We start from the raw sequence: 122,500 nt of genomic DNA, 5'->3' as shown, positions 1-122,500 counted from the left end.
GAATACGATAAGTAGACATTAATTTTTAGTGGGCTGGACTTGAAATATGTCTCTCAAAGAGACGATCTCTCAAGAGTTTGGCTGAATAAAGAATTAGTGATTTAGTTTACCTAAGTACATTTCAGTAGAAAAAGAATTATTAGATAAAAATAAATTTCATTCGAAAATTTTTAAGAAGAAAAAAATAAAGAAAATTTAACAAAAAGAATGTTTAGTTTTGATCATAATATACTTGATATTGCTTGAATATATACAGTGAAACTTCAATCATCTATCTAGAAATATAATTTAGTTGAATTGATTTTTTAATATATTATTACAAATTATTGTGATAAATTCAAATTTCATTCGTTTCATATATTTTAGTATTAGTTTTAAGCTGGATATTGATATGACTTTTTATCGTTAAAAAAGTAATTTACCATAATTCACCGCTCTTTTTTATTTCATTCATGCATCTTAATTTCCTTTTTATTCCGGTCATATATTATGATTATTTTTTAATTTTATAATTTCATCTACACATTTAATTTTCATAATTTTTTTGCTACTACTCCCTCCTATTCTCTTTACTTGTACCATTTGGTTTTGGCACATTTACCAATGCACATTTTTAATCTTAAATATCTCTAATTGTGATTTAGTAAAAATTATAAAAAGTTGATATTAATAAAATTTATAATAAGACGAATTAAACAAAATCTCACATGAATATGTTGTAACTTATAGATTAAGAACAAATCACACAATAAGAGTGATTGATGAATAATATTGAAAAAACCAAATGGAAAAAGTAAAGCCAATAAGGGAGAGCGTAGATTGAATTTTAATGTTAACTACATTTGATGTAATAATTTAGTTTGAAAAAAAAAAACTGCTCTATCACTAATCGATTAATATTTACTTTATAAAAAACAAAATCGATTGATATTGGAACAACTATAAGTGAGTTTGCACGAAAAACTAAAATAGCAAAACTAAAATTCCGTTGCCGGGAATCGAACCCGGGTCTCCTGGGTGAAAGCCAGACATCCTAACCGCTGGACGACAACGGATTAGATTGATGCTTCACAATGTTGTTCATTAATATTGATGTACCAAAAATGTAGTTCATATGCAAACAAAATCCATATTTCATGGTAATTAACTAATTATCATTTATATATAGTTGGATTTGTGAGATATATGTCACATTAGAGAAATTAAATGTATGATTTTTAAAAAATAGTTAGTATGCCGGGTTCATTTAAGTGTAAGGAAAATAGGAGAATTAATACCTATTTTGAAAGACTTGTAAGATACGCGCTTTACAAAACACAAACAAATAAATTTCGACTTATGAGATACGTGTTTTATAATTTAGGGTAGTGACATTCCTTTTCTGAAAAGCTCATTCAAATGTGCAAAATGCTCTTAAAAATTATATCGATTTGCTTAATGAAATGTAGATTAATTAAAAACTCATTTGACTGATTAACAAGATATATGTATTCAATTAAAATAATTATAACATCCTTTTTTAAAGAAAAATAATTACGATGGATAAAAAGACGCTAAATGCGTGTTTTTTGAGATATTTTGATGACTTTTAGGATTCAAGTGATTTACTCAATACATTGAAATACTTTGAAAACTAAATTTTTATTTGAAATGAATTCTAACATTGAGATTACTCTAAAAATTGATGTTGGACCAGTCAAAACGGTTTCGATCATGTTCGGTCGGGTAATTATCGGGTCGATCTTATTTCAGGTTAAGTCGCTTTCGAATCGGTCGGGTTCGGATTTTATCGCGTCGAGTCCCGAATTTATTTTCTGATCGGATCAAATTTTCCCGGGTCTAATTCAAATGATATAACAAGATCAATGGTATGAACGAAATAAAAATATCTTAGTATAATCCTATCGTAAATCATATAACTAACGGATTAAATATAATTTGTTACAGAATTGCATGTATAGAAGTTTAAACTCATGGTTACCTTAGAATATATTAAATAGTTTCTAAGTAATTGAAGTCCTTCCTCTTGTTGTCATATATTTTTGAAATGGTATCTCATTGACTTATGAAGTGTGTGCATAGACAAAGTCACATTGGAAAACTCGAGGTACCATTTCAAAAACATATGGCAACAGGAGGAAGGACTCCATTGGGTTAGTGGGTTTAAGATTAAATTAGGTTTAATGAGTTAGGTTAAAATTGAGGTTAAAGGAAATAAAAGGGAGTCAAGGTCATTCTATGAAGTCAGTGGGTCATTTCATTTGTCGGTGACCAGATTGTAGTTACATGGTTACAATATTGTCACTTTTTGGATTTTCACAGCTATAACTCGTAAATATTGAACAACACGACTTTAATTTATAAATGACTTAAATTTCCGGCTATAATTAATAATTGTTTTAATACAAAAATATCAGGTTAAATTAAAAATTCAAGAAAGAATGAGAGTGAGGATGAGGAAAAAAACAATTATTTGAGAACAATTACCAAATAAAATCATCGGAAAGACAACTCAAATCTTTGAACTCAAAACATACCTAGAACAACTTAATTTTTATTATTCGATTCCTTTAAAAGGCTTGTTTGAGCTAAACATACAAAGAAGCAGGTAGGCCATGAACATTCAAGACTACTATCTATCCTCTTAGCACTCTTTTTCTTTCTTAATAGAATCCTCTTAAATGTGGAGAGGATATCACAATCTTCTGGGCCAAGAGGATTACTCTTGATCGATGAAGATGGAAGGAAGTGGATTGAAAAAAAAAAAAAAGAATCATATGTTTGAAAGGAGAAAAAGGGAGGAAAAAAAAAAAGAATTAGGTCTTAATGAGTGGTACACTTTATCACAATCTGATTGGCTATATTTAACTTTGATTTATTTACAACGGTATTATTTAAAACATTCATAAAAAATAATATAGTAAAATTTCAAAATAATTTCACCAACGACTCTATCTTTTCCTATAAAATAAATCTTATTTTGCCTATATTTCACACACTTTAAGTTTTCAGTCTTTTCTCTCTTTTATACTTAGCACCATTTTCATAAATTACATTCTTAAATTATGATTTTTTTGAGGGTTGAATTTTTTACTATTAGTAATCCGTTAATTAATTAATTATACAAATTAATTGAGTAAGCAATATTTATCTTTCAATAATTAAACAAAATATAATTACTAAATTTGGTGATTGAAAAAAGAATGTGTGGTGGAGCATACGTGAGTAGGAGAGAGAAAATGAAAAAGTATTCTATTGAATGTTAGAAAAGAAGATAATGAGAAAGAGGATAAAAATAGTGAAAAATAATATGAAGGAAAGAAAAAATGATATGTCAAATGAAAAAAATGAGAGAGAATAATTAAGAGGATATATCCTTCTCATCAATGTTCATATTCTTAGATAGAGTCACTAGAGAAAACTATAGTTGATAAACAAAAAATTTAGGAAGAGGAAAGGAATATGAGGGAATGGCATGAGGAAGGAACAAATGCAAATTTATAGTGATTTTACTATTCATATTTTTGTAAAAATAAATAGTATGATAGCCTTAGGCAATTTTTGATAGTTAGAGAATATAGAGAGAGATAGAGATTGAGAAGAGATAGAAAATGGAGATAAATAAACTATTTAACAATGTGACAATAAAATTAAACGTTTTTTGGTTGCAAGTTAATTTCCTTGAATTTTCTGATTCTCATGCATAGTTTATGGATTAGTTTGATCAAGTATAGAAAGTGTAAGCATCCTTAAAAGTTCAAATTGCTACTAAGTGTAGAAATTTAATTACCAAGGCAAAAAGCAGATAAATCTATATTATTGTGTCAATTGTAATTTATTATGCGCAACTAAATAAAGAAATTTGACCAAAGAATTAACTTTCAAAAAATAGAAAACTTTTATTGAAATATAATTCTTATGTTTGCTTTAACTTTTTAAGTACTAAAACTAATAATGTCGTGTATATAAAACTTTCAAAAATGTTATTATTTTGTGGATTTTTTTTAACTTGTGCAATATATTGCTTAATTAGTGATATATTCCTAATAAGGAAAAATTGTCAGAAACTACACATATAGTTTTTGTCAAAAGTTACCTAGTAAAAGTTATTGAACATCCATCTAACATAGGAATTATACTCCTAATAAGAAAAAATTGTTAGAAATTAATAATGTCTTTGATTTTACAATTCTTAATTTTTGCTTGAACATCCATCTAACACAACTTTTGTACTATATTTTGTAATTCTTTTAAAGTCATCCAATTGTAATTTTAATGGTCAGTTAATTATGAGTTTTTCTTTTTTTACTCATATTTTTGTTATGTAAGTGACTCATAATCTCATGTTGAGCTTGATGTTGTAGAGTATGTTATGCTTCGGATGAGTGGTTACTACTCATGAAGAAACTCAACAGATAAAATGTCGTTGCTGGCAACTCGACCCACTCGAGCAGGATGGCTCGACCAAGTCGAGCAAGTGTGCGGGACTTTCAGTTTGTTTTTCTGATTTTGAACGGGAGTTGCTTTGTTCTTTTGCTTGTGTTTAGCTACATATATGCTAAAAAAATACTTCATATTGGCAAAAAAAAAAAAAAAAAAGTAATGCATGTAAGACTCTTGTAGTCCTCAAGTAAGTGAGATTAATCTAGTTTGAGAAAGAACCACAAATTAGGGAATACAGTGGGAGAAACTTAGAATTTTTAATTTACCTTTGAAATCTCTGTAGATTCTATCCTCCATTGTTTAGCATTGAATTAGTATATTGTAAAAGAACTATAATCAATAATTTTTTTTTCTATTCTCTGGGTGGGGTTTTATATTCTAATATCGAATTGATATTAGGATTTTCCCCATCTTCCAATCATGATTTGTTAATTTTTTTCATTTTACAATCTTCATTCTTACTTTGTAAATAGAATCATCAAAAGTGAGCTTTTGCTCTAACAATTTTCTTGTTATTTTTATTATTAAAAATAATAAAAAAAAATAATATCTAATAAGTGAAACTCTATCACATCACATTAGGCATTTATGAACAAAAGATAAGTTGTGGAAAAATTGTTGGAGGCCAGATAGGGAGATAGTAAAAGATAAAAATGATCCCAAAATATTGGAGTATAAATGTAACAAAATAAAGGTAAATTGTTTTGCCCATTTGGTAGCTTCAAAAATTGATCAATAAAGTGGTAAAATATACAATTCCTTCACTACTCAAATCACAAAACTCAAACATTTCTTAGTGGGGAAATTTTTAAATTGCAGTTAAACCAATCTTGTCCTGTTTAATTAAGATACTACCTATCACCTAACGTGGGTGGTGGGAAGTGGGAACCAACCATGAATCTTCCTGGAAGCATTCATTTCTTAGTTTTAGTTGTGTTTATTGGGTACCAAATATACAATTTAATTAGTTAGACTAAGACATTTAATTTTTTTTTTTTATTGAAGTTTTCTTGAAAATCTGCCTGAAATTCAGAAAAAAGGTAAAATCTTTGAAGGTTTGACCCCTCTTTTTTTGGGTTTTTTGTTTAAGAATTCTGTTTCTGAGCAAGGAACTATTGGATGCTTGTAATTTGTGGGTTATGCAACAAAATTTTAGTACTTTGATTCCAAAAATAAAAAAAAAAATCTGAAATTTGTTTTTTGGTTTTTGGGTTTTGCTATTTGAGATGTGAAAATTAGTGGGTCATTTGAAGATTTGATTTTTTTGCTGTAAGTTCTATGCTTTTTTACCCCCCAATTTGATTGGTTTTATTTTCAATCTAGGGTTTATATTAAATTGGGTCAAATTTCATTTTTGCAGCAAAAGTTTCTGAGATGGACTTAGTACAAGAAGATTTGAACATTGATGGAAATTTGGAACAAGTTGTTATAGAAGAAGCTTCTGAAATCACTCCTCTTAGAGAAAGAAATTTTCTGAAACCCCATTTTCCTGGTTTTGTAAGAAGATGGGCTTATATATTTGATGGTAATGGTAACTATTATACCAAAGACTGGGATCTTTCAGAAGGAAAAAACAATGAATTTTGTTGGTATCATGTTGAACTTCCAAGGGTTAATCAAAATATTTCACTTTCTGCAAAATACCTAATTGATGTTCTTTGCCCTCCATTAAAACTTCAAGACATTCTTTCACTTATTAGTAATGGATCCTTTTGTGGGTATGTTGATGGTGCCCTTGTTTTTAGGGTAAACTCCCCTGGACCCACATCTAGTGCTTACATTTCTAGGCTTGCTGCAAGGATTACTAAGAACTCAGTTATTACTGTTTCATTAGGTAGAATTCCAAGACTTGGGTTCTCAAAATCAGGCCAGTCTTTGTTGTCTGAGATTCCGGTTGTCGACACGCCTAGATGTCGAAATGGGGAGCAAAAGGAAGGAGGGGTTGTGATCAAGGAGCATGTGCTCGAGTTCTTGTTGACGATGAACCATACCGAGGAGGCGGATAATCCTGTCCCAAGCTCGGTGTCGAATCTTGTGATTCATGTTATTGATACATTTGTGGATCATTTGCAGGATATTGTGACCAAACTTGAGAATGAGTTAGACTCAGTTGAACTAGAGCTTGATAGAGGTTTGTACTTTGTTGTATGTTTGAATTCCTTTCTTGTTCATTTGAGCATGCTTATACTACTTGAAGTGATAGTTGATTGATCTTACTGGTTGTTATTCTGCTTTATTAGTTGAAGGAACTAATAGTCTGTTTGGTTATTGGTACTAAATCATGCTAATGAGAACAATTTGTAGTGTAAATTTCATGAAACGTACCATATTATTTCCATGGTAATGAAACTTTAATCATAAAAAGGTTTTTTTTTCACAATTTTCTATTACCATCTAATATCAAATATTCATATAGTAATGCATTAGAATGAATTTTGTGAAGAAAATGAGATAATTGGAGTGAAACAAGTATGGTCATTCAACCTTTTAAGCCTATTAAAGTTACTGTAGTTTTTCAATCCCATTCCCATCATTTATTACCTGCAATCAAACGGGCTGTAAGAGCGGTTTATAATGAGAATGACTTCAATCAACTCCTGTGGAGCCTAAGGGCTGAAGGATATAAAATCATTACATATTAGAGGCATGGTAGGAAAGATTGCATTGGGAAGGTGTCATTTGTGGTGTGGACTTTAGATCAATGATATACCTCTTAGTCTTAGGAATCTAACCATCAACATTTTTGGATTTGTTTTATTAATTAAGAGAAGATCATAGTTTTTTACCCATTCACAAGGATCCTTAAGTCCTTTCTTTGAAGGGAGTATGGGTTTGGATTGTCTGTCACGTTCTTTCAACCAGACCTTGTTTTTGAGCAGGATACTGGATACGATGATGATGGCAAGGATCAGCTAGGAGTTCCCTTAGGACTTGACTTTTGTTTTGTTATTATGTTTTCTTGATTGCAATGGAGTATCTTGTATTAAGAAGCCAATCAAACAAAAACACTAAAAAGGATCGACTGTTAATGCAAAGTTTTGTGCCGCTATGCCTGTGATAGGACTGGTATTTACGAATTAGGTCTTAGTATCGAACAGAAGGTTCAATTTTAAAGCTTTGTTTGAGAACCAAAACATCTCAACTTCTGTAATACCTGCGGAATTGCTTTGAGTGCTTTACATTTAGCAATCTTTTCATTATTGCCGTTTTCGGAATAGGTTTAGTTTAGTAGTTGCAAAAACACTTGTTTGGACTCAATTTTCTTAATTATGCTCTTCAGATCTTCATAATGATCTTATTGGATCCATTATCTATACTTAAAAATAATGCCTATGAGTGTCACACATGCTTGTGGGAAATATGTGCTAAGATTGACCAATTACAAGATGTTATTAGGTGGTTTTGCATTGAAGAAGCAGATGCTAGATGATAGAAGATTTCCCAAAATGCATCTTAATCTTCAAAGGTTACTACAGGTAATTCTAGATGCACTTTTTTATCCTTCTTTTATAAGGCATGAACAATAGGGGTGCTAACAAGTCGATTCCGGTTGAGTTTTACGTGATTTGCACTCAACTCACTAACATCTCGTGTCATCTCAATTTGATTTGATCTTAGAGCGTGTTTGGTATGTATTTTTTTGGATCAAGTAAGGGAAACGGATAAACAAATCCGTTACTTTGCGTTTGTTAAGATAATTAGGTAACATTCCGTTTCCTTTTGGTAATTGATTCCTCCAATTTGTTTTCACTCTCAAAGCTTTGGTAACATTTATTGTAAAAAAATGTTTCCGTTACATAATTATACCAGACAACTAACAACAATAATCCTTCTCATTTCCCTTACCACTCCTTAAGAGTTCTCTTTCCATTCCCTTTCCACATTTTATACCAAACACCCCCACAGTCTAGTTGAGTTCAAGTCAAGTTTTTGTTGAATCGATTGAGTTATTTGCAAGTTTGTCTTTCACTTTAACACCTATTATAGGTAAAAATTTGGATTTTTAGACCTCTATGGCTCTATCATACTGTACGAATTTCTCGTGAGTTTTCGAATCAAGTTTGTCTCGACTCTGTCTTGTTAGCATCTCGAGGCTCGAGGCTCGAGTCACAATTGGCCAAGTTTTAACCGAATCAAGCTCGTAGAGCTTATGATATGCATTTCTAAGTGCAGGTAATAGCACATGGAGAGCAAATATTTCCACGAGTCAAAGAAAAATGTTCCTCGAAACCTTGGTTTTCCCAAGAAGACACTGTCTCTCTCGAAGAGTTGATTGGACGACTTAGAAGACTCAAAGAGAACGTTGGTTTTATAGCAAATCGCGTAACTGCAATCCAGGCTAGTCTTGATAGCTGGCAGTCCGAACAAATTAACAAGAAACTATACTATTTGTCGTTCCTTTCCATCGTATTCCTTCCTTTGTCTTTCATCACCGGAGGTAATATTTTCCATCTATGTAACTGTTCAAGAAGCATATACATAATCTATGTTACTCGAACTTGGGTACTTGTGTTGGACACAGGTACATGTCAAAGTATCTGACTGACTGACTCGACAATTTTATGAAAAAGTCCCACACGGGTACATGTCAAAGTATCTGACTGACTCGATAATTTTATGAAAAAGTTCCACACGAGTACATGTCAAAGTATCTGACTGACTGACTCGACAAATTTATGAAAAGTTCCACACAGGTGCGAGTGATAAAAGAAAGAGTTCGAGTAACATAGTACATAATATATTGGCTAGCTCAGAGTTATTCCGATATGCGTTATGTTATTGTGCAGTTTTTGGAATGAATGTGGGAGGAGTTCCATGGACGATTCAGAAAAGCCCCGATATCAAGGATGGCTTTCAAAACGTCTTGTTGCTTTGCCTGTTTACGCTTGTGGTAGTGCTTCTTTGCTTCTTTTTTGCATCCCTTTATACCCGTATCAATGCTTGGAGGAACCGGAAAAGCTTGCAACGAAACTGGTCTATGAACCGAAAATCATTCCTCAGACGAACTTCAGGAGCCGTACACCAAGAAAAAGAAGGTTATCTTCGAATTTGAAAAGTCCGTTTCTAGTTGCTTGTTCTTCATTCTACCTCTACATTCTATGCTATTCCGACTCTTGATTTCATCTCAAGCACCCTATGTAAAATCCTCGAGTTTCAACATGGGCGAACACTTAACTTTTCATTGTGGATCAAGACGTGAAATTTTCCAATCGCCAAGTTTCGAAGGCCCCGAGTTTGAGTGATCATTATCAAGAGGAAACCAATGTGATCTTGTGGGGAAAAGACAAGATTCAGATGCCCAGAATTTCACTTGAACTGTTATGAACTAGAAACTATGCCACCATTGAAGTTGAAATTGTTGCTTCACAAATTTTACATGTAGTAATACAATGTACAGATTCTTTTAATTCTTCATTTTTTAAACCTTGAAATGTTCCAATTTTATCCTATGCCTCTACAATCAAAGAGACTATTTAATATCCTCATATGAACTTAGCTTGCCTATTTTTGTTTCTCTTGTGTTTCTAGTGTCTTAATTTTTGGGTTAACTCGTGTGATGAAATTGTGATCTTAAGGAGGCTTTGTGTTAGTTTAGGGGTGTGGCGATAGCTTCTTAATAAAAGTTCGAAAAATTGTTCGGAAGTACCATCTGATGTAAATAATCCATATTATTGATTCTAAACAATCCAACTTTTGTATACTTTTGTTGAAGTACCCCTTATCACATTTTACCGGCTACTTTATATACCTACTAGCATTTCACTCACTTCTTATGCTTCTTCGTTGGTCTACCCTCTACTCCTCTTTGGTGGTTGCTACCTAAAGTAGCTCGTTAAAATGTAACAATGAATATTGTCAGAAAAAATATATATAAAGATTGAATTATTTAAAAATAATTAATAGTAGAGAATAGAGATTATTCACAACAGACAATAGGTGAGATTATTCAGGACAATTTTTGTTAAAAAATTTACAAACTATCCTTCCTTTTAATCCATACGATATCTATATTTGTGATTGCTTGTGTTGTTGTTGCATCAAGCATTCATATTTGCGTCTCATTCGATGAATCATCAAGGCAACAATTCATTCTCAAAAAGCTTAAGAACCCTAAGACTACCATTAATCATGAGTTCATTTCCTTTTGACATTACCCTCCTTCAATCCTCCATAGTCTTTATCTTGTATACAAACATAAGGGATAAGCTTATATACAACATTACTAAATCAGCTAATTGCTAAACACCCGATAATTGCTCAATCTAATGCCATAATAATTAAATAATATTACAATTAATATTAACTGAATTTATAATGCTCAAAATACGATTCACGTAGGCTTGGATTGATTGCAAAGCTGAGGATGTCAGCAGTTTGTCTATGTGGAAATCAATACAATCACGGATTGGCTAACGAAGCTGAGAATTTCAACTATTATTGTTGTATCCAAAATCGATATGGAAATTGTATTTATAGGAAAACTTAAAGAAATTACAAGCACCGAAAAAGATATTACAAATCTTAACGCTTGCTACAAAATTCTTGGAATTAACATTACAATTGAAATAAATAACTTGGAATAAATCTAACCATAAATCGAAGATACTTTTAGACAATACTGCCTTCAAAAACCCAAAACCAAACCGAGGCACAATCTAATTCTCCTAAAAGCGTTATCCCGCTTACTTGTTGCTTACGCTTAAGAATTTGAAATACTCTTTTGAGATACAACGGTTTGCCATCAAATATAAGCATTATATACTTGATCAATGTGAAGAATAAGAGTTTATATAAAACCTTTTAAAAAATAAAGTGAAGAGAATTTGCAAGGTTTTTTCACTTTTAAGTACTTATAAAGAATGAAAAAAGGAGCAAGGAAGAAAATATGACAGCAAAATTCAGCACCTCAAATAATGTGCAAAAACTGCAAATGACCTCCTTATATAGGAGTTGAAGTCAACACACCATTAACCCATGATCTCCACCGTCCCAAGTCATTTTATTATGAATGATTAGTGAGAGTTACTTGGTGTTAAAGTAAACCTAACCTTCAAAATACTAAAGGAAAAACCCACGATCTAAAGTTCAGAGTCAACAGTTGAATCGAATTTCCTCTGGGCCAACATAAAGCCGAGTCGACTTTAAGTTATGGAACAAAACGAAATTTTTTTTAAAAGAAAAAGCCGACTCGAGTTTTCTTTGGAAATCTTTAAAGTCGAGTCGGCTTTTAGTGTTGCCTAAACATTGATTCCAGCACACAAAGTCGAACCGACTTTTGCCTTTACAAACCAAAAGAAGACTCGGCTTTTGGTTTTGTTTTTGTTTTGTTTGTTTGCTTTATTTGACATTATTTTGGACTTCAAAATTTACCCGTTTGTCCTTACTTTGCCGTAGGTGTAATACCCCAGATTTAGCTTGAAAAAGGATTAATAGACTACTCATATCAATAAGGTGCATCTTCTTTTCTGGGGAGCCTATTTGCTAAGAACTCCACAGTTAAGCGTGCTTGGTGGGGACTGGGGAGCAATCTTAGGATGGGTGACCTCTTGGGAAATATTCCCGGGTGCGCGCGAGTGAGGCTAAAGTGCGTTGGAAAGACTTGTGTTGGTTTGTGGGGCCAGTCTACAGTCTCCATGAGTAGTCACCAGCGGTCCGAGGAGCCGGGGTGTTACAGTAGGCCTTTAACTTATCATACTTACACTTTTTAAATTTTTTGTAGGTGAAAATATCCACAACAAAATCATTTTCTCATCATTTTAACTTTTCAAATTTATCGATCTTTATTTTTATTTTTTTTTTGATAATCACTATATTTTTAATCATTTTTCTATTTCGAGACATATATCTTTCCTGTAGCTTTTTAAATCAATATATTCTTTCTTTTTTTAAAAAAAAGTTTTTAGATGACAAATTATTTTAAAATTATTAGTGTCGTCAATCTATACCTAACACGATCTGATTATAAATTGACCCGATTAAAATATAACTCTACCCGAAAATTATTTGATTCAAACCCTACCTAACGGTATTAACAACTCTATGTAGAAATATCCACACTAAAAGTGGGCATTTTTAACGACATAGAGTTGTGTAGAATTAGTGTAAACTTATGGCTTTTTACCTTTATTAATCAATCAACTCCAATATATATACAAAGCTAACCCTAGAATTACCTTAACTTAGGCAACTAGATTTTTAGGAAACAAAATATAAAAGATAACAACCAAAAATATTCTCACACAATATATTATTCCCAAAATATATTATACCCACAAAATATATTATTCCAATACCCGCCCTCAATTTGGAGCATGAGTGTCGAAAATGCCCAACGTGGAGAGAAGATAGTCAAACTGTGACTTGCCAAGAGCCTTTGTGAAAATGTCAGCCAATTGAGAAGTAGTAGGGATATACGATGAAGAAATCAAGCCTTCTAACAATCGCATCTCGAACAAAATGACAATCAACGTCAATGTGTTTGGTTCATTCACGAAATACCGAATTCTTTGCAATGTGCAAATCAGATTGACTATCACAAAACAATTCGTGCACGCCCAAACTCAACAATAAGCCTTTAAGCCACTTAAGCTCACGAGTAACTGCCGCCATGGAGCGGTATTCAGCCTCTGCAAAAGACGTCGACACAGTGGGTTGCTTTTTAGTTTTCCAAGAAAAGGAGAATGCAACCAACCTGTGAGAGAGCGACGAGTAAGAGGACAAGCCGCCCAATCAGAATCACACCAACCTTACAAGGTAAGGTCACTATCAGCACTCTATAAGATATCCTGACCCGGTGTACCTCTCAAATAACGAACTACACGCAGAGCTGCTTCCCAATGTTCACTAAGAGGTTCTTGCATAAACTAGGACAAGACATGAATAGAGTATGCTAAATCAAACCGCCAACAAGCTGACGATACACCTCCGGATCCGCAAGATGTTTGCATGTGGCACGACCAAGCTTGTGATTTTGCTCCATTGGAAAACCACTCGGCTTTGCCCTTAATAAACCTGCTTCAGAAATGATATCCAAAGTATACTTTCGTTGGCACAAAAAAGGGTCTGAAGCACTACGAGCAACTTCTATACATAAGAAGGACCAAGATCCTTCATTTTGAAACAATCTCCGAGATAAGCCTTGAAACCAACAAGTGCAGCGGAATGATTCCCAGAAATGATAAGTTCATCAACATATACTAAGACATTAATTTGAATAATGTCTTTAGTATAAGTAAAGAGAGAATAATCAGAGTAAGATTATAAGAAGCCGTACCCTTTCAAGGTTGCTACGAGCTTGGAAAACCAACACCTCAGGGCTTATTTCAACCCATACAAGGACTTTCTCAAACGACACACCAATGACGGATTTGAACTCTCAAATCCGGGAGGTAATTTCATGTACACCTCCTCATCAAGATCAACATGCAAAAAGGTGTTATGAACATCCATTTGATGACGATCCCAGTTTTATAAAGCTATAATAGCAAGAAATGCCCTAACAGTAGTCATCTTTGCGACTGGAGCAAACGTTTCACCATAATCTATGTCTTCCTGCTGATGATTGCCAAAAACGACCAAACAATACTTGAGACGTTCAATATTACCATTAGACAAATATTTTGTCTTGTACACCCATTGACTCCCTAGAGCACGTTTATCGGGAGGAAGGTGCTCTAAGGTCCAAGTCCCATTATCCTCCAAGGCTTTAATTTCTTCCTGTATAGATTGTCCCCAACCTTCATGTTTCATTGCTTCTTGAAAGGATTTTGGATCATGACCACTAACAACAGCTGGCAGAAACTTACAATAATTCACAGAAAACTTGTCATAATTTATATAATGTGTTAAAGAATAAGTGTACCTGAACAAGTATTGGAAGATGGATTGGAGGGGGACGGATTTTTAGCAAACACTAAGTGAGTCACATAATCACGAAGAAGAACCGAGGGAACTTTTTCCCGAAACCCACGCCCCAAAGGCTGACCTGCTGCCTCTCTGCCGGTGTCACTGGGCTAGTCTCGGTGCATTTTGGCAGTTTCAGGCTGATGCTGTTGGGCAGAGGTGGCCTCATCCGGCAGGGAGGCAGTAGCAGGGTCACCAACACCACTCGTATCCTCATTGTCAACATTGTGCACATCATGCACCACATTGTCAATGTACTCCTCAAACTCCACAAAATCATCATGTATATCATAAGGCAACTCAAAACCGTGAGACTCAATATGAACATCTTTCGATGTAGCAAAAGGGAACACATTCTCAATAAATTTCACATCCCGAGACACAAAAAAAAAACTTTGGATTCAAGGTTATATAATCTCCACCCTTTCTTCCCAAACGGATATCCCACAAAGACACATTTTCGTCTCCGACTCGCAACTTATCTCCATGAGTAATCTGATTATGTGCAAAACATAAACACCCAAAAGTATGAATGGCACCAAACATAGGAGGTTTATTAAAGAGGATTTCAAATGGAATTTTATTTTGTAGCAATGAAGTAGAAGTTCGATTAATTGGGTGAGCCGCAGCAAGAACACCCTCACCTCAAAAATAAATTAGTAATTTGGCTTGAAATCTAAAAGCTCGCCCAACTGACAAAATATGTTTATACTTTCTCTCAACCCTCCCGTTTTGTTGTGGAGTACCCACGCATGAGGTTTAGAAAATAATACCAGTAGCATTAAAAAAATCACGTAAACAATTAAACTCCGTACCATTATCACTTTGCACAATTTTTATGGTTTGAGAGAATTGTCTTTCTACCATAGCAACAAACAACATACGAAAGACCTCTGTTTTATCATTCAACAAATAAATCCAAACAGCTCTAGAATAGTCATCAACTATCGTCAAAAAATAACGAGCTCTGCACGACTAAACATGTCTATACGGGCCCCACAAATCACAATGTATTTTTTCAAAAATTCTAGATGCTTTATTGTCACTCAAAGGAAACCTATCTCTTGGATGCTTAGCACGCATGCACACTTCACATCATTTATCTAAATAATCTTTGCTACTTACGGTGGGAAGCAACTTAACTACTTTCTCAGAAGGATGAGGACGATGCCACAACTCCAAGTCAGACTTTGCAACAATAGCACTCACATGATGCACCGAATCCGATTTGCTGAAATAATACAATCCGTCCCTTCTAGCTCCCGTTCCAATTAACTCCTTCGTTATTGTCCTATAAGCATTTAATTGGACAATACAATGAAGGTCATCAATAAACTGTAAAACTAAAAGTAAATTACAATGCAAAATAGGAACATAGAGCACCCCGATGAGGGTGATATTCTGACAAACAAATAGAGCCAACAAGAGAAGCCGACACTGTTTCACCATTAGGCAACCCAACCGGACACTCAAAGTTTTTGGTGTCAAAAAGCCAAGATTTTTCTCTGGTTACGTGATGAGTAGCTCCCGTGTCAATAATCCAAGCGGTATCATCAAACTTACCATTCAAACGATTATCGAAAATTGTAGCGTTACCTATTTTTGGTGGTGTTGGAGGTGATCTCTCACCGCCGATCAAGGTGTAAAAAAAATTAACAAGGCTTTGATACCATGTAGAATTAGTATAAACTTATGGCTTTTTACCTTTATTAATCAATCAACTCCAATATATATACAAAGCTAACCCTAGAATACCTTAACTTAGGCAACTAGAATTTTAGGAAACAAAATATAAAAGATAACAACCAAACATATTCCCACACAATATATTATTCCCAAAATATATTATAACCACAAAATATATTATTCTAATAAGTTGCTTATATGTATTTTTGAATAATAATAAAGTTTTTAATATATTAAATGAAATTTAAGTGTTCTTTTTTTAAAAAAAAAATGGCTAAAAAAATAAAAACAAGCAAATACAACTTTTTATTTTTGGAAAATTTTAGTAAATTTGACTTAAATTTATGCTTTTAACAACCTTGGCTATTATTCACCAGATTTCTCTTTTAATATCTAAAACATTGCGTTTAAAACTTTGAGTATTATAAATATATTCTATTTGGAGTGGGGTGTTTGGTCGAGTCGGAGTCAAATCGGAGTCTTAGTTGGGTCAGAGTATCAATTTTTTTATGAGTTCCAACTTCGATCCGTGTCTACATTGGACTCGGATTATATAATCGAATTTGTTGTCAAATATTATTTTTCTCAGAATCAAATGGAATTAAATTTATTGGATCGAGTCGAATTAGAGGGGAATTCAGAAAAAAATGCGATCCTTACTATCAACAATTCTTGACTTCCAATATGGATAGAAAAACATCAAGAAATTTTCCAAGGAATTGGTAGTTTTAGCTCAACGTATCAGCGGACGTGCTAGTAAAGAATCTTTTCCTTTTTGCTTCCATGAATATTAAAAAGACAAGTGGAAGAATATATTGCCACAAGTATAACGATAGAAAAAAGGGAATAGATGATTTTAAAGAATAATAAAGAAAATCTTATGAAACAAAATGAATCAAATTATTTTTTTAAAAAAAAAAAACTTCAATTTTACTTAAAAAAATATCAAATTTAATAAAATACCACGGCAATAAAAATATGAGTACAAAATTGAAAACTTACACGATTTTGAGTTTTACATTTTCACGAAAAAAGTGATCATGAGTTTTACACTATTAAAACTTTGTGACCTCCTTGTTATTTTTCTAATTTAACTCTAAGAAGTTCTAAATCTCCCGTTAAAACTAAATTTTTCATTAAAACTAACCGTTTTTATTGACCTTAGAATTTTTTTTATCTTATTAAAATCAATAATATAGAATATTTTTTATCTTTTTTATTTTAAACGCTTATTCACACATATAACACACACATATTAAATATATACTTCTTTTGTTTTATAATATTTGCAACATTTGATATGCAATCTAATGCATTAATTCAAACCTTAATACTCCCTCCGATCTTATGATATAGTCCCATTTCCTTGGGCACGCATATTAAGGGTTGTGTGGGGTCCATGTAAAAGGTGGTAGTTGGGTATTTTTAAGTAAGTGGATTAATTGTTAATGATTCCCTCTTTTTGATTAATAAAGTACATAGAATGAATTTTGGAGGGAAAATTGGGTTTGACATTGTTTGAGCTTTAATTGAAATTAATACATTTCCGAATTTTTTATAATTAAACAACCATTAAACTAGTTAATTTAAATTACATAAAATTACATCAAATAAATTACAAAAATCGTCAAAATCATAAAATAAGCTAAGTCTTCAATACTTCCTTGATTTCTTCAACGTTTTTTGAACGGGAATTGAAAACGAGCAACCCTCTCGCCACATGCGCATACGGATATTAAATCTTTCGTTGACTTCAGATTTATAAAAAAACAAACACGGTATGCATTTAGTGTTGAAAATTAATTAAATAACTACAAAAAATCTAAATGTTTCATTTTGAAAGGAAGCCATCAATGACACTGGAACAAAAATAAGCTGATCAAGGGAAAACAATGATACTTGAAGATTGAAAAAAAATGAAAAGAAGCCAGACATGATTAGAAGATAAATACAGCAAAGGGAAATGGAGACAGGATGGATCAAATGAGTTGACAATTAGTAACACAGTAAAGGGAAACCAAAAAATTAATGTCAATGGCGCCAAAAATGAAAAAAATTGCCACCAAAACAGATGAAAATTATGTATATAAGACAGCATTAAGTGAAGATATCAGACACTTCATTTAATTTCCACCAACTTCAACACAGTATATACAATGGGAAAAAAAAGATGTAGATAATTTTACGAAGACTCAAATAATGCATGAGCTTTTAACGTCAGCAAACAGTAATGGGAAGCTACAACACGGGGTCATCAATGAAATTGCGAAGAAGTACGATTTGCATAGGAGGACAATCGGAAGGATATGGAGAAAGATTCGTGATCAAAAAAAAAACAAAGTTCCAATTAATGTCAACAATAAGAAGTCAGTGACCAACGGTAAAGCTCCAATCGCCTTTGATGAAAACAAATTCAAATCAATTGAAAAAGCGAAGAAGACAACTTTAAGAACACTTTCAAGGGCCATGGGAGTTAGCTACAGCACTGTATGCAGATGGAAAAAAAACAGGTACTTTCGAAAGCACACCAACGCAATCAAACCGTTACTTACAGACAAAAATAAACTCGACAGGTTAATTTTTTGTCTTAGTAGTTGCATTTTAGATGAGCAAACAAACAACTTCACATTTAATGAAATGACAAATGTAGTCCACATTGATGAAAAGTTGTTTTACATTACAAGGACACAACAAACATTTTATCTAACTCAAGATGAAATAGAGCCACATAGAGAAATCCAATCAAAAAGATTTATCCCCAAGATCATGTTTATGTGTGCCGTTGCAAGACTAATCATTTCTATTCAAGGTGAGATGATTTTTGATGGAAAGATAGGCATTTTTCCTTTCACACATGAAGTGGCAGCACAAAGGAGTTCAAAAAACAGGAAGAGAGGAGAGCCAGAGACCAAACCAATACAATCAATCACTAAAGAACACACAAGAGACATGATTGTGCACAAGATACTACCAGCAATTAGAATTAAATGGCCATCACATTTAAGCAAAACAATTTTCATTCAACAGGACAATGCTAAACCACACATTTTAGATAATGATGAGGTGTTTAGAGAGGTGGCTACACTTGATGGATTTAACTTCCACTTAGTGCAACAACCTCCTAACTCACCGGATTTGAATGTGCTTGACTTAGGGTTCTTTAGGTCAATACAATCTTTACAGCATCAAAAATCAGCATACAACTACGCACAATTACTTGAGGCAGTAACTACAGCATTTGACAATCTGACACCAAATGCACTGAAGAATGTATGGATCACATTACAAGCATGTAAAATTGAAGTTATTAAGAAACTAGGTGGTATGGATTACGCAATTCCACACATGAGCAAAAAGCTTGAAAGGGAAGGGAGACTCCCACATTGTTTGGGGGTACAGCAGGAAACAATTTACCAGACACTAAGATATCTGGAAACAAAGGTGGATAAAACAACATTGGAGGGCATTTTATTTTACTTAGGGATGAAAGACGAATCAGTTTTCCATGAACTTCATGAGTATATTCCAGCAACAACAGAAGCAACAACAGAAGCAACAACAGAAGCAGCAGCGTATATTCCAGCAAGAACAGAAGCAACAACAAAAGAAACACCAGCATGAACACCAGCAACATGTAAATATGACACACATGAGTATACTTTTGGGTTACCTTTTGTACTCACTTTTGGGTTACAGTGTAAGGTAAATGTTTAGGTCTAAACATGATGTAGAAATTAAATAGGGAAAATGTTTAGCCGTAAACATTTAGAAGAAAATGTCATGTAACAATTTATTGATGGCTTCAAAAACAAAATGAAAAACAAATTCATCTCAGAGATACAAATTGAACTCATCACAGATAACCCAAATACCATACTAATTGCCTCCTACATCTGGTAAGAACATAGCCTCCTAAACATAATGTTTGGTGGCTTATGAACTGAAAACCCTAGATTGGTGGCAAAATGAATGGATTTAGGGATTTTGTAGCTATAATCAATTGTTTACCCTCAAAAAAAAAATCATAGGGCAACAAAAGCAGAATACGAAAGACATGCATACCATACATAGCACATAAACAAAATCATCATTAGTCATACAGGAAAGATGTATCCATACGAGAAAATGGGCCTCGAACATCAAAATCAGACACCAAATCATCATCATCCAACGATTCTTCATCTGAGGAAGGGAACAAGTTCTCAATGTATAGATCTTGAAGATCCAGTTGTAAATCAAACATTCCCTGTATTTCTTCATCTTCAAAAGTTATACTTCTTCCCCAGTTAGGATCCGTTTCATCAGAAGTCGTAGGTAGGCGATTGTAGAAATCGAACCACGGGTTAGGAGATCCAATCGTAGGATCACTTTCTTGGGACGAAGACAAACAAGAAAGACAAGACGTTGGTGAGGCCATGTTCAAAAAACCCAGAAAAGATGGGAAAAAACCCAGATTTAAAAAGCCCCTCAAAGCATTAGGGTTTCAAAGAAGACGAAGAAGGTGGAAAAAAAATGAAGATGAAGATAATAAACCGTAAACCAAGGTATTCTTGGGGATGAAGATGAAGATCATTGAAGAACACGAAGAGTTATACACAGGTTGAGGATGAAGATGAGAGAGAGGGAGGGAGAGGGAGGGAGACAGAGTAGGGGATTATAAAAGGGAGGGAATGATTAAGGTGAGGTTAGATTGTTAATTATTTTAGGTTAGTAGGGTTTACGGGGGGTAAAATCGTAATTACGTGTGTGAACTAAGGGTATTTAAGTAAAAATGGATTGCCAAAAATAGAAATGAGACTAATTCAAAGGTTTTGCCAAATAAGGAAATGGGACTATATCATAAGATCGGAGGGAGTATATTATAAAAATTATAAAAATTATAAAAATTTGATATTAATAACTTTTACGTTGAAAGTATTAAACACGATCTTTTTTGACTATGTTTTGACTTATAAGTTAAAAATTAATTTTAAATTAAGGATGTTAAATAAATAATACAATATTTTTAATGCTGCAAGTAATTCAAAACGAAAGAAATGGTCTAACATATAAAATAATTATCTCATATTAATTTTAATTATTATAGAAGATTCATACAATGCATTTTAAAATAACCATATTTTTCATAACCTCTACTTATACTCAAAAGACTCTTACCCTTTTGGAAAAATGGAAATTATAATTTGACAAATTCACAAAAACTCCATAAACAAATGATTGTTTTTTGAAATGCATAAAATTTAAATTATATATTTCATTAATTATTTTAATTTATTACTAATTTTTTTTTTAGAGAATTTTTTTTATTTAAATTACTTGATTAGTTAGGGGCATTGTCTTGGAGGACAAGACTCAAGAAAGTCAGCCAATCTAGAATCTTCGACAGCCACCAATCACCTCCTCCTTAAACCCTAAACCCTACCTTTCCTATCCGCTCTTCATCGCTACCTCTGAGAAAACCCCTAAACGCTAAACCTAAATCCGCAGATCTGATCTCTATCTCCAGCTATTATGGCTACCGTTCTTCGTCGATGTCTTCGCTCCGACCAATTACATTATGTCTCCGCTTTCAAAAGAGTAATTTTTTCCTATCTTTTGTCCAATTTAATATCTTACATTAATCGCTTTTGTTGACCTAGTTATGTTGTTGATTGTTCGTTTATTCGTTACAACTTTGTTTAATTTTACTCTATTAATTACATAGTTTTGCGATAATTGTGATTTGAATTTTGTTTCTGAATCGAAATCGATGGGAAAGTAAAACTACCAAACTATGTTTAAAATTTTTAGTACGGAGATTATTTTTTTTAATATGTTTGATTGTTTGATGAGCGTAATACTTTTATGTTGAAAAATTTATGTATTTTTGGTTTTTATTTAGAATTGTTAGAGCAATTTATATATCTTTGGTTTTTATTTAGAATTGAAAAATTAATGATAGAAGTAGCTTATGTAGATTTGTTAGAGCAATTTTTATTTCAGTAGTTTTCTGTAGTATTTCCATTGGTTTTGAACAGCTACCATGGAAAATCTTAGTGGTCAAATATAATAAAAGCTTAAATATGTTCGAATTCATATGTTTCAATTGAGGGTTCTTATGGAGGGATTCTGGATTGAGAAAAGAAATTCATTTGTGCAAGATTTGTGTTCTTATATAATATATTCTTCTAAATTTTGTTAAGTAATATCTATTGGCTAATTCCTTCTTGTCGTTGCTATTGAAATTCTCAAGGTTTTATTTTCTTTTTGTTTTACATTCTTCCAGTATGAAGTTCTGTTCATTTATGTATTTTGTCTTGTATGTTGTTTCTGCAGCTGGCTGGAAATGCCAATTCTGTTAACCCATATATGGCTCAAAGATTAGCGAGTTTGGTTAGACCTTTCAGGTGAATTTCTTGGTTACCATTTCTAATGTTTCCATCGTGGGGTAGAATATTTTTCCTTAATGTTTTTCTCATTTACAGTTCACGACCAGTTGGTAATGAGGTGATTGGTATTGATTTGGGTACTACCAACTCATGTGTCTCTGTAATGGAAGGAAAGGTAAATGCCATTGTGGTGGTTATGTTGATACCTTTAAATCTAGTGAATTGTGTTTCCGATTTTTTTGATTCTTTTGTGCTCACGTTTGTTTCTATATTCTCTTGTAGAATCCCAAAGTGATTGAAAATGCAGAAGGTGCTCGGACAACCCCATCTATTGTTGCCTTTAACCAAAAAGGTGAGCTGCTAGTTGGTACCCCAGCTAAGCGTCAAGCTGTAACCAACCCCACAAACACCTTATACGCTATCAAGCGTCTTATTGGTAGACGTTTTGATGATCCCCAAACTCAAAAGGAGATGAAGATGGTTCCTTTCAAGATTGTGAAGGCTCCAAATGGAGATGCTTGGGTTGAAGCTAATGGACAGCAGTATTCTCCTAGCCAAGTTGGAGCCTTTGTTTTGACCAAAATGAAGGAAACTGCAGAGGCTTACCTTGGAAAAACAGTTACCAAAGCCGTGGTTACGGTTCCAGCTTACTTCAATGATGCTCAGAGACAAGCAACGAAAGATGCTGGAAGAATTGCTGGACTTGATGTCCAGAGAATTATTAATGAACCAACTGCTGCTGCTCTTTCTTATGGGTCATCCAATAAGGAGGGTCTCATTGCAGTTTTTGATCTTGGTGGCGGAACTTTTGATGTTTCCATTCTTGAAATCTCGAATGGTGTTTTTGAGGTAATAATCGTCTTTGCTTTGAGCTTGATGTCATTACTTCTTCCATCTTTTTAAAAATATTTATATGAATGACTGTGTCCATTCAGGTAAAAGCTACAAATGGTGACACATTTTTGGGAGGAGAGGACTTTGACAACACTTTGTTGGAGTTTTTAGTGTCGGAATTCAAGAAAACCGAGGGCATTGATCTGAGCAATGATCGTCTTGCCCTGCAAAGGCTTCGTGAAGCAGCTGAGAAAGCTAAGATTGAGCTTTCGTCAACATCTCAAACAGACATAAGCCTGCCATTTATCAGTGCAGACTCTTCTGGTGCTAAGCACTTCAACATCACACTCACAAGGTCAAAGTTTGAGAGCCTTGTAGGGGACTTGATAGAGAGAACTCGTGCTCCTTGTAAAAACTGTTTAAAGGATGCCGGTGTTTCCCTAAGTGAAGTCAATGAGGTTCTTCTCGTTGGTGGTATGACTCGTGTTCCTAAAGTGCAAGAGGTAGTTAAGGAGATCTTCGGAAAGACTCCAAGCAAGGGAGTCAACCCTGACGAGGCTGTTGCTATGGGTGCCGCTCTCCAGGGTGGTATATTGCGCGGTGATGTCAAGGAGTTGCTTCTTTTGGATGTCACTCCTCTTTCGCTTGGTATTGAAACGCTCGGTGGTGTTTTCACCAGATTGATTAACAGGAATACAACCATCCCTACAAAGAAGAGCCAAGTAAGATTTATTTACATGCTGTCATTTGATTTTTCTTATCAGTTATTTTGAAATAATAACTTATTATTTCAACTTTTCGTGTTCTTCAGGTATTCTCAACTGCCGCTGACAACCAGACTCAAGTGGGTATCAAAGTACTTCAGGGTGAACGTGAGATGGCGTCTGACAACAAAATGCTCGGAGAGTTTGAACTCCAGGGCATCCCGCCTGCTCCACGAGGTCTTCCTCAAATTGAAGTGACCTTCGATATTGATGCGAATGGTATTGTTACTGTTTCTGCCAAGGATAAATCCACCGGAAAAGAGCAGCAAATCACAATCAAGTCCTCTGGTGGTCTCTCAGAACATGAAATCGAGAAAATGGTAAAGGATGCCGAACTCCATGCCCAAAAGGATCAAGAGAGGAAGAATCTAATCGACGCTAAAAACACCGCAGACACAACCATTTACAGTATTGAGAAGAGTCTTGGCGAGTATAAAGAAAAGATCCCAAGCGAGATCGCTAAGGAAATTGAGGACGCTGTGTCCGATTTGAGAAGTGCAATGCAGGGTGAGAACGTCGATGAAATTAAGGCCAAGACTGATATTGCAAACAAAGCCGTGTCAAAGATTGGACAACATATGTCCGGTGGCTCTGGCGGTGGTGCAAGCGGTAGTTCACAATCAGGTGGTGACCAAACTCCAGAAGCTGAGTATGAAGAGGCAAAGAAGTAGATGTATGAAGTATTTGTTCATTTTAAACAATAGTTCATAGTTTTTGAATAGAAAAATATATAAATTTTTCCCGGATTTTTATATTCTGTTGAGTTTCATGTGGTTTGCCACTCAATTATCCAAAAACTATTATTATTTAGTATAACAAGAATGAGAAAATATTTCTGTTTCCTCCTACTCAATTCTTTTTGTATGAAAATTGGTAATGATTTTCGATTTCACTCTGAATAAAAGATTTCATATTCTGTATAAATTGAAAAATATTTTCCATAATGCTTAATAAAACAGGATTCCCTGATTATGCTATAGAGAAACACTATTATGTAATATTGTCTTTGTAGGATGGTCTGCAACTGCAAGCAACATATTTTCTCCCTTTTTTACTTTCACCTAAATGTTTTTTTCACAAGCCCAATACACTAATCACAATTAATTGTGAGACGGTCTCTTTGAGATAACATCTCTAATTGGGCGGATCCATCATATATTTTTTAAAATAATATAAGTAGACATTTAAGATATTGAAAGTAGGCATTAATAATACAGTACGTAAGCATTAAGGATAATGCAAATAAGCATTAAGAATACGATAAGTGAATATTAATCTTTAATAGGCTGGACTTGAGATATGTCTATCAAAGAAACGTTCTGTCAAGAAATTAGCTGTACACTAATTTAATAGTTAATCCATAATTATACATAGTAAAAAAGTATAGAAACTAAAATCAATTAAATTCACATTGAGATGATTTAAATAAGATTCTATATGACCATGTTTTAATTTATAGGTTCACGAACATATGAAAATTGAATGACATTTATAAATAGTGCTAAAGTACATTTGGATGAAAGTAAAAATACGGCTCACTCAATTACTCACTTGAAGTTCTTCCTTTGTTGTTGCCTTGTTCTTTCTAATTTTCCCCCTTTTTTGTAATTTTATTGGTTTAATATCATAATTCATGTTTAGTTAGAGTTGAACTGTGCTTGAATTTCATTGTTTATTTCATGTCCACAAGGTTTATGGTGAATTGCTTGAATGAGCTTTCTTGATCTTACTAACATTATGATGTATTTTGGGAATTACTACTTATCAAACTAATTCGTTTTAAGCAACATGATTGTTAAATTAGCGAAAGTTTTAGTATTGTGGTAAAATATCAAATGATTTTTTTCCCTTTTTCATTGATTTTAAAATTGAATTCTGTGATGTTATATTGTGCTTAGTTTTTATTTTTTTTTACATGCTTGTTTGATTATAATTCACTCATGTTTAGATAATCTCAAATATCATGCTTGTAAATAATAATGTGAATGTGGTATTATGGAAGTGTTGTAATTGTGTGCGATAAATATGAATTATTATTCCGTTATAATATTATAGGATGGGAAAATTAATTATAATCGAATGGATGTAGTGTATAATGGAGGATTAAACTCTTTTTTTTTCTTCATCACCAACAAATAATCTTTAAGGGTTTTTTAAACAAATTATATGATACTATTAATTGTGACCGCAACTCTTTTAATTTGAAAATGGAGATGAGACATCTAGTGAGGGGAAAATGTGTTAGTTTCAGTTAGGAATGACAAAAGCATATATAAGTGCTCTTTGTATGCAGCGTCATTAGCTATTGGAATGCAATGGAGGTGTATGTGAAAGTGATTGCAAATGTGAGAAATGAAGGGGGAGTTTTAAGTAGCATGTTGTTGCCACATCCTAATATGCGAAATGACATATTTACAGACATGCTAGCAAACCCGAAGTATGTGATTGAACACATGAATGAGTTTACGAATCCAACTCATTCTACAGTCATAGAAGTGATGTAATAAACACACTATCCTCAACTCATAATTAAGTTTAGTAAGCTAAATGATAATTTTGTTGACTTTTTAGATCACGATCAGGAGAATCTAAATTCTGAATCCGAAGAGAATGATGAACCAAAAGATGCTGTTGATGCGGCAAAAGGCTGGTGCACCATCCCAAGACTAGCTCCGAATCAATGAGATCCACCAAAGATCGACTCTATGGAGCACTTAAAGAAAAATGTCAAAGCATGGCCGATATTTTATAGTAGAAATACTCATGTGCTTGAGTCAAAGCCAACAAAGCGTGTTATATAATGTATTAATGCCGAGGAGAAAAGTTTTGAATGGAGGATGCGAGCAATAATAAATGTTACAGGAAACTTTAAATTTGTGTGGTATGAGGCTCACAAACAAGATTGTTTTTGATCTCATTGTGGATATGATTGAGTCAACCCAACATTAAAGTGAAGTCAATTGTTAATATGAATTTGTTTTAACATACAAGAGAGGTTGATTGGCAAAAAATAAGGCAATAACAAGAAAGCTGAAGATAAATGTTTTTTTAAATCAGCATTGAAGCTCTCGCTCAGATAAATGGATATGATAAACACTCCTAAAGCATGTACTTGTCATTCATCTATATGTGGTGTCGAACGTGATAAAAGTTCATGGATAGTAATAATGAATTAAGTGTGAGGGTGAAAGGTTATTAGTAGGAGTCAAATGTCATAAAAGAGGTTAGCCGATCAATTAAACTTCGATGTTTAAAATTCAGTGAGATAGTTAAAATGCTTGCAGTTTATGATTTATAGTGACTAACTCTTAAATATTAAACTTCACGGTTATAATTCATAAATAACCTACATTGGAAGACTGTTTTTGAATCCCTATATTTTCATTATTATGAAATTAAGTCTGATTGATATTTTGTGACATGAATTCTAGGCCGGCTCTTAGGGAGTGTACCCGGTGCACTTGCGCCAGGCCTTCAAAACCAGTGGGTTTCATATACTCCCTCCGATCTTATGATATAGTCCCATTTCCTTATTTGGCAAAACCTTTGAATTAGTCCCAAATCTATTTTTGGCAATCCATTTTTACTTAAATACCCTTAGTTCACACACGTAATTACGATTTTACCCCCCGTAAACCCTACTAACCTAAAATAATTAACAATCTAACCTCACCTTAATCATTCCCTCCCTTTTATAATCCCCTACTTTGTCTTCCTCCCTCTCTCTCATCTTCATCCTCAACCTGTGTATAACTCTTCGTGTTCTTCAATGATCTTCATCTTCATCCCCAAGAATACCTTGGTTTACAGTTTATTATCTTCATCTTCATTTTTTTTCCACCTTCTTCGTCTTCTTTGAAACCCTAATGCTTTTAGGGGTTTCTTAAATCTGGGTTTTTTCCCATCTTTTCTGGGTTTTTTCGAACATGGCCTCACCAACGTCTTGTCTTTCTTGTTTGTCTTCGTCCCAAGAAAGTGATCCTACGATTGGATCTCCTAACCCGTGGTTCGATTTCTACAATCGCCTACCTACGACTTCTGATGAAACGGATCCTAACTGGGGAAGAAGTATAACTTCTGAAGATGAAGTAATACAGGGAATGTTTGATTTACAACTGGATCTTCAAGATCTATACATTGAGAACTTGTTCCCTTCCTCAGATGAAGAATCGTTGGATGATGATGATTTGGTGTCTGATTTTGATGTTCGAGGCCCATTTTCTCGTATGGATACATCTTTCCTGTATGACTAATGATGATTTTGTTTATGTGCTATGTATGGTATGCATGTCTTTCGTGTTCTGTTTTTGTTGCCCTATGATTTTTTTTGTTAGGGTAAACAATTGATTATAGCTACAAAATCCCTAAATCCATTCATTTTGCCACCAATCTAGGGTTTTCAGTTCATAAGCCACCAAACATTATGTTTAGGAGGCTATGTTCTTACCAGATGTAGGAGGCAATTAGTATGGTATTTGGGTTATCTGTGATGAGTTCAATTTGTATCTCTGAGATGAATTTGTTTTTCATTTTATTTTTGAAGCCATTAATAAATTGTTACATGACATTTCCTTCTAAATGTTTACGGCTAAACATCTCCCCTATTTAATTTCTACATCATGTTTAGACCTAAACATTTACCTTACACTGTAACCCAAAAGTGAGTACAAAAGGTAACCCAAAAGTATACTCATGTGTGTCATATTTACATGTTGCTGGTGTTCATGCTGGTCTTTCTTCTGTTGTTGCTTCTGTTCTTGCTGGAATATACGCTGCTGCTTCTGTTGTTGCTTCTGTTGTTGCTGAAATATACTCATGAAGTTCATGGAAAACTGATTCGTCTTTCATCCCTAAGTAAAATAAAATGCCCTCCAATGTTGTTTTATCCACCTTTGTTTCCAGATATCTTAGTGCCTGGTAAATTGTTTCCTGCTGTACCCCAAACAATGTGGGAGTCTCCCTTCCCTTTCAAGCTTTGCTTTGCTCATGTGTGGAATTGCGTAATCCATACCACCTAGTTTCTTAATAACTTCAATTTTACATGCTTGTAATGTGATCCATACATTCTTCAGTGCATTTGGTGTCAGATTGTCAAATGTTGTAGTTACTGCCTCAAGTAATTGTGCGTAGTTGTATGCTGATTTTTGATGCTGTAAAGATTGTATTGACCTAAAGAACCCTAAGTCAAGCACATTCAAATCCGGTGAGTTAGGAGGTTGTTGCACTAAGTGGAAGTTAAATCCATCAAGTGTAGCCACCTCTCTAAACACCTCATCATCATCTAAAATGTGTGGTTTAGCATTGTCCTGTTGAATGAAAATTGTTTTGCTTAAATGTGATGGCCATTTAATTCTAATTGCTGGTAGTATCTTGTGCACAATCATGTCTCTTGTGTGTTCTTTAGTGATTGATTGTATTGGTTTGGTCTCTGGCTCTCCTCTCTTCCTGTTTTTTGAACTCCTTTGTGCTGCCACTTCATGTGTGAAAGAAAAAATGCCTATCTTTCCATCAAAAATCATCTCACCTTGAATAGAAAAGATTGGTCTTGCAACGGCACACATAAACATGATCTTGGGGATAAATATTTTTGATTGGATTTCTCTATGTGGCTCTATTTCATCTTGAGTTAGATAAAATGTTTGTTGTGTCCTTGTAATGTAAAACAACTTTTCATCAATGTGGACTACATTTGTCATTTCATTAAATGTGAAGTTGTTTGTTTGCTCATCTAAAATGCAACTACTAAGACAAAAAATTAACCTGTCGAGTTTATTTTTGTCTGTAAGTAACGGTTTGATCGCGTTGGTGTGCTTTCGAAAGTACCTGTTTTTTTTCCATCTGCATACAGTGCTGTAGCTAACTCCCATGGCCCTTGAAAGTGTTCTTAAAGTTGTCTTCTTCGCTTTTTCAATTGATTTGAATTTGTTTTCATCAAAGGTGATTGGAGCTTTACCGTTGGTCACTGACTTCTTATTGTTGACATTAATTGGAACTTTGTTTTTTTTTTGATCACGAATCTGTCTCCATATCCTTCTGATTGTCCTCCTACGCAAATCGTACTTCTTCGCAATTTCATTGATGACCCCGTGTTGTAGCTTCCCATTACTGTTTGCTGACGTTAAAAGCTCATGCATTATTTGAGTCTTAGTAAAATTATCTACATCTTTTTTTTTCCCATTGTATATACTGTGTTGAAGTTGGTGGAAATTAAATGAAGTGTCTGATATCTTCACTTAATGTTGTCTTATATACATAATTTTCATCTGTTTTGGTGGCAATTTTTTTCATTTTTGGCGCCATTGACATTAATTTTTTGGTTTCCCTTTACTGTGTTACTAATTGTCAACTCATTTGATCCATCCTGTCTCCATTTCCCTTTGCTGTATTTATCTTCTAATCATGTCTGGCTTCTTTTCATTTTTTTTCAATCTTCCAGTATCATTGTTTTCCCTTAATCAGCTTATTTTTGTTCCAGTGTCATTGATGGCTTCCTTTCAAAATGAAACATTTAGATTTTTTGTAGTTATTTAATTAATTTTCAACACTAAATGCATACCGTGTTTGTTTTTTTATAAATCTGAAGTCAACGAAAGATTTAATATCCGTATGCGCATGTGGCGAGAGGGTTGCTCGTTTTCAATTGCCGTTCAAAAAACGTTGAAGAAATCAAGGAAGTATTGAAGACTTAGCTTATTTTATGATTTTGACGATTTTTGTAATTTATTTGATGTAATTTTATGTAATTTAAATTAACTAGTTTAATGGTTGTTTAATTATAAAAAATTCGGAAATGTATTAATTTCAATTAAAGCTCAAACAATGTCAAACCCAATTTTCCCTCCAAAATTCATTCTATGTACTTTATTAATCAAAAAGAGGAAATCATTAACAATTAATCCACTTACTTAAAAATACCCATCTACCACCTTTTACATGGACCCCACACAACCCTTAATATGCGTGCCCAAGGAAATGGGACTATATCATAAGATCGGAGGGAGTATTAAACAGTAAATATAAATATAGTATAAATACTACTGGATAGAACAACTGGTTTAAGTTTTAGTTTTGTCTAATAACTACAACAGTTTGCCTTTTTAATCAACTTTTCTAAAAAAAAAAAATTTGTGTTAAAATAGGGTAAACTCTAAAGTACCGTAACAGAATATATAATTGGAAACTTGTTTTGATCAAATGGATTTTAGTAACTAAGTTAAGGGTTAGACAAGAATTTTTCAATTAACACTAAAAATTAATCCGCCATCATTGACACTTAGAACACCATCCATGAAGAAAATTATGTTCTTTAGAACACCGCCCTTGTATTAAGGATAATTGACACTTGTGAACTGTAACTTTCATCATTATCATCAACATATTCAGTGTATTCTACTTATAAAACCTTCATAAACATCGGCGATAGCATCAACACGATCAAGTCGTGTCAAAATGGATTACGATATCCCTAAGAGGTTCCTTTGATAGTGTTCAAAATGAAACTATCAGGGATGTCATTTTAATACAACGGAGCAACTCGTATATCGTTATCATCATATCCACTATATTCCACTAATACATCAAAATGATCAAGTCGTGTAAAAATGGATTACGATATCCCTAACAGGTTCCTTTTTTAGTGACCAAAACGAAACTATCAGGGATGTCATTTCAATACAACAAAGCAACCCGTATCATCATCATCATACTCGGTATATTCCACTCATAAAACTTTCATCAACATCAGCGATAGCAATCAAGTCGTGTAAAAATGGATTACGATATCCCTAAGCGGTTCCTTTGATAGATACCAAAATGAATCTATCAGGGATGTCATTTTAAGACAACGGAGCAACTCGTACTAGGCTTATCAATTAATGAGGATCACATAAGAGGTTCAGAAATTTGCTGCTCATAACTATAAACCAGACAATAGTTCTGATAAATAGTTCACTACCTAATGCCTACTACTCTCATGTGCCAATTACATGAAGCTTCCACAAAATAAGTTAAATGCTTCAATTCAAGCACACCAACAATGCAAAATAAAGGAAACTAAGGCACATGACAACACAGCTTCATCTAAGGCGGGTTGGGGAGGAAAGTGCAACGACTAATTCAGCAAACTACTTTCAAAAGCCATCAATTGAGCAATCAGTCAAGATGAGGATGAGCCAGGAATAGAGCTTACTTTCTTTAGAAGTCCCTTGATCCCGGTCTCTAGTTTCACTTTCATATCAGCAGAGAGATTGTTGCCTGATTGCTCCAGCATGGATGTCATAAACTCGAGACTCTTTCTCATCTGTTCAATAGACGGTGCCTCGCCAGGAGTTCCGGGAGTTCCAGGAGTCATCAAGAGAGACGGAGAATTAGTCCCATCAACTGTCTGCATAGATTTCGGTGGAGTACACATCTGATTGTTCTTTGCTGCGTTCAAACGTGCCACTGCTGCTGCTGCTGACATAGGCGTGTGCGGGCCCACATTCCGCAAACAAACCTCCAACGAAATGGGTTTTGCATTCGTTCCATTAGAGCCCAAAAACGAATTAGGGAATGGATCATCAGCATATGTCCCATCCTTCCGCCTTCTCCTCCGCTTCTTTTTCTCAGGATTGCCATCAGAATTGGAAGCATCAGCATTCAAAGCTTTTCTTGGCCTTCCCCTCTTTTTAGCAACCGGTACACCCAGTGGGACAGATTGGTTATTCAAATCTCGAACGCCAACAGCTTCCTTACTCTCAAAGCACAAATTAGGCAATGGAACCATATGCATTGTTTCCTGCGAAAAATCCAGAGTTGTCTGTTTAGGCACCTCAGTAACTCGAGCAGACACTTCCTGTTGCTGTTTCATATTCACCTTTGACGCAATCTCTGTCGGGTAATTTTCAATGGTGAACGAACAACTTTCAGCAACATTTACATCAACATTAAAGAGACTATTCGAAACCACATTTGCCAATCCAATTGTTGTTTCTTCCGCCCCCTTCTTTTTCGCTCCACCCTTATTTCCATCTGAATTTGCGGCATGAAAATTCTGAATGTTATCGACCAAAGCACCACCAGCTCCGGTAGTTTTACCCTCTTTCTTCCTCTTTTTCGGTAGCGATTTACTTCCACTTGAGCTGCCTATCAGACGATTCTGCCTCTTATCCACCACACCATTACTCCCAGCAGTAAGCTCCTTGCTTACCTTACCAACTTCACAATTCAACATATCATGATATACCGATGCCCGAAATCTAGCAAAAATAGTTTCAGTAGGATCAAAACGTTCGTTGTCATAAGGATATGTACAATCTAAAGCCGCCAAACGCAATTCTGAGAGTAATTCGGCTGATGATGCACTTATTTCTTGTAGGTTAACAAATGTGGAAACCGATTTTCTCGTATATTTTTTCTTCTTCGGAACTGGAGGGGATAAAACATGCTTATCAGACATATGATTATCATCCTCCCCATCTGCAAGAGCATCGGATAAAGCTTTTGCTCCCTTGCTAAGATTTACGTAAGGGGGGGACAAATACTTGCTTTTTTTCCTCTCTCGCAATTCGGCGCTCTTTTTAGATTCTTTAAGACCCGCAACATTTTCCAAAGTTGAACGCACATCTTCAGCGGTAGTTGGGCTCTTAGAAAGACAAGATCCATCATCTTTTATACGAGACATAGTTTTGGAAGCATCTAAACTCTCCGCTCCAGTACTGACTGCATTTAATCTTATTTCCGATGCATCAAACCCATCAGCACTACAACCAACATTTTTTCCAATTTCAGACCAGCTCTCCTTTTCCGAAGGAAAGCACACTTTTGAAGCATCCAAATCCTCAACATTTTTCCCGATTTCAGAATCAACAATGTCATCATCCATGCCTCGAATCACTTTAGAAGCATCAAAATCCTCTGCTCCTCTGCTGACAACATCATCCCTTGTTTTTGATACCTGGTTATCATTTTCAGTAGGAGAAATCTCTTTGGAAGCATCCGAATCCTTACGATGTCTGATCTCAGCACCGTCACAGCCATCTTTCACCGAACAACCGACAACAGGATCCGAGCATTTGAACAATGTATCATCCTTTAAAGGGGAAATCGGTCTCAATGTTTCAAGTCCCTCAGCTTTCATCGAAGAACCTCTTTCACCGGCAGAACACTTGGACAAGACATTTTGAGCAGCCTTGTCTTTGACAGGTGAACTCTGTTTGGATGTATCGAGATCCTCGGTACCATATCTGACAACACCATTTTGAGTATCCGAAATGCCTATCTCATCTTCCATACGAGAAATCGATTTACACTTCTCAACAGCCCTAGTTTCATGACCAATAATATCGTTTCTAATTTCAGAATCATCATTTGTCTTCCCTTCAGATACTAAAACACCGTTCAGCTCAAAAAAGTTATTATGTTGACTTCCTGGGGATATCGGTTTGGAAATGTTAACATTCCTAGCTTCATTACCGATAACATTGTTTCTGATTTTGAAAGTATCATTCGTCCTCTCTTCAGATACTTTCGGCACAGAAACATCATTTTGTTGATTTTCCTCAACGGTCATGTTTGTTTCCAGGTACTAATGTATCCACTCAGTCCTGCAGCATCAAAATGGAATTATGATATTTTAGCCTTCGAGACTAAATATAAGACCAGACATGGGCAAATCTACTCGTACAAAAAAAGTTAGTTATAAATGTTGTATGCCAATTGCCAAATCACCCAATAATCATAAAAGTTAATCAAGTCTTGTCTTCGTTGGAAGGCAAGTGCCACTTTTCACATAGCCCTCTCATTCAGCCTAACTTGTGAATCTTAAAAATAAAATAAACAAAAAAAAAACTCCATCAAAGCACACACTTGCCTTATGGCAATGGGCAAATAAATGGGTACAATAATTTCATGGGATACTAGAAATGAACAACAGTGGTAACCATTGCGCAAAAACAAGACCACATTGCATCACATTAGCCGGCAGATCAACCGCATTGCAAAGGTTTTCACAAAACCAAATTGATATTAATAGTCTTGTAAAGGTGTAAGAAATCGCGTTTTGGGTCATTTCAAGGCTATTTCATGATAATTGGCATTATGATAACCGCAACACTCATGTTACAGTAAAATTGTGTTGTTACCGCGATCTTGACCATCACCGCCTTTTTGCACTATGGTGGTAGTTGCTAACTAGTGAGGAGAGGTACGCGGAGGATAATTTCTTAATATTCAGATTAGTTCACCTTTACCAACTATGTAGCTTAAATTTAAAGGAGCGTTTACGAATAGTTAAGGTCAACTCATTCCGTCCCTTAGACATTGTCTCATTGCACACAAAATAAATACTCACATAACACTATATTTTCAAAACATTCACACTTTCATCATCTCAACAAAGGAGAAAGGAGGAGTGGTAGCCAACTTTCTTCTTTCAATGGTATAGCATCAACTACCGGAGATGACAACTTCCCTTATCCCCCTCTCTTAAGGCTCTTGATTATCTCATATTCTTACTTGCTTTTCTCTTTGATTGATAAACATATTTTTTGTGACAAAAACTCCATTGAAATATAGAGGGATAACAAGTGAAGCAGGAAAATGTGCACACCTAAAATTTCTTAAACTTAGCAAGCTATGTTCTCAGTTAATCACAACCACCAACAGCTTGCATTTCAGCTATATCTATATACGCACAACTGATCATAAACCAAAACTAAGTAGATAGATGAACTATAATCAAATAAATTTTTTTTTTCTAACAAAACCAAAAGAAATATCATAAACTTCAGAGATGGAATGCGTTGACATAGTCCAATTATAAGATGATGATGCCTCATGTAATTTGCTACCACAATTTCTTAACTATTCCTATGTTGTACTCAAGCTTGCTTAATTGTCAAAGATGACTTTTTTTGTTTAAATTTATGCAAAGCTCTATTTCAAAGCATATAAATTCTTCTTTTAACATTTGAAAAGATCAAAATCTCTAGTTGACTTATCCAAGACTTTACATGTTCATGCTAAAGAATCCTAAAAACAATTCAACAAAACAATCATGATTCGCTATTCTCCTAGAAAATTGTGAATCTACAAATGCAAATTGGGGTTTTTTGGGCTATTTTTGGGCAATTTTAAGCAAAGAATCACGAATTCGAAAAACGAATTAGCTACCATACTTTGTTACATTGGAAACAACACATTTCCCCCCTTTGTAATGCTATGTCAGCAAAAAAAATGACATGACCATCGTAAATGTGCCTATATATCTTGAACCTAATAGTTTTACCAAGATAAAGTCAACAACATGGGATGAATTTGGGGTTAGGTCTAGGCCTTTTTAAAAAAAATTAAGATGGTCAAACAAACTTGGGGACCTCAACTATCAAATTTAATTCTCAAATTTAACCAAGGAATGAAAAGGCATAAATTCTAAAATTTTCCTAAAATTCAAAGAGAATACAAGCATAAGCTAAACCCAGTGACATTTTTGTAAAAAATTAACAGAGAAAATGCAGAATCACACAAATTAATATGTAAAAAAATAAAAACGAAGCAAAACCCAAATTATACAAACAAACAGTCTAATAAATTCCTCAACAAAATTTAAAAAAAATTTAGTCTCAGTTAGAGCATCTACCACTTTCCCTTTGTAAGGTCCTGGTTCGATTTCTCGCTGCCCCTCTCCGTTCTCCCTCAGTTTACCCTATACTCCAAACAAAATTCTCAACAAAATCCAATCTCCAGATAAACCCAACAAGTAAACAAAAACCCTAAATACCCAACAAATTAAAAACACAATTGAATCAAAAAAAAATTAAAAAGGGCAAGTCTTAACTCAAATTAAACTTCCAGCAAAACTCATTGACACCCAGAAAGATAAATCAACGGATCTGCAAAAAAAAAAAAAATTAACCCCATTCAAAAGAACTCATTCAAGCAAGCAAAGAGTATTTAGTAGTACATTAGAGAAGAAACAAAAAGAAAGAGATTTAGCTTACTTATTAGGCTGTTTGGAGAAGGAAGTGACTGAAAAATAAGAAGAGGATTCCAAATTGTTAGATTAAAAATGGGCAAAAAAATGAAAAGGTAAGATTTTTGGAGGAAGATTTCTATTAAAGCTTAAAAGAAATGATCTGGTAGTGTATGAACTATTGAACAGTGACACGAGTATTGTGAATTTGTGATGACACGTGCTTGTGTTTGTTTGGTTGTTTACAATTGTACATTATATATACGCCAAAGTAGGGCCATGTCTTCGGCTCTTCATCTCATCCAAAGAAAGGAAATATTTTTCAAATTAGGTCATTTTCGTGTTTGATAAATGATTTTTTTTAGTTATTTTTTATTTTTGGTTTTTTGTAAAAATTAACTTTTAAGCTAAAATGAAAAGGTTAATTTTCTTTGCTATTTTCAATAGTTTTTGGTTTGTTGGTTTATTTTTTATCTAATAATAGCCAATAATCAATACTTAATTTTATCAAATATCTTACTAACAGAATTTACATGTGAAGCTTGGTTAAAAGACAACAAAAATAGTCAACATTTTCAATTGGTCAAATAAGACCACTAAAAATTCAACAGTCAATAGCCATTTGTCAAACACACTCATTAATTTTCTTGAGTTTGCTACGATTCTGCAATGGATGAATTTCAACTCTTGTTGTAAATGTGACTTTAATTTTATTAATCAAACATATAAAATAAAGTTACATAAACTTAGTAGGTTACAAAACATATGACAAGCTCAAAGCTTTGCTTAACATACACCAAATGTGAACTTCATCATCGGGAATACCATATATCGAACATAGTAACAAGAAGATTTTGTATGTGAACTTGATATTAAATCTAGGCGAGATGCGCTTTCCTAAAACATCATTTCCTCCCTACTACGGTGCTTGGGAATATATACCGGAAATATTTTTTGAGATACAAAGAATTACACTAAATTCCTAACACAAGGAAATTAGAACGACATGAGAAAACTTAAGTGGAAGAAGAAAATGAAAATTTACAATTGAGGTTTGCAAGTTCTCTATGTAAAGTGCTAGAGAGGATAAGAAATTCAGAAATCATATGTATATTCCATGTACATCTCATGTAAAAAATAACTTACACATGCCTTCTATATTTATAAAAAAGCATAAAACCATTCATGAAGTAGTAATATGTCACTTATGGTCGCTCCCGAAAGCGGCTGGATTTTTTTTACTCCGCCCACAAATGTTTCGTGACCCTAGGTCTTTCAGATTATATTATTTCGCAAATCGGACTTTTGAGGCTCATGCCCTTCAAAATATTTACATGATCCCCTTAAAATATGTTAAGCATTTGATTTTGAATTAAGTCGCTTTTCCATACAATTAGGTCAGACAAAATCTAAATTATTTGTTAATTCGATCTGAACCTAATCTGAAAGAAGTGAATTGGATTGAGATTATTGACCTAACTAAGTAAATGGGTCGATCCAACCTAATCTAAATGGATTAGGTAATGGTCAAAAGTTTAAAACTGAATTAAACTTGTATAACCCATTAAATTCAACGAGTTAATTTATAGTCAGATCAATCTGTACAACCCGAGCTAAATTCATTTAGTATTTTTCTATTTTTCGTTGTAAATACAAATAATTAACTTGTAAATTAAAATTTTAAAATTAACGCCTAAATAAATAGGTCAAACGACCTAACGAAATATCTTAATTTTAATTTCTCTTACTTATTTTGCAATATTATTCTTTCTGTCAATGGTTTAACTTTTTTTTTTTTAATCTCATTGTGTTCTTTGGGTCGGTTAAAAATTGTGTCTTATATCTACATTAATTTTTTCATAATTTTAAGTTCAATTGAAAGTCGTGTCAAGTTGATTTGGGTTATAAGGTCGAGTAAATATTTGATCGTTGGACTTGTTTTGAACATTTTCGTAGTCAAACTTATTATTTATCTTCATCTAAATCACTCATTTCTATCATCCACATATTTTTATTTAATTTTCTAATTTAATTTTCTTTTCCCCTAAATTTCACCCAAATTTTTTTTGAATATGATCTTAGAGTGACTTAGAGTGACTGATAGATATTTTGTAACTTTCCCTTTTTGAGAGTAGAAAATTATAAACGATAACGATTATTTGCGAATAACCACAAAAAGAAAAAATATATACTATTAAAATAATGAAATAAAAAAAAAGATAAAATAAATTCTCAAAACCCTCCTATAAAATTAGAACACATAATTATAATTTACTATTTTCTTAAATAATCGTTATTTACCTATACATATTGTTAGGGAGATTAATGATAAACGGAGTACTTAACTTGTGGCCGTGTGGTTCCTTGATGATTGACTACGTAAATTGAGCAAGATGTTAATGCTATCCACTAAAAATATTTTATTTTAGTTATGTCTAAAGAAAAAAGATATTTGGTCCTAGTTCTTTGAGTCGTCTATTTATAGTTAACACGTTAACTTTACTTTACAATCTCATTTCTAATAAAATTTTGAAAATAATATTTCATTTACATTTGATAAACAATATTATTTTAACTATTAATTTAATTTTCTTATTGTAGCAAATACCTTATATTTTCTGATTTTTATGTTCGTCCGAACATATTTAAAGGCTTTTGTGCAATTAAGTAGTTTTTTATGATTGTTTATATTTCAATAGCGATGACTCAATAAGACAACTCATATTATTTCTTACTTTACTATTAAAAATTTAAAATCTCTTAAAACACCGAGAAAGTGCAATTATAGCCTTTGAAATAATTTTATTTGGTGCCAAAATTATGTTTAATATGAGTACGAAGTATATTATTATAGATCAATAATAAGAACAATAATTATTACAACATTTATCAAACATTCATGTCAAAAGAAAATGACAATGATATTTATATTCTAAATTCTACTAAACAACTTAACCACAATTAGAAAGCTATCCTTTGAATTATTTGCTTTTAAGTATATTTATAAAAAGGCAAATGTTAATAAAGGTTATGGGCCTTTCATTAATAAAAATAGTAATATATTTAAGATAGTAAATTAGACAACAAAATAACATAATATATTTTAACGTATGATTTGGTGTTAAAATTCAAATTTTATATTATTGGGTAATATAATTAATACTTATATAATTAAAAGTTTAAAATATACTATACTTTACTAATTAAAATTGATTTTATTTTTGTTAACAAACAATCCGTAGGCGTCTACTAGCAAGATTCTTATAAAAAAGGAAAATTTAACTTAAAAATTCTCATCAGTCAGCCTGATAATGAAAATCTCACATTTTAATTAATATATGAAAATCTCACTTTTTAAATCACTTGTTCATCTAAAATAATTTTTCCTTGTTTTACTTGTTGATGTCGATTCTTGTAACTCTCCATTGATACGAATATGTCATGGAATAACAAAAAATAGTTTGAGTGTAGCTATACAAGCTTAAATATACAACAAAAAACGAATAAAAAGTTTTTTAAATGGATAAATTATGTAAATCAAACGATGTTATTATATTACTCCCTGCGTTCCCTTAAAAGCTTTCCATTTGTCATTCTAAGGTGTTTCATTTGTTATTCCCACAAGAAATCTTTGTATTTATATCATAATTTTGAACAAAAATAACCTTATTCATCATCATTTAATATTATAATAATGTTTTTGATCCCCACATACTTTCCACTAACTTTATTTTAACATTTTTATATTTTTTATGGTTCTTGCATATTTTCCACTAACTTTATAAAAATATTTTTTTTTATTAGTTGTAGTCCCCATATATTTTCAAACTAACTTTCTTTTAATAGTTTTATATTCACTATCTAATATATATTCACTATCTAAGAGATTCTACTTTATGGTCCTCACTTTTTCTTAATCAAATTATTATTTAATAAAATAATATATATATATTCACTATCAAAGATATTCTATTTTTTTAAACCCCGTGAACATTTATTGGTCAAACCAGTTAATAAATCAACTAGTCAAATCAATCACAATAATCAACTATCAACTAGCAGCTATTAACTGTTTACCAAACATCTGGTCGATCATTAAATTTTAAATTACTCTCCTTTTTGTATAGCTAATGACTTGTCACCCTATATATAGCAAAAAAGAAGTAATCATTAAATAATTCCCATGATCTCAACATCACAACTTAATAGTTATTAACAATGTAATTAATTGAAATAAGCTAACTTATACTAAAATATTGTATAGAAATATTCCATTGCATGTGTCACATTCAACCACCAATATAAAAAATGAATAATAAATAGAAATAAAAGCGACCAAGTAGGTCCTATGATGTTTGGTGTTACTAATGTTGTACAAAGTAGGAAAACAAATTTTTGAAATGTCATATTTAAATTTTATTAATAGCATTCTTTGGTGCCAAAATTAGGAATAATTTATGGAGCCTATCAAATGGCTATTCACAGGTCACATCTATTCCCCAATAAAAGGTATACTCAAGATCATTTTCAATTATTTGTAATTTTAATATTTTAATAGATTTCACTTATTTTACATTGTTTTATTTTTATCAATTATTTTCTTTAATTATCATCTAGTCCTTCCGTTCTATTAGAATTGTAATATTTACTCTTAAAAACTCTCACATAGATTTACGTAATATTGTAATCTCAATGCGATATACTTCCTTCGTTTCATAATATCCGCTATATTTTCTATTTTTGGCAATTTCATATTACTTGCTACATTTCCGTTTTTAGTAATAAAATAATCATTTAAAGTTCTACCTATCCTATTTTTATCCTACTCTATACCTCTTTAACTTTTATACTTACCATTATTTAATCTTTATCTATTCCCAACAACCTATTTTTCTTTTTCCTTTTTCAATTAACAATAATAAAATACTATACTCTATAAAGTAAACAATCAGCTATATTGTAGGTCAATCATTTTTCTTAATATGTGTGCCCATGCAATTGTAGCAAGAAATACAGAACAGAGAAAGTATATGTATATATTTTCCCAATCATTAAATGTCGCTACCATTTTCATTGCATCGCCATCCTTTTTGAATGAAATTAAAAAAATAACCTTGAATTCTTTTAAGTTATAAAATCAAAAATTATTTTATTAAATTAAACTAATTAATAATCGAAAAATAGACCTAGTCGCACGCTTTGTATGACTTGACCTAGGCCAAGTCGCATGTTTTGTGTGACTAAGTCGAATTGATTTATTTAATTAATATTTTTATTTTTATTTCATTAAATTTTTAATTTTAGCTCGATTGATGATGTTTTTTACAAGGAAAATGAGTAAAAGAGCAGAAAAATGTTTATAGAAAAGCTTTGTGCTGAAATTTGATATATGTTTACTCTTTTGGCCATAACTTTTTATAGAAAAATCACATCATTGTAAGGTTTGCGACATCAGAATTTAGAATTCAAGAGCTTTCCAATGATATATTATACAGCTGATCTTGGACAGACGTCCTCATAATGAGACCATCAATTTGGGCCAGCCCAATTCGCATGCGTAACAACCTGGGTACTTTTTAAATTTTCTAGGCATTTTTCAATTTTAATTTTAAAGATACCAATTTTGACCTTAAAGGTATCAATTTTCAAAATTGATACTTTTAAGGTCAAAATTGATAAATGCACTAAAAATTAAAATTTTGTTACACGCGCGTGAAATAGGTCGGCCCACACTTCTTCTTAACATGCGACAGTCTCGTCCAAGTTTTTGTATATATTATATGTCCAATTTCGATAACCGAACGAGAAATAATAGTCATATAAAGTTTGTTTTTGCTAAAATTTGATACATATTCACTTTTTTGCCATAGCTTTTGATATGAAAATCACATTAATGCAAGGTTTGCGATATTAAAAACTAGACTTCAAGAGCTTTCAACGATATATTATATGTCCAATTCTGATAATTGAATGAAAAATGATGACTGTTAAAATTTGCACTAATTTTTAGTACACCCAATCACGTAAAACTAATTTACTAAATTTTTAGTACCCCAAATTCATCAACTAAAAATTTACCAAAAGCCATTAAAAAAGCTAATAATGTTAACCTGTTTTTGGCTTAATTTTAATTTTTTCATTTTGGTTTAATATTTTAATTTTTTCATTTTGGCTCAATGGATAGAGCATCTGCATGTGAAACAGAAAGTTTGGGGTTCGACCCCTACTGGGCACAGGTATCAGTTGAGGCGGTTTCTTGACTGCGCGCATTTCTCTTTACTCTTCCTTGGGGGAACGAATATGATTTGTCCGCATCTTTCAGGAAAAAGAAAACCCCCACCCGGACCCTGCCTTGTGCGGGATACTGAGAGTGTCCATTACCTTTACCTATTTTGGCTTAAAAGTCAATTTTTTAGGTGGTAGAAAAGCGACACTTTTTTGGCATTTTAATCAACCAACAAAACTAAAATCAAGGGAATTATTAAACTTCGCCACCTTTTACATTTTACCGCCACCCCTATTTTAATGAAATGACGAAATGTCCATGGACTTAACATTTGTGTAACACCCTTCAATCTCACTCAATAACACTTTATCACTCTAAAAGCACTAAATCAAAACGTAAAAATTGTGTAGCTAAAGCTTAGGAAATGAAATCCCGAACGATTCGATGTAATTTCATTTTATCGCCACCCCTTATATAATGAATTTGCATTGTTGCCCCTGCATAATGTACGCGCTAAAAAACTGTAACATCTCTCTAAAAACTCAGTAAAAACACTCTCTAAAATACGAAAGCTAAATCTTGAAATCGATTCACAATGTCGAACCTTAATGAACATCAATACGATTCGACAAGTAGTTAAAAAAAATGTTGAACAGCAGCCGCGTGCGACTAGGCCTTGGTTGGGTCGCACGAAACGTGCGACTGGAATGTGGTTGGGTCGCACGTTTCATGCGAACCATCCACGGCCCACTCGCACGCGACTGTTAATTTTTTTTCCCTTTTTTTGTTTAAATTATTTTTTATTTTATTATTATTTAATATATGTTGTTGTCAATTATTTTAATTTATATTTTATATTATTATTTTAAAATTATTTTTTTACTTTTATGTGAATTATTGTAGTAACTTATAATTTATGTTGTACTAATTTATTTAATTTATGATTTAAGGTTTAGTAACTTATAATGTATGTTACAGTAATTTATTTAATGTATAATGTATGTTGTACTAATTTATTTAAATTATTTTATATTTTATTATTATTTAAATTATTTTATTTTATGTATATTTTATTTTAGTTCAAATTTTAAAGAGAATTATTGTTTATTTAATATTGAATTTTTTTATTATTAATGTTTATTAGTACAATATTTTTATTAACCTAATCTTTGTTTTATTTTATGTTTTAAATAATAATATTACTTATTAAAAAAATATTTTACATTTGCAGGACTTTGAAAACTTAGGAGACAATGTAGATTACTCTAGTAGATTTGTTACGGATAGGGAATTTGATTCTATAGATGAATTATACGCTTGGGCCGATTACACAGCAATAGGAATAGGTTTTCAATTAACATGTGCTTCTTATAAACAAAAAGAATGACGTTCTTAGATAATGCTACCCGACCTGGTTTTAAAAGTAGAACATGTAGATGTAAATTTATTATTGTATGTAGTAGTTGTAAGCCAGGGGAAAAACCTTGGACGGTGAGGATGTGTCCTGGTGAAAAAGGATGACATAAACACTTGTTCTTAGTGTACAGAGATGGTCATGTAAGGGCAAATAGGTTGAATATAGATATTTGGCAGCACATACGAGAGCTTAGTGCAACTGACATGCAACCTGCGTTTATTATGACCTCAATTAGACAAAATTTCCCTGTTTTTTTGCTAGTATGAATCAAATTTATAAAGTTAGACAATCAATAAGGAAAGAAGAGATGCAGGGTAGGACTCCCCTTCAACACTGTCTTTATATGGCCACGGATCATAACTAAGTGGTTTGGATAGACTTAGATAATCAAGGGGAATTGAGTAGATTATTAATTGTAAATCCTACATCTATCCAAATGATAAATACGAGGATGCATGTTGTGTTGATAGATACAACGTACAAAACAAACAAACAAAAGTGACCGCTATGTGAAATAATTGGAATGACGCCAACCAATCATAACTTCTTGGTTGCGTTTTGTTTGATGCGAGATGAGGCGGCCGTGTCATATTCGTGGGTATTGGAAATACTGAGAGATATTTTTGGCAGAGCTCAGACTCCCAACGTAATCGTGACCGATCGAGACTAGGGTTTATCTGCAGCTATTCGTGATGTCTTCCCAGGTAAAAAGGTTATATTGATTCATTGTTGTCGTTCTATTTGTTACATATATGTTACTTATATTCAATCTTCAATTTAATGTAGATGTGCGACATTTATTATGCATATGGCATATAGCCAACGACGTAGAAAATATGGTGGACAAATTGTGTGGCGGGAGAAGAAATCAAGAAGGGCAAATATTCAGGCAAACAAGGTGGAACCCCTTAGTTAATAGTTCTACGCTCGCCGAATTTGAAAACAGATGGGAATCGATTGTGGCTACTTGGTCGGCTAGGAATACAAGGGTCGTTCGATATTTGGCTGGAACGTGGATACCACACAAAGAGAAATTTGTGCGTGCATGGACGAATAACTGTTTATACATGGGTAACCAGACTACCAGCAGAGTTGAAAGTCAACACTCGTCTTTTAAGTACTATCTTGGTAGTGGTAATAACTCATTTGATACCCTGTTCAAAAGGGCACACGCACAAATTACAAATCAGCAATCAAGGATCCGACAAGCGCTACAGGAATCCATAAATTCTATTTCAAGGTCTTTGCAATATAATTTATTAAGACCGTGATATCGTCATGTATCCATTTTTTTGTTGGAACAGTTGCTGATTGAGCACAACTGTATGTTAAAGTTGGGTGATTATGTATTTGACATATGCAGTTGTGCACTTCAAAGCACCCACGGATTGCCCTGTGCTTGTTACTTTTACTTGTCGATCAGGTCGCAAGGTTCGTTGTATTTGGATGACATACATCCATTTTGAAAAACGTTAACGTACACAGAGGCAGAAGCTGACACCAACGAAGGAGTACGGCACGCAAATGCCGATGATAAAGAGTACTTTCAATCGTTGGTTGATGAAGTGTTAAAAGCTGATCCGACAGTTGTACAACGCATGTCTCATGTACTTGAAGATGAATTACATCCTGATGGCACCGATATACCTGAGCCATATGCAAGTCCACCGAGAAAGGGAATACCAATGCCAAGCAAAACCCCTAGGCGAAACAAAAGCGCCTTTGAATACAGCAGATCGTCCTCTAGGGGTCGCGGATCGAGATCTTCATCACGTGGGAGATCTAGTGGTAGATCCAGTGGTCGATCAACACAATCATCAGTTGGAATTAATTTCAGTTTCAACTTATCTGGTAGTTGACTTTCCTTTCTCTTGTTCATATTAGTTTATTACAACTGAATGTTACTAACCTTTTTTCTAATTACAGATGGTTCAGCAGGTCGTGATTTTTCACTCTTTCTATGGCCTAATCACATCCCGTATATTCTTCCTCCTAACCTATCTGATTGGATAGATGTCATAGGTGATGGAAGCTGTGGTTTTAGAGCTATTTCCGTCATAGAGTTGAGAGGCGAGAAGGCATGGCCTCTTCTACGACGTGCAATGTGTATGGAAATACAAACGAACAGAGATCAATACCTACGTGTAAATCTATCAGCCGAGACGTTAGATAATGCTATATTCAGAATCGGTTCACATAGTAATGGACCTGCACCGTATATTCATTGGCTAGAGGCACCGATGGGATTGTACTCTGTAGCAACGTTTCTTAACATTGCCATTGCGTATTATGGTTCTGCTGACGGTAATCCACACTACAACTCTTTGGTTTTCTGTTGAGGAGAATGGCGGGTGTGCATGGTGTACATAAAGTCATACATATTTGTTGGGTGAATAGAAATCATTATGTTCAACTATTAATAAACGATAATTCATCTCCACTTTTCCCAATCAAGCGATCATGGAGAGAAGTAGCTGACAATTCGAGTATACATTTAGACTCACATTTTCAAACCAGAATTTTTCTCTGGAATATACTATACGGTATACAACCACCACAAGCTAATATCACTGCTAAAGATGCAATCAATTTAGATAGTCCATAGTACAATGTTGTATATTCATTTACGATTTGTATTTGTTTATAAATAAATGTATTAATGAAAAATGTCCATAAAAAATGTCTGTATGAAAAATGCAATCAATACTTGTATCTAGATAGCATTCAACATGTATAAATAAATGTAGTAATAAAAAATGTAACGAGCATTGTTGTAAATTAACGGAGACAATTCTAGTAGTTTATAAATACAAAACAACACAAAAAAAAAGTTTATAATTACAAAATCCAATGTCTATGAAGGGTCGAGCCCTCTAAAAGCTTGCCATTCGGAAAATAATTCTCGAACTTCTTCCACATAAACATGAGCAGTCTGTCTTTCCCGAGAGTTCATATCGACGATGGAAGGCATCCTTAGCAGGGGCGCGATGCTACTTGGAAATTCATTTGCAAACTATACACAAAAAATAACGGTTTTAACCAAACAACAGAAAACATTTATGTAATGGAAACAGATAAAAGGAAACACATAAATATAAAAACTAACGTATTGAACTCTGCTATCAGCTGCACCAAAACCAGCACTAGGTCCTTCGCCGGGGAGAAGAAATGGGTGGGAGGACACTCTGAACCAGTCAACGTAGTCAGGAATAGCCTCTGATGGAACAAATGTCCGATGAAGTGTCTGATCACCAACGCGGGCACAATAAGGGAACCTACTGCACGCCTCCGTGTAAAAAAAGGAGAAGTAAAGGTGACGGAATAGGTACCCTATGCTGGTCGTAGAGCCTGGCTAAGCCTCAAAGGAGCGGGGGGAATAGCCTGTACAAACCCTAGTTGTCTGACTGTCCTCTCAGGCAAATACACCTAGACGATATCAAAACAGGTGATACCCCCGATAAAGGCAGTGCGTAGGTGTTCATTTAACAATGCCTAGAAGAAGTAATGTATGGAGTCCATTCCACCTGATTAAAAGCAAAATTAGCATAAACAAAATACTATAAAATTATAGTAAAATGTATAACAAAGTGTGATGTGATGTACAAAACATGTGTCGTTGTCATGGAGTCCAATATACTCCTACAGTCTCAGCCTGCTGAGCTCCCGAACTGGCTTCTGCATGGACCACATCTCCACCCTAGTCTAGTTAGGCACATCGACTTGACGAGGATGGGGGCGAAAGGCTGAAAAGTACTCATAGATCCATGTCTGCAGCAATGTCAGACAACCAGCAATGGTTTTGCAACCAGCCCTAGACGCCATTTTCAGTTGCCGATACAAGTACGCCAGGGTCACTGCACCCCAAGCGATCTCATCCTGATCAACATTGACACTTTAGTATAGGGTGAGGTCGCATCCCAATTCTGGTCTTATCCACCAGCAGTGTTGAGCCGACAATAGTCATGTAATAGGCTGTACACTGCGTCTCCAAAGCCTGGGACCGATGGCACATCTGCAAAACGTCACCAACGTTTATGCTACCGCTAGTGAAGTACCCCTTCCTTCGTAGCTCGGCATGGGCTCCTTAAACAGACCAACCAGCGCGAGCTTCCATTCACCGTCAGCAGGTTCAGCCGGGAATGAACCTTCAATACCAATGCCTAATATGCGTTGCACGTTGTGCAATATAATCGTCATCTCTCCCCAGGGCATGTGGAAAGTGTTCATATCCGGCTGCCACCTCTCCATGAAGGCCGATATTAAAGCACTATCAATGTGCTGGTGCATAATATATGGTAGCGGACCGAGGGGAGCGGCAGGTAAAAGTCTATACAGCTCATCAGACATATCCTGCAGTCTGATGATCGCCTCCAGCGGCTTCTTTCTACAACGGAACTCCAAAATCGGAGGCGTACACTCAGAGCCCTCAAAAATTACTTTAGCTATGTGCCCCTCGTAGCTGGGTATCAAGCGGGCATCAGTGGGGCCCCCGGGCTGGGGTGATGTGGTCAACCAGTCTGTTCCAGCGACTGTGGGCGCCTGCTTCCCCGTGGAGCCGCATTGTCAACATGGATGTCTTCTGCATGATCATAAGCACCTGCAGTACTAGGGCCTGCACATGTAAATTTACCGGCATGCCCGCGCACGACAGTCCAATCGACTGGGTGACCAACAGAGGCTTCGTACTCATTATCATCATCATCACAACATCGAAAATACTTGCACTATTCACTTATCTCCCTTAATTTGTGATTAATTCTTAATCTATAAGTTAAAACATAGTCAAGTGAGATCTTGTTTGATTTGTCTCGATGTAAGATTATTAATATCAATTTTTTATAATTTTTTTATACTTAATTATAGATATGAAGATTTAAATTAGTGCATTAGACCGCGTAATAAAATAAATATTACAAGTATTTTAAAAGGAAGGAAGTATTTGTTTCATAATGCAGCCTGGATTCACACTTTGGCAAAAGCATCTTCATGGAAAGAGAGGGACACTTTTGCTAGACCAGCCAATAAGCAGCTATTGGCAATTAAAAGGTACTAAAAATTGTCACATTACAACTTACTCCTACAATTTGATCATTTGGCACACATGATCTGCCATCTCATGTGCACTTGGGTCTGGTCTGTCCACATAACAGAAAACTACTGTATGTCATTTCACTATCTTTTTATGATCACCAGCACTAGAATTTGCAAAATTGCAAAATAATTTTTTTTTGATTCATAAATCTTTTGTATCTTTAAGTAAAAATGAAGTATTACAACTTTCTCCATTCCTACAAATCCTCTTCAAAATTAAACAAAAAAAAATAAATAAAAAAGAATCAGAGAACATCTCAATTCTCATACCTTCATTTTTTAACTTCATTTTCTAATGATTTTTTTGTTGAGCCATCTTCGACTTTTTTTACTGACCTAAATCTATCTGCCCTAACCTACCTACAATTCATCTTCTTTTTCGCCTTTCAGTTTGTGATCATCACCATTCACCATTACCATCTTTACATTACACATCCTCAATTCTTCCGTTGAAAAGAAAGGAAACCCAACATCAATCTTCTCTTATGAGACCCACCAATCAAAAAATTATAAATCAAAACTACTACTCATAATTTTCTTCCTCTGTACAAATGAATCTTACTCTGAGTCTAATCTAAGCAAACTTTCCGAATCCATTGGTTGTTTCAAACATCAGCAACACTCGAAACTTTTACTTCCAAAGAGCATATTATGCTTTGCTTCACCAAGCAACACAACAGTTTGACATTCAAGAACTTCTCTAAAAAAGCAATCCACCCCAACAATCTCAAGACCTTATTTCATTAATGGGCAATGTTATTAGACTGATTGTCGCGAGATTGAGCTTCATCAACATCCGAATCACTATCTGATGAACTTCCTGAATCAGAATCTGCAAAGCAACATCATAAACAACAATTTCAGCCCAATTGTTCCACAATGTAGTAACAAAAACAATACTACAGAACAAATCCATTGAACTGCTTGAACTACTTCAGCCTAAGTGGACAATGTAGGTATATATACCACTAGAAGAGGATGTATCACTACTTGAACTGCTTGAACTACGAGAACTACTACTTTCACGATCATCATCACCACCACCTTGATTTTTGCAATAATCTTTATCAATCACCACTGGTGGGAAATTATGCACTGGAATTTCATCTCCAATGTCTACATCTTCATCATCCCCTACACCCCTTTTCACTTCCTTTGCAGTTTCCAACACTGTCTCGGCTCCATCCACCTGCAATAACATCACAATTGCAATCAATTTCAATACCCAAATTCCACAACAGGATAAATGTAAAACAGTACAACGACTTGTATGTTTGAGTGCAGGACCAAAATTCACCTGATTATGCTTATCAAAATGAGACAGATTGTGATCTCGAACTGGCATTAAAGCTTGCCTCTTTAGTTTACTAACCATCTTCTTAAAATTTGTAACGAACCTATCAAGTTCCCAAAGAGTTTCTGTATCAAAAACATCAATATCAAGCTCAATTTCATCCCCATCTTGTGTCAAATAGCCGTTCCTCTTCCTAATAATCTGTAGCACATGAATCATCTTCTCATCCGGCAAACTCCGTAGCCCTAATCCCAACCTATGCTTCTCTACCATTGTCATCTCCCTCTTGTTCAGCTCCTTTGCTTTTGGCTTCGGCGGTTTCGCATTCTTTACCCTCGCGCCCACAACGACCACATCTTCTACCTTTTGAGCTGGCTGAGCAACTTCAGCAGACATCAGTGCCGGAACTGTAACAGGAGTCGAAAAGACTTCCGCATCTCGTGGAGGTTTGTATTTTTGAACGGGAGAAGGGTTTTTGCTCAAACAGCTACCTTGAACTTCATCATCAACATCCAACACATCTTTTTCGGGGATTTCAACTTGGTTCTTGATTCGATTGAATGATTGAGTCTTTTCATGTTGAAAACGCTTAGAAACGGGCTGAAACGACTCCTCAAATTGTTTAAGAAAACGTTCTGCCAATGAATGAACTTCGTGCCCTTTAGGGTTATATAAAAGAGCATTATTAAAAGTTAGCCTAACATCAGCAGCAAATTCATCAGGATTCTTGTAAACCCTTTGATTCAATTTGTTCATGATTGTACCCAAATCCATTGGTTTCTTAACAATCTGATGATAATCATGCAATTTTAATGCTACAGCATCAACAGGGGCATTAAAAATATGTCCGTTTTTTTGTTTCATCACCTTAGTTAACACTTGCGAGCACATTTTCATCAGCTGCGGACTCGCCACACACGATGTTTCCCCCTTTTGTTGTTTCACCCGTTTTGCTTCTTTCGTTTGCGATTGAAACGGCAGCGGACGTTTCTTTATATGATTATTCAAAGAATCGTTTCGAAAATTTCCAGAGTAAACTCGATTTGAAAGAGAACGAACTTTTTCGAGTTCCGACATTAATCGAGCTTTCAGAGAACGAATCTCAGACTTCGACAAACTCGAAATGTCGAAATTAACATAATCGATGATTCTTTCTTGTTTCCGACGATGATGGTTAAACGACGACGCATCACCCAATGATGTTGCAGATAACAATTCATCGTTTTCAAGATCCAATTGCTTCCTAGAAAATTGATGATTGGAAAGATTAGGATTAGGGTTAGAAATTTTACCCATGATTCTTGAAGATTGTTGGTTGTTGAGATGATTACTCGTCACATTTCTACTAACTGTAATTTCTGACATCATAACCGTCGAATTTCCCAAATTTCAATCACCAATATGAAAATGATGATATTATTTACTTTTGAATTATAGAGAAGAGAGAAATGGAAAATATTAGGGTTTTCATTTGATGAGAGCGAAGAATAACTGAAGGGGGAGATTGTTTATAAAGGCAAGCAAGATCTACCCGTGAGAAAACCGGGTAGAATCTGAAGCGTTGATTTTATGTTAATCAAGATCTTACGGTGATGCTTAATTTTCTATCTTGAGCGACAATTTGCCCGTAACAGGTGTCATTGAGGGTTATGATTTGTTTCCGAAAGACACGTGGAAGATGATGATGGATTCGATGATGTGGTTAAAGAAGTTGGGTTTGTGGTGAAAAATTTATTTCACTAATTGAATGTGTGTGTGTGTAATGTGTGTGTAGGATTTCGTGAAGGAGAGAAATGTAAATAAAATAAAGTAAAATTATCATAAATTATCTAAAATTTTTTTAAAAAGTATTTAATAAAAATGTTTTATTAAGAAATACCTGATAAAAATTTTTCTTTTTCACAGAGTAGCAATTAACTACTTCATTAGTTGATCGTCATCTTTTTACTTAATACGTGAGCTTGTTAATTAGTTTATTTTCCACTAAATATTCGAGCTCCTCTCACGCATTCACCCTTCTTTCACCGTTCATAATTTTGAACCAAGAAATTGAAGCTTAAATTGACTGGAGCAAAGGACATCTAATTGAGAATCAAACCAAAAGATGACGGTCAACTAACAGTAGTTGTTAGTTGGTACTCTTTGGAAAAGAAAAAAATTTGTTGGGTATTTTTGGTAAAACTTTTTATTAGGTACTTTTTGAAAAAAAAAATTATTAGGTATGTATTGATAAATTTTCCACAGGGAAAAGTGCCAAAAAGTGCCAAATGAATTTTTTTTTCCTAAGGGTACGTAATAAAAATGTTTTGTCAAAAAATATCTAATAAAATTTTTTCTTTTCCAAAGAGTATCAATTAACGTTTTTCTTTAGTTAAACGTCAAATATAACGGTTGACTGGTCAAAATCGAAAATTCTTCTTCCACATCTTCAATATTTTTCCAATTCAATTTCCTCAAAGTTAAATTGTAAAAGAAATTGAAGATGAAGAAAAAGAATTTTCGATTTTGACCAATCAACCATTATATTTAACGATCAACTGAAGGAAAAGTTACTTGGTATTCTTTGAAAAAGGAAAAAGTTTGTTAGGTATTTTTTTGCAAAACTTTTTTTATTGGGTACTTTTTGCAAAAAATAAAATTTGTTAGATACTTTTTGACAATTTTTCCTTTTCCATAAAATAATTCTCATGAATTGTGGAAGGGTCCATTTTCTAAACTCGTAGGTTTGCTCGTCTTGTATAAAATTGTCTTATTATGACACAAGTTTATATAATTAGTTTATTTCTCTAATTTATAACTTTAAAATTATAAGCAATCATTTTAACACGCAAAGCCTTTACTTTATAAATCAATTCAATAAAGATAGTTTTATTTTATGAAGTTGTGATATTCTCAAATGAAGTACTCTAGTCTCCTCAGTTACTCTAAAAGAAAATTTTATAAAGTTCATAACTCTTTGAATCTTTTTAATTTTGAACTTAAAATTTGACCCAAACTAATCTCACTCACTAATTCATATTTACTAAATGCCATTGAAATTTATTAAAATGCCCCCAATTACCTCTAGAAAGATTTAGAGGGCGTTTGGTTCGCACAAGGGAATTAGAATGGAATGAGGAAAGGGAATGAAGGAGAAAGGAATGGATTCCCCTAATTTAGCCTAGTCGTTTGGTTGTGTTCAGAAAACGGAATGAACTGCTCAATGATTCCCTTTGTGACTGTTTGGTTCAAGTTAAGGAATCAAAATTTGAGTTTTTAAATTCTTTTATATTTTTTCCAAAAGTAAGTAGTTGTTATATGATAAACTTGAAAAACTTATTTTTTAAAAAAACATAACTCTAAATAATAACAACCTAGCTCGATTAATTACATATAATCACTTGTTTGTAAATCAAAATACATACGAAAAGTGTTCTAGTCCTTTCAAAATCATTCATGGAACCACAACATTAGATCTAAGCATTACTATTTCCTCCAAGAAGACTCTTAACATAAGCACTTTTCAAAGCGTCGGGACACTTTGAAAATATCAGGAGCTTGTTTGGTTGTGCAGTTAGAAAGTTAGCCACTTCAAAAACTTGGTTAGGAGTTACACCTTCTAAATTAAAAGAGAGTAGTTCCTCTAACACTTTCTCAATCTGTTCAACTATTTTTTGCTCACGATCATCAGTGCGAGCCATCACATTTGCCATAGTTGAAAGATGAACATTCATGTCTTTCATGAATGCTTGTAAGCTAGCCAATTCATTAGAACTACCTTCACCAGCATTTCCTCTCTTACTTCTTTTAGAAGTTTTTTCGGTCTTCATCTTTTTTGCAGGAGGAGAAGTAACAGTTTGAGTGGCATTACCACTAGCAGCAATTCCTTCATCATCACTTGAATCAAGTGTAACCTATGGAGGGGCAACATTTTGCAAATTCTTGATTGCTTCAACATAATCTTCAGCTGGTTTTCCGGTAGCATAATCCTCTTGTATTGGTGTTGGTTTCTTAAGAAGAATAGCATGTAACTTTAAGATTGCTAACAAATAAGCATGAAATTGTCTACTAATAGTTTCACCACTTCTATAAAAATGTGCACCCATCATTCTATTTTTCTTATGGTGAGCTAATGTGTATAAGAAACCCACAACCATCTCTTCCAAACATGTGTTTCTTATTTCATTTAATCCACCAATATCTCTAACCATCTCTAAAAGTACACCAAATGTGTATCGATTTATACGAAGATAGTTCCTACACAAAGTGTCACTTTCTCTAATCATTCTATTCAAGTTGTGCAATCTCATTTTTCTCCTAGTTTTTTTATCAAGCTTAAGATAATGGGAATCGTATATAGTTTTACTCATCGAGTACAACATCAAATGTAGCAACACAACACAATTAATCATAGTAATTATGAACCGAATACAGTCCCAATTTCTCTTCCTTTTCAAAGAAGTACAAATGCTAGCCATTTTCTGTAGAAATGAACATCAATATGTACATCAATAAGAACATCAATCAAGCAATAAAACAATGGCGAAGAACTTCAACTCAATTACAATTAATCCAACTTAACTATGTTGAACAACAAAACTAAATTCCAACCCAGAAATCTGAATTCATCCTAGAAATCCAGAGATTATGAACAGAGATTAGGAACAGAAATCTGAATTCCAACAGAAATCCAAAACGATGCAAGTTCATTCACTCGAATAGAAATTACATTTGACTCAGAGATTAGGAACAATTCAGCACTTCAAATGCTAGTATAAGTCATAAAAACAACAAGAAAAATGGCGGTAGCTAGAATAAGAACGCAACAGAACCAAAATTACAACAAGAACAAAAAACGCAGGCTTTCATCAATGGCAGTACAACAAAGATTCAACAAGAATGCGAATCTAAATTCCAACCCATCAAAATACCAGCAGAAATTAGGAAAAGGAGTAAAGAGAAAGGAGATTCAAATCAGCAAGAACAACTTACATTTGACAATGGCGGCAGCAAAATTGAGATTGAGAAGAAGAATGCTACGAACAATGGCAGCAGGCGCAACAGCTTGAGGAAGGACGCGTGAGGAAAAGATGAGAAGTTGAGGGAGGAGGCGCAGCAGTAGCATTCGTAGGGTTTGAGAGGAGAGGGTGATGAATGAAGGGGGGAATGGAATGGTAAAGTGACCGGGGGGGGGGGGGGGGGGGGAATCAGCGTTTACTAGATTTGGGTAAACCCAAAACTTAAATGTGGGAAAAGGAATGATTCAAAATGGGAACCAAACAACAACAAAGGGAATGGGGTATTTCCATTCCCTTTCCCTTTGATTAATACCCCCAACCAAAAGCCCCCTTATTATATTGGATACCTTAACCTTTGTGATTCCCGCCCAACTAAAATCGTGTTTCCTTAAATCTCACATTTTGTATTAGGTACGATCTTCTAACTCTATATACCTATTCTCTTACTCTTTGAAAAAAAAAATTTTCTCTTCAAAAATTACAAGATGTAATCATTTTAGAACTCTAATATTAATACCACTTGCATTTTAATTTTGTTTTGTTCTTCTTCCCAAACCCAAATAAATTTTTGTCATTTTTAGTGAAATTTTATCTTCAGTTGTTGGTTTGTACTTCATCCACTATATTAACAGTGTTCATCATTTTTGGTTATTTGGTCATGACTTCTCTACTAAGAAGTTGCCCTAGAGGCGGAGGTGAATGCGAATGAGATTCTCAATGTTTTTGCTTATAAAAGTCGATCCACTTCGTAAGACACTTACTTCACTTGAAAATGAAAAAGAGTTTTTAACAGAGTTTGAAGATGATGCTTCTTTGTTGACTCTCTTAGATTTTGATGATGACTACACTTAATATAAATGACTGTATTTTAGAGATTGTGTACAGGTCGATAGCCGATCTTGATAAAGATCGTTGATAGTGCCTAAGACTTGGTCCATTAATTGTGTATATGTTAAATATATCCAAGGAAGTTAGATAAGGAAGATCGCTTAGGATGTCAAATGTAGACAAGAGGTCTACTGTTCCCAAGTTTGATGATCTGACGATATTCGTTGATGGAGACAGTGCTCTGTTCCCAAGACTAAAGTCTGGAAGAATCAAGGTCAGCTGAAAATTCTGTAGAATATATTTTTCTGATTTTTAGTTAATGTATGGTTAAAATTAATTTGTTGCATTATTAATTTAATAAGTTAATTGGTAAAATATTTTTTTTTTTAAAAAAAATAACCGTACCTTTTCTAAAGTGGTGAGAACTTCTCCTTAATTTTTTCCACATAAATAGGCTTGCAATATGGGTTTTAATTAAGAAAAAACTACCTTGTCTATTTTTAGAAAAGTAACGGTGGCTATTTTACTTGCTATTCAAGATCCACTTACTTCTCCTTGATCTTAGGAATAAGGATGTAGTAGGTAGTTATTTCTTTTACTAGCTACATGAGTTCCTATATAAAAGGGAGTTGTTTTTGAATCCATTGGAGAGAGGAGGAGTGTCCATACCTAAGATAATAAATTAACAAGAAATATTTTTGCTCCAAAAATTGCCAATTAACTTAAAATACTTTCTTGTGCAACTCATTAATTTTATCCTTAAAAATTTGGCCTTTGTAAAGATTTTTTTAAGAGAATTGTTGTAACTAGACTTGGGGAAGTCTAGGGGAGAAGAGAGAAGCTTCGAGTGAAACAAGAGAAGGAGAAAGAGAAGGAGAAGGAGAAGGAGAAAGAGAAGTTGACATAGTTTTGTTTATTTGTTTTATGTAATTGTAACAAATTGCTAAAAACATAGTAGAGAATTTTGAAATCCCGGGGGTGGTAGTTTTTCCTTCTATTTTGGCTTAGAAGGTTTCCACGTAAAATTGTGTTGTCTCTTCCTTATTTTTCGCATCAAGTTTAAGTTTTAATTTCGCAAAAATAGGGCAAAAATACTTAAACTTATCAAACAACAATTCACCCCTCTCTTGTTGTTATCCACCATCTTTACCCGTTTCTACATTCTTCTGTATTTATCGGAAAAGAAAGTGTTAAAAAAAGATTCCCCTACTCAGTATGGTGGTTCTAGACACACTACAAGTAGTGGTGGATACTGGGTTCGGAGTCACAGGGGGCACCAAGTAATGAATGAGATTTTGACAAAGTTTCATTTGTAAAATTAACAACTATTTTACCCTTACTTGCTAAAATTTTAAATACGACATACCATAAAAGGAAATGGAACAAAATAAATCAACTGATCTAATTAAAAAAATGAGATAAAATAAATAAATAAGACAAAATTACTAAAATGAGGGAATATTTATCATTAAAAAACTTCAGTGTTAATTTTACACTTTTACTCTAACCAATAGAAAAGTCTACCTTGAATTAAAAAAAAAGCCTAGGGGCACGTGACCCTGTTGGCTCCAATGTTGCTCCGCTACAAGATCAATCAAAGGTAAGTTCAAGAAGAATTTTGAAAAAAATTAAACAATTATCTTCTAAGGTCTCGTCTAAAATTTGAATTCACTATTGAAATCATAACTACCAAAAGAAAGGTTTAATTATCTAATCTTTTTTCCTTTTTATAGAATTATAGGAGTAATTTCAATTCAGATTTTTTTTTGAGGATCAATATGTTGTTTGATGATGAATTTGTGTAAGTTTTTATTAGAAGTGTTCAAAGGGGCGGATCGACTCAAAATATTTCACTATTTTTTAAATATTTTTATATGATATTATATACATAGTTGAATTGATCCAACATGCCATAAAGTGTAATAAAAAAACCTTGCCCTACAATTGTCTTGTTGAATGAAAATAACCTTTGGTCCCTCAATTGGCCACTATGCTTTGATTGCCGATATGATTTTATGTATGAGCATGTTTCTTGTGGCTTCTTTGATGAGAGATTTTATTGACTTAGTTTCAGAATCACCTTTGTCCTATTTTTTGAGGAGCTTTGTACGTAAATTATTTTTGTAAATGAGAATATCTCAATCTTACCGTCAAACATACATTGCCTTCTTTTACTGATGAATTTGAAGTTGGCAAAACTGATTCAGGTCTTTATCTATTTCTAATGAATTTAACTTTAATTTTGTAATTAATGAGAATAAAATTATGAAGCTAATTTCTGACAATGAAGATGGAAGGTTGAAACTACTTTTTTAAGAAGACAACTTTGGTTTTAGGCCAAAAATAAGATTCAACCTAGACTCCTATATATTTATAGAAGTTTATTGCACATAAAAATACGTGCCTGTTGTAAATATTGTTATACTTCCTCCGTTCCATAATTGTTGCTACATTTGCATGGGCACGGGAATTAAGAAAAGTGATTGACCTACGCTGTAGCTGATTGTTTACTTTATAGAGTATAGTATTTTATTATTGTTAATTGAAAAAGAATAAGGAAAAATAGGTTGTTAGGTTACTTTATAGAGTATAGTATATATTTTATTATAGAGTATAGAGTATAGAGTAAGATAAAAATAGAGGTAGATAGAACTTTAAATGATTGTTTTATTACTAAAAACGGAAATGTAGCAAGTAATATGAAATTGCCAAAAATAGAAAATGTAGCAAGTATTATGGAACGGAGGAAGTATAATCAATGGTTGTAATTTTTTAGTTATTCCATTATTGACCTTGATACATATAATATTAATTCTTATTCTATTATTGACCTTGATACATGTAAAAGTACAAAAAATACTCATGTGATCAATAATTTGAGTAATATTTTTAAAAATCGAACATATTCATTCTTATATATATGCGAGGAAGGTAATCAAAAAAGAAAGAAGATGAGTTATGTTATCTTTCATCACTTATGAGCCATGCGAGATGAAACTTTTATGCACAGTTTTAAATTATTATTTCAAATCGGATATCCTAATGTTCAGTCGAATGTCAGATTGAATAAATTAAATTTTCGAATCATCAGATAATTTTGCTCAACTCTAGTAATGACACGCACGACCCGTGAACACAACCCATGTCAAATAGCCAATTTGGATAAAAATAATAAAAAATAAAAAAATTGTGTTTGTAACGTTCACGTGCCGTATCAATGAGGATACCACATTGGGATAGAAAGAGTAAAACTGGAGTGTTTTTCCCATGACTTGGGTCCGACTGTCAAGTTCCGATTTGGTATTGCACCTTTTAATTGCTTAACTGCCCACCAAAAAGTAGTCGCAAAATGCATTGAATTCCTCAGAAAGCGACGCAAATAAACGTAACAACATGCCTTCAAGGCTTCAACTATACTCTATGTCTATATATCCTCAATTTCATCCCCCAAATATCCAATTATTATCCTCACATTTGCCTTCTTCTCAACAAAAAAGGGTCAATTTTCAGTTCTTGAGCTTCTTTAATTGAGGTAAAGTTTTAATTTGAAGCCTTTACATAATTTTTTTGGGTTAAACTGTTTATGATTTGATAAAAAGTTCATTGAAAGCTGAAAGTTGAAATTTTTGGTGATTTTATGAAGTGGGTTGTTTGTAAATTGTTGATTTTAGGGATGGGGAAGAAGAAAGTGTTGATTCCTGCTGATGAAGTTGACTTGAGTGCAGTCAAGTATGAGTATCATCAAGTTGAAGGTCAATCTCTTAATCACTAAACATTTTGTGCTCAAATTTGTACTAGTTGCGTTGTATACCAGGAGTATATGATGATATTTAGTGATCTTAATGGAGTATAGAGGCACTATTTACTTTTTTTGATATTTCGTAAATTGAGAATTTTCATCAACAAGACACATCACCGAATAAGTTACGTGACCGATGAACTATAAGAGTTTGTTAACATATGAGACCCCATGTTTTCTTGGGCCTAGGCGGTAAAACACCTTGAATACGCCTAGAACCGCGCCTGATGAGTTTTATGAGAATTTGGTTATTTGGTGTTGGGTTGTTTGGTGATGGATTGATGGTGTTTTTATACATTGGTCTTTTATGGGAACTTAATTTGTCATGGTTATTGTTTAATCTTCTTGAATTTGTAGTGAACCCTTCTTCATATAGTAAAGGAGGTAAGCGATCTGACAAAGTGTATCCAAAAATCACCTCCTCTAGATGAAGAGTTTTCAAAATCCTAAGGGGGTGTTTGGTTTGACGAAAAAAATTTTTGTGGAAAGTTTTGGTTGGTTGCTTTGACAAGGGAGTTAAATCGGAAAAGCGGGTGGAAAGTGTTTTCCATCACTTTGCAAATACTTACTTCCTAAATAGGATGAAAACCAATTTTCTTCCGTTTCCTTAGGAGTTTTCCATCATCATCATCATACCCAGTATATCCCGCACTCATAGGGACCTATGAGCAGCGTCTGGGGAGGGAAGGAAGACAACAACCCATACCTATAAAGGAGGATGTGTTCAAAGAGTCCCCCGGCTCAAAACTGATTCTTCGAAGAAGTTATTCCCCCCTTCACTCGCCGCCCTGCACCATAAGTTTTCCTTCGAACCAAACAAAATAAAATTAATCATCATCTGCATTTTCCACAGTAAATGTTTTCCCCAAAACCAATCTCCTCTTAATGTATGCAACTGTTATATTTCTTTTCAACATTTTTGTTATAATCAGCATCCGACCCTTCCAAGATACTTTAGTTTCTCATAAGGGTGATAACTGATGATATGAAGATACTCAAATTTTGGAGAGCTGAAAATTGTCTTGTTACGGCTGCGCTCATTGTTGTTAAAATCGCGATTCGGATCGTAGAATCGTACGATTCTACGATCCAGATCGGACCCAACGACTAGGATCGTTAGTGGAATCGGAATCAAGTAGGATCATTGGTGGGATCGTTAGAATCGGATAGAATCGGCTAGGATCGTTGGTAGGAGTGGGTAGGATTGGCTAGGATTGTTGGTAGGATCGGTAGGATCGTTGGTAGGATCGTTCAAAACTACTAATTTGATTTTTTTTGCTAGTATCTTTGTTCTCTTTTGCTTACTATGGTTTATTGTTATATCCTTTTATGTATGTGCTCTAAATATATTATGTGTAGTCTAAATCTTATATATATTTTGTCATTTCGTTAAGAATAGAGAAAAAAAACGACATTAGAAAAGTAAGATATGTATGTATTTTAAAATTAAAGCACAATCTTAAGAAAATATATGGGTTATTATTGCTATTTTATATTGAAAATGATCAAATAATAAACATAGACATCATACAACTTGTTAATGCTGCAAATTTATAGGATCATCCGATCGTACGATCTAATCCTACAATCCGATCCCACCAGTTGATTTCGATCCTACGTAGAATCCCGATCCTGACAACTTTGCCTGTGCTTGCTTATTTTTCTGTTGTACATGATACTAATCCAAATGGAATTGGCTCAATACATTCAAGAATCAAGATAGGATCAATCTAGAATTTGATAATTCTTGAAACCCCCGCACCTTTAGAATTTCAGACACTTACATGTTATAACTTTACTGTCTTACAGCTCCACATCTCACGGGATCAGCATTGGGATTATTTCTTAAGCTTCTTGAAGTTCCAATTATAGGTCCTATGATTATCACTCACCTAAGAAAAAAGAATAAAATGGTTGAGGTTCGTTTATCTTGTTGCTTGCATATAATCTTTATATCTTGTTTGCTTGTGCTATTTAAGCCAAGTATGGTAATACAATACGTTGTTTAATGATTAACAGCTACTAAAGAATACTGACATTCCGGAGAGTCCCATGTTTAAACCCGAGTACTCTCCCCAAGGTTATTTCTTCTTCTATAGGTTTATTTAAATTAGCAGTTTCTTCATTATGCACTTGCTTATCAGCGTCTATTTTATTATCTGCAATGAGCTGCCTGACATGATTAACCTTACTGTCTTAGCAACAATTCAAGTGTATTATTCTCAGTATATTTTATACATGAAGCGGAAAATGTATAATCGTGATGTCCAAGATATGGGAGATAACCTAAAAGTTAATGAAAATTTCATATTATTGCCTCACTGGAAAATTTGGATTTCCTCAGCAAACAATAAATAGACTGATAAATTAGTGATATAAAAGTGAAATTTATTGTATAACTAGTAGTTGATCAATGTTCTTTTTTGGGTTGAAATGATGTTGACAAGGTCATGGGCTAATCTAGTGTGTAGTCATTGAGGTCAATTGATCCCTTAAATCCAAAATAAAATCAAGTAGTATATGTAAATGTACCCTAAATGAGTTGGTTAATGTGTTTTCTTCCACATGAGTGACCAGGATTTAAAACCCATGAAGTGCGTTTTACTTGAAAAAAAAATTTTTATATTACTTTTTTTTCCAGGATCCGTCACTGGATGAGGGAATATAGGGAATCCTTTAACTGCAAAATAGGGTTTGCATGTGATATACTAGCTTTATACTTTATTTGTTTGAGATATACGTGAACAACCTGTAATAATAAGTTTGAATTGTGCCTTTTAGAGCCGGAGCAAGAGGTTATTTTTGTCGACGAAGCTGGCTGTCCTGAGGAGCGTGTCGCAGAAGCCTTAAAGTGCCTCTCTGAATATGATCCTGCAGGCTGTTGGGAAGATGATTTGGCAAAATCGTTTCGTTATTGGAAGATACGTGATTTTGCATATGCTTATCGTGCCAAGCTTGTTACCCCATCGATGGTCTGATACCTTACCTATAATCATTTTATTCTAGAGCCTTTCACTTTTATACTATTACATGACATACAATCAACTAATAATAAGTGCAGATTGCTGAGAGAATAATCTCAGCCTTGGAGGTCTTTAATAAAGAAAATCTGACCACTCCATTACTCATATCTTTTGACGCTGAGGATGTAAGGGCGCAAGCAGCTGCTTCTACTCAAAGATTTGAAGAAGGTAATGCTCATTTCTGACGTTTTCGGAATGTGTTTTTTGGTAATGATGCTCTCGTATATTTGTCTTCAGTATTTTCTTTGACATATTAAATTTAAGATTATGTCATCACTAACTGATTGACATGGATTTGCAGGAAAACCTATATCAATTTTGGACGGAGTATTCATGACAATCAAGGATGATATAGATTGTTACCCTTATCCATCTAATGGTACAACCAAAATGACTATTGTTTGCTAATCTTTCTACATGCATGAAGCTCATCATCAACCTTTGTTTATTTTTAGGTGCTACTACATGGTTTCATGAAGTTCGACCGGTTAAGAAAGATTCAGTTTCTGTTTCTAAAGTGCGCAATTGTGGTGTAATTTTAATTGGAAAGGCAAACATGCATGAATTAGGTCTTGGGACAACTGGAAACAATGCCAATTATGGGTAAGTTATATATTCTCTTGCAAGAAAATATTGCACAACAGATATGTTACTGTAGGGCCAATAATATAAAGGAACAATTGATATTAATAATCCAACCTTTTGCTCGTCCGCTGTGAATAATCCCACCTTTAGATTATTTTCTAACAATCCAACATTTGCCCTTAGTGCGCTGGCCGCATGCCCTATTATTACCTATAATTAGTTATATGGTATGTTATGGGCAAATGTATGGCAAATGTTAGATTATTAGAAAATAATCCAAAGGTGGGATTATTAACAGCAGATGGGTGACAGGTTAGATTATTAATATCAATTTCTCTTTATAAACAGGCTTTCATATCAATGCAATATACATTTGATCAGAGTCATTGAGATGTCTTCAACAGAAAATTAGACCTTGGTTATTTGATGTGAAAATTGCTTGTTCAAATGTGCATTAGACTGTAGTATCTCCCTTATATTCATTTAATTTTCTAACGTGTTTTTTTATTACAGAATCTTCGTCTCTCAATTGGGTCAATGTTAGCTAGTTTGAAATCCCTCCATTTTCTTTTTCCTGCTTGTTAGTATGATGTAGTGTTTGTTTCTTTCCAGAACAACAAGAAATCCACATGCGCATGACCGGTACACTGGTGGATCTTCATCTGGCCCGGCAGCTCTTGTAGCTTCTGGACTGTGTTCAGCTGCTCTTGGGACAGATGGTGGAGGTTCATATACATCTCTTGCTTCTTAATGACTTTACGCCTTATAGTTATCGGCCTTCAGTTGGAAGATGTTGCTTTGGGTACTGATAATAGGTCTCTATGTACATCAGGTTCAATTCGCATTCCTGCATCTCTTTGTGGTGTGGTGGGCCTCAAGACAACATATGGAAGAACTGATAAGAGAGGGTAATCACTGCATTGATCTACTCCCTATGTCTATTAGTGCATGTTTTCGCCTTTTGAGTTGAACGTTGATTGTTTTTATTTATTAGTAGTTTATTGACAATTTTAAACTCCAAAAAACGAAGACTACTTGTAAAAACAGGAGATAATATCTTAGGAATGGAATTATCTTATAGAGATCCTTGCGACATCTAACCGTCTAATGTTTCATGTTTCCAGGGCATTGTGCGATGGGACTGTGGATATTATTGGTCCAATAGCTTCATCAGTAGAGGATGTTATGCTTGTGTAAGACATAAATGCAACCTTATCCGCCATGCGTTATTCTCTTTTTTCCTGAACGTGATTTGATAACATGTTGTCAACTGAGTCGACTCTAATCTTCTGGGATTAAGGATTTGGCATTGTTGTTGCTATGACCTGTTGTCAATTGAATTAAGTTTCTCCGCCACTGTTTGTTTAACCATCTTTATCTATGCGCTGCCTGTAGTAGGGACTAGAGAAAATTCGGTCAGGGTCTTTTGTCATCGTAAATGAATTTGACTGCATAATGTTGTAGTATTAGGCAGGATAAGAAAACCGAATCGTTTTTCTGATTAGATGTCCATTTTAATTTGAAGCCTAAAGGAAACAAAACGAGACATGTTTCATGAACTTTTCTATGGTAATCTCCTGCTAGTTTAAAGATTGACCAGAATGTTAATTAATGATCTTAATATGTCAATTGTGTTTTTGAAGGTATGCAGCAATATTAGGTTCCTCTCCTGCTGATAGAATTAGCATGAAACCTGTAAGCTATTAGCATCAGTTCCCCCTTACTTTCTGATATCTTAATATGACACACATCAACTGATAATTTTTGGACTATTTCCAGTCACCGCCTTGCTTACCGAATCTGAAGTCTGATGCCCGAATCAAGGCTGTAGGGTCATTACGGCTTGGGAAGTATACAGAGGTAGTTCCGTGATTTCTTTTGCAGTGATACAGTTTCATACTCGGTATGATACATTACGAGATCTGAATTTATAATATTTGTGTTGTAGTGGTTCAACGATGTGTATTCCAGTGAAATATCTCAGAAGTGCGGGGATGTTCTAAATTGGCTTTGCAAAACCCATAACTGTCAAGTAAAAAAATTTTCATAAGTACTCAAATACTTTTCTGCAAGCGTTTGTTTCCCCAAAGTTATTCTGAGATTTCTTGAATGCAACTATCAGATCGAGGAGATTGCTATTCCTGAGCTGCATGAGATGAGTACCGCACATGTAGTTTCCATTGGAACTGAATCTTTGTGCTCGTTAAATCCATACTGCGAAGAGGGGTATGTTCTGTTACTTTTCTGAATGTTTTTGTCAAACCAAGTAGATCTTAAATCCCCCCCCCCTCACAATAACTCTTGTGATACTGTCTACATAGGATCAGAACTGTGGAGCCTTTTTCTCGCTTTGGGTCAAGAGTATATAATTGCCAGTCGGTATTAGTCGTTTACATGGAAAAGCGCTTATACACTAGTATTAGTTATTTTAAAAGATGAAACACTAATATTGTTAGGTAATTTTACATGACGGAACACAATATTGTTGGCAAGGTTGGTGCTAAGCACAGGCAGGGTAGCCGATCACCTAGGGCCCCCTGAAATAAGGGGCCTTAAATATTAAATGGTGCTATTCAGGCGGTTTGGTTTCAAGCAACGCTTTTTAAGTGATTTTAGAATATAATGTTATACGATACATTAATTTTTCTTGAAGTGGAAAAAATTTGATCTTTTGATATAATGAAGGGCCCCATTTTGAAAAACATCGAAAAAATTAATAGGGCCTCTAAAATCTTTGCTCCGCCCTTGATTGTTGGGTTATTACGTGATAAAACACTAATCTTGCTGGTAGTCCTTTGTGGATGGTGTCATGGGTATCCTAGTTTAGCAATATTTAGCAAAATTATTCAGAATTGCTGGTTCCATTTGAAGTAAGCATGTTTTTGAAAGAGATTTTAAGAAGTAACTCTTTCATGTAGGAAAAATTCAAAGTTGACTTATGACACCCGCATCAATTTGGCGCTTTTTCGTACATTTTCAGCTACCGATTATGTTGCAGCCCAAAAAATTAGGTGAGTGAATTGTGTGTGAACAAAGCTTATGTATGGGTAATTTCATGATGACAATTATTACCCTTGCAACTGACCGTTGTTGGGCAGACCCGTTTTGATCAAGCCCTATGATACGGATCTTATGTTCGCAAAAAACTGTTGAATCTTGCTAGAAGGCGACAATGCAGTATTTGAACTTGCTTGTGATTGCCAGTGGAATCTTTTTGTAACTTAGTTATATAACTGTATAATCTGGCTATGTTCGGTCTTTTTGATTGTTCGTCTGTTACTGGTTTTTAATCCAGGCGAAGGATGATGTACTACCACATGGAGATTTTCAAGAAGGTCGACATTATAGTAACACCAACCACTGGGTACGCTTCTTCATTATTCCTATTTTTGTACTGTTTTTTTTATTTGTCATTGTGCCTTTTACCTATCATAGAGACGAGAAATCTGAACCAAAGGCCCAACCAAGTCCTCGCATGCATACTGCAAAAACAAGGCCGCATCGGCTGCATTGTAAAAACGAACCGATATTTTACGCATTGGGCCGTTTCAACAAATATCTCATGTTTTCAACCGATATCTGACGTTATGATAACCATGATCGCAATCATTACCACATTTTTGCACTCTGCTTTTATGTTGTCAAATTGGCTATTTCGGATTTCTCTATGTTATGCATTTGGCCGTTTCAACAAATATCTCATGTTTTCAACCGATATCTGACGTAGTGATAACCATGATCGCAATTATTACCGCATTTTTGCACTCTACTTTCATGTTGTCGAATTGGCTATTCTGGATTTCTCTATCCCGAGTTGGGAACTTTGGACATCAGCCTGTTTTGGCCCGGCACATCCGTCCAGACTCTGGAATTGAATAAATGAACTATTTGTAGAACCATGTATGCCTTGTTTTTAAGTTTCTTTTCTTATGACACATCTTTTTTCTTAATAGCATGACAGCACCAGCCATACCTTCCAATGCTCTTAAACTTGGAGAGACAAACTTGCAGGTTTCAAGTGAGTTGGAATTCAACTTGATCTGAAGCATTCCGTCTGGCTGACCTTACAAATATCCTTCCCACTTGAACTAATTTAATCTTCTTCCTCTACTAACAGGTTACCTGATGCGCTTTGTTTTGGCCGCGAATCTTCTTGGCTTCCCCGCAATTACCATCCCGGTAGGTCATCTCTTGCTTTTTTGAGTGGAAATTTCTGGTTACGGAAAGCTAGTTTACACTTAATTCCACTACATACCTAGTTTCTGTCCTGTAGGTCACCCCTGTACTAAAAATGCTATCAAATTTACTTGTTAACCAAGCTACATACGAAACTCGTAACCGAACTCAACATCTTTTGACCCAACATCCAATCCAATGAAACATACTTCGCTTCTTTCGATTCGCTAGTTCGTCTTTTGAATTCAAGATTCGCTCAAAATGGTTCAAAAATAGCGTAAAATCGACCATAATTTGTTTTCTTCAATTCATGATTCATGAGATGATTAGCGAATCACATGACAGTGACACTGATCCAATCCAACGTCTCAATTACTTACCACAGTAATATTTTTACATGAATGTTGTGACCATTTTCTGTTCTAATGCTTTTTACCAAAATAAACCGACTCTTACCCATCAAATTGGTGCATGAAAGCAAAGACTGACCCATCAATCATTTGTTATTTCAGGTTGGTTACGATAAGCTAGGACTTCCAATTGGCTTACAACTTCTAGGCCGACCATGGTGTGAAGCAACGCTTCTGCATTTGGCATCTACCATAGAGGTATACATCTTCCATGAATGACTGGTGAACGTTCTGTTGCTGTGTGCGTAATCACGCAACCTTGACGTTCATATCTTGCTTTAACTGCCTGTAACAAGTGCCCCTCTTGTGATTAGGAATCATATGGGATGACCAAGAAAAGACCAGCTTTGCACTATGATATCTTGAAAGGTACATAAATAATGCTGTTTATTCATAATCTTCCGGCTCTCGAGAGTTCCTATTTAATTGCTTCATACACCTATTTTTTTCGGGAGTGCGTTGTGTCACGTGTGTTTGCCAGTGCGGGACATTGGGCTGATGACCATGACGTTGTGATTCTGCCCTTTGCAAAGATGACCTCCCAATATTGTTCATTGTACTTCCCATTTATACATTATCATGTATTGTTACCATTAATAAAAGCATTTGTTTTACACTTCTGCATACAAATGATTGAATTTGTTATTTTGTTTACAAGTTCCTTGCACTAAAAACAATGATCAAGGCACTAGAGCTGATGTAGCGCAACATAACTTGCCTATCAGTGCCACATTCCGATAATCCAACCACGACTGTTATCCAGATTTAAATGCCAGTTTTTCAGGGATGTAGCCTAGGTTTTGGCCGATTCGCTCATATCACTATAACGACATTGCATTCAACACCATACAATACACTAAAATGTATTGTGCAAAACAAGAATTACTCTATCTGACGCCCTGAATGACCACTTCTAGGAGTAATTTGACCTATGCAATGGGTCAAATGCGGACTGGGCTCAAATGAAAATGTGTGGGATCAGCTTGGACCATACAAAAAGAAAATGAGCTTAAATGGGCCAGGGCTTTCAATCCGTTATGTGGCGTAAAATGGGTCTTTGGGTATCCATGGTAATATAATTACAATCCTCATATAAATGCAACACTAGTTGGATAAATTCTGTCACCATTTTCTCTATGGCAACCCTTCCTACCAAGCAAGAATTACCATCCCTATACCAATCCCTTGCTCTACCTCAAGCTTTTTTGTTCTTTTAAGATGAAAGTGTATTTTTCAATGCCCAATGGAGCTTAAAATTCTTTTAGGATGGTGTTGGATTTGCTCTAATCTATGTTCTATTTAATAAATGGAAGGTATTTCATTATCCTCATCAATCCAGTAAATCCTGCTTATAGTACTGGCCAGAGTTTAGGGAGAATGGGTAGAAGTCATATCAATACCTTCATCACAAAGAGTTCACGATTCATTAGAGCCCTTAGCTCGAGAAACGTCCCACAAAAGAATATCCTTCAACGTATTTATCATAAATAATTCCTAGAATTAGTAAAAGTATGACTTAGAAATTGCTACCCTCCATGAGAAGTAACGCTAACATCCGACCACCTACATCTCATTATTAGCTGCAACTGCGGATGTCAATTCGGAAATTGTTATAAAACTTGGACACTATGATTGATGCCTTGACACGTGGTCGGGCAGCATTACATGCGGGAGCTTCTCTATCACATATTAGAGATGGGGGAGCGCAGTGTATGCCTAGACGATCGAGCTGTTTTAAAAGTGCCTGATCCAAAAATCCCAATTGAAATTAAAAGTTATTTGACCTGAAAAGAAGTTATTTTTTAGATTTACTAAACCGATATTATTCGAATCGGTTGATAACTGAAAATTAAAAAACTGAATCTGAACTGCGGCCGATTTTTGTAACTAACAAATAATTATTAAATGAGATTACCCGAATCGAGATATATTCGACCCGAATTATGCACGAAATCGAACTTTATTTAGCTAAAATCGGCTAAAATCAAATTGATTTTAGTCGAACTTTTGTAACGGGAACTGATTTTCAATTGAAAACAAGTTAAAACTCCAGAAATGTTATGATTAATTGTAGTTTTTAAAATTATTATTAATTTATCGAATAATTCAAAAAATTTATCCTCATCATCGTATCTAGTGTATACAGTCCATAGAAACTATGCTCAGGTTTTAGGTTGAGATGAAAGATGACAACTCATACTCGTAATCGTAAAGGAGAATGTGGTCAAAGACTTCCTCAGCTTGTGACAATTTCAACAAATTTATAACTAATTTATATCAAATGATTAATGTTTGAAAACTAATTTCTAATAGTGCTACATTGTAGAGAACTTTAATAATTAATTATATTACAAAATTACCCATGAATTATCATATCATATAATATTATAAAAGAAATGAAAAATACCATATGATAATTTCATAGAGCTTTGCCAAATAAAGTATTTTAACATTTTACAATGGGAGTGTTTGACAAATTAGCTTATTGAGCAATTTTAGCTAATTTTGATATAAATAGAGGGCTGAATGGTCAAACCAGCTAATTTTCATGGTATATTGTTGCAATGGAATCTTTAGCGTGAAAAGTGAAGAGTGTTTTCAAAATCATATATTGATCAGTAACAATTTGTTTACGATATATTAATTTTGAATATTTGAATATTAGAATATTAGAGAAACTCCTTTTATTATAAATAAAACTTGATCTTATAGTTATAAAAATTAAACATTTTTCCATGAAAATGACCCCAAAATAATTATTTGAATGAAAAAAATTATACTCTTTCCGTTTCAATGACTTTGACCTATTTGATTTAGACACGTTCTAGTCAATTATTGAAACCCTAATATCTCTAATTGTGCATAATTAAAAATTATAAAAAATTGAAATAAATAAATCTTATATTGAGACGAATCAAATAAAATTCTATTTAAATATGTTTTAACTTATAAATTAAAAAAAAATATAAATGAGTGAATAAAAACAAATACTAGTATTTGAGAATAGTTGTACTCACTACAAAAATGAGCGGTATCGGCAAATGTAGCTAATTTCTTACTTTGAAGTGTGAATACTATCAATTGTTGATGTTGACTAAACTATAATATTTGGTAATAATACATCTACAACATATTTTCAAACCTTACATGTGAAATTGTCAAAAAGTGTTAACTAAACTCTAATATTTGCTCATAAAGAGTACATGTGAAATTATTAATGATCAAATTGTTAACTCCTACACTCCTACTAGTATGTATGAGTAATAAACAAACAATTGTAATCATATATACCCACATGAAGAGTTTTGAATTTGAATATGAGCAAGAAAAGAATCCCAAAATATCACCATTTCTAATAAATCCTTTCCAATCATTGGTTCTCTTATCAAGAATAATTTTCTGGCCCTAGCCCCACACTCATCACTATTATATTCCTTTTACTGAAAAGTTAAAAATTATTTTCATAAAAAAATAGGAGCACTAATCCATGAATTTAATAAATTGTATAAATAAAAATAAAAATAAAAAAACTTTAAAAAAAAAAAATCAAAAACTAAGAATTAGGTCTGCTTCCTCGTTTGCATCAAACAAGGAATACAGTTTACATCACATTAAGTGATTCAGTCATTCAGAGACACAGAAATCAAATAATCAGAATTTTTTTTGAAAGGGTAATTTTATTTTATTTTTATCTTGTTGGGTTTTGTTTTTTTTTTTTTGTAAAAAAAAAAATAAATGGGAGAAGAACAAGAACAAGAACAAGTAAAAGCAGTAGAAGATTCAAAGGATTCTTCTGTTGAGGTTGAAAGAGCAAAAACTGAAGAAACCCAAGAAAATAAAATGGGTATTGCTGATTCTGTTGTTAGACCTTCATGGTTTACTCCAAAAAGGTATCATCTTTATCTTTTTTCTTTTCTTGTTCATCTTCCTATTCCTTCCATTTCTATAAAATTTTGTGTTCTTTGTTATGTCTCTTGTAAAAAGATTGTTTCTTTGAAGATTATATGATGTTTTTTCAATTTGATGTAGAATTTGATTTGATTTTTTTTTTAGTTGATATGGGTTATTGGGGTTATCTTTGGGGTTTAGATTATGTATTCTTGAAGTGGGATGTCAGTTGACTTTTTGTTAGATGTTCATTTTATCAGATATTGTGTTTTTTTAAGCTTTTTTGATCTAGTTGATTGATGGGTTATGAGAAAATTAGGGTAGATTAGTCTGATGATTACTGCTTAATCACACCATTAACTAAAATTGGGTTAGTGTGATGTTTCTAAAATTAGAGTTGGAGGTTTGCTAAGCTTAATGAGATGTTTTCTTTGTTACTTGGTGTTTAACTATTGTGAAGATTGCATCTTTCTTTGTTTAAAAAATCATTGTGGATCTTATGCAGGTTATTGGCAATATTTTGTGTTATTAACTTGATAAATTATTTGGATCGAGGAGCGATTGCTAGCAATGGTGTGAATGGTGAACGCGGGACTTGTAAGGGTGGCACATGCTCCGATGGTAGCGGCATTCAGTAAGCTCTATGCATTGACTACTTTCAATTTCATCATTACTTGAAACTATAAATTATGAGGCTCAATTTTTCTAAGATTTCATAATATTTGAGTAGTCATCATTAGTAATCTGTAATCCCATTTCTAATTTAGTTCATTAGTAGATAGGTTTGCGTTCATTAAAGTTAAGATTGAGAAATATGTACCAAATTTCTTGAATTTTCAGTTTTTAGGGTTTAGGGTTTTATTCTCTTTCGCTTGTTCAGTTGAAATTTGTTTGAAAAAGGACTTAGGGTTACGCGTATTGGAATTGTATATATGATTAAGTTGTATGCTTACCTGCAAACATGTTCACATATACACCCGTGACTCTTGAGTATAATGTATATTTGTAATTTGTCTAATATGTACGACTCCTTTGTCCATTTGAATTTCTATATAACGCAAATTAAAGTGACAACTTTCAGATGTTGTGTAGCAATTCAAGGGGAAGAAGGGAGTATCATTTTATTAATGCCCCTCCCCTGTTTTTTGTGTCTCGCATGCTATGTTTTTCTTCTTGGTTGTCTTTACTTGTTCAATGTTCATCGTTGGGACATGTATGTTGTTTGTGATATTTCTCCTCTTTTTATAGTATCGTAGTTTGATCTTACTCTTGTTCTTGATCCATGTAGGGGACAATTCAACTTGAGCAATTTTCAAGATGGTGTGCTATCTTCAGCTTTCATGGTTGGACTCTTAGTTGCCTCGCCAATTTTTGCCACATTAGCCAAGAGGTGGGTTGTAATATCTTCTACTTTTACATGTTCTTCTTTTTCATACGCTCTTGGATTTTCTGTAGATAAAATAGAATTAGTAGAATTCAGCCTCACTGTTTAAGCAACTGTTACACCCACATGCAATCCATTCGCCCCATCTCCAATGCAAAGGAAATTTATTTTAGAACTGAAAAATCTCTATACAAACTCAAATTCTGTTGAAGAGTCTTATGTCTGTTGCATTTGAACTCAAAACTGAAAAGCTGAACCGAAACCTAGCTAACCTTGCCAAAAACTCAGTCAACTTATTCGTTTGTGACGAAAGCTAGCTGCGTTAGTCAAATAGACAGAAAACTGTGAGATAGTCTGTTTGTGGAACTGCGCGTTTCATGTTCAAGGATACCAGTGAGTTATTGACTTATTGTGTAACTTCTGACATATATCGATACATAAGCTTCTAAAAGTTAATATACTAAGAATCACCCAGAGGCCTGAAGTAAAAGCTATTCAAATAGTATCTTAAGTGGAATCATTTTTCACAAAGTTATCCCCAAGTAACATTTAGTTTGAATTATAGATGTTTGGAAGTGTTGCTGCTGGTGTGCCCAAATCTGATTAATCATTAATGTCGGTCAACATGTATGCGGTTTTTCTTTGTCATTGCAGGGTCAATCCATTTCGATTGATTGGAGTCGGATTGTTAATCTGGACTATTGCTGTAGTTGGCTGTGGGTGTTCATGGGACTTTTGGTCCATTTCCATCTTTCGAATGTAAGTCTTCCAAATTCCAAGGCTAACCTACTTTTTTGTGATTAGTTACTCATATGATTTTCTCTTTTTAGGCTTGTTGGTGTAGGTGAGGCGTCATTTGTCAGCCTTGCTGCGCCATTCATTGATGATAATGCCCCAGATAGTCAGGTATCCCATTTCTTCTCTCTCCTCTGTTTCTTGAGGGGTTCCGATTAGCTTCTTATATCTTACATTTCTTTTTTATGGTTTCTTATATCTTACATTTTTAATGATTGCACAATTAGGGATATTGTGTTACATTTTAGGCGGTGTGTAATCATCAGTGTCATTTCTGATATTTTATTACCCTAGGAAAAATGAAAGAAACGGACCCTTTTTAAGAGGATTGATTTCGATCTTTAATGGTTGTTTGATAAAAGTAAAGTTACAATTTTACAAGCGATGTTCTAAGTCTGACATGACATCATTGTTGAGTTGAGGTATTTGGCCCTTTTTAGCTCTAGGCCCTAGGCAAATGTCTACCTTGTCTTGGATTAGAAACGGCCATGGTTATCATTTATCTCCTATACTAAAGTTGTGCGGTCAATTAACTTGTTCCAGCTACTCCTCAATACTGACAAGTTATTTAACTCATAGCCATTGCTTTTGGCTTTCATGTATATATGCCCCGCTCCCTAGTAAAATATGAGCCGACTTCTCTGATCATGTAATTGCAACGTGTTAATAGAATGAAATCTGATTACTTTGCAACTTGTTATGTTAGAGAACAGCATGGCTTGGATTCTTCTACATGTGTATACCTGTTGGATATGCGGTTGGTTACATTTTTGGTGGTTTGGTAAGTTTTCTAAGCTGCTGTACTTACTATCATTCTTACCCTCAATATATAATATAGCATATGTCCTTGTGCGTGTCGATTAATGATCGTCTTACCATACTATTGTCTGTTAACCCTAAGTACCAAAAACTAGAAACTTCCCATTGATTCCCGTTTCGGAAACTTCATCCCCAAAACTCTCGAACTCCAAATTAATATTCCAATGAAAAAAATCACGGTCTACAACTGATTAAAATATTATTAAAAAGCACCCCGTCATATGATCTCTTCGTTCCTCAAATTCTAAATTATCGTTTCACATTTTGTGTTTTCATTCTAAATTAACATTCTAGGTTGGGAGCCATCTTGCCTGGCGGTGGGCTTTCTTTTTGGAGGCAATCTTGATGGTTCCATTTGTTATTTTTGGTTTTGTTATGAAGCCGTTGCAGTTGAAAGGTTTGTGATTTCTCCTTGCATTATCTTTTCTTCCTATACTACAACTTGGTTCTGGTTAATTTCCTCTTTTTCTCTTAATAATCAGGATTTGCACCTGCCGGGTCCAAGGTATCGTTGTTGGTGGAGACAGCTGCTGCTTATGTAGAAGGTGTGCATGAAATTCATTACCCCTCTAAACTCTTAATAGACTATGTTTTCATGCATTTTTATATACTATCTGTTGTATATCTCATTTTTGATGCGTTGTTTGCCCCTGTACTCCAATATAGAGGCTTGAACGTTTTTTTTAATGCGACATACATCTTTATTAGATAAATGCTAGCATGTTTAGTGTTGTTCCTTAATAAGGCAGTTTCGAGAATATAATGCTTGTCCTAGATTTACTTCAAACAACTAGCTGAATCGCCCGAAATTACTACAAGGGATATTTTGTTGGCTTATGTCATAGTATTCAAAAATATGGTTGCATTGCATCACATCAGCCGCGTTGTAAAGGTTTCAAAAAAACGAATCGATATTTCCTGCGTTGTAAAGGTGTACAAAAACCGCATTTTTGACCATATGAAGAGATATGTCATGTTTTTCGATCGATATTTAGGCGTTATGATAACCACAACACTTCTGTTACCTCATCATTTTTCCGCTGCTGCGACTGTAACCATTGCTGCATTTTGCGCTATGCCTTACGTACATCCCCCCACCTTAGATTTTCTGATTTATCCACGTATTTTACTTTTGCTGCCTAGCTAAGATAGGATCATGGGATTTTGTAATGTTATATTAAGCTTTTTTTTCATTTTGTGATGGCTTCAATACTAATATTTATATTAAAAATGCCATATTCTAAGAATTTTGTACATGTTCGTGGGAACTACTGAATGTTATAGCATAATAGAATGTAGTTAGAAAATCCAAAGTTAATACTTAAAAAGCCCTACTTATTTTGGCTAAAAATTGTTACCCTAACCCCAAAATTAATGGCTAAAGTTCCTTTTCGTAAAATAAATTTATCATGGACAAAACGCAAATAATTATGTCATCCAATAACGGTTCAGATTGAGGCTGTTTCAGACGATGCCACCACTACTGTTTTGTCGTGTAGAATCTGTGCTAACACTGGCTTACTACTTGTGAGTTTTGAGATTCTGACAACAATCTGAGATGCTGAATCTATGAAGGTGGATATTAATCCACAACAATGCCAACGCCTTAATGCCAACTTTTAGTAATTAACTTTAGGAAATTAAAATTATATCGATAATAATCACATCAATATTTAGTAGCCCGTAATTTTGAATCGGATTACAATTACGAAATTGTGGGATTGTCTTTGCAGAAACAGAAATTGCAATTACTGTCAATAAAAAAACCGATGAGAAAAGTGGAACTCCAAATGAATCTCCAAAGTAAGTTTGATTTTCTCGAGTCAATGTTTATGCACTACCACCTTAAAACGCTCTATATTTTGAAATGTGAGATCAAGGATAATATGTTGTACAGTTCATAATCAAATGCATTACTGCACATTTCAAGTAAAGTTTTTCTTATGCCTTTGGTTTTGAATATAATGCAGGTCAACCGGGAATGAATTTACAAGATTTCTGAGTGATATGAAGTCGCTTCTTTCTGAAAAGGTTTATGTTGTGAATGTTCTAGGTACCTCCACATTCTTCTTTGATGAGACTTCTATGTGCATCGACTTATCGCTAAAATGTTTTGAGGGATGGTAAACAGTAGTCAAACCACCTCTATTCAATAAGTAATATACTCATAAAAGTAATGTTTAAGAATGACCGCTACATTGTTATATATTATAACATAATTTAATTTCAAATGCTGATAATCATGAACAATGGGAGAAAAGATCGAGTTTTGAAGTTGGATATACAACTTATTTTGTTCGAGTCCTTGCTAGATTATAAAATTATCTACTCCTTGTACTCTTTATTAATTGGATCATAACGAAGTAGCATAAAGTTTACAGACTGTAAGTTTGTAACACTATGTTTGGATAACAACTTTGGAGAGAAAAGAAAGGAAAGGAAGGGAAAGGGAGGGAACGAAAAGGAAGGAAAGAGAAGTTGAAGGAAATTAACTCTTGTTTGCTTAGGAGGGAAGAGAAGGAAAAGGAAGGGAGATGGGAGTTTTCCCTTCAGATTTTTCCAACTTTGAAAAGATTGATTCCTTAACAAAAATCATCCCTCCAATCCCTCCAGATCTCTTTCCTCCCATTTTGTTATCCAAACAAGAGATCCCTCATCTCGCCAAATCCCTCCCCTTCCTTTACCTCTATTTTCTTCCATCCAAAAACACCCTAAAGGTAGAGAAAATGTTGAAAGGGTGGATCTAAGCCCCAACTTAAGAGAAAGAAAGAGAGAAAAAGCTTATAGAAAAGATTCAGCTGAGATAATTTTGACTTCTCAAAGAGGTATATATAACGATTAAAAAATGATGGAGGGAGTAACATGCGATATTTTTCTTTGCCTAAGACTGAAGTCCTTAGAATGCTTATACATTGTATTGGCTTCTCCAGGTTACATTGCATACAACTTTGTTTTGGGTGCGTATTCATATTGGGGACCAAAGGCTGGGTACAATATCTACAATATGGTATGTTCTCACTTTATTCCGAGGGAAGTGAGGTCCCAGCTTACTAAATATGTTTTCATGACTTTACTTTCTAAGCTATTGCTCAGGAACTTGTCATGCTTAAGAAGTATGTAACTTGTGGCAATGGGCTTTTATACGTCTAACTCAACAATCTGGTCCATTTGGTAGAATAATGCAGATATGGTCTTTGGCGGCATTACTGTTGGTTGTGGATTGGCGGGAACTATTGGCGGAGGTCTCCTTCTTGACTACATAAACTCGACAATTTCAAATGCTTTTAAGGTAAAAGCAAATCATTTGACGGCTGTATCTAGGATCCGTTTCGTATTCTATAGTTTGTAAAAATTAATCTCCTTCTGATAAACTACAGCTTCTTTCATTGTCCACTTTGCTCGGAGCAGCGTTTTGCTTCGGTGCTTTCTGTTTCAAGAAAGAGATATTTTTCCTCATTTTCTTTGCCGTCGGTGAACTATTAGTCTTTGCTACGCAGGTATATTAGTTTTTATGCGTTGCTTTCTTATCCTTTTAATTCCCGTTGTATGCTATATTAGTTTTCAAAGTGGCATCGTTAATTTCTTTATAAAAAAAATAGTTTGTAAATTACAGCCTTAAAATTTAGGACTTTTGCGAATTACAACCTGAATGTTTAATTTTTGTGAATTACAACCACTAAAGTATCAAAGTCTACAATATTTAGGCCAAATCACAAAATTCCGACCACTTACCCTGAACTTGCGACCTAGGTTGCACTAAAACGGACACGGACACGACACGGGTACGGGAAAACGCCAACTTAAAAATGGCGGACACGGGGACACGAAAATGGTAATATAATAAATATATCAAATTAAAGATAATTTTACAATCTTTCATTTGACATTTGTAAATAAACACTTAAAAACCATAAAAATCACATAAAATGCAAATAAGTACCAAATAAACAACATGAGTATTTAAAATAAGTCATACAAACCAAATCAAAGAAAACCAAATAAATAGGTAAATTTCGATTTTTAGGAGTAGCAGCAGCAACGCAGCACCAAGTTCGAGTGTTCGTAATCGTTTGTGATGGAGGAGCAACCGGCGGTGGCGTGGTGCGGGAGTGCGGCAGCGACGGTGGAGGTGGAGGAAAAGTTGAGTAGAGTTTTTAGGGTTAGAGTGAAAGAGAAGGAATAGAGTGAGAGCCTGAGAGGGAAACAGTGAGTGAATATGAGAAGTTCTCAGTTCAGTTCTTGCTTTTGTTTTCAATTTAATTTTTTTTTTTTAAAAAAACTTGTCCTTCACTCTAGCCGTGTCCCTTCCGTGTCCTAGCTGTGTCCGCGTGTCCGAAAAAATATTAAAATATTGGACACTTCATTTGGCGTGTCGGACACGGATTTTCGCGTGTCCGTGTCCGACACGTGTCCGACACGGGACACGTCTGTCAGTTGGCGTGTCCGTGTATCAGAGCTTGCGACCACTAAAATGGTCGGAATCATATGATTTGGCCCGAATAATGTAGACTTTGATACCTTGGCGGCTGTAATTCACAAAAAATAAACGTTGATGCTGTAATTCGCAAAAGTTATAAACTTTAAGGTTGTAATTTGCAAATTATTCTTAAAAAAAAATTACAATGTTCAAATCATTGCACTATTCATAAATTTTGTTTCTGCTTGCAGGCCCCAGTAAATTACGTGTGTCTACACAGTGTTAAGCCTAGTTTACGACCACTTTCTATGGCCATGTCTACGGTTTCAATTCATGTGTTCGGTGATGTACCTTCTTCACCCTTAGTTGGTGTTCTTCAGGTTAATTTGCTCTTCAATACCTTACTCATGTTTCGATGTGCACTATTTTCTATCTGAGCGCTGCACATTAGACCGAGATATCTTTATAGTCACCACTATGACTTGAGTTATTGACAAGTAGAGGTGTTCATTTGGGTCATTGAGCTAATTTCGGGTTAGGTGTTTTGGTCGGTTTGAAATCGGGTTTTGTGACCATATCGTATTTTACATGATTGTAAATCATTACTGAAGTCGGGTTCGGTTACAATGTCGAGTAAATTTTAGGTCATCAGGTCTGTTTTGAACACCTCTATGACAAGCTATAACATGTTTTCCATGAGCACATCGAACTAATACCATCTTTGAAGTCCGCTAAGATTATACGTGCTACAGGATCATATCCATAATTGGAGGAAAACCGCTCTGAGTTTGACGTCTATTCTGTTTCTAGCAGCTGCAATATGGCTCATAGGTAAGATCATCGCTGCATTCATACGCTGATACTGCGTGGCTGTGCGCATAGCTTGCCATAAAATTCATTTATACGCATTTTGGTGCAGGAATCTTTTTGCACAGTCCGGATAAGTTCAATGAAGTGAACGAACATGATCATATTAGAGGAGCTAACGGACAAAACAAAGCACCGTTATTAGAGGAGGCAAGTAGTGCATAGTTCATCGGTTTAACGTAACATCTCAACGACTAGCATCCTCACCTTCCTTCGACCTGTATAGTATTTTTTTTGTGAGTAAATGATAGATAAGTGTTTTTTTTTGCCCATCTTTCTATCACCTACGATTTTTGCGGGTGATCAATTCATTTCCTTAAGTAGAAGACGATGATTGTTTCGACTTTTGCTTACCCACAAGTTTGATAATTGATGTATAGTTAACTTACTGGTAGAGAAGATTGCAACAATTTTTGTGATTCAGGGCACTGTTTTAGTGCAGTATCTAAAATAAGCTATTTAAGTGTTTTCAGCTTTTATTTTATTTTAATTTTATTTTTTATTTATTTAATTTTATTTTTATTTAAATTTTTGTGACTGGAATCTATCTCAACTTGTTGGTGCTTTATGCTTTTATTCTTTCTGGCTGTAGAAGGAAAGAATGAAAGTATTCACTGATTATGACCCTTTAGAAACATTTTTTTTTTTTCCTGCTTCCGGAGTAAGGATAATATACTGCGGGTAAGAGAGAAGGGAAAATTGGTATTTATAAGTGGTGAAAATTGAGCCCCCGCCACAAAGATGAAAGAAAATCCTTTCATCATCAGATTATCTTATTAAATTATTAAAAGCGGATAATTTTAGCCTTTAAATAAGTATTTGTGTATGTCTTAAAATTCAAATTGTTATAATACACAATTTCTAATTTAACTATATAAGTAGGTGGACTGGTGGAGGAATATCAAAGAGACGGATAATATAGCTTTTGTGATGAAATATAACTTTTAAAAATAAAAAAGTATTAATTGAAAGTTGAAATACATATTTTATATAGAAATATTTTGATTTCACTGCTGGACTTTTATCACCTGATAATTAGAAAAATCAAAAAATATATATACAATTTATTTATATAATGCTATAAATATAGTGATTAAATCTGCTTGACAAGAAAGTTATTTTCTTTTTATCTAATCAGCTAGTCTCTTGAGAGACGGTCTCTTGCAATTATTTCAAGCCCACTCTATCAATTATTAATGCCTACTTGCAATATGCTTAATACCTATGTACATTATCTCTAATGCTTATTTACCGTATCCTTAATGTCTATTTTTAATATCTTAAATGTCTACTTATAATATTTTAAAACACATATAATGGGCTGACCCAATTAAAAATAATCTCTCAAATAAACCGTTTCTTAGAAGAATTTTTGTTATCTAATAGTGATAGAGATGTAGATGTGGAAATCAAGTTGATAAAATCTTAATTAACTTATTTGAGACAAAGTTTTCATTAGATACTGCAACAAGATTTTTTATTTTGGTTGTATGAGAGTGTACATTAGGAGACGAATGCATATAATTAACTTATTTCTCTAATTGATTATTTAAAACTATAAGTAATTATTTTAAGACAGTAAGTATATATTAGGTCAGCCTAATAGAAATGATCTCACCATAAGATCATCTCATTTAAGAGTTTGTGTTTTATTTGCTACTATTGAGACAAAACAAAAGTTGAGAGTTACCGTTAAAAATTTCACAAAGATTGCTAAAAATAAGTACATTTTTTACGTTAATAAAACTTTATTAGTGAACACATAGACACATTTGGTGTTAGCAAGCTTCATGATGGGCAATATCACATAATAAGACACATATAAATGTAATAAATTCTCACATTAACCAAAAAGAACAAAAATCAATTGGATTTTATGAAATTAATCTGGGCTACCCCAGAATCTTTTGAGCAACCCAGAAATTAGACATTTTTTTAGATATGATCTGCACAATTGCAAAAGCCAAAAAGCAAGCAGAACATACTGCTTGTTATTACATGCCATTTACACCAAATAAGGCATTTGAGAAGAATGATATACTATCCTAACTCCTAGACCTTGCTGCACATGTCGATTTTCCACCAAAATTACACCCGATAAGTTAAAAGTTCGGTGTTCTTGCGATCAAAATATATTCAGTTGGTTGCTCATTGGATCTCTGTCGATGATCTGATATCAGCTCGGTTAGACTCTAAGAGCCGATAAAAAGTGTTTGAGGGTCTTGTATTACGAGTCTTTTACTACGTAGGAGGGAAGAATCTGTTGAGATTGAATGGCAGTGTGTAAAATTCCTCATTCCTGTTGTCTCCCCTAAAATTTCTAAACTTAACCCACCACGGCATTCCTCTGTCTTTCTTCGATCTTTCTACTTCTAGAGTGTTGTCGAGGAACACAGCGATGATTAAGCTTACTGTCGGGGATGATATGAAAATTGTCGTCAAAAATGCATTGAACTGCAAGACACACAAACAAGAAAACAATGATGCCCTTAGTCTCCTCAATCAAAATACTTGGTATTTGTCATTCATCATCAAAATACTTGGTATTATTTGCCTCATAGAAGCTATGGTCACGGTTAGAGGTGTTCAATGGGCCGGTCATGTCAAATTTAAATGGGCTGGGTTGGGGCGGGTTATGTCAAATTCAAATGGACTGATGCGGGTCAAAGCCCATTTAAAACCCAACCCACTTTGACCCGTTTTTTAAAAGTTCATATAATAGTTTTTTTATTCAATACTTTATGGCCCGTTGGGTCGACCCACCTATGTATATAATAATATCATACAAAATATAAAAAAAAAACGCGGTAAAATTTTTTTCGCAACCAATTCCTATAATTATCCGACATAGCCCTTTACACCAAGGCCTGTTAATGGCTCGACCCGTCATTGACCCGATAAAATGTGACCCGACCCTTGACCCTTTGGGTTGACTCGCCCCGTTAAACACCTCTAGTCACGGTCTAAAAGGGTTGTATGACGGCAAACCATGAGTTTGCAGGTAGTGAAACTCTCGACTAGGGAATGACCTGCAATTATTATCATTGATGATGTTAAATAACTGAACTTACCCAGCCTGCATTTGACCGAACCAGGCCATGTTGAGGAAGATAGTCACTGAAGAGCTGAGGAATCGATATCCCAAGAAAAAGAGAGACACCGGTAATAAAAAGATTCCTCATAGAGTTCATGTTTGTAAATTGTAGAAATGATAGTCCAACGGAAGCTGCAAACCATACAAATTAGTTAGTGTAGTAGAATCCCGCGTTTTTTTGACTCCCAGGTTACTAGGCAAGAAGGGGAGGGGGAACTAATTCTTCATGTAGGTGGTGAGAATCGAACCACTATAAGAAGGGTAAAAGAAAAAACCTTCAGCCACTAAGACAACCCATGATTCTCAGAACCCTGCGTTTTTATTGGACTAAAAAACTATGTAGTCAAAAGTTAAGCCACATACCCACAAGGCCAAACAGAACACAGTATAAAGCCGCAAAGATCGGGAAAGGTATCGATGCAAAAACAGCGCCAAATTTTCCTGCCACATAAAAATTCATTCGTTATTGAAGTACAAGCTCTCGTCCTCATAGTGCAATTATATGTACTACAGTGATTTTAGGTGATTATTTCAGACTCGGATATGGGTCCAAGAGTCCGACTTAGCTACTTTTTGAAAAAAAAATTCATAAGCTTGTTCAAAATGAAGTGTCAAAGAGTCATATCAATGTCGGGGTGTCGAGGATCAGACATGAGTACTTGAAGTGAAATGAAAAGTTTGAGTAACATCGCATATGATAGCTTCTCTTCATAGCTCCTTGACATTTTTTTCACTTTTAATGTGAGTGGGAGTGCAAGAGGAAGGGAGGGTAACACTAACCTAAAGTTGAGAAAAATATCATAAAACCGGCTGAGATTTGAACGACTCTACGACTTCCAACTCGCGTGAGCCCTAGCAATCCTACATTTTCCCTGAAATATGATGCAGCGAGTCATTGTGAAGTCATTTTGAAAGAGAAAGTATGATAAACGGTCAAGTGAATAACCGATCATAATACTTACACAGAGACTGATGATCCAACGCCTGTTCCAAACAGACCATCCAGCAAAACTCCAATGCCCTACGAGGAAGGGAAGGATAACATGTTATATAGAAGACTTCACAGACAACTAGAAGAATACAGTGCTCCTCATAAAAAGAAAAGCAAAAATGATTATCAGCATTTTCATGCTATGGTCTTAACTCGTATGATCCACGTCTATGTTACTCAGACCCCAAATTTCATCGTACAAATGTGGACACTTGCACCAACACGTTGGACCAAAAACATTTTAAATTTCCACTACTTCGATGGAATCAAAGATTTCTAGTTTTTTTGTTTCAGCTTGTAATGGATTATATTAAAATGGCTCATTAAATCATATAAACTTATTTTATGAAGTTATAGATAGGTTTACTAATGAGGGTCAATTGGAAACAACAACTTTGTTATCAATAATAAGGTTTAAGGTTGTGTTCATCCGACCCCTCCAAACCCACCTAGGTGGGGGCCACTTTATCCTTGGGTAATGAAATAGAGTAGTACATTCTAACATCTAGAATCTCATCAAATCACATTTTAAAATGCATGGTATGATCCAGAAAGACAGAATCAAGTTTATATTTCATAATGATCAATCAAATAGAAAATTACCTGCCATCCTATACCGCGACTCAAAACGTAAGCTGGAGGAGGGGTAGCAATTGCAAGCCTAGACGCTGCCTTATAAGCAGCGGTCGACTGGATACATTCCAAACAAGTAAAACAATTCGCATCATTGCAAATGCTCAAAATGAAGGTTCGGGCATGAAATAAAATGAGTTTTTTTCTTTAAACGCAATTTGCATAGTTGACGGAGAAAATTGAAGAAACACAAATTTAAGAAAAAATGTACAAGTAAACAACAGGAAAGAGAGTTTTATATAAAGTTGGTACCTCAATCATAGAAACCAAAACCGATGCCATCATAGCAACTGAATGACCAGCATCAAAAGTCGGAGGACCCCATTGCAACGGATATGGGAATTTAAACCTATTTGAAGTCGTAAGTGATAAATTTTGGATAAGTGCTTTACACGGTAAAAATACAAGCGTTCAGGAAGACAAGTTCATATGAGGACTTATAGTCTAAATCAAGTTAACATTTTGGCCCATAAGTACATATTTGTTGATACCGACTAATTAAGTTCATATAAGTTCAATATGAGCATAAATTCTTACTTCCACTGTATCTGATTACTTGCAACTAGGACTTGTCATTTAGCGAAGAAAATGATAGTTTCATGTTGCAAGTAAAAAGATGCGGAGGAAGTACAAGCTAAAAGACCGAAGCAATAAAACGCACCAAAACAAAAAGCATTAACTGAGAGCTTCGATAAGGATTTATACCACGGAGCAGTTGAAATAAGATTTGCCCTATCTGTACGACAACTGATTTGAGTTGGGTGCGGTTTATGCTTATAAGCCCCAGCTGCCGTCAAGATGATGGCATAAACCCATACAATTGCGCCACATATTATGACAGGGAATCGCTCGAAAATTGGGACATCCCTGAAAGGCCTGATATGCTTCAAATACTACGATGAACAAAATTAGAAGACTTTTTATCAACATATGGCTACAGGAAATTAATGAAATTGTACAAGAACATTATATAAGTTACTCACTTGAGACAATCCAATTATGAGAAATAGCATAGGAAGTCCGATTTCTACGCAGTTTCCAAGCTGAAATGAAATAATCGGTAAAAGAAAAGAAAATCATGATAGTTTACGTTCATACAGCATATTGTGTTCATTGATCGCAAAGAAATTGTATTTGGTACCTACCGCAGGAAATCCTCGATGAAACAACCCTAACCCAACCAAACCCACAACCGGCGTCATCCCGAGAGGACTAAAGAATCTGTAGGAGCAGCCAAATGTACACAATCAGCATGAAACGACAACAAGAAAGAGAATAGCACTAGTCAAACACAACCATGATATTAAATCCGACCAAGACCTACCGTGAAAAGAGTCCCCAAAGTTGACTGTAACCTAAAATGATTTGTATACTAGAAGAAACAATTAGAGCTCCTTGAATAGCCCTCATTGTTTGAATAAATCTCTGAAAAAGGGAAATGTTACATTTGACAAACAAAAGCACATTCTAATGTTTAATAGAAGCAATAAATTAATCAACATCAACATACAATTACACTATTGAACAAAATAACCAACACAAGAAAGACAAGTCACAAGTTTGAGCAATGTCACATGATTCACTAATCTTCTTGAGAATCACAAATCAAAAAAAAGCAAATTATGGTCGATTTTGGGTTATTTTTGCGCTATTTTGAGCGAGTCGCAATTTCAAAAAGTGAGTAAATTAGCGAATTATGTTATACTGGTTTCGAGTAGTTAGTGCATCCCATAAGAGGCTTGTATTGTCATGAGCCATTTGCTCTAGGTTTTATTTCAACTTTCAATCTCTAAAAAAATTAATTCATGCATAAGCTAAGACGCATTATTATCTTTTACACAACCAAATTGACACAATTGATAAATCGGAGAAAGATAAAGCAAAAAAGTAAGTTTCTATCTTCCACAAAGCCAAACAAAGTGAAGGGTGAACTTACATCATGACCGTCGGGAATGCTCTTCAGTGAGGAGTCATTTATAATGTATGCTATAGATATAATGTAAGCAAAGGATCCTCCTACTACAGTTGGCAGTCTTGTCCCAAATAAAGCTTGCAAAAGTGTGTTTATTCCTGCCACAAATAGGAGAGTTTGTATGACCCGTGCCTTGTCAGCCTGGTCATGTTAACAACGTATCACAATGTGCAAAAGGTGTAACAGAGTTTTAGACTAGTAGAAAGCTCGAGAGACCATTCATGCAACACGTGAATCTACAACAATGAAAACAGTCCCATCTAAGAGTTTTAGACAAGTAGAAAGCTCGAGAGACAATTCATGCAACACGTGAATCTACAACGATGAAAACAGTCCTATCTAAGATTTTCACAAAATTAAGTTTAAAACTTAATCTTAAACATGATGGCATGGTTTTGGTTTCCTTAATCATGTTGTAGATCATCTCTGTAGATTTAGACTCATCGGGCCAAGATCTTCCAAGTCATAAGTTGAAGAGCATGAGTACATCACGGGTCTTATGGCCTTTTAACTCCTACTTTTCACCCATACTTAAATTGAAATTATAACAACAACCTAAGGACTTAGGAGATAGGACTTACATCAGAACCACCCATTGCAGGAACGAGTATTGTAGGAATCATCACAGTTGTACCAAGCATCACAATGTAGTTTTGAAATGCTAGAAGGAGGGTTTCCGCTGGAAGATATTAAGTTACAATCAGATAGAATAGGCTACAAATCTACCATACATGCACTCTGAACTAAATGGAAAACATAAACGACGGAATACATAACAAAACTAGTCTTGCGAGATGGAAAATACATGTCATCACCATCATCATCATACCTAGTATATCTCACTCATAGAAAGATGGAATATAAATACCGAGAGTAAAAATGTAGATATTGGTTACTATCAGACATCTACGTGGCTATCGGAGAAAAATATGTTCTTTTTTGGGATATAACCCTTCGTAAAAGGTTTATTTCTTCAAGGTACAATGATTAATCAGAATATGGACTATTTGTTCCTTGAGAAGTTCAACCATATCAAAATTTCTATCCGAAATATCTTGAAATCTTCAGTTTTCATTCTTCTCATCTCACGATCCAGCATCTCACGATCCAGCAATTAAATAATTTATTGATACCTTAGTATTGTGTTCCTTTACAAGCACTTGAACGAATGTCAGTCCATCGTTTTACCATTCAACAAAATTAACTTCAGATATGGAGGTAACCATGATATATGAAATTCTATCAATCTACACTTATGGTCCAACTAATGACGAAAAAAGTGCTCAAAATTTCATGAATGAGCATACTAGCAATCATAGCGCAAAAATACAGTTTCGATCATAGTCGTGATATGATGATATGGCCTTATTTATGCACTATGCTCGCAATTTGCCATCTCATCCTCAAGACAAAAAAACAAACTCCCAAAGATCAATGAACACTAATTTGCTTGATCACAATAATCAATTTAAATTTCAAACTTTGATGAAAATGTTTTTACATTGTGAATCAACTATCATGGTAAGTTCAAACCAATGCAACATTTTATTAATTTACCAAGCACATTCCCTTGTATACGAAGTATAATAATTCGATTACCAACATTATTGACCAATTACAATTTCCATTTATAGAATCTATTCAACCATCCAACTATCCCAGAATAATTAATTAGGTATTTACAACTGCAAGTTTGCAATGTACCCCGATAGTTCCATCAAAATTGCTACATTTTCCATTGAAGTTTGTCTCGTACTTATCACTACATTTCTATTTTTGGCAATACTCCATGCACATTCTTCCATTCTCATTAGCACATTTAACTTAATTTTTATCTCATCCACTCATTTCTCGCATTTCCTATAAAACACACTTTTTTACCCATTCATTGGGCAAAACCAATTGTGCTCTTGCAGCCAAATTAGATTACAAACAAATAACATAAAACAAACAGGGAAAAGATGTCAAAATCTTTAAACTTGGAGTCCTTGATAATTGACAAATGTGAAACTTTGAAAAATGACAACCTGACATTAATAGAAGCAAACAGATAACAGAGAGCAAAGATGTGACATTTTACTATAATATTTTCTAAAACCTTAATATAATTTTATTTATAAGATTGATAAATATAGAAATTAAATTTCAACATTCAAGAACCTTAATTATCACATTAACTATCATTCCATTTCCTACAATATAGGACCACTTGAAACAAACACTTCAACATTAACATTCATAATCATAATAAATGTGGAAGATAAATATAAGCTACTATAACAAAAAGATTATAAATTTTCAAAAGTTTGATAAATAAACTCAAAAAAAATAAAATGAACCCTTTAATTCTTTTTAGAAACCCATTTTAAAGAAACAATCTTTTTAATGTTCTTTTATTTCAATTGTGGTGGGACATTATAAAAATGTCCAAATAAAGTGTAATAATGACAAAATTTAGGAAATTTAAAAGGTACCCATTTAAATTAAACATAATACATTGAGTTTAAGATAAAAAAAAAAGTAGTACCCCAAGGAGGATTTGAGTCTATGCAATACTCAAGGTCTTGAAGTTGTTCCATAGGAAGATGGGTAATATCTGCCATTGTTGAAAGCTTCAAAAGCTCCCCTGTTTTAGAGATAGAAAGTGTAAAAAATAACAGAAGAGAGAGAAAGAAGTGTGAAAGAGAAGAGAGAATAATTTTTGAGAATTAAAGTGGAAAGAAAAAATAAAGAGGAAAATTAACAGATAGAAAGGTGGTCGAATTTTTGAAAAAAAAAAAGAAAATGAAAAAGTTAGAGAGAGAAAGAAGGAAAACTTATTCTTTGGATTTTGGTTGTTCTTTCTGCGCGAAGTTCAGTGATAAACTCAAAACCAGCTTTTCTGTTGGGATTTTTTTCCCATTTCTTATTTGTCGCCACCAATTTTATTTTATCGCCACCCCTTGAATGAAATTACGACTTTACCCCTGAAATTTAAAAAATTACGAAAATGCCACTAAGCTTATAACTTATATAAAAACACTTCAAATCCACTCAATAACACTTTCATCACTTCCATAAAATCAAATTCTTCACATAAAATTAAGCGGAGCTAAAACTTTGGAATCGAAATCGTCAACAAAAATTCGAGGTAAGTTTTTTTTAAATCAATCGAAGGAAAAAAAAAATATTGGATTCGGCCCAGTCGCACAAAACGTGCGACTGTACAGTCGCACGTTTTGTGCGACTGGGCCGAATCCAATATATATATATTTTTTTATTTATTTTTTTAATTTTTGAAAGAGTTTGTTGTTAGTTAATGTTATTTAGTAAATGTTGTAATAATATGTATTATGATAATGTTGTTGTAAGAAGTAGTTATTGATTTACGTATTCGAAAAAGAAAAAAAAAAAATAATTGAAACCGGTCGCACGAACCGGTCGCACAAAATGTGCGACTGTACAGTCGCACATTTTGTGCGACCGGTTCGTGCGACCGGTTTCCATTATTTTTTTTTTTATTGTAATGAATTTGTTTAGTGTAATTAATTTATTAAATTTGAGTTGTTTAAATATTTATGAATATAATAATTGTTTAATTATTTGTAAATGTGAAATATTTTACGTGTTGCTTGTTTTTAATTTATTTGATTTTAAGTAATTTAAAATGTTGTCTTAATTTAAATTATGAAAATTCTAGTAAATGGCTGGAAATCAAGGTAAAGGAAAAGGGTTTTTTAGAGGTTTATTAAGCGGCAATAGATCTAGGCCTACTTTACTGAGAGGTGATCCCCATGAGAGGGGGGTTACGGGATCTGCAAGGCGAGCAAGGTAAGAACAAGCGGCCATACATAGTCAGGCCCAACGTTCAAGTACCCTAGAGCAAGTGCGTAGTCGCTTTGAGCGCCAAAGTAGCCTACATAGTCATACGGTCGGCTCAGGTGACGATGATATTGATTACGACGAGTCTCTTAGTCGGGAAGAGTCTCTTGGTCAGGATGAGTCTGCATGTCATCCTATTGATTGGACGATCGTAAGAGGCCATGCTGTTAAGTTCAAGAGTAGAGGGCAGGGCTCGAGTGGCACTTCTGATCAGGCAGGAGTAAGCCAGGCTGAGGATGCGGCTCCACGGGGGAGGAGGCGATCGCAGTCCGCGGACACGGACTGGTTAATCACATCAGCCCAGCCCGGGGGCCCTGTTGATACTACTTTAATACCCAGCTACGGTGGGCACGTAGCAAAGGCTATATTTGAGGGATCGGAGCGCACCCCTCCGATTTTGGAATGTCGTGCTCGGAAGAAAACGTTGGATTCAATCATTAGACTTCAGGACATGTCTGATGAATTGTACAGAGTGTTACCTGGTACTCCCCTTGGTCGGCTGCCGTATATAATGCACCAGCACATCGACAGTGCTCTCATCACGGCATTTGTGGAAAGGTGGCAGCCTGACACCAACACCTTCCACATGCCGTGGGGGGAGATGACCATAATGTTGCACGACGTGCAACGCATCTTGGGAATTGGCATTGACGGTTCACTTCCCGTGCAACCGTCTGATAATGAATGGCAGCTTGGCCTGGCCGGCCTTTTTGGTATGCCATTGTCGGAGCTGCGTGCGAAGGGGCACTTCACAAGCGGCAGCATTAATGTTGGTGCACTGTTGCAGCTATGCCACCGTTCTCAATCTATGGATACTCAACGTACCGCCTACTACATGGCTATAGTAGGTTCCACGTTGCTCGTGGATAAGACTAGAGTCGGGATGCGTCCTCACCCTGTTGTTACTGTTATCGCTGATCAGGCTGATATTTCTTGGGGTGCAGTGACGCTTGCTCACATGTATCGCCAACTGGGTATGGCGACAAGGACTGGGTGCAAGACTATTGCTGGTTGCCTGACACTGTTGCAGACATGGATTTACGAGTACTTCCCAGCCTTCCGCCCCCATCCGCGTCAAGCTGACATGCCGAACAAGACAAGGGCAGAGATGTGGTCCCCGCCGAAGCCAATCCGCGAGCTGAGCAGACTGATAGACTGTAGGAGCATACTGGATGCCATGACAGAGGCACAGGTTTTGTACATGACTTCAAACTTAATTGTTTAACTTGTCAAGGGCAGAGATGTTATGTTGATTATGTATTATATTCATTGTGAGCAGGTGGAGTGGACTCCGTACTTGACTTATGATAGGTCTTTATTGAACGAGCACCCACGTACCTCGTATATCGGTGGTATCACCTGTTTCGATATCGTGGAGGTCTATTTGCCTGAGAGGACAGTGAGGCAGCTCGGTTTTGCACAGGAGATTCCCCCGGCTCCGCTGAGACCTACCCAAGCTCTGCGACCAGCACAGGGCTCCTACTCAGTTACATTCGCTTCTTCCTGTATGTTTACGGAGATGTGGAGTAGGTTCCCTTACTGTGCCCGCGTAGTGGAGCAGGCACAGCGTCGCGCATCGGTTCCATCAGAGGCTGCCCCGGATTACGTGGACTGGTTTAGAGTGTCTTCCCACTGTTTTCTCATCCCAGGTGAAGGACCTGCTGCTGCGTTTGGTGCTGCTGATAACAGAGTCGAATATGTTAGTGTTCCTAATTATGTATTTTATTTTTATGTTTCATAACATGTATTGACTTTGCAATTGTCTGGTTTTACAGTTTGCTGCTGAATTTCCAACTCGACTTGCACCATTGCTCAGGATGCCAGCTATTGCTCAAATGACGCCTCGGGAAAGAGATGCTGCTGATATGTATTTAGAGGATCTTAGAGAGTTGTTTTCCGAATGGCAAGAGTGTAGAGGGCGCAGCCCCTAATAGACATTTACCTGTTTTGTAATGCATGAACAATTGTTGTATTTAATCTTTATGTATGAACAACTTTTTAATCGTTTGAACAATTGAATTATATATAAACACTATGGAGAATCTAAATTCACCGCGTCTCCGGCGGTGTTATTATGCTGTTGTCGTTGTATGTTGCACATTCTACTCCAAAGTGATATCCTATTACGATATTGTCTTTCTAAATCTGCACATGAATTGTTAGCTGCTCTCCAATTTTGTTGGACTGGCGGCAGTGGAGATGAATCATCGTTCATTAAAAGCTGAACATAATGATTCCCGTTTACCCAAAGAATATGTATAAGTTTATTTACGCCATGCATTCCCCCTGTTCTTCTTAAAGGAAGCACTAAACAATTGTACATTGGATGACCATCCGCAGAGCCATAATACGCAATTGCTATGTTTAAAAATGTTGCTGCAGAATACAGTGTTGTCGCTTCCAACCAGTGATCGTACGGAGCAGGTCCTTTATTGTGGGCACCAACTCTGAATATAGCTTCCTCCACCGAATCTGCTGATAAATATAAGCGTGCATATTGTTCTCTATGCGTTTCCATTTCCAAACTCATTGCACGTCGTAACAGAGGCCATGCTTCCTCACCCCCTAACTCTGTGGCGGCAATAGCTCTAAATCCACAATTACCGTCACCTATAACATCAATCCAATCAAACAGATATGGCGGAAGAATAAATGGAATGTGATCTGGCCACGGAAAAAGTGAAAAATCACGACCTGCTGCACCATCTGAAAAAATAACAATATATCATTACGCCAATATTGATATAAAACATATAAGATTAAATGAAAAGAAATAAGAGTACCTGATAAGTTGAAACTGAAGTTAATTCCAACTGACGATTGATGCGACCGGCTGCTTGATCTACCACTGGATCTCCCGCGTGATGATGATCTTGATCCGCGACCCCTTGAGGACGATCTACTGTACTCAAACGCACTTTTGTTTCTCCTCAAGGTTCTGCTTGTCATTGGTCTTCCTTTCCTCGGTGGACTTGCTTCGGGCTCAGGTATGTCGTCACCATCGGGGTGCAGCTCATGTTCAAGTACCTGAGAGACGCGTCGTAGTACTGAGGGGTCGGATTTGTGCGTGCGCCCTTTTAAACAGCGTATCGAATGAGCTATTACCGCTACCCAAGTAGTACTTGAAGGAAGAGTGTTGACTTTCAACTCTACTGGTAGTCTGGTTACCCAAGTGCAAACAATCATTCGTCCACACACGCACAAATTTCTCTTTGTGAGGAATCCATGTTCTTGCCAAATATTGCACGACTCTCCGGTTCCTAGTCGACCAAGTGGACACAATCCCTTCCCATCTGTTTTCAAAATCGGCGATCGTCATACTGTTAACCAAGGGGTTCCATTTTGTTTGCCTGAATAACTGGCCCTGTTGATTTTTCTTGCTGCCACACAATTTATCGACCATGTTCTCCACGTCATTGCCAATATGCCATACGCATAATAGATGTCGTACATCTGCATTAAACATAAATTTAAAATTAATTCAGAAATATATAATACATAGATCGACGATAATTAATAATTAAAACATGTTTACCTGGAAAGACAGCATGAATAGCTGCAGACAAACCCTCATCCCGATCCATTACGATTACATCCGGCGTCTGCACTGTCCCGTAAATATCCCTCAACCTCTCCAACACCCAAGAATAAGACACAGCCGCCTCATCTCGCATCAAACATAATGCAACCAAGAAATTATGATTCGTTGGCATCATTCCAATGATTTCGCAAAGGGGCCACTTTTGCTTATTCGTTTTGTACGTTGTGTCTATCAACACAACATGGGGCCACGAACGTAGCATCTGGATAGAAGTTGGATTCGCAATCAATAATCTAGTCAACTGATCCTCACTATCCAAGTCCCTCCAAACTACATAATTATGCTCCGTGGCCATATACAGACAGTGTTGAAGAGGAGTCCTACCATCCATCTCTTCTCTCCTCATTGACTGTCTCTCATTGTAAATTTGATTCATACTAGCATAAAAACGAGGAAAATTTCTTCTAATTGAAGACATTATAAATGCTGGTTGCATGCCAGTTGCACTTAGATCTCGTATGTGCTGCCTGATATCCACAGTCATCCTATTTACTCTTATTTGACCATCTATGTACATGAAGAACGGGTGGTTATGTATTCCTTTTTCACCAGGAAACACTCTAACCGTCCAAGGTCTTTCCTTTGGGTTACGACTAGTTCCTAAAATCATAAATTTACACCCACATCCCCTACTTTTGGAACCTGGTCTGGGAGCATTGTCTAAGTTATGCAAATCAACACTTCTTTTATCGTAACGGTGACATCTTAAGTACAGACTCACTCTAGAACGCCCTTCTTTTTTTTTATATGAAGCACGTGTAAATTGAAATCCAATTGTTAGTGCTATCTCATTAGCCCAAGTATGTAAATCATCTACAGAATCAAATTCTCTATCGGTAACAAATCTATCAGAATAATCTATATTATCTCCTAAATTTTCAAAGTCCTGCAAATAATAATTATAGTAACATTATCATAATATATCAAAATAATAATAACTTAAAAAATAATTATTTCTACAAAATAATTATAATAAAATACCATTATTATAGCACAACAATAGATTAAAATAAAATAATTTAATTAAACAAAATAAATTTTATAATTCGAAGTTAAAAAAAAAATAAATAAATAGAAGTCGCACAAAACGTGCGACGCACAGTCGCACGTTTTGTGCGACTTCTATTTTTTTTTTTATTCAAATACAAAAAAAAAAAATAAAAAATTATGAAGCAGTCGCACAAGCCAGTCGCACAAAACGTGCGACTCCCAGTCGCACGTTTTGTGCGACTGTTTTGTGCGACTACGTTCCTATTTTTTTTTTTTTTTGCAAAAAACGAACCGATTAATTACTTACCGGATCGTTATCATGCACGTCTTGGTATGCCATTGATGTTCGATCTAGAGTTCTAGCTTGTTTAACTTTACGTATTGTTTTTAGAGAATTTTTAGAGAGAAGGTATCGTGTTTGAATTCGAATATACTACCATAAAGCCTCTGAAAATTCAATATATATATAATTCCGATAATAATGTTATTAAGCGATAACAATGTTATTAAGTGCCATTTACATTTCTTAAACATTTTTTAACTTAAGTGGCATTTTTGTAATTTTTTTTAATGTAGGGGTAATATGGTAATTTTGTTAGAAGGGGGGTGGCGATAAAATGAAAAAGGTGGCGACAAATAATAATTCCCATTTTTTTTTGAAGTTTTGGTTTCGAGACTTATTAAAATTTGTCACCTCTTTTCATTTTATCGTCACCTCTTTTTTATGAAATTATAAATTTACCCCTGATTTTTAAAAAATTACAACTTTACCACCCCTTACAAATTTCTTATTTATAATAATAATAATAATAATAATAATAATATCAATAACAACAATAATAATAATAATTAACTTTTTTATATTCTTCAAAAAGAATATAAATAAAATTAATAATAATAACAGTACTAATAATAATAATAATAATAATAATAATAATAATAATAATAATAATAATAATAATAAAATTAAAAATAATAATAATTATTCAAAAAGAAACGAAAAATAAAATAAAATAAAATAAAAATAAATCACCCAGATCTGGGTGATCTGGGTGATTCATTTTTAATTTTTTTCTGAAAAATTTATTTTAATTTCATTTATATTATTATTATTATTATTATTATTAATATTATTATATTATTGTTGTTGTTATTATTATTATTATTATTATTATTATTATTATTATTATTATTATTATTATTATTATTATTATTATTATTATTATTGTTGTTGTTGTTGTTGTTGTTATTATTATTGTTATTATTATTATTATTATTATTATTATTATTATTATTATTATTATTCAATTTTTATATTTATTTTTTTTAAATAATAATAATAATAATAATAATAATAATAATAATATTATTATTATTATTATTATTATTATTATTATTATTATTATTATTATTAACTTTTTTATATTCTTCTTTAAATTTAATTTTTTTAAAATGATAATTGTGTTATCAAGTGCGATTGGCTCGCGGTTTTTCCTGCAACTGTCTTCTTTTTTTTTTATTTGAATTTCGAATTATAAATAATATATTATTATATTATTATATTATTAATAATATAATAATTAGTTTAATTTTATATTAATATATTATTATATTATGATAATGTTATTATAATAAATAGTTTTGAATTTAAATAATTTATTTGAATGTTTAATTATTTTTTAATATAATAATAATATATTAATTAAAATTTAGTTATTAATTAATAATTTATATATAAAAAAATAATAATAACAATCACAATAATTATAATAATAATAATAATAATAATAATAATAATAATAACAATAAAAATAATAATAATAATAATAATAATAATAATAATAATAATAATAATAACAATAATAATATAAATAAAATTAATAATAATTTTTTTTTAAAAAAAATCCAGTTGCAGAAAAAACCGCGAGCCAACCGGGGTTCAGTTGTAGAAAAAACAGCGACTGGACCATTGTTCAGTTGCACGAAATTGTGCGACTAAACCTTGGTCCAGCCGCGGTTTTTTCCGCGACTGAACCCCGGTTGGCTTAAGGTTTTTTGTGCGACTAGGTTTTTTTTTAAAATATTATTATTAATTTTATTTATATTATTATTGTTATTATTATTATTATTATTATTGTTGTTGTTGTTGTTGTTGTTGTTGTTGTTATTATTATTATTATTATTATTATTATTATTATTGTGATTGTTATTATTATTATTATCATTATTATCATCATTATTATTATTATTATTATTATTATTATTATTATAAATAAGAAATTTTAAGGGGATGGCAAAGTTGTAAATTTTTTAAATTTAGGGGCAAATTCGTAATTTCATTTGGAGGGGGCCGGGTGGCGATAAAATAAAAAGGGTGGCGAAGTTTAAGGATTGGGTTCCTTTTTGATTTTATAATAAAATTTATTTTTAAATATATTATTTTTATTTTGAGACTTTTTGTAATTTTCGATATTCTTAAATTTTTATCTTCTTATGGTAAAAAAAAGATCATCACTAATTCAGTATCTTGATGGTAAAAAAACCATCATTCTTTTTTTTCATCTTCAATAAATTTTTAAAATAAAGTTACTAAAAGATATGTGGGAACCATAAATATTATTAAAATAATTATATGAAGATGGACAATATTCATTTCATCCAAAATTTATGATATAAATAGAAAAAATTCCATAAAAAAAACAAAAGAGAGAGTATATAGTAATCCATTATTCATTATTGAAACAAAACATGCATAATTGTCCCTTTATTTTAAAATTTTTATATTGATTATGGTCCCCAAATGTTTTTTGCTAACTTTAAAAAAATATTTTTTTTGATAGTTGCGGTTCTTATATTTTTACTAATAATGTTTTTTTAATATTTTTTTCTATTATTTATGGTCCCTATTTTAATGTCCTCGTTAAATTTATTATTCAATATAACAATATATCCACCATCTAATGTATCTATTTTTTTAATTTCGTGAACATTTCTTGAACAAATTAAAGGAGTGTATTATAAATAGTAGTATTATAGTATCACAAATTCTCCTTCAGACAATATCTCAAAGAGACAACCCAACATTTTGGGTCAACCTTATATTAAAAAAAACATTGGAAAAAAAAATTAAAAGATACAATATAGAATAAAATGCACCTTATTATTCATCAGAAATTCTCTAAAGAGACGACTTCTTTGAGAGATGGGTGACTTTAGGTTAGCCCAAAACTTTTTTATTTGAAAAAAAATTTTGGTAACTGTACAAAATATATGTTGAGAATGGGTTGACTAGAGTTAAAAACGAAAATATGATTAATTTTTAAAGTTTCTACAACGACGTTTCACCTATAATTTTCTTCATTTGCAGTTAAGTAGCAGGCATTTGGACTGGCTTTATCAAGTATTTTTGCATCTACACATTTGAATAAGTTATAGTTTTTAAATATTGAAGTAGGTGTTGTAACCTAATTGATAGGTATATTTATAATAGTTGAGTAAACTTATCATAGTAGGTGTTTTTATATTAGTAAGTTTTTTTCATATTGAAGTACGTGTTTGTTTATATGAAAGTTGACATTATAAATAGTTGAAGCTGGTAGGCATCTAAAATTGTTATAGTAGTTGTTTTTGCTTATAAAAGTAGATGGATTTGCATACTAAAGTATGTGTGTTTATATACTAAAGTAGACATTAAATATAGTTATAGTAGACACATGAACTACTTATAGTAGTCAATTGAACTAGATTTAGTAGGTGTTTTTGCGTATTAGTTATAGCACGTGGTTAATACTACTCCCTCCTATTTTTCCTATTAGTCCCATTTCCAAATAGGGTTAAGTCACCCTATTAGTCTCATTTTTATTTATAGTATGTATTTTTTACCTTAATACCCTTACTCACATTACTTTATTAGCTAGTCTCTTGAGAGACCGTCTCTTTGAGAGGTGTATCTCAAGCCAAGCCCATTAAAGATTAATGTCTACGTATCGTATTTTTAATGCCTACTTACATTATCCTTAATTTTTACTTACAGTATCCTTAACGCATGCTTTCAATATCTTAAATGTCTACTTACATCTTTCTTAATGCCTACTTATAATATTTTTAAAAATATATCATGGGTCGGCCAATTAGAGATGGCCTCTCAAAAAGACCGTCTCTCACAAGAATTTGTGTTACCTTATTACAATTAATTTAAGAGAAATTACACATGGTAGCATCGAACTTTATATGAAATGTTAGTAGTAGCACTTTTGTAAAATTTTTCCACATGGTAGCATCCAATTTATGCCTTATCTAACAGCCGTAGCATTTTCCGTTAAATTCTTATTAATTTTTTTTAATTCACCATTTTGACGTTTCTACCCTTATTAAGTGTTGTTTGTTGTCTTTAAACTTTGCTCTAAACCATTTTTATGCTCTCAAATGTTTAATTCATCATTTTGACGTTTAATTCACTATTTAATTCATTTAACGCTCTCAAATGTTTAGGGCAAATTATAAAGACAAAAACCAACACTTAATAACGGTAGAAACGTCAAAATGGTGAATTAAACGTCAAAATGGTGCAGTTCGATAAGGCATAAATTAGATGCTACCATATGGAAATATCTTAGAAAAGTTCTACCACTGGCGTTTCATGAAAGTTCGATACTGCCATGTAGAATTTTCCTTAATTTAATGAAGAACCATTAATAATTTACTTATTACCCTTTCTCTCTCATTTTTTAAGTGGTTCCATTTGACCCACCTAAAATCAATTTGGTAGTATTAGGGAATTACTTCTTGAGTTTATAAAATAGTATAACCTCTTCTCTTTGTATGATGTGGGACAACTTACATATGTGTAGGAATGCTAATAGATGATTGAATGCAACAAGAGGGGGGGGGGGGGGGGGGGGGTGAATTGTTGTGTTGTAGATTTAAGATTTTTGCCTCTAATTTTTGCGGAATTATAATAAGTATAGAACAAAAACTTAAACTTAAAAACGAAAAGAATAATAAAAGGAGACAAGGATTTTTACGTGGAAACCTTCTTGGCCTAATAAGAAGGAAAAACCACGACCCCCCGGGATTTCAAAATTCTCACTATGTTTAGGCAATTAGTTACAATTACACAAAACAATGTTTGCTTCACTTGAAGCTTCTCAATTCTCTAAATGCTTTACTCAAAGCTTCTCTACTTAGGCCCACTTCTCTTCTCTTCTCTTCTCTCCTTCTCTTTCTCTTCTCACGTTTCTATTCTCTATTCCCTTAGACTTCCCATAAGTCTAATTACAACAAAACACTCAATTACCCTTTACAAGGCCATTTCTCTTCTCTATTCCCTTGGACTTCCCACAAGTCTAATTACAACAAATCACACATCAACCCTTACAAGGCCATTTCTCAAGAGGATAAGAATTAAAATAATTACTTAAGAAAAATATAATAAATTAATTGGCATTGGAAAACTGAAAATATTTTTCTTAAGATGATCTCCCTTTAATGGACACTCTTGCATCCTAAAAGGATTGATTTTTGATTCGAGCAAAGTCCCTTCTATTTATAGAGGGAACAGCCAGCAGTTACCATAAGCATAACGTCCACTATCTCACACATACCTCCACTACCCCCACGTTCTCAAAACAAAAGGTGGTGGAATTATGAAAGTGTCCGGCTGTTATTTGCTCAAGGAAAAATCAGTTTCCTTAATGCTAAAAATAGCATAGGAGTTTAAAACATAAGATCCTAAAAAATAGGAGATCTAAATCTAATCAAGAAAAAGTCTTGGGCTATTTTTAGAAAACCTAAAAATAGATTTGCCAATTAACTTACTAATTAATTTAAGCAATTAAATTAATTCTAAACCATTACATCAACTTAAAAACAGAAAATAATTAATTCGCAATTTTTCAGTCGATGCTATTCTTCAGACCTGCTACGTAGGAACAGTGTACTGTCTCTAGCTTCAACTTCAGTCAGAATGTTCATTTTAGGAACAGTAGACTGTACGTCTACTTTGAACATTATACCACTTATCTAACATCTTGGACATATTAAGACATGTACATCTTCCACGAACCAAGTCATAGGCTTCATCAACGATTCAAACTAAATCGGATATATACCTACAAAACAATCTCTAAAAATATGTTTGTTTATTTAAAAGTGAAGTCATCATCAAAACCTTGAGAGGCCAACAATATGGATAATAATAGAAATTTTAATACTTCTATACATGTGAGTGTCCTTAGAATTTTAACCCAATAGAAAGGTTGTTACAAACCTTATTGGGAATTATCATCAATTTAAGGCCCATTAACTAGTAGTGAGATTAAATACCCAGTCATTGATGTCTAACAATAAATCGGGTTCTGATACCATGTTAAATTTAGAAAACTGATCTAGGTAACCCAAACAAGTAGAAGAGCTAATTTACATATAAATCAAAGGAGGTTCATTACTAAATCCAATTGATAGTAATAGGAGTTACTCCTCAAATTTAAATGTAGCATACTCTCTTCTCTTTCTCCGATTTGAACCATCATAAGATAAAAAATGTCATTCACATTTCAATCTTAATTAGAAATCTCACTACTATGTTTTACTTTTTTATTTATCCCATTTAATTCTCTATCCTTCATACATACGTATTAAACTGTTTTATTTTGTTCATAAAATATATAAAAATGAAAACTAATTAGTATAAATTTTAATCACCATTAATAATGATAATTATAATATCAACAAATGACAATAGTAAATTAACAATAATTATATTAAAAACAATGATAACCTGTCTGTCCCTTGTTTTAACAAGTCTAAATACTTTCTCCGTTCTGAAATACTTGCTACATAACGGTTTTTGACGCTATTCATAGTTTAAGCTTATTTTATATATGCGACTAATGTATGAGGATAAACATTGCTAAGAGGGATTTTGTTTGAATCGTCTAATCGCATACTTTCATAATATTAATTTTTTATAGTTTTTAGATGTGTATATTTCAATATATAAATAATCAAAATAATACATTAAATTACGTAAAAGGTCAAATGTAGCAAATATAGTAGAACAGAGGAAGTATAACCCAAAAAAGGCAAGTTGAAGGGAATTTTTTTTTGTTATTAACTAGATGATTCCTGTGCGATGCACGTTTTTTTTTATTTTGATGTAAAAAACAAATAAATTGAATAAGTCTGGTATAATATTACATTAATTTAACTTATTTCTTAATACACATTTTATTACATTTATGAAAAATAGAATTCAAACTTTTTTTATAGTTATCATTATAATAATGAAAAGCACGGGGCCATTGTAAATTATCTATATAATATAATTAGAATTTTAGTGAATTTTTTTAAAGCATATTTAAAAATAATATAATTAATTTGTAAATGAATGAATTTTTTTTTAAAATAAATATATCAAAGATAATAATTTATGCATCTTTATTACATACCACTATTTATGGAGTACATTGTTTTTCAAATTTTAGTAGTATATGTTATAGTCCCAACTAAAGTTTTTAATGATGATCAAATTAATCATCTTTAATAATCCTTAACATTTAAGATTTTTATAGTCATCCTTATTTGATGACATCATCTTTGCTTAAAGGAGAGAAAAAATCTCATGAAAAGATGACAACTCATTAATTTTGGAGTTGCTTATATTAGCTGAATTTTGTTTTAGTATATTGTATAAATAATAGATTGATATGAAGTAGTACATAAAATGGGTCCACAAGGAGGTAGGGAAGTCAGGATAAGACGACTAGTAGTATTTTCAAAAGGATCAAGAACTCAAACTTGAAAAAATATTCAATTAGGTTATTAGATCATCGACCTATTTTGTACACCTCTACTGCCAATATGTAATACTACCCGAAAACATCAAAAACTAATGCTATGAAGTTCCTAGTTCATCTGTTACATTATACTTGTTATATTTTATTTTTATGCAATTTAATGTGTCATTTTAATATATATATATATATATATATATATATATATATATATATATATATATATGTATATATATATATATATGTATATATATATATATATATATGTATATATATATATATATATGTATATATATATATGTGTATATATATATATATATATGTATATATATATATATATGTATATATATATATATGTGTATATATATATATATATATATATATATATATATATATATATATATATATATATATATATATATATATGTATGTATATATATATATATATGTATATATATATATATGTATATATATATATATATATATATATATATATATATATATATATATATATGTATATATATATATATATATATGTATATATATATATATATATGTATATATATATATATATATATATATATATGTATATATATATATATATATATATATATATATGTATATATATATATATATATATATATATATATATATATATCTATGTATATATATATATATATATATATATATATATATATATGTATATATATATATATATATATGTATATATATATATATATATATATATGTATATATATATATATATATATATATATATATATATATATATATATATATGTATGTATATATATATATATATATATATATATGTATGTATATATATGTATATATATATATATATATATATATATATATATATATATATATATATATATATATATATATATATATATATATATATATATATATATATATATATATATATGTATGTATATATATGTATGTATATATATATATATATATATGTATATATATATATATATATATGTATATATATATATATATATATATATATATATATATATATATATATATATATATATATATATATATATATATATATATATATATATATATTAGGCATGGCCACGGGGCGGGTTACCCGGAACCGAACCGGTCCCGAACCGCTTGGAACCGGATCCGGAACCGGAACCGTTTGCGACAGGTTCCGAACCGCGAAACCGTGAAACCGCCTGAAAAAAAGTTGCCGGAACCGTGAAACCGCCGGAAAAAACCGTCGTGAACCGGGTAAAAAACCCGCGGTTTGGAACCGGAACCGGTCCGGGAGAACTGGTCCAACGGTTCCATGGAACCGGTTCTGGAATCGGAACCGGTCCGGTTGAACCGGCTCAACGGTTCCGTGGAACCGGAACCGGGACCGGTCCGGTTGAACCGGCCCACCGGTTCCATGGAACAGGTTCGCAAAAAGTTACCGTTTATGACCGTTGAACTAGCCGTTGCATTTTTCATTATAAATACTCATCAATTTCAATCATTTTCATTCACAACTCATCTCTTCTCCTACTCTCTCTACTTACTCTCTCTACTTAATTCTTTAATTACGCAATTATTCTCTTAATTAAATAATTAGTCTTTTAATTATTTCTTAATTTAGTTAGTTACATAATTAATTAATTATTTATTTCTTAATTCTATATTTCTATTATTACTTCAATATTATCAATCATGTCTTCATTTTTGAAAAAAGCCACAAAAAAAGTTACTAAAGTGGCAAAATCATTGGGAGGTTCCAGTTCGTCCAAAAGAAAGGCCACTTCTACTCCGTCGGTATCAACAACACCTTCCATTAGTAATTATAATTATGAACATAATTATCCGGAAGGGTACGACCCGGAGTTACATAATTATGCAGAAGAAATGGAAAGAGAAATACACATTGATGAAGAAGAAGAACAAGAAGAGGAACCAACGACCCCAATTGGGATAAATATATCTCGACAGTCATCAACAAGATCACATGAAGAACAAGGAGAACAACAACAACAAAGACAAGCTCGTGGTAAACGAGTCAATTTCCAAACTATCGGTTAGTTTTATAATTTTATTCTTCAAATTAATTAAACTTTAAATTATTTATTTATTTAATTATAGTTTTATAATTTTAAGTTATTTATTTAGATGAAGATGAACCAGTAAGACAACCTTTTCCGGCAATGCCACCTCCTAGTGGTAGAGCTGTTTCACATGTGTGGTCGTATTTCACAAAAGAACCAACCGAGAATCCAGATATTTTCTTATGCACTTGTCAAATTTGTGAAAGTCAAGGAGTAAAGCCCTTAGTTTCATACAGTTTCGCCAGAGGTAAATACTTTTTAAGTTTTTTATACATACTGACATACATAATACATTGATACATTATATATTCATATTTTATAAACATTTATTTATTGTGTTTTGTGAATACGTGTTAGGTGGTGGTACGGGATCTTTTAACAAACATTTGGCAAAGAAGCATGGAATCACAAAAGAAACTCATGCAGCAAGCGGGAGCGGGACCACAAGTGGAAGCCGACAGACACAATGGGACATTCCCATCACAGGTATGTCTTTTAGATACAATCGTAATGACATGATTGATGAATTTTCTAGGTATGTAATTTGTGATGAATTGCCTTTTAACCACGGTGAAAGTAGGGCATACGAGCGTCTCAATAGAAAAACTTTGCAACCACAATATAGAGCAATCCCTAGGAGCACTCTTAAAAGACGCACAATTAAATTATACGAATCAATGCGCTATGAATTAGTTGAAATGTTTAAATCGTTTAATGGTAGGGTTAGCATAACAACTGACATTTGGTCTGCTCCCCCACATTTAGAATCTTATATGTGTGTAACAGCACACTGGATAGATCGAAATTGGATTATGCAAAAAAGAATAATTGCTTTTGAGACAATGCCAGAAAGACATACCGGTGAAAACATAAAATATAGATTAGTAGAGATATGTAGAGAATGGAACTTATTAGATAAAATATTTTGTTGTTCAACTGATAATGCAACCGCGAACATTAAATGTATAGAACTTTTGTTTAACGAACCTGTTTTTAGTTTAATCCTTGGGGGTAGCTTATTACACATACGTTGTTGTGCGCATATAATTAACTTATCTTGCCAAGCAGGCATAAAACAATTAAGTGATTTATTAGAACCAATTAGGGATACAGTGAAATGGCTTAGGATCGGAAAGATAAAAAGACGATATAAACAATTATGTGACCAATACCAACTTAAAAAAGTGTATTGGTCATTAGATACTCCTACACGTTGGGGCTCAACCAACGATTTATTAAGAAAGGCGATTGCTTATCGCCCAGTAATAACACAACTATATAGTGAGTGTACAGATAGTTTCATAGCTGATGACACTTGGGAATTAGCTATAGGTGTACATAACATATTAGAAGCGTATGACCACGCGACTAAGATTTTTTCTTATGTTTATGAACCGAACGTTCACTTAGTAATAAGTGAATGTATTACTATTTTTTATCATCTCCTTAAATATACACATGAAGATACTAACCCAAAATTGAGGCCGATTCTTGCAGATATGATGGAAAAATGGCAAGCATATTTTACCAATTTTCCTTATATTTATGGAATCGCAACCATTTTGGACCCACGTTTTAAAACTGAGGTCCTTACTAAAGTAATAGGATTTTATTACCAATCGTTAGATCGCCCGTCTACTGATGTACATAATTATGTAGGAACATGTAAAAAATATTTAGCAGAACTCTATGATTTTTACACTAGTGTATATAACCCGAAACGCGATATGTCTAGGCGTGCTAGCGTTTCGGCACGTCCCTCTTACTATAATTCGGTAATAGCTAACATAATGACTCAAGATGATAGTTTTGTAGGATCATCTTCTTCTTCCTCAACCTCATATTTAGAACTAGATAGTTATCTTAAACACCACTTTGAAATAGACCAAAGTATCTATGATATTTTGGAGTGGTGGAAAGAAAAATCTGTTAAATTTCCCATTTTATCGAGAATTGCAAAGGATATCCTTGCAATTCCCGCGTCAACAATTGCGTCGGAGTCTGCTTTTAGTGCAGGTAGAAGAGTTTTGGACGAAAAGCGATCTCGTCTTGCTCCACATAGTATTCAAATATGTGTTTGCAAGAAAGATTGGGATCAAGCGGAGATTCGAACACAAGGACTAAGGAATGATGATGATCAAGACGACGATGATGATCCATGGATGATGATGGATACATCTGCATCATCGTCAGGAGGAGAGTCAGCGAAAGCCTCTAATCAACCACATGATGATGACGAAGACGAATAGGATCAATCCGACAAACGACAACGATAAATCAACATTCAACAACTATAAATAAAAGGTATGACAAAGAACTACGTGGGCTTTGATTCCTTCGGGATACGTAGGCAGCTTAGTATTCATTTGGGTACTAGGTTCAAGTCCATTTTCTCCCTCTTTTTTTATTAATCATCTTTATCGACATTATCATTGATTCGTTTCTTATTAATTTATTTTTTTCATTCTTTTTAGTAAATATTTCAATAACGATGACAACTTGACATGCAATGCATTTCGCTAATAATCAAGTAATCATCAAAGGTACGTCCGCGATATTATAGTATTTTTTTATTATATAAATATTTAAAGAAAAAATAAAAATGGAACCGATGGTCCGACCCGCCCGTCCCGTGAGTTGGAACCGCCTCATGAACCGCCAAGGAACCGTTTGGAACCGCCCGGATCCGGAACCGTTCGCGACAGGTTCCAAATGGAACCGGAACCGAATGGAACCGGAACGGAACCGGACCAACTCGGACCGTGGCCATGCCTAATATATATATATATATATATATATATAAATATAAATATATATATATATATATATATATATATATATATATATATATATATATATATATATATATATATATATATATATATATATGTGTGTGTGTGTGTGTGTGTGTGTGTGTGTCTATATATATATATATATATATATATATATATATATGTATACATATATATGTATATATATATATATGTATATATATATATATATATATATATATATGTATACATATATATATATATATATATATATATATATATATATATATATATATATATGCATAAAAAATTTAAAAAAATAATATTAGAAAGTATACGATTAGATAATTCAAATAAGATCTCATTTGACTATTTCTTTCTTACATATTAACCCAATAACCATAATGTATCAAGTATTTCAAAATAGACTACGTACTATATACTCCTCTCATAAAATTTATCTTATTTTTTTGTCACTTATATTTTTTCTTTAATTTTCATACACATATTTAATTTATTTTTTTATTATATCGATGCATTGTTGCTAGTTATATCTCCATAAATACTTTCTCTGTTACATTGAATTTGAAGCATTTTTCATTTTGGTCCGTCTCATTTAATTTGTATCATTTTTATTTTTAGACAATAGCTTACCACTTTTTCTAATCTCATCTATACGTTTTAACTCTCTTTAAATTTCATTTACACAATTCATTCTCTATTTTTATTTATTAGCACTTTCCTTAAAATCTACCTTTTTCTCTTTGATGCAATTCCGTGTGGATACATGAATATAATACTTAAATTTTGGCGGCAAATTTGATATGAGAGGGATTAATCCATGTAGTATCTGATGATCTCATTTCATGACCGATATGATATCAAATTGTTGTACCATTTGACTGTTACACAGATCTTTGAATCCTCAGCATAAAACATATCACATCAAATCTATCTTATCATGTTCAACATCTTTGAATTTCTCTAATAAAAAATGGTACACTCATTTTAAATCAGTTGAAACATTAAAATTTTACACTATTTATTTATTCATCTGATTAATTTATATTTAGTTTTTAGTTTAAAATAAAAGTTAAAATATAATTAAGTAATATTTTGTTAGATTTGTCTCAATGGAAAGATTATTAATATTTATTTATATATATTTTTATTATACATAATTCAATATATTAATGGTCGAATTAATACATTAAAGTACGCGAAAAGTAAAAAATTGCAAGTAATTTGACACGGATGAGTTATTATGAGACTCCCTCTGGAATCTTTCGTTTCTTAAAATTGTTCACATAAGAAATGTTCATGTGAATTAAGAAAAATTAAATCTTTTAGATGGTAAATATATGTTTTATTGAGTAATAAATTAAATGGAGGAAAAAAAAAAGAGAACATAAATATAAAAAGATATAAAATTAAAGTTAATGGAAGAAATATGGAGACCATAACTGACCACAGCTGTAGAAAAAATATTTAAATAAAGTTAGTGAAAAACATGTGTGAATCATAAACAATATAAAAATGTTAAATGAAGTTAGTGAAAAATAAGTAGGGACCATAAATATTTATAAAATATTAAAAAGAGGATGAATAAGGTAATTATGTCCAAAATTTGGATATAAATAAAAAAATTCTTTAGGGAAACAACAATTAAACAACTTCAAAGACAAATGAAAACAACTTTAAGGAACAAAGAGGATATAAAAAATATATTATATTCATTCTTAAATACTTGCAATTGATAGTTTTTTTCCTTGGAAAAATTACTTAGAATAATCCAATTTATTCATGATTTTACTACAATAATCTCACCTATTGATTAACCATTAATAATCCCAACTTTGAGGAATATTTTCCTAGAGTAAATTCGGTAACCGGATGACTTGCTATATCAAGTTTTATTTTTTTACAAAGATAAATTAAAATAACATGTCGAAAAAAAGTTTAAAAAATGTTTTAAATTTTTTTATCATTTTTTTATTATTTATAATTTTTTATGTAAATTTTCAAAATTTTTCTCTAATTTAAATTAATTTTCAGTTTATTATTTTGGCAAATTACCTACTACAACAGGTCATCGGGTTACCCAAATTTACTCTGAGGCAAATACTCCTTAAAGTTGGGATTATTCGTGGTTAATCAATATGTAGAATTATTGTAGGAAAATTATAAAAAGTTTGGATTATTATAGATAATTTTTCCTTTTTTCTTTCTTCGTTATTACGAATTTGTTGTTTTTTTTAATCAAACCTAGATCTTTTTAAAATTTGAATATTTTGGAATTGGGTAATTCATTTTGCACACCCTTAATTAGAGGTGTTTATTCGGGTGATCGGGTCAGTTTCGAACAGGTGTCATTCGGTTCGGTTGTATTTTAGTTCGTTTGTTTTTCGGATCCGTGTTACGACGGGTCATACTCGGGTCAGGTCAGTTAGTCACAGTTCGGTTGAAAATCGGTTGTTTGATCTATTGGGTTAGCATCGGTTCGGTGTCGGTTGAATTTCGAGTCGAGTGTCAATCGTTTCAAGTTGTCATCGACTAATAATTGATTCAATTTTGCATGGTACAGATTGGGTTCGGGTATTTTTCAAGTAGAATTCAGCTACGAATTACTAATTTTTATCGATCGAGTCAATATCAGATTAAGTTGTTGGTTAGTTTTTAATTGATGATAAGATTTCCTTTACTTAAAGCAAAATAGTTCAAAGGCAAATCAGTTAGTGATTATTAGGTTGTTATTTTTACTTGTTTGACTATGAATTAAAATTAAAGTTCTATCAATTTTTATCTAATTTGATTAAAAGTAGTTAAATAAAAATTGACCATTGATTTTTAACTCGAAATATATGAAACCACATATTCATGAAATTTAATTTATTAAATTGTCTATCAGTTTATTAGATTAACTAATAAGAGGATTGAATATGTCCGTTAACAGTTATATGTCAGTTACAAAAATCGATCGCAGCTCGGGTTAAATTTTCTCATTTTCAGTTGTCAACCGTCGCTTTAGGTACAATTTCAATTCGAATAATATCGGTTTGATATGCCTAAAAAAGAAACACATTACGATTCGTTTCAGATCGAATTTTCTCACCGCTCAATTATCACCTTTTTTTTACTCATTCTTTGCAGTGTCATGGTCGAACAAAAGATACTACATGTTTTGCTTTCTTTGTGTTTTTAAGCTTGTTACGTGGTTTTTTTCGAGTTTATCTACTCATTTAGAACTATATTATAAAAACTAAAATGAATTTATTTTACGGTCCGTTTTGTACGAGATCATTTCACTAGACGATTTTAAAATAAAAAGTCAATAAGTTAAAAACTTATATTATTATACTATTTAACCTAAATATAAGACATGTCACACGGTGAAACCATTACATACAAGAATTTGTATTTATTTTATATTTTCACATCTATTAAATCATCTTACCTCTAATGTTATTCACAAATTTCTTCTGCTATCATTGTCGGTTATTCATAAAGACATAGATACAAATTTCCTCTGCTAAACGAACTTTTCTAGTCAGCGTTTACAAGGTATTGATCATATAAAATTGAGGTATTTTGGAAAAATGAAAATAAAATAAATCTTTTTTATACAAAATTTTCAAAATAAGTTTCCGGAAATTTTAATTCTAAAAAATAAGCGTCTTTGTGTTCGAGTCTAAAGTCAGGGTTTGTTCGTTATTATTAACAACGAGCAAGAGAAAAAAATTTACCACCTACTATGTTCACTGTTATTAACAGTAAATAAAATAATGTCATAACATTTAAAAGGACAAAAAATCAAATAGCATGTTCGTTGTTATTAATAGCGAACAAACATTGTTTTGTTTTGTTTTTTTTTGTTCTTTCTAACATTATGACATTATGTTCCTTTTGTTTGTTGTTAGTAACAACGAAAAAACCCATTAGGCTCGGACACAAAAACGCATTTTTTTAAAATTAAAATTTCCCAAAACTTATTTTGGTAGTTAATTACAAAAAGTTTATTTCTCTCAACTTTTCGCTAATTTTGATTACCTTTTAATACATCATATCAAAAATAAAGATTATTATTCATAAGTAATATGCATTAATAGAAATTATTTTTTTTTTAGTGTTCAACATAGCACAAAATTATAGTACTATTATGAATATATAAATGATATATTTGATGGATATACGCAGATCCACTATAGTGGCCGTGAAATCATAGTTGCCGAAGTATTAGACAAGATGTGTACTAATAATATATAGATGTAACATCACAATAATTCATAAGAATATTTTTCAAATCTATGCACATATGAGGACAAATATTATCTCCCAATTTTCATTATGTTTTAGAATATTATTTGTTAGTAATGTTATTGACCATTTTATTTTAGATTGCAAGTCTAACTCTAATTTTAGATGGTGTACATGATCATTTAGATGATCAAAAGAATGACAAATTAAATATGTCATCATGTTTATTAACACTATTATGTATCAACAATCATAAAAATACAATAAAAAAAACTAGAAAATTTCACCTGTCAGTCTCATATAATTCCGCTAGGTAGAAGAATTTTATTGGTTGATATTGATTTACGTGGTAAATAGAATCATCATTTCAAAAATTAACTTAACTGAGTAATTTACCATTTTTATAACTGAATAAACAAATAATTTTGGCTAAGATTAACTAAACATCAAGAAGTCAAATATGAATAACATTTCATATACCTTTTCTGCAGCAAAAAAAGTATATTGCATATCCAATAATAAGTAATTATTCGAAAATATTAGCTTCCATGTTCTTATTTAGTTAAGTTTTCTATACTGTGTTATACTTTTGCACTTAAATTTTGCATTTTCAGCAAGATTTTATTATACAACTCTACAAATTAAAAAGGTGATTTACATCTCCAATATAAATAGTATTTATACACCATAAAAAAGTTATTTACATAGCCACAAATTCTGTTTTTGAGTGGGATATTAAATTGATGATGATAATGTAAAATTGAATCAATGTTCACATTTAATGGTCTATTATAAAATCGTTATAATAATATTATATCATTTATTATATTTTAATAAAAAAGTTTGAATTTAATAACGATAATATAGTTACATTTTTATTTAAAAGTCAGATTCTAATATATGTTAATATTAAGAAATCCGTACATTAAAGAGTTTTTATACTAGTATTTTTCTATTTTTGTTGTCTTGAAAGATGTCTTGCTGCCGTGGTTGTGAGATTGCAAGTGATAATGGTGTGTACGAGGTCAAGAGAGATTGTGCCGTAAATCCATGCTGAGAGCCATTGTCGCTTCTACATTATGCCATTCATCTTGATCAACGAGTACTGTTGAAGGGCAACAACATATTTGCTAACAGTCATTTAAGGTTCTCCCACTAGCTCTCCTCTACTAAAATTGTATCGTAATTATTCCCTTTTTTATTCGCAGTCTTGTCATTCTAGAGCCACCGTCCAATGCTTTAGCCTCTCATCGACTTCTTCATAAGTTTTGGCTACGAGCAAAATATTATCAGCGAATAACATGCATCAAGAAACACTTTCACGAATATGTTTGGATAACTCATTAAATATTACAGAAAATAAGAAAGGATTCCTGGTGCAAACCCAATTCTATCGGAAAAAGCTCGATTGTCCCTACAAATGACTGAATGATAGTCACTGCTCCATCGTTAGGGATGATGACAATTCAGTCCGAATCCACCCTTGATTCGAGGATTTTTAATCCGATTCAAATCTGAGAAAAATTATATCCGACTTTTTCTCCTCCTATGGGTAGGGCTGAGTGAAATTATCTAATGATTCGAAAGTTCGATGATTTAATCCGATATTCGATTTGAAATTATAAAATTCAAAAATTCGAATATAGAATAAAAATTCAGATATCAAATATTTGATTATCAGATATCAAATATTTGATATTTTATCAAATATTTGATATTCAGATATCCGAATATCATACATTTTTTGAATAGTCAGATATCGGATATCGATATTATTTTAGATAATGGAATATCGGATATCGGATATCCACATATTATAACTAAATTCAAATATTTGATATTAATAAGAACAAAATAATATTTAAAAAAAAAAATCATTTTGATTAAATTCGAATGTCGGCTATTAGATATTTCAGATATCCAATTAGAAATTTTCAACTTATCCTCATTGATATCGAATGTCAGATATTTTGGATATATGTTTCGAATATCCAAATCGGATCGAATCGGATTTCGAATATCAAATATGTAAGTTTTCAGATATCGGATATCCAAAGTGACCGTGTATTTCAAATCAGATATTAGATGATGCTCACTCCTACATGCGGGTGAAGTTGATGAGTTCTTACTTATTGGATCTAGCAACTAGTTTTTCATTCAAGGTTTGCCTACTTAAATTTTAAGAAGGGTAATTGCTTACTTCTTTCGTTTTTTAGTTGCATCCAAACACTTTTTTATAGTATAATATATTTATTATTATATTGTTTTATCTAAAATTAAAAATAATAAAAAATAATAAAAAATTAAATATTATAAAAATATGTAATAAAATGAATAAAACAAGATACTACATGATTATATTTTTTTCTCGTATAATAGCCGCAGTACGTCTCATACTAGAGTAATGAACAATATAAAAGTTGGTTTGGCTACAAGTGTAAAGATGGTGGAAGTATTTCGATGTTCCAAAAGCAAAAACAATTTCTTTTAACTGAATACTTCAAATTCTTTTAATTAAATACTTCAAAGTTTAAGGACACTTCAAATTATAAACCTAAGCAAAAAAAAAAAAAGCCTCTTTTTAATAAAAAAATTCAAAAAGTAAGCGCTGAATCAAAATATTTTCCATTTAAAAGTATTTTTTAACTGAGCCTGAGGAATGATATTATTCACTGTTACTAACAGCGGACAATTATCAAATCGAGTCAAAAAGTAAATCTAATAATTGTCCGTTGTTACTAATAACGAGTGATTATTGTCTGACTTTTTGATCAGCTTAATAATCACCCGTTGTTGATAACACCGGATAATTATTAAATTGACTTTTTGACGAAGTTTACTAATCGTCCGCTGTTAGTTTTAGCAAATACCGTCATTTCTCATGCTCGAATGGAAAGACACTTATCTTAGAAAATAAAATTATCTCAAACTCAATTTGTAAGTTTTGTTAGAAAAAGCTTTTTTTGTTCGAAGTTTCAGGAAAAAAAGTTTTTGAACAAATTTGGCCAGAGTTCAAATAAATGAAGCAAAACAAAGCCCATCCCAAATTTACAAAGTATTCAATAGGGTTTCACAAATTATTGTGAGAGGCGGTCTCTTTGAAAGATCATCTCTAATTGGACCAATCCATTATATATTTTTTTATAATATTATAAGTAGATATTAAGATAAATGTAAGTAGAAATTTAAGATATTATAAGTAGGCATTAAGGATAAGGTAAATAGGCATTAAGAATAAGGTAAATAGGCATTAAGAATACGATAAGTAGACTTTAAGCTTTAATGAGCTGGGTTTGAGAGACGTTTCTCAAAAAGACGGTCTCTCAAGAGACTTGTATAAAATAAAGTAGTATTTTAATATATTTGTAATTTAGGAAAGTAGTATAACTTGTTATTTTTGTTTCCTTTATTAGCTGAGTAGCTCGTGTATAAATATCAGTGTAATTCATCATTATTATTTAATATAAATTAAGTATTCAAAACCCAAACCCTAATCTCAATGTTAATTTCCGCATTTTGATTTTATTCAAGACTAGCTAATACACTTTTCAATTCCCACATTTTGTAGCACAAATTTTGCAAACAATCACTCTTCCAGATAAGTTATGTCACAAGCCATAGGTCATGGAGTCAGCAGTCTAACATTTCTATTGCCAGTAACATGTAAAGCAAAGTCAAGAACAAGCTCCAAGGGAAAGTTCAAACCTGTAAAGATTGTGGATAGAGAAGAGGCTAAGCTGCAGAAAGATGGTGGGTTTGGAGATAAGAAGAAGGACCCATTGTGGCAGTGTATTCAAGGATGTGGGGCCTGCTGTAAGCTTGAAAAGGGTCCCACTTTTGCAACCCCTGAAGAGATTTTTGATAATCCTTCTGATATTGAGGTTATAATCTTCTCAATTATGAATTGATTGTTTATATTTGCATATTTATATGAATTGTTTGCTTATATGGATATGATTACAGGAATTGTTTCTAATTGATAGAAAAAGTGTGTCACTTTGCAGAAATAATCTTTATGTTGAATGAATTTTGATTGGATTTGAGAGATTGTATTTTTTTAGAGTGCTTATATTGACTAGAATGTGATAGATTTGGTCTTGTACACAAAATCCACCCATGACTGCACATAAATCCGACGAGGTACTGCCCATAAACCCGACGAAGTTTCATTCTAAAACCAACACATTCGGAGGAGTTATTTTACCATGAATGATCCAAATCCTGAGGTTTTGGGGGTTGAATTTGGTGGTATGATTTGATGGAGGGAAAACTTACTCTATATTTTGCAGGAAATGGATGAAAAGTAAACTTGAACATTTTCATTGAGGGGGATTGGAGAAAAGTATTCTCTTTTCATCATAATTGGATTAAAAGGAACTATGGCAATAAGGTTTGGTCAATTATGCATCCTAGCAAAGTTATATTTGAAAAATTAGAATTGAAATTAATTTATTGGGGCATATGAGGTCATTTTAAAACTTATGTGCTTGGATTTTGAGTATCATCTCTCAAACTAATTGAGTAGGTATAACATGTTACAGATGAATATTCCACGTAGTTGAGTGAATTACAACACAATACAAAAATCCTTAATCTCAACATATTGGGTCGGCAACCTGAACCTAGCTAATCAAATTGAGAGATCTTTGGCCATGTAGTTGAGTGAATTCCATTACCATCTACCTGCATGGGTTTTGGGGTCGAATATACGCAACTTTATCCTTTTAGAGATAACAAAGAAGTTATTTTCGATAAAACCTTGACAAGAAATATCATCTGCAATTTACATATATAAAAAGTGCACTTGATTTCATGAGCCATGTTGTAAAATGGTGAATGAATTGAGTTTGAATGGTGGGTGCGGCCTAAAATTGGATTTCTTATCATGACTTATGCTTCTTAGGTGTAATATAAACTCATTTTCAAGTTACTTTGAGGCCAGCTTGTCCTCATCTTGCTATTTAAAGAATCATTACCAAAAACTTTGAATGTACTTCATTTCAGTTAGAAGTGTTGAGGATCCTACAAGGATACTTGTGATGAAACAAAAAATACGAGAAACTAATGAGAAAATATATAACAGATGAGCTTATCAATTTGACAATCTAATATATTTAGCGGAAAATTTGTAAATAATACTCTCAGCTATTTCTCATTGATTTAAAATATCCCCTAACTATTATTTAAGTTTGTATACCCCATTTATTGGGATACTTTCTACATTGTTTTCAATCGGCTTTTTTGGTGGTATTTTGAGTCAATGAGCAATAGTTGGGTATACAAAGTTAAGTATCTCAACACTTGGTATATACAGATTATTATTTACAAATTTTCATATATTTAGCCATATAGTTAACCATGTTGGAATAATTTTAGCTTATTTGATTCTAGTTTTGCCTTATGGATTATTGCAGCTTTACAAAAGTTTGGTAGGTGCAGATGGATGGTGCATAAACTTTGATAAGAGCACTAGGACATGCTCTATATATGATGGTGAAACTCTATTCACTCATATTTCTCTTATGTTCATGTGACTTTAAAGTTTGGCTTTGAATCAAACCTTCAAGCTTACAGAAGAAATTAAATCTGCAGATCGGCCATATTTCTGTCGCGCTGAGCCAGATGTTTTCCAGAATTTGTATGGAATCAATAAGAGAAAATTCAACAAGGAGGCTTGCAGGTATCAGTTGATTGAGGGGCTCTCTTCGATTGCGACCTCCTCCTGATGAGGGTATTGGTCTGTCTTTTTTTCATCCTCCCCAGATTCAGCTTTGTGCGGGACTCATTCGGATGATGATGATAATGACTGACGGTTATTTTTGCAGTTTTTGTAAAAATACAATAAAAGCAATCTATGGTGTTGATTCGGAAGAGTTAGATAAGTTCAACAAGGCTATCAGAAGCTGAGGCGCGTATGCTGGCTTGAGCGATGTTGTATGTCTAATGACAAGGTGAGTCTTCTCCTATGGATGAGTATGCACAAGTAAAATTAGTTACCACATACGGTTTTTTTTGTTTCTGATTATAATGGACTACACTAAAAGGACTCATTAAACCGTATTTACATCTTATATATGTAAAGTTGCTGATGCAGTTTGTTACTAAAGATCGAGTAGCTATAATCTTTGTTATCATTAGACAATGCAATCATGCAGCCACTCCAAACCCGTCAAAGTTGTAGCTACTCAATAGCATTGGAACAATGAAATGTTGTATAAGAAAAATCACCGGAAATACTCACTTTCGATTGTCTAATTTTAAAGTCCGAACACTCAATTTGAATGACTTGCAGGAACAAAGGCAATTTCACGACTGTCAAAGTGTACAAACGATGAGTATAACTGTATAAGGAAAGTCGAGTTTGTATGAGTGGAGCTTGCTCTTTACCGGTATAAACCCAGATTTTCTGCTAGAGAAAGATCTTAGTAAATAACAGTTATTTGTGAAGTTAACAAATCATCCTTTTGTGGTAAGATTTTATAGAGTGAGAGTTTTGTTATTTTAATTTATTTTTTAATTTTGTTTATTTTATTATTAATTTTTTTTGTCTTTTTATGGTAATTTACAAATCACGGTGATTTTATTAAGAATTTTTGACTTATGAAATTAAAAATCAAGTATCTTTAGCTTAACCAGATCATTGTAAAAAGATCCCCTTAGTGTAATTAAAGCATTGTTTTTCCGATTAGTCTTCTGAAAGGCTCTCTCTGAAAGACGTTTCTCAAATTCGACCCATTAAAACTTAATTAAATTAAAAAATAATAATGGGCTGACTAATTTAGGAATGGTCTCTTAAATAGATTATCTCTCACAAGAATTTGTATTGTTTTTTTGGGTCTGAAGATGTACTGAAGTGATACAATATAAATTATATTTTTTGATACTATAATAAAAGTTGTTTACTAGATTAACATCGAAGAAAATATTGTATTGTTGATGTTTTAACTAAACTTGTTTCTCCATCATACTTTGATAGTCATATTTGATCTTGAGGATTGAGTATGAAAATTTATGTGTTTAGGTTGTTTAATTTATGTTTACAATTGTAAAGTCACTAAAAATCCTTTAGCCTTATATCATATTTATTATTTGAAGTTAATTATCTAATTTAGATATAGTATTAAATAAAAAATGTTCAAATAATTTATACATTTTTCTCGAGTCTTTTGTAATTTGTTTAAGACTAGTATTTCTTTATTACCATCATAATTTTGATTTGACTTTGGTAATATCAAACACTCTGCGGGAAAAGGAGGTTATAAAGGCAGTTTTTAGGCTAGTTACGATTTGAGTGGGAGTCAATGGTTTTAAAGGAAATATGAGTAAGTTCTTCTCCTAAGATAGGATTAGCCTTTAGATCACTTGATGAGTTAGAATTGTAAAGCATATAGCTATGCTCAAATGATTATAGAGTTAATAATTGTTTTACCAAAACTTGGCTAAGACCGTCTCAAATTGAGACCAAGAGTGGGCCGACCCAATTTGCATGTTTAACAACATCACACGTTTTCCCTTGTTTTTTCCATTTTCAGGGCATTTTTTAATTTTGACCTTAAAAATATCAATTTCAACTAAAGTAATACTTAAACATATCAATTAAAGTAAAAAATTTCAATTTGAACCTATAAGTGATCAATTTTGACGTTAAACTGACCAATTTCTACCTAAATATGATTTTGTTTCACAATTTTAGAACGAAGTTACATAAATTGGTATTATTCTATCATTCTAGTATGAATTTTAAACAACAAATGAATAGTCAATAAAACTATCAATAATAGTGTTAAAACTATTAACATATTAAATTTGAACTAAATGCTATCCAATGTATCTATACAATTTGAATACTTATTTTTAATACGATATTTAAAGATTAGAAGTTCAAAATTGAGTTAGATTAGATCATTGTCAAATTATATGTCATAATTTAACTATTAACATATTCAATTTGAACTAAAACCTATACAATATCTTTATACACTTTGAAATACTTATTTTGAAAACGATAATTGAAGCTTATACGTTCAAAATTTAGTTAGATCATAAAACATCAATCGTCAATTTATGTATCATAATTTAACTATTAACATATTCAATTTGAACTATTTACAAATATATTTAAACGTGTTGAGGAAAGACTAATATCACTATTATTGATCGATGATTAAAGAGTACAAGTAGTCTTATGTTGCATTAGAACCATCATGTTGCATTGAATAAAAGTACTTGTATTGTACAATGTTTTAACACTATTATTGATAGTGTTATTGACCATTCATTTGTTGTTTAAAATTCATCCATAGAATGATAAAATAATACCATTTTATTAACTTCGTTCTCAAATTGTGAAACAAAACCATATTTAGGTAGAAATTGATCAGTTTAACGTCAAAATTGATCACAAATAGGTCAAAATTGAAATTCTTTATGTTAATTGATCTGTTTTAAGTTTACTCTAAGTTGAAATTGATACCCTTTAAGGTCAAAATTGATGCCTTTAAGATTAAAATTGAAAAATGCCTAGAAAATGAAAAAACAAAACGAGAGAAAGCATGTAAGGTTGATACACGCGCAAATCAAATTGATTTGCTTATTTGAACTTCCAAATCAAATAATAAAATTTAGAGAACATTATGTGTAACAACAGTTGTTGACGTGATGTCAAATTCTAAGATTAAGTAACTAAAGAAATTTTTTAAATTGCCACATTGCCTATAAACAAACGGGAGATTGAAGAAACTGTGTCATAAGACATTTCAGACGATTACTAAATATAACTAATAGAATATTATGGGGATAATAACCGTGGTACTTTAGCTTATAAATATTTATTTGCTATAGTATAAATATTATAATTAGACCAATAAGATTAGATAATAACTAAAGTTGATCAAGGTTGTTGGAGGGCGGGTGCCATCCCTAATGGATAGGGTAGGGTGGCTGGCAGTCTTGGCAGCAGCAATTAGAAGCAACAAATGTAATTGGACCTCAAATGATATTTAAAAAGATCGCAAAAGCTGCTTCCGCCCTTCTCACTCGACCCGAGCGGAGCCCGCTCGACTAGTCGAGCCACCATCAGAAACTTCAAAAATTGGACAGAATGTGAAAATGAGCTCCGCTCGGCCCGAGCCATCTCGCTCGACCCGTTGAGCGGATGTCCTATACTCTTGAATTGAATCCTGCTAATGATCAGAAGCTACTGGAAGTTTGAATGCACTTTGCTCGACCTGTCGAGCGACCTTTAGGAATGTGATACTCAGCTTCTGATCTCAAGTACATGCTCTTGGACTTCTCGAGCTACCTTGGCTCGAGCTCATTCTTGTCGAGTGGGTCTACTTTGACTTCTTTTGGCTTGTTCTTATGGCTTGGCTCATGATGTTTCACTTCTTTGGGCCCTCGGCATTTAGGTGAGCAATGTATGCAACAAAAGGGACTAGTTTGTGCTCGGTGTTGATGATTAGATCCTGAAATGAAATAAAAC

At 33.2% G+C, this 122,500-nt stretch overlaps 10 protein-coding genes and 1 non-coding gene across 18 annotated transcripts; 6 read left to right on the top strand and 5 right to left on the bottom strand.

The window, feature by feature from the left end:
- Nucleotides 1–983: 983 nt before the first annotated feature.
- TRNAE-UUC (transfer RNA glutamic acid (anticodon UUC)) lies at nucleotides 984–1,055 on the bottom strand. Its single transcript has one exon. It is a non-coding gene; the product is annotated as a tRNA-Glu (tRNA).
- A 3,986-nt stretch (nucleotides 1,056–5,041) lies between these two features.
- Nucleotides 5,042–10,152, top strand: LOC130806382 (uncharacterized). 3 transcript variants are annotated; one of them, XM_057671431.1, is made up of 5 exons: nucleotides 5,042–5,137; nucleotides 5,804–6,574; nucleotides 7,840–7,919; nucleotides 8,617–8,881; nucleotides 9,231–10,152. In XM_057671431.1, the coding sequence occupies exons 2-5, from the start codon at nucleotides 5,818–5,820 to the stop codon at nucleotides 9,494–9,496; spliced, it is 1,368 nt and encodes a 455-aa protein (XP_057527414.1). In that variant the 5' UTR covers nucleotides 5,042–5,137; nucleotides 5,804–5,817; the 3' UTR covers nucleotides 9,497–10,152. The 3 variants fall into 3 exon arrangements, with proteins under 3 accessions (XP_057527414.1, XP_057527413.1, XP_057527412.1); XM_057671430.1 differs by lacking the exon at nucleotides 5,042–5,137 and adding an exon at nucleotides 5,150–5,483 and having other exon boundaries at nucleotides 9,231–10,151; XM_057671429.1 differs by lacking the exon at nucleotides 5,042–5,137 and adding an exon at nucleotides 5,150–5,712 and having other exon boundaries at nucleotides 9,231–10,151.
- Nucleotides 10,153–21,364: 11,212 nt separating this feature from the next.
- Nucleotides 21,365–24,846, top strand: LOC130806365 (heat shock 70 kDa protein, mitochondrial). Its single transcript, XM_057671405.1, has 6 exons — nucleotides 21,365–21,609; nucleotides 22,348–22,418; nucleotides 22,497–22,575; nucleotides 22,683–23,249; nucleotides 23,336–23,956; nucleotides 24,046–24,846. Exons 1-6 carry the CDS (start codon nucleotides 21,544–21,546, stop codon nucleotides 24,667–24,669), a joined length of 2,028 nt encoding a protein of 675 aa, XP_057527388.1. The 5' UTR covers nucleotides 21,365–21,543; the 3' UTR covers nucleotides 24,670–24,846.
- Nucleotides 24,847–31,831: 6,985 nt separating this feature from the next.
- LOC130806360 (PWWP domain-containing protein 3-like) lies at nucleotides 31,832–37,191 on the bottom strand. 3 transcript variants are annotated; one of them, XM_057671398.1, is made up of 3 exons: nucleotides 36,976–37,191; nucleotides 36,615–36,867; nucleotides 31,832–34,581 (listed from the first exon to the last, which is right to left on the bottom strand). In XM_057671398.1, the coding sequence occupies exon 3, from the start codon at nucleotides 34,545–34,547 to the stop codon at nucleotides 32,154–32,156; it is 2,394 nt and encodes a 797-aa protein (XP_057527381.1). In that variant the 5' UTR covers nucleotides 34,548–34,581; nucleotides 36,615–36,867; nucleotides 36,976–37,191; the 3' UTR covers nucleotides 31,832–32,153. The 3 variants fall into 3 exon arrangements, with proteins under 3 accessions (XP_057527381.1, XP_057527380.1, XP_057527382.1); XM_057671397.1 differs by having other exon boundaries at nucleotides 36,813–36,867; XM_057671399.1 differs by lacking the exon at nucleotides 36,615–36,867 and having other exon boundaries at nucleotides 36,976–37,160.
- Nucleotides 37,192–49,594: 12,403 nt separating this feature from the next.
- Nucleotides 49,595–52,457, bottom strand: LOC130806369 (transcription factor GTE2-like). The gene is made up of 3 exons (XM_057671414.1): nucleotides 50,979–52,457; nucleotides 50,648–50,870; nucleotides 49,595–50,513 (listed from the first exon to the last, which is right to left on the bottom strand). The coding sequence occupies exons 1-3, from the start codon at nucleotides 52,341–52,343 to the stop codon at nucleotides 50,425–50,427; spliced, it is 1,677 nt and encodes a 558-aa protein (XP_057527397.1). The 5' UTR covers nucleotides 52,344–52,457; the 3' UTR covers nucleotides 49,595–50,424.
- Nucleotides 52,458–60,076: 7,619 nt separating this feature from the next.
- On the top strand, nucleotides 60,077–70,418 carry LOC130806366 (fatty acid amide hydrolase-like). Its single transcript, XM_057671406.1, has 21 exons — nucleotides 60,077–60,332; nucleotides 60,472–60,552; nucleotides 62,409–62,518; nucleotides 62,619–62,679; nucleotides 63,381–63,571; nucleotides 63,661–63,790; nucleotides 63,924–64,001; nucleotides 64,078–64,225; nucleotides 64,820–64,932; nucleotides 65,040–65,115; nucleotides 65,332–65,400; nucleotides 65,851–65,902; nucleotides 65,987–66,067; nucleotides 66,156–66,239; nucleotides 66,330–66,433; nucleotides 67,126–67,218; nucleotides 67,503–67,571; nucleotides 68,161–68,225; nucleotides 68,325–68,386; nucleotides 68,896–68,991; nucleotides 69,108–70,418. Exons 2-21 carry the CDS (start codon nucleotides 60,474–60,476, stop codon nucleotides 69,168–69,170), a joined length of 1,824 nt encoding a protein of 607 aa, XP_057527389.1. The 5' UTR covers nucleotides 60,077–60,332; nucleotides 60,472–60,473; the 3' UTR covers nucleotides 69,171–70,418.
- Nucleotides 70,419–72,071: 1,653 nt separating this feature from the next.
- On the top strand, nucleotides 72,072–81,440 carry LOC130806371 (probable sphingolipid transporter spinster homolog 2). The gene is made up of 16 exons (XM_057671417.1): nucleotides 72,072–72,683; nucleotides 73,187–73,315; nucleotides 73,970–74,071; nucleotides 74,720–74,824; nucleotides 74,896–74,971; nucleotides 75,567–75,641; nucleotides 75,974–76,076; nucleotides 76,162–76,224; nucleotides 77,413–77,482; nucleotides 77,650–77,732; nucleotides 78,610–78,686; nucleotides 78,855–78,968; nucleotides 79,057–79,176; nucleotides 80,348–80,476; nucleotides 80,849–80,927; nucleotides 81,016–81,440. Exons 1-16 carry the CDS (start codon nucleotides 72,529–72,531, stop codon nucleotides 81,126–81,128), a joined length of 1,593 nt encoding a protein of 530 aa, XP_057527400.1. The 5' UTR covers nucleotides 72,072–72,528; the 3' UTR covers nucleotides 81,129–81,440.
- A 1,366-nt stretch (nucleotides 81,441–82,806) lies between these two features.
- LOC130806372 (nucleobase-ascorbate transporter 1-like) lies at nucleotides 82,807–90,514 on the bottom strand. Its single transcript, XM_057671418.1, has 14 exons — nucleotides 90,181–90,514; nucleotides 88,235–88,332; nucleotides 87,618–87,794; nucleotides 87,006–87,106; nucleotides 86,827–86,902; nucleotides 86,665–86,724; nucleotides 86,387–86,574; nucleotides 85,934–86,030; nucleotides 85,652–85,738; nucleotides 85,020–85,078; nucleotides 84,838–84,929; nucleotides 84,421–84,498; nucleotides 84,035–84,189; nucleotides 82,807–83,417 (listed from the first exon to the last, which is right to left on the bottom strand). The coding sequence occupies exons 1-14, from the start codon at nucleotides 90,254–90,256 to the stop codon at nucleotides 83,205–83,207; spliced, it is 1,557 nt and encodes a 518-aa protein (XP_057527401.1). The 5' UTR covers nucleotides 90,257–90,514; the 3' UTR covers nucleotides 82,807–83,204.
- Nucleotides 90,515–90,557: 43 nt separating this feature from the next.
- LOC130806384 (protein MAIN-LIKE 1-like) lies at nucleotides 90,558–93,470 on the top strand. Its single transcript, XM_057671433.1, has 4 exons — nucleotides 90,558–90,783; nucleotides 91,333–92,706; nucleotides 92,794–93,213; nucleotides 93,290–93,470. Exons 2-4 carry the CDS (start codon nucleotides 91,966–91,968, stop codon nucleotides 93,443–93,445), a joined length of 1,317 nt encoding a protein of 438 aa, XP_057527416.1. The 5' UTR covers nucleotides 90,558–90,783; nucleotides 91,333–91,965; the 3' UTR covers nucleotides 93,446–93,470.
- Nucleotides 93,471–93,546: 76 nt separating this feature from the next.
- Nucleotides 93,547–95,098, bottom strand: LOC130805745 (uncharacterized). The gene is made up of 3 exons (XM_057670530.1): nucleotides 95,083–95,098; nucleotides 94,298–94,588; nucleotides 93,547–94,220 (listed from the first exon to the last, which is right to left on the bottom strand). The coding sequence occupies exons 1-3, from the start codon at nucleotides 95,096–95,098 to the stop codon at nucleotides 93,547–93,549; spliced, it is 981 nt and encodes a 326-aa protein (XP_057526513.1).
- Nucleotides 95,099–116,487: 21,389 nt separating this feature from the next.
- On the top strand, nucleotides 116,488–120,698 carry LOC130806418 (uncharacterized). 4 transcript variants are annotated; one of them, XM_057671486.1, is made up of 5 exons: nucleotides 116,489–116,900; nucleotides 118,434–118,512; nucleotides 118,612–118,699; nucleotides 118,845–118,970; nucleotides 119,312–120,698. In XM_057671486.1, the coding sequence occupies exons 1-4, from the start codon at nucleotides 116,625–116,627 to the stop codon at nucleotides 118,924–118,926; spliced, it is 525 nt and encodes a 174-aa protein (XP_057527469.1). In that variant the 5' UTR covers nucleotides 116,489–116,624; the 3' UTR covers nucleotides 118,927–118,970; nucleotides 119,312–120,698. The 4 variants fall into 4 exon arrangements, with proteins under 4 accessions (XP_057527470.1, XP_057527471.1, XP_057527472.1 ...); XM_057671487.1 differs by lacking the exon at nucleotides 119,312–120,698 and having other exon boundaries at nucleotides 116,488–116,900; nucleotides 118,845–118,971; XM_057671488.1 differs by lacking the exon at nucleotides 119,312–120,698 and having other exon boundaries at nucleotides 116,488–116,900; nucleotides 118,612–118,750; nucleotides 118,845–118,971.
- The last annotated feature ends 1,802 nt before the right edge of the window (nucleotides 120,699–122,500 follow it).

This window comes from Amaranthus tricolor, chromosome 2, assembly GCF_026212465.1.
Source record: "Amaranthus tricolor cultivar Red isolate AtriRed21 chromosome 2, ASM2621246v1, whole genome shotgun sequence".
Taxonomy (NCBI): domain Eukaryota; kingdom Viridiplantae; phylum Streptophyta; class Magnoliopsida; order Caryophyllales; family Amaranthaceae; genus Amaranthus; species Amaranthus tricolor.
The sequence above is the reverse complement of the archived record's forward strand: the minus strand, read 5'-3'. Positions and strand labels throughout refer to the sequence as shown.

Bases quoted from the DNA above. Each gene is read 5' to 3' on its own strand.
- LOC130806382 (XM_057671431.1), top strand. From the start codon at position 5,818: ATGGACTTAGTACAAGAAGATTTGAACATTGATGGAAATTTGGAACAA. The intron at 6,575-7,839 runs GTTTGTACTTTG...AGATGTTATTAG, and splicing joins TGAACTAGAGCTTGATAGAG to GTGGTTTTGCATTGAAGAAG. The intron at 8,882-9,230 runs GTAATATTTTCC...GTTATTGTGCAG, and splicing joins TTTGTCTTTCATCACCGGAG to TTTTTGGAATGAATGTGGGA.
- LOC130806365 (XM_057671405.1), top strand. From the start codon at position 21,544: ATGGCTACCGTTCTTCGTCGATGTCTTCGCTCCGACCAATTACATTAT. The intron at 22,576-22,682 runs GTAAATGCCATT...ATTCTCTTGTAG, and splicing joins TCTCTGTAATGGAAGGAAAG to AATCCCAAAGTGATTGAAAA. The intron at 23,250-23,335 runs GTAATAATCGTC...GTGTCCATTCAG, and splicing joins TCTCGAATGGTGTTTTTGAG to GTAAAAGCTACAAATGGTGA.
- LOC130806360 (XM_057671398.1), bottom strand. From the start codon at position 34,547: ATGACCGTTGAGGAAAATCAACAAAATGATGTTTCTGTGCCGAAAGTA.
- LOC130806369 (XM_057671414.1), bottom strand. From the start codon at position 52,343: ATGATGTCAGAAATTACAGTTAGTAGAAATGTGACGAGTAATCATCTC. The intron at 50,871-50,978 runs GTGAATTTTGGT...ATGTTATTGCAG, and splicing joins ATTTTGATAAGCATAATCAG to GTGGATGGAGCCGAGACAGT. The intron at 50,514-50,647 runs GTATATATACCT...GTTGCTTTGCAG, and splicing joins TGATACATCCTCTTCTAGTG to ATTCTGATTCAGGAAGTTCA.
- LOC130806366 (XM_057671406.1), top strand. From the start codon at position 60,474: ATGGGGAAGAAGAAAGTGTTGATTCCTGCTGATGAAGTTGACTTGAGT. The intron at 65,401-65,850 runs GTAAGACATAAA...GTGTTTTTGAAG, and splicing joins GTAGAGGATGTTATGCTTGT to GTATGCAGCAATATTAGGTT. The intron at 67,219-67,502 runs GTGAGTGAATTG...TTTTTAATCCAG, and splicing joins GTTGCAGCCCAAAAAATTAG to GCGAAGGATGATGTACTACC.
- LOC130806371 (XM_057671417.1), top strand. From the start codon at position 72,529: ATGGGAGAAGAACAAGAACAAGAACAAGTAAAAGCAGTAGAAGATTCA. The intron at 72,684-73,186 runs GTATCATCTTTA...GATCTTATGCAG, and splicing joins TCATGGTTTACTCCAAAAAG to GTTATTGGCAATATTTTGTG. The intron at 74,825-74,895 runs GTAAGTCTTCCA...TTCTCTTTTTAG, and splicing joins TCCATTTCCATCTTTCGAAT to GCTTGTTGGTGTAGGTGAGG.
- LOC130806372 (XM_057671418.1), bottom strand. From the start codon at position 90,256: ATGGCAGATATTACCCATCTTCCTATGGAACAACTTCAAGACCTTGAG. The intron at 88,333-90,180 runs GTACTACTTTTT...AATATCTTCCAG, and splicing joins AGACTCAAATCCTCCTTGGG to CGGAAACCCTCCTTCTAGCA. The intron at 86,031-86,386 runs GTATAAATCCTT...GACTTCAAATAG, and splicing joins CTTATTTCAACTGCTCCGTG to GTTTAAATTCCCATATCCGT.
- LOC130806384 (XM_057671433.1), top strand. From the start codon at position 91,966: ATGTCTGATGAATTGTACAGAGTGTTACCTGGTACTCCCCTTGGTCGG. The intron at 92,707-92,793 runs GTTTTGTACATG...CATTGTGAGCAG, and splicing joins ATGCCATGACAGAGGCACAG to GTGGAGTGGACTCCGTACTT. The intron at 93,214-93,289 runs GTTAGTGTTCCT...CTGGTTTTACAG, and splicing joins CTGATAACAGAGTCGAATAT to TTTGCTGCTGAATTTCCAAC.
- LOC130805745 (XM_057670530.1), bottom strand. The intron at 94,221-94,297 runs GTACTCTTATTT...TTATTTTTTCAG, and splicing joins CTTCAGTTTCAACTTATCAG to ATGGTGCAGCAGGTCGTGAT.
- LOC130806418 (XM_057671486.1), top strand. From the start codon at position 116,625: ATGTCACAAGCCATAGGTCATGGAGTCAGCAGTCTAACATTTCTATTG. The intron at 118,513-118,611 runs GTGAAACTCTAT...TTAAATCTGCAG, and splicing joins GACATGCTCTATATATGATG to ATCGGCCATATTTCTGTCGC. The intron at 118,700-118,844 runs GTATCAGTTGAT...TTATTTTTGCAG, and splicing joins TTCAACAAGGAGGCTTGCAG to TTTTTGTAAAAATACAATAA.